This window comes from Bos mutus, chromosome X, assembly GCF_027580195.1.
Source record: "Bos mutus isolate GX-2022 chromosome X, NWIPB_WYAK_1.1, whole genome shotgun sequence".
Lineage (NCBI taxonomy): Eukaryota > Metazoa > Chordata > Mammalia > Artiodactyla > Bovidae > Bos > Bos mutus.
Genome location: NC_091646.1, coordinates 112,713,346 through 112,839,488, shown reverse-complemented (window position 1 = coordinate 112,839,488; position 126,143 = coordinate 112,713,346). Strand labels below are relative to the sequence as shown.

General features: G+C 45.7%; 1 protein-coding gene across 4 annotated transcripts; it reads right to left on the bottom strand.

Annotated features, from left to right (window-relative positions):
- Positions 1 to 13,974: 13,974 nt before the first annotated feature.
- WWC3 (WWC family member 3) lies at positions 13,975 to 124,285 on the bottom strand. 4 transcript variants are annotated; one of them, XM_070366453.1, is made up of 25 exons: positions 123,650 to 124,285; positions 83,695 to 83,804; positions 79,542 to 79,745; positions 78,542 to 78,601; positions 69,196 to 69,272; positions 68,034 to 68,113; positions 59,202 to 59,331; positions 58,814 to 58,912; positions 56,216 to 56,362; positions 53,856 to 53,929; positions 41,125 to 41,367; positions 40,049 to 40,138; positions 38,700 to 39,265; positions 32,764 to 32,884; positions 31,926 to 32,000; positions 31,042 to 31,128; positions 29,864 to 30,056; positions 28,568 to 28,729; positions 27,790 to 27,941; positions 26,252 to 26,417; positions 21,358 to 21,522; positions 20,429 to 20,521; positions 18,164 to 18,391; positions 17,893 to 18,020; positions 13,975 to 16,683 (listed from the first exon to the last, which is right to left on the bottom strand). In XM_070366453.1, exons 1-25 carry the CDS (start codon positions 123,940 to 123,942, stop codon positions 16,617 to 16,619), a joined length of 3,810 nt encoding a protein of 1,269 aa, XP_070222554.1. In that variant the 5' UTR covers positions 123,943 to 124,285; the 3' UTR covers positions 13,975 to 16,616. The 4 variants fall into 4 exon arrangements, with proteins under 4 accessions (XP_070222554.1, XP_070222556.1, XP_070222557.1 ...); XM_070366455.1 differs by lacking the exon at positions 78,542 to 78,601; XM_070366456.1 differs by lacking the exon at positions 58,814 to 58,912 and having other exon boundaries at positions 123,650 to 124,284.
- Between the last annotated feature and the right edge of the window lie 1,858 nt (positions 124,286 to 126,143).

Here is a 126,143-nt window from a genome sequence, read left to right as displayed (position 1 = left end):
AGCCTTGCAAATAAGTGCAGGCCCATACAGTGGGCCAGGAACTTGCTCCAGGGGGAAAAAGGGGAAGGAATGGAAAGAATTGTGAAAGGAAAAACTGCTGCAATATTATTTATGACCTCAAAGCACCAGAAGCAAGTTAAGTGGCCAAAACCAGAGGGTGGGTTCAGTTGTGAGACACAGGTATAGTGGAAGAATTAAATATCCGGTAGTAGGTATTTTTTGACCTGGAAAGACATCCACGGTCTATTAAATGAAAAAAAAAAACAACTTCCAAAGTGTTATGTGCTGAATGATGGAACGAACGTAAGTCTGTACGTGTTGAAGGGAAGCAAAATATGCCACCCCAAATATGTCACTTGGCATTTCGATTTTTAAACAGTCTGTGCAAAATAGACACTGACCTTCCTTGGCCCCCCTAAAAGCACGTGAAATTACCCTCCCTGTACCAATGGATAAAAGGAATTCACCTCCTGGAAGGCTGTATAAACATCCTTGCTAACTTCACTAATTTGCTAGCCTACTGGGACCCTCTTGTTTCTCTATTTTGCACATTGTTTCCCTGTCTAGAAGGTATAAAAGCTGCCTGCTTTGATGACTTCTTGGAGTCCCCTACAATAGGAAATTAAATTACTTTTCTCCTGTTAATCCATTTTGTATCAATTTAATTATTAGACTAGTCAAAAAACTGGGAAGAAGGGAAAAGTTTTACATGTTTTATATGTGAATATAGAAAACAACTGGGAAGCACATTCATTCAAGTATCACCTTAGTATTTCACTCATTAGTGAGATTAAGGGTTTTTCTCCTTTTCCTCTTTTTGGCTTAGCTGGTTTTCTAATTTTCCTATCATTAACCTGCAATGCGTTTATAACAAGAAATTGCTATTGTTTGGGTTTTTTTAAAGCACCATAGGAGACATGATCATGGAATATGTGTATTTTGCTACTTTTTGATGCATATTTCATAACTTGAAGATTATGGATTTTAACCTCAGGAGAGAACAATTCCTAGTCTTCTGAGTTTATTCTGCCCACAAAAATGTTTAGGAAAGAAGGTGGCAACTCGGAACTGGAATTACCCTTTCATCCTCTGTAGGTTCAGCCTTAATTTCTCATCCATTTAAAGTCACTCCTTATTCTGCTCTGTGTGAAGATTCAAAGTTAGCCGTTACGATCCTTCCTAAAAAGATTCTTCAAACACTTATGTAATAACCTTTGAGTGTTAATTTCTCCATATTGGTGCCTTCTATTTTCTTCACACATTTCTACTTGTTAATCCCTTTGAATCTTTCACATTTTCCCCCTCTTATCTGCTGCTGGCACATTTGGTAAGGCCTGGGGACAGTTGGGGTTGTCACAAGTGGGGGGGGGGGAGATTGGGGGGTGCCAAGAAACCTTGCATATAAAGTATAATTTGATGCCCCGAATTTTCCATTTCACAGCCTATTTATTTATTTATGGCCACAAGGCTTGTGGGATCTTAGTTCCCTGACCAGGGATCAAACCCAGGCCCCCTGCATTGAAAGTTCTGAATCTTAACCACTGGACCATCAGGGAAGGCCCTTCCAGTCATTTTTTTTAAATATATATATATAATGTTATCTCCATTTTCTTTTTTTAAAAAAATTTTTTTTTCTTTATTCACTTGTGACTATGCTGGGTCTTCTTTCTGTGCAGGCTTTTCTCTAGTTGTGGAGAGTGGTGGCTTCTCGTTATAGAGCACAGGCTCTAGGCACACAGGCTCAGCAGTTCCAACACACTGGCTTAATCACTCCGGGGCATGTGGGATCTTCCCAGACCAGGGATCAAACCGATGTCTCCTGTATTGGCAGATAGATCCTTCACCACTGAACCACCAGGGAAGTTCCCCTTCCTGTTCACTGTCATATAACATGCTGGAAGCTCTGTTTCATGATAATCCCTTAAATGTGGTACTGCTGGCACAGGGAAAGTCTAATTGCCTGTATGTGTGTGTCTGTGCTCAGTCACTCAGTCATGTCCCATTCTTTGTGACACCCCCTCACCTCCGGGCTGTAAACATCTAGGCTCCTCTGTCCATGGAATTTTCCAGGCAAGAAAATACTGGAGGAGGTTGCCAATTCCTACTCCAGGGGATCTTCCCGACCCAGGGATCATACCCTTGATCTCTTCTGTCTCCTCCATAGGCAGGTGGGTTCTTTACCACAGTGCTGCCTGGGAAGCCCTAATTGCTTGTATATTCATAAACTATTTCAGAATCAGTGCACAGGAAACTGTGAACAGTGGTCATCTCTGGAGAGCAGAGCTTAGTGGCTGGGGCACTGAGAGGAGAGGGAAGTTTTCATAGACATGGGAACACATAACACGATTTAAAATTAAAAAACAACAACAACAACAACAACAAACTATCTCTGAGATACAGTGTTACACCAGAACCAACATGTTCTCTAAATGTTCTCAGATACTACCTTAAAGTAATACATGACTGTGTTACATGTTACTGTCTGTGCTGTTTGCCAAGCTTCTGCAAGCCTGGATTTTTCCTTCTGGAGAGTGGGCAGCAGTAGGGGTAGTAAAAGTGTCCACCACCTGCTGCAGTATCGAGGCTTACATGAGAGATCTGGCAAGAGTAAACAGTGTTGGTAGAGCTTTACTAAAGTCTGAGAAACAAGGAAAAATGTGTACCCCTATATATGCTTATCAAAATATCCTCGCATACAAGTAGAAAAAGGTATACTGACTCACAATCAGGGCTTTTCCTCATGGTTTGGTGGTTAAGAATCCACCTGCCAATGCAGGAGACACAAGAGACTCAGGTTCGATCCCTGCCCAGAAAGATCCTACTTGCCACCACAGAGCAACCAAGCCCATGCACCACAACTACTGAGCCTGCACTTTAGAGCCCACGAGCCGCAGCGACTGAGCCCACGTGCCCTGGAGCCCGTGCTCCATGGCACAAGCCACCGCAATGAGAAGTCTTCACACTGCAAGTAGAGAGTAGCCCCTGCTAGCCACAACTAGAGAGAAAAGCCTGCACAGCAATGAAGAACCAGCGCAGCCAAAAATATAAATAAATTTTAAAAATGTTAAAAAGACAAACACACACACACACACACACCTACATATAAAGCCCCACATGACCCAATTCATTTGCACACCATTCTCAACTCATATAAACGCACCCACAGGTGCAAGCAGAGCATGTGCAAGAGAACATTTAGAACTCCCAGCCAGTTGGAAATGATGGGCACAGTAATACAGACTCATCAAACACACAACTTGTTTTTATTGTAAAATGTGACATTTTACTCATGGTGAATGTAGGCATTAATTTTGATTTTCATGAATAATCTATTATCTTGATGACAAAATCTTTTGATACCTACTTAAATTTTGCCTCCAAGGCTATAGTGCCTTTCTCACCTCTTGCAAATTCTAGCCCTCTGTAGCTGGTACATTGTACTACAAGCGGGGCGTCTGATAAAACCTGGAGGTGAAGACCTGTTCCATCTCTTTGTCCTGAGCTCATGTGCATCCAGTCACACTGTCCAAGTGAGCAAATGCATGCGAGCCCCCTTGCCTAGTTGGGTGCTGTGCACATGGCCAACTCACAAAAGATTTGGGAAATAAGTGAAAGAGGCAAATGATAAGAAGATGCCATCCAACCTTCCCCAGACACTCTGGGCTGTGGTCACAGACTGTGATGCACACCTGAAAGCTACAAATGTGGACCACATTACCCTGTTTGTGGTGACAAACATCAGCCTTGAAAACTGTCTGCACTTCTACAGCAGCATCATTGTCAAAGATGTTGTCATTCCAGGAAGCCTGAGAGAAGATCCTGGGTAGCACTGAAAGAAAGTGTTGGTTGTTCATTCGTGTCTGACTCTTTGCAACTCCATGGACTATATAGCCCGCCAGGCTCCTCTGTCCGTGGGATTTCCCAGGCAAGAATAGTGGAGTAGGTTGACATGCCCTCCTCCAGGGCATCTTCTTGACCCAGGGATCGAATCTATGTCTCCTGCACTGGCAGGCGGATTCTTTACCATCTGAGCCACCCTTGAGGGCTAAGCAAATCCTTGCCCTCTCAGAAAAGAACTGTTAGTAGATAGCCTTTCCTTTTTCTCTTTGGGTGCCAGTAGATTCAGATTGTTCCAAGGCAGTTCAGTAGGCTTGGCTCCTCAAATTAGCATAAACACAGTGGTATGCTGGCCAAAGTTCAATAACCCAGCTCTCCAAGGGAGGGGATGGGACGAGTTGGAAAGCTTGATTTGTAGCAGCTGCAGATGGCAAGGGTGTAAATTCTTCCACCACAGCCAGCTTCAAACTACTGAGCCTGTAGTTGGACAGTGGCATTATATATCTCCATGGTACCCAGGCAATTGAAGTACATTCTTTTATGTGGATCTTAGTTCCCTGACCAGGGACCAAAATAGTGTCCCCTGCATTGGAAATGCAGTCTTAAGCACTGGGCCAACAGGGAAGTTCTGGAAGGAATCGCTTTTCTCACACCTAGACAAGAGGCAACTTTTCTCACCCGAGAACTGGCTTTTGAGAGAAGCCATTCCTTGTCCAGGTGCTTCGGATTGGAAATATGGTTTTTGTAAAACTGCACTGCTTCAATATAGTAGCCACTAACCACATGCTGGAGAAGACTCTTGTGAGTCCCTTGGACTACAAGGAGATCCAACCAGTCAGTCCTAAAGGAAATCAATGCTGAATATTCATTGGCAGGACTGATGCTGGAGCTGAAGCTCCAGTACTGTGGCCACCTGATGTGAAGAACTGACTCATTGGAAAAGACCCTGATGCTGGAAAAGATTGAAAGCAAAAGGAGAAGAGGGTGGCAGAAGATGAGATGGTTGGATGGCATCACTGACTCAGTCAACATGAATCTGACTGGTTGGATCTCCTTGTAGTCAAGGGACTCTCAAGAGTCTTCTCCAGCATGTGGTTAGTGGCTACTATATTGAAGCAGCGCAATTTTACAAAAATCATATTTCCAATCCAAAGCACCTGGACAAGGAACGGCTTTTCTCAAAAACCCAGGACTTGGGTAAGAAAAGCTGCCCCTTGTCTAGGTATGAGAAAAGAGTTTATTTCCCGGGATAGTGGAGGATTGAGGAGCCTGGCTTGATGCAGTCTATGGGGTCGCAAAGGGTTGGACGCAACTGAGCAACTGAACAACCACCACCACAAGCTACTACTTACATTTAAGTTAATTTAAATTAATAAAATAAAAAATTCAGTTCCTCAGTCAGAGATCAGATCAGATCAGATCAGTTGCTCAGTTGTGTCCGACTCTTTGCGACTCCATGAATCACAGCACGCCAGGCCTCCCTGTCCATCACCAACTCCGGGAGTTCACTCAGATTCATGTCCATCAAGTCGGTGATGCCATCCAGCCATCTCATCCTCTGATGTCCCCTTCTCCTCCTGCCCCCAATCCCTCCCAGCATCAGAGTCTTTTCCAATGAGTCAACTCTTCACATGAGGTGGCCAAAGTACTGGAGTTTCAGCTTTAGCATCATTCCTTCCAAAGAAATCCCAGGGCTGATCTCTTTCAGAATGGACTGGTAGGATCTCCTTGCAGTCCAAGGGACTCTCAAGAGTCTTCTCCAACACCACAGTTCAAAAGCATCAATTCTTCAGCGCTCAGCCTTCTTCACAGTCCAACTCTCACATCCATACATGACCACAGGAAAAACCACAGCCTTGACTAGATGGACCTTTGTTGGCAAAGTAATGTCTCTGCTTTTGAATATGCTATCTAGGTTGGTCATAACTTTCCTTCCAAGGAGTAAGCATCTTTTAATATCATGGCTGCAATCACCATCTGCAGTAATTTTGGAGCCCCCCAAAATAAAGTCTGACACTGTTTCCACTGTTTCCCCATCTATTTCCCATGAAGTGATGGGACTGGATGCCATGATCTTCGTTTTCTGAATGTTGAGCTTTAAGCTTTTTCATTCTCCACTTTCACCTTTATCAAGAGGCTTTTGAGTTCCTCTTCACTTTCTGCCATAAGGGTGGTGTCATCTGCATATCTGAGGTTACTGATATTTCTCCCGGCAATCTTGATTCCAGCTTGTGTTTCTTCCAGTCCAGCGTTTCTCATGATGTACTCTGCATATTAGTTAAATAAGCAGGGTGACAATATACAGCCTTGACGTACTCCTTTTCCTATTTGGAACCAGTCTGTTGTTCCATGTCCAGTTCTAACTGTTGCTTCCTGACCTGCATACAAATTTCTCAAGAGGCAGGTCAGGTGGTCTGGTATTCCCATCCCTTGAAGAATTTTCCACAGTTTATTGTGATCCACACAGTCAAAGGCTTTGGCATAGTCAATAAAGCAGAAATAGATGTTTGTCTGGAACTTTCTTGCTTTTTCCATGATCCAGTGGATGTTGGCAATTTGATCTCTGGTTCCTCTGCCTTTTCTAAAACCAGCTTGAACATCTGGAAGTTCATGGTTCACATATTGCTGAAGCCTGGCTTGGAGAATTTTGAGCATTACTTTACTAGCGTGTGAGATGAGTGCAATTGTGTGGTAGTTTCAGCATTCTTTGGCATTGCCTTTCTTTGGGATTGGAATGAAAACTGACCTTTTCCAGTCCTGTGGCCACTGCTGAGTTTTCCAAATTTGCTGGCATATTGAGTGCAGCACTTTCACAGCATCATCTTTCAGGATTTGGAATAGCTCAACTGGAATTCTATCACCTCCACTAGCTTTGTTCGTACTGATGCTTTCTAAGTCCCACTTGACTTCACATTCCAGGATGTCCACACCATTGTGATTATCTGGGTCGTGAAGATCATTTTTGTACAGTTCTTCTGTGTATTCTTGCTATCTCTTCTTAATATCTTCTGCTTCTGTTAGGTCCATACCATTTCTGTCCTTTATCGAGGCCATCTTTGCATGAAATGTTCCCTTGGTATCTCTAATTTTCTTGAAGAGATCTCTAGTCTTTCCCATTCTGTTGTTTTCCTCTATTTCTTTGCATTGATCACTGAGGAAGGCTTTCCTATCTCTTCCTGCTATTCTTTGGAACTCTGCATTCAGGTGCTTATATCTTTCCTTTTCTCCTTTGCTTTTCGCTTCTCTTCTTTTCACAGCTATTTGTAAAGCCTCCCCAGACAGCCATTTTGCTTTTTTTGCGTTTCTTTTCCATGGGGATGGTCTTGATCCCTGTCTCCTGTACAATGTCACGAATCTCATTCCATAGTTCATCAGGCACTCTATCTATCAGATCTAGTTCCTCAGTCACACTAGCTATATGTCAGGTGCCTGATAGCCACATACAGCTAGTGGCAGCCATATTTTAGTGCAGATATAAAATGACTCCATTATCACAGATTGTTCTGTTGGACAGTGCAGTGAAGCATTTCTTTTAAACTAATTTCATTGCAATAAAACAATTTGTGATTATTGTTCAGGGAATTTTGCCTGTAATTACAGAGCAGGGAAAGCAATCTGGTGAGAGTGTCTATTGGTGAGAAAGCAGAAAAGCACAGATTCCAGAAGGTTGCATGCCTCTGGCTGCAGGTCCCAGGCAAGATGTTTCCAAACACCATAAAATATGTAACCTCTGCCTTTGGATCTAACCAGGGGCCTGCAAATCTTGATCCAAAATAACAGGAGTGAGGGACTTCCCTGGCGGTCCAGTGGTTAAGAATCCACCTTGCAATGCAGGGGACATGGGTTCAATCCCTAGTCAGTAATTAATATCACACATGCCTCAGGACAGCTAAGCCGTCTCTTCCCAACTAGAGAGCTGGCACTCTGCAACAAAAATCCCTTATGACACAATGAAGACCTGACATAGCCAAACTAATTAATTAAATGCTTTCTTAAAAGTGAGAGGGCATGTGTGATTACTTTTGTCAAAGCAAAAACTGAGACGCATGACAAGACAATATTGTCTATCTACTTAAAACCATAAAAACAACGACTGCAGCAATGAGTAACCCTGTTCGGGAAACACTGACTGATACCGCCCACCCTGGGGCCAGGCATGATAGTAACCACTTGCATGAGTTATCGTCACAACAGAGGGTCCTGATAAGGAACAAGGAACTAACAACCTACCACTAACCAGAAGAATTTGAGGAAAACTCCAAAGGAGAGAGAAGACGCCAGCCCGTAAGTCCTGCCACCTCCCAGAATCCTCCCTGCTGGTGTCCATCTTCGCTGAACAATGCATGCATGTGCACCAGGAAGGACCCTGCATCAGACTGATTGGCCAGAGACAACCCAGAAGCTAATCCCATTAGCATAAAACCTGAGACTTTGAGTCAGGTGGCAGAAGCAGTTCTCCTGGGCTCCCTTACCCTGTTGTTCTCCGCCCGGGCGCCCCTTCCCAATAAAGTCTCTTGCTCTGTCAGCGGGTGTGTTTCCTCAGACAATTTATTTCTCTGTGTTAGGCAAAGCCCATTCAACATCCTGGCACCAAGAAACCAAGTCTCCTTGGAGAAATGACTGTGTCTAGGTCAGAAACGTCTAGTCACGCAGGGTGGTGTTACCAAAACCAAATGGTCTGCTTGCTCATTGCAAAGCAAAGCAAATCTACTGCTACCGGGTTGCAGTGAAGGAAAGCACAGCATTTACTGTAAGGCCAAATAAGAATGGGCAGCTCAGCTCAAAAGACCCAAACTCCCCAATAGCTTTCAGGAAAGGATTTTTAAAGACGGTGTGAGGGAGAGGGTGGCAGGGTGTGTAATCAGCTCATGCACAATTCTCTGATTGGTTGATGGTGAGCTAACAGGGTGATGTTTCAGTAATCTCAATCACCAACCTTCTGGTTCCAACCCATCTGGAGTCTACATACATGCTGGTGATCAGCATGCAGTTAACTCCTTCGACCTCATGTCTGCCCAACAACTGAAGGATATGGCCCAGGGTATTATGTATAGCCCTTGAGGAGGAACCAAAGACTCCTGGCTTTGTTTTATGGTTAAACTATTACTAACGTTGCTTGAATATTTTCTTTTGTTCCTGTATTTTTTTCTTATTAAATTTTTCTTTTTGGAACTCAGGGAAGGTCTAGGATGCTAATGCTTTTCTACAAACGAGGTGGGTAGAAGACATGGGGCCTGGGCAGTGTCTGTCCCTGAGAAGGCTTTGAAGGGTCCTGCTCCATTTCAGTAACAATGAGGCCATCTCAGACTCCTGGGGACATATAAAAAGGACCCAGGAGTCAACCAATAGAGGCTACCCCAGCCACAGAGGGGAGAATTTGAGCATCAGTAAGGATAACAACTCCAGTGGATTAAAGCATATCAAACATGTTTAAATTTATGTGTTAGTAATAATTATTATTAATAATATCCAGGAGATAGTGAAGGACAGGGAAGCCTGGCGTGCTGCAGTCCATGGGGTCACAAAGTCAGACACAACTGAGCAACTGAACAACAAAAATCATACTAAAAAAAATTCCAAAAACCAAAAAAAAAAAAATTGGTCACCACTGTAACAGTGCTGGGAATCATTTTTAAAACTGGTCAATAAAGAAAAACATCAAGCACTTATCTTGCTTTTTCCAGACTGTACCACAGAATAACCAAATAGGTAAATTTCTCTTTATAAAAGTTGTGGTGGTGGTTTAGTCGGCAAGTCGTGTCCAACTCTTGTGACCCCATGGACTGTAGCCTAAGTATTTCAAAGTAAATAATAATGTCTTAAAAATTGAGAGAATATCATCATTTTGCAACCTTTAGTGAATTAATGGATCTAGCTATTGACTTCCTTGGACTACAAGGAGATCCAACCAGTCCATCCTAAAGAAAATCAGTCCGGAATATTCATTGGAAGGACTGATGTTGAAGCTAAAACTCCAATACTTTGGCTATCTGATGTGAAGAGCTGACTCATTTGAAAAGACCCTGATGCTGGGCAAGATTGAGGGCAGGCGGAGAAGAGGACGACAGAAGATGAGATGGGTAGAAGATGGGTCTGGGTCTCATCACCCAGAAGGTGAGATGGCTGGATGGCATCACCAACTCAATGGATATGAGTTTGAGTAAACTCCGGGAGTTGGTGATGAACAGGGAGGCCTGGTGTGCTGCAGTCCATGGGGTCGCAAAGAGTCGGACACAACTGAGTGACTGCATTGAACTGAACAGAGGTATGGATTGTCAATAGTTGCAAACCCTATAAAAAGAAAAATTATAATTCACTTGGTAGATGAAGGTATGTCTTGCCCCCCATCCTAGCCCCCCAAAAAGAAAGGGAAAAAAAAAGAAACTGGACTCTGATCAAGCTTTTAGATTCAACAATATCTCTTCTCTGCATTTAATTTTAGGAAATAAAATTCAGAAGAACATGTTTAACCTATACCTACAATGAGATACAATGAGCCAAGTCCAGACTGTGGGAGATTAGAGAACACAAAACTTTGTTTCTTCAACAAATAACAAAGGTGTGTGTATGTGTGTGGGGGGCATAGGTTCTGTGAATTAAAAACAGACACAGCTCCAGTGAGATATCACTGTACATCTATTAAGATGGCTAGGAGAAAAATGACAAGTGTTGGCCAGAAAGTGGAGAAATTGAAGCCCTTATATATTCCTATCCCTGGAAGGGAATATAAAATGGGCAGCTGCTTTGGAAAAGTTTGGCAGTTCTTCAAATGATTAAACAAAGAGTTATCGTACCATCTAGCTATTCCACTTTTAGGTATAGACCCAAGAGAAATAAAGGCCTATGTGCACACAAAAAATCGTAACATGGGGTGGGAAGTGGGAAGGAGGTTCAGGAGGGAGGGCAAACGTTATGCCTGTGGCTGATTCATGTTGATGTATGGCAGAAACTAACACAATATTGTAAAGCAATTATCCTCCAATTAAAAATAAATTAAAAAAAAACACTTGTACACAAACGTTCATAGCAGCATTATCCCCTGCTGAACAGATAAACACAATGTGGTCTATCTACACAAAGGAATATTACTCAGCAATAAAAAGGAGTGAAGTCCTGACACAGGCTACAGTGTAGATGAGTCAGGAAAACATGATGCTGAGAGAACAAAACCAACACAAAGGCCACATACCAAGTGATTCCATTACTAGGAAACATCCAAAATAGGCAAATCCACAGAGAAAGATCAGTGGTTGTCAGGGGGTGGGGGAGGAGAAACAGGGGTGACAGTTAATGGGCACAAGGTTTCTTTCTACAGCGAGGAAAAAGTTCTACAATTGATTGTAGCATTTGTGCTATGAATAAACTTAATATACTAAAAACTGATGAATTATGTATTACATGCTTTAAACAGGTGAACTGTATGGTATATGAATTCTATCTAAAGAAAGTCCACCCCACTACACACACCAAAAAAAGCACATGGGCTTTTTAAAAAAAATCCCCAAAACAGATATTTGGATTCTGCTCAATTAAAAAAATGAATGACCTTGAGACAAGTGAAAAGGTGAGCCACAGATGATGAATGCCATTGAGGAGTGAAATTGAAGAAAGTAGGGAAAACCACTAGACCATTCAGGTATGACCTAAATCAAATCCCTTATGATTATACAGTGGAAGTGAGAAATAGATTTAAGGGACTAGATCTGATAGATAGAGTGCCTGATGAACTACGGACTGAGGTTCATGACATTGTACAGGAGACAAGGATCAAGACCATCCCCATGGAAAAGAAACGCAAAAAAAGCAAAATGGCTGTCTGGGGAGGCCTTACAAAAAACTGTGAAAAGAAGAGAAGTGAAAAGCAAAGGAGAAAAGGAAAGATATAAGCATCTGAATGCAGAGTTCCAAAGAATAGCAAGAAGAGATAAGAAAGCCTTCCTCAGTGATCAATGCAAAGAAATAGAGGAAAACAACAGAATGGGAAAGACTAGAGATCTCTTCAAGAAAATTAGAGATACCAAGGGAACATTTCATGCAAAGACGGCCTCGATAAAGGACAGAAATGGTATGGACCTCACAGAAGCAGAAGACATTAAGAAGAAGTGGCAAGAATACACAGAAGAACTGTACAAAAAAGATCTTCATGACCCAGATAATCACGATGGTGTGATCACTCACCTAGAGCCAGATATCCTGGAATGTGAAGTCAAGTGGGCCCTAGAAAGCATCACTACAAACAAAGCTAGTGGAGGTGATGGAATTCCAGTTGAGCTATTTCAAATCCTGAAAGATGATGCTGTGAAAGTGCTGCACTCAATATGTCAGCAAATTTGGAAAACTCAGCAGTGGCCATAGGACTGGAAAAGGTCAGTTTTCTTTCCAATCCCAAAGGCAATGCCAAAGAATGCTCAAACTACCGCACAATTGCACTCATCTCACACGCTAGTAAAGTAATGCTCAAAATTTTCCAAGCCAGGCTTCAGCAATACGTGAACCGTGAACGTCCAGATGTTCAAGCTGGTTTTAGAAAAGGCAGAGGAACCAGAGACCAAATTTCCAGCATCTGCTGGATCATCGAAAAAGCAAGAGTTCCAGACAAACATCTATTTCTGCTTTATTGACTATGCCAAAGCCTTTGTGTGGATCACAATAAACTGTGGAAAATTCTGAAAGAGATGGGAATACCAGACCACCTGACCTGCCTCTTGACAAATATGTATGCAGGTCAGGAAGCAACAGTTAGAACTGGACATGGAACAACAGACTGGTTCCAAATAGGAAAAGGAGTATGTCAAGGCTGTATATTGTCACCCTGCTTATTTAACTTATATGCCAAGTACATCATGAGAAATGCTGGGCTGGAAGAAACACAAGCTGGAATCAAGACTGGTGGGAGAAATATAAATATCCTCAGATATGCAGATGACACCAGCCTTATGGCAGAAAGTGAAGAGGAACTCAAAAGCCTCTTGATGAAAGTGAAAGTGGAGAGTGAAAAAGTTGGCTTAAAGCTCAACATTCAGAAAACGAAGATCATGGCATCCCGTCCCATCACTTCATGGCAAATAGATGGGGAAACAGTGGAAACAGTGTCAGACTTTATTTTGGGGGGCTCCAAAATCACTGCAGATGGTGATTGCAGCCATGATATTAAAAGACGCTTACTCTTTGGAAGGAAAGTTATGACCAACCTAGATAGCATATTCAAAAGCAGAGACATTACTTTGCCAACAAAGGTCTGTCTAGTCAAGGCTATGGTTTTTCCTGTGGTCATGTATGGATGTGAGAGTTGGACTGTGAAGAAGGCTGAGCACCGAAGAATTAATGCTTTTGAACTGTGGTGTTGGAGAAGACTCTTGAGAGTCCCCTGGACTGCAAGGAGATCCTACTAGTCCATTCTGAAGGAGATCAGCCCTGGGATTTCTTTAGAAGGAATGATGCTAAAGCTGAAACTCCAGTACTTTGGCCACCTCATGCGAAAAGTTGACTCATTGGAAAAGACTCTGATGCTGGGAGGGATTGGGGGCAGGAGGAGAAGGGGACGACTGGATGGCATCACTGACTCGATGGACTTGAGTCTGAGTGAACTCCGGGAGTTGGTGATGGACAGGGAGGCCTGGTGTGCTGCGATTCATGGGGTCGCAAAGAGTCGGACACGACTGAGTGACTGAACTGAACTGAACTGAAACATTATGATGTGATAAGGCTACTGTGCATGTCTTTCTCTCTTAGCCATACATACTGAAATGTTTCCAGCTGAACCAAGGTGGATGGCATTTGCTTCAGAAGATGGAACCAAGGACAGGAGAAAGTTTGGTGTAGACCAAACAAGATGGGCCAAGAATGATTCATGTTGAAGGGGTGAGGGAGAGGGCTTTATGTGTGTTCATTGTATTATTCTATTTTCACACCTCTATTTTTATGTTGAAAAAGCTGTTTTCAGTCACAAAGTCACGTCTGACTCTGCAACCCCATGGACTGCAGCACACCAGGCCTCCCTGTCCATCACCATCTTCTGGAGTTCGCCTAAGTTCATGTTCATTGAATCAGTGACGCCATCCAACGATCTCATCTCTTATATACATTTTTATACATTTAAGTCTATAATTATATTTTTTAAAAATCACACCATTTCCATTCTGTTTTTAAGGCAGGTTAGTTTAATTTTATAGAAGAAATACTTTCAAAAGATACAAATGACACAATTAGAACAGAGACAAAAATAGAGATGAATACTGATTATAACTTATTCCCACAACAGAAGGTTACATATTTCGGTGGTGACAGTTAAGTTACCAGATGAATGGAAGACCAAATTCCCTTTTATTTGCTGTAGTGTTCCTAAAGGACCCTGGTGGCAGACTTTGGATTGTTTCTGGACTAAACTGCTGATAAAACAAGGCAGAGGTTTCTTACCACAAGGCACAGTTATGGACAAACTTAAACATAAGAAAATACCCCTTAAGACGATAGGACTTCACTTCTTAGACATGTGGGATATTTTCCAGGGGGTGGCAGTTTTAACCAGTCAGAAGCTGCAAAATCAAGTCACGAAAGAGAAGCCAATGAGGGGACACTGCGTCCTCCTGCCTCCTCAGCTGGCCTCTATCGCTGTCCACCTGCCCCTTCTGGCCACAGACTGCCAAGCAGCAGGAAACCCATCACCTCCCCTCCTTCATCTGCCTGGCTTTTCTTTGCTTTCTTAGGATGGTCCCATTCAGGTGCAAAAGCAGACAGACTCAGGAGGGAGGGAGGGACACACAGAAAGGTGCAAGCAGCGCTCCTGGAACTGATGTCAAAGCACAGACTGGATCTGTTTCTAGTGAGGCAAAGCAGGGATTTCTTTTTGTTTTCATTAAACTTTGGGGTGGAGAAGCACGCCAAACAAAAATCATCAGTCTCGACTGGGCAGTGACATTTATCTGCAAATCCTTGCAGGCTTTCTATACAGGCACAGTGGGTTTCCCTACGTTGCCACTTTGTAGGGCTTGAAAGTAAAAGCTGCTTCAACCCTTCAACCCAGTTAGCACTTCAAGTGGCAATGTGGCTACAGAGCGCCTAGGCAAGGTGGCTGGGACTGCCCCACTTCCGGGGAGCCATGCACCTGAAATGTACATGATTTGCTTTCCACACACCCCAGAGCCTAGCGCCAGCCAATTCGTTAGTCTCAACAGCTGGGAACAGGGAGGGCCTGCCACCATCCTGACCAATTCACTAACGCTGTCTCCTGGCATTTTTGGCAGGCACTGATGTTTTATGTGTCTCTACCTCTGTTGTGGGTATGTATATAGGGAAATAAGCAAAGGAAAAAAAGAAAAAAAAATCAAGACTAGAGGCAGAGATTCATAGCAATAAGTGGCAAGTGTGAAAAAGCATAAAGTTTTCAGCTTTACCACCACTGACAACTTTACTGTCCGTGATAGGTCAATGAAATGCTTTTACAAAATTCATTTTTAATAAATGTGAAAATGAAGGCAGATTATACAAGGGAGTGGTTACAGACTAATGGGAAAAAAGATGCTGCTGATTAAGGGGGGAGGGGAGACATTTTCAAGGGAAGGGCAGAAAGACGGTGTGGGGACGAGGGCGTTTTCTCTTACATTTTGTGTGATTCACCTCGTTTACTTCTCTGAGGCCTCATGAAGGAGAGTGCATTCCATAGATAATAAATACGTAGTAGACAAACTATACCATTTGGCATTTTATGAGGATGGTATAGTTGTATTACGTAAAGAATTTTTTTCCTCATGAGCTAGTTCTAAGATTCCTTAAGAAATATCAGGACAACTCCAGTATGGGGTGGGGGCCATCTGATTGAAAGCAAATGCTCTCCTGTGAGCCACTTGCTGGCTAGATATGGCTCCCACAGAAGTCTGCTTCCTCAAAAAAGCGCCTTGGAAGGTTCTCATGTCCGTGCTGTGACGGCTCCATCCATCAGCGGATCCACTGACTCGCTGAAAATGCACCTTCCTTCTCTTTTCACTTTCCTGCAAGCAGAGCAGAAGCTCCACCACTGCCCTCTTTGTTGGGTCTCAGTCTCAACTGGATAGGGCGGACTAGAAAGGCAGAGGCCGGGGGAGGGCGGGCTGTGTGGCTGCCGCCAGGGGCTCTAGGACCGCCTTCAGACCTGGGGCCACAGGGACACTAGGTGCCCGCAGGGCACCAGGCACTGACTTACGATTGAGCCCCTGCGTTGGCACCTGACTGAGCCCCTGCGGTGGCATCTTAAGGGAACACAAAGGGTGCCAAAGTGTACGATGTACGTGATAAATGCACGGAGGAAGAGGATTCAGCACAGTGTTTGCATTTCGGGTGTCAGACACAAAACCGGCCCCAAGTTCCATTCTACCGCGTGACAAATACTGAAGAACAAAATTCAGTCTTAAAATACATCTTAAAGTCAGTATTTTCCTTCAAGGAAAAAAAAGTACTATAAATAAATTACAATACAGTGAATTTGCCTGAACTCACTTCGTTTCTGTCTTCCAGCCTTTAAGTCAAATAAAACAGCGTTAAAAACTGTACACTCTTAACATGATAATTGTCTCTTATAAAATAACCTGTCTTCAGAGATGTCAATTTCACAACAAGGAAAAACCAAGCCCTGTTGCCGTCACTATTACAAAATATATATGTATAGATATATGTGTTTTGTTTTTTTTACAAAATGTGTATATTAATAGCTTTGCACAAATATTTTAAAGACAAATTTAGCTAGCCTAAGAACTTCATTAAAATATAACAGGCAGATAAATACTTCATGTGTACAAAGCACTACATCAAACATCATCGGCAGGCAGAGGAGGTACGTTAATCCTTGGTCTTGTAAAAAATGCTATCTTCTCCCTGGGATTGGAAAGAATAACAGGTTAGGGGTTGACGGAAATCCAACAAAATCTGGCAAGAGCATCTGCTATCAATGAGAGCTTTTCTTACTGAGAGAATGCACTGAATTTCAATTCCCAAGAGCACATCTGTTTGTATACAGATTCTCTAAATCTTTTTGTGCCGCCCTCCCAATTTTAATAGAGGTTACAAAGCCCCAAGGGTTTTTCTTCAGTAACTAGAATGGTGCCTGGTATATGGAGATGCTCAGTAAATTTTTTCTGTATGAATAAATGAAAAACTATACAAGTTCTAAATCCTAATTGACTACTCTTACATGAAAGGTCCAGAACAGGCAAACCCACAGAGGTAGAAAGGAGAGTGGTGGTGGCCAGGAGCTGATGGGAGGCTGGGATGGGGAATGACTGCTTAATGGGTCAGGCTTTTCCTTCTAGGGTGATGGAAATGCTTTCAAACTGGACACATTGTGACTGTACTAAATGGCATGGAACTGTTCACTTTAAAGCGGTTAATTTTATGTTATGTGAATTTCACCTCGGCTTTGTAAAAAGCCAAACACAAAAGAAAATGGATATAACTAGGTAATTTTCCTCACATAAAAAAATAAAAACAGGGAAAGCTAGTCTATGCTATTCAAATCCAAGACAGTGGTTATTCTGGCATGGAAAATCTGGAAATGCTAATAACATTTGATTATTGCTGTGTAGTGTTTATGACAATTCACTGATACATTTCACATGTAGGATATGCAGGCTTCCCTAAATGTCTATTATGATTCAATCAAAAACTAAAAAGGCAAAGGTGATATGCGTATGTATCTAAATGTGAATCACTGTGTAGTTTACAACAGCAAACATCTGGAAAGAAGCAGGGGATAAACTGTTTAGAAGTAAATTATATCTATTAGATGAGAGATTACTACCAAAAAAGGTAACAGATGATGCAGCAATAGGGGATATTTTACTTTAAAAAAGAGCTAAATGCAAACTCCAATGCACAGTATGATTACAAGTAGCTGAAAAAAAACAGTGCTTGGGGTAAAAAAGAAGATCAAAAGAGAACTGCACAATGCTAACAGCAGTGAAGATTTCTGCTTTGTTCTCGACCTCCTGCGGGTCTTTTTCAATACTTAACTTGACTTTTTAAAACGACAAAGGGCTGACAGTAAAAAAAAGCCTGCGGGAAAGTGAGGCCCGGGCTTCTCCTCACCTGAACGTCTGCACTTGGATGGGCTCTTTGAGGTTCTGCCCACGCAGCTGGCACACCCCCTTAGAAGCCTTCTTCAGCATCTTCTCGGCTGCCTGTTCTTGATGGAAGTCAAGTTTGGTTTGTCTCGTCTGGAACAGCAACCAGCAACGCGGAGTCAACGAGAAGAACGCCGGAAGCCCACACTAGCTCCGGTGCGGGAGGGGCACCGGGAGGGGGAGAAAGTCCCGCCCGCCGGCCCGCCCCCCTCGCCCCGCCCAGGGCGCCGGCTCACCTGCCGCTCGGCCTCCCGCAGCAGGCTCCGGAAGCGCTCGTCTCGCAGCAGCCAGGCTGGCAGGTCGGTGTGGCCGCGGAGCTGGGCATCCTCCAGGCGCTGGCGCAGCTCGCGCAGGGCGCACAGCTCCTCGTTCAGCTGCCGCTGCCGCGTCCGCGACGCCTGGAGGTCCAGCTCCAGGTCTAGGGATGTGCGTGCTGCCAGTGCCGCCAGGGAGGACCTGCAGGGCTGCAGTCCAGGGAAGTTGAGCACCCCACCTCACCCCCACTCCCCACCCCCCGCGCCCTGCCAGCAGCTTCTTACCCTGGCCTGTCCCCATCTCCCGTCCCCTACTCCAGGGAAGGGGTCGCTGGAGGGGTATTTCTCAACACAACATCCATGTGGGCGACTGGGGTTCAAACCCATGTCCAAGAGCAAGCCAGTGACAGCCAACTGTCCGGTGGAAGGACCACCTTAGGTTTTGGCCCAAGTGCACAGAAATATACCCTCTCACATGGGGCAGGCAGGAGTCATCTTTCTCAAGTGATATTTGACAATATAAGTGAAAGTTAACGTGACATGAGCTTTCTTTGTTCTGACATTTGATTTTGACTTGCATTTGAAAGGCACAGGCAATGCTGTGTAGAAAGGTTTATGAGAGGAAAAAATTCTAAATAGCTAACAAGAGAAAGGGCTTTCCTGGTGGCTCAGACGGTAAAGAATCTGCCTGTAAAAGGGGAGACTCTGATTTGATCCCTTGGTCGGGAATATCCCCTGGAGAAGGGAATGGCTACCCACTCCAGTATTCTTGCCTGGGAAATTCCATGGAGAAGAGCCTGGTGGGCTACAGTCCATGAGGTTGCAAAGAGGTGACGACCACTAAGCAACTAACACTTTCACTTAACAAGAGAAAAGTGATCAAATACGTTATGAGGCCAGCAGAGAACACAACCATTGAAAAAGATGAAACCTATACCAACATGGCAAAATCTTAATGATCTACTGTGTAAGGGAGAAAAAAAGCATGAAATAAACCATGTGAGGGCTTTCTGTTTAAACACACACACAATGTCAAAAAAAGTTCCTTCCCAGGGAATTCCCAGATGGTCCAGTGGTTAGGGCACCCCCCTCTCCCTCAGGTTCAATTCCTGCTGGAGAACCTAAGACTGCAAGCCACATGATGTGGCCAAACAACAAAAAACGTTCTTCCCTGTATAAGCCTGAAGTAATAAGCAAGTCTGCTGTTTTTAAGTTCTGAGAAAAGAATTTTGTACATGGAGTTGAGAGCAGTACTTCCCACTGCATGGCAAACAACCCTGGGGAAGGCAGTTAGTGCAACAAAATCACAAATCCATGAGCCTATCAACGTTCTTCAGAGGACTGAACCACTGTATGTGTTTTACATACTCATAATACTATTTTGCACATATGCAGAAGTTAAACGCAAATATAAGTGACTTGATAAATACAAATTCATGTAAAAGCACTGCTGAATTCATAACAGAGTTCTTAACCAGGAGTGACTTAGCCACTCAGGGGACACTTGGCAACATCTGGGGATATTCTTGTTTGTCACAACTGGCGGTGGGGGGAGGCGCATGCTACTGCCAACGAGTGGGTCAAGGCCAGAGATGGAGCTCAGCTTCCCACAGTGCACAGGACGCCCCCACGACAAAGAATGATCTAGGCCAAAATGCCAACAGCGTTGCTGTTGACAAATATGTTTGTAGCTGAATTATGTATTTTCTTATCATTCTCAGCCAACAGCTACTCTAAACGAAACCACCACAAGGAGATCTGGGAATTTATTTTTCTTTAAAAGAATCCTTCCCCAGGAAAGTAAGGGAACCACTAACTTACAAACTAAAAGTAGCAAAACTTTGTACACTGGTGTGATGTAGGGAAAAAAACTTGGTTATATAAGGATATGAAAGAAACAGTCTTATGTAGAAGAATGCTCCACATTGAAAGCCTCAAATTTTCTAAACTGTATGTACTTGCTTTTCAAAAAAGAAAAAAAAATCTGATATAGGATGGCTGATTGTTTACACTATATTTTAAAATGTAAAGATCATGTATTATCTTTGATTATGACATTATCTTGGGAAACATAAATATTGGTAACATGTTAGCTTTATATACAGTTTTAAGAAATTACATCTAAGTAAAGAAGGAAATAAATATATTGCCTTTCAAATAATATAGCTAAAATATTACCTTGTCAGGCTTGTAGAAATAGCTCCCAGGGTACATATAGACTACACATTAGTCTGCGTGGGCACATACCTGCTTATAGCGAAGGGTCCGTCTTTCCAGAGTGTTTCGCACAAAGGGGGACTTCCGAGGCAGTGTGGAACTGTCACTGTCACTACGATAAAGCTGCATCAAAAAGACGAAGGTTCAGAAACACTTCCTTAAGAATTCACATGCATCATCTGTGTACTCTGAATTGGATTACTCTGTTTCTCCTGCAGGTACTCACACACCCTTAAGGCTTTTAGAGTTTTTACCAGGACTCTGGGTATCACTTAAAAGAAAACCTACACAAGAGTTTCAAGCAAAACAAAGGCAGAGCGAATAAGCGGACCAACCCTCATCCCCATTCCTCCCTTGCGTCCATCAGCCAAACCAGGTGAGGTTTCCAGGCTGATCCAGCAACACAATTTCCATCTTATCAGTGCCAGCTGCCACTTGATATGGTGGGACGCTCATGAAAGCCTGCGCTGTCCTCAGCGTTTTTCACTTTTTTATCAATCATTCTTGTCTGCTGTGTTTCTAGCTTTGGCAAGAGCTGGAAAGAACGGCGTTCCAGGAAAGAGCCCTGTTCCTGGCAGGAGGACAAGTGCACAAGACTAACACCCACTCTGCTCACCAAGGGAAAAGGCCCACTTTTAAAAAGAAAAATAAATAATGCCAGCTTCATGGGAGCCAAGACAGCCTGTATTTTATTTGGCTGTGGGTTCTTGTTTTGGGATCAGTGTATATCTGCGTGAAAGCAAAGTCCTTGCCTTCATGGCTTTATTTTCCACAGAGTTAGATTTGCTTGGGGCAAAGTGGGGAGATGAGACCAACATCGATTTCCTACCCACCCATGCATGGTGTTCCTTTAGTGGTATCATTTGTGATAAGAGATATGTCTTTTAGCATAAATAAAAAAACAAATAAAGGGGACATAAAGAAAACTTCTAGACAGGTGGCAAGGAATCCCAACTTACTCTGCAAACATACTGGCTTCGTGCTCCAGGAGAGAAAGTCTGAGAACGGACAATGGTGCTGCTCCGAACAAAGGGTGAGCCGCGGGCCCTGCGGCTGGGCCTCTCCTTCCGAAGACTCGCTACCTCTTCGGGGAAGAGATCTTCTGTGTTGGTCTCCTTGTCAACCTAGATACAATTTATTACCATGACTTTTGCTAGGACATAAGCAATCAACTCCATGTGACCCACTCTTCTGTCCTCCACATGGACTTCTACGTGGCATTTCACACTTAACACGTCCAGAATTTCTGATATTCCCTCGGCCAAGCATCTCAACCTAACTAGTTCGTTCAAGCAAAAAAAGTTTTCGTGTCATTCTGGACTCAGCTCTCTTTCATACACCCTGTATCTGGTCCAAGATCAAGTCCTGTTGGCTCTGTGTTCAAGATTAAGCATGTTGTGACCTCTTGTCATTGACTCTCCATCTGGGTCACCATCATGTTCTGCCTGCTTAGTGCAGGCTTCTCACCTGGCTCCCTGATTCCACACCTCACTCTTCTCTTCAAATGCTTCTCAACACAGTGCCAGAGACATCCTGATAAAATTGAAGTAGGACCCTGTGATTCCACTCCTAGGTGTATACCCTAAAGACCTGAAAACAGGTGTTCAAATATTTGCACACAGATGGGTTCACAGCAGCCTTATTCAAACAGGTGAAAGGTGGAAGGAGTCCAAACCTCCATGGACGGATGAGTAGATAAAAAAAATGCCCTGTACTCACACAAGGGATGAGAAGGAGGGAAGTGCTGACAGACAACGACAGCGTGCTGGGCCTTGAAAACATCAGGCTGAGTGAAAGAAGCCAGTCACAAGACGCCGTGTACTGTACGATGACATTCATTCATTCATTCATTCATTTTTACTGAAGTATAACTGGCTTACATTGTTATATTAGCTTCAGGTGTTCAAGATAGTGATTCTGTATTTTTATACATTACAAAATGATCACCATAATAAGTCTAGTTACCATCTGCCATGTTACAGTTGATACAATATTACTGACCATATGATTTCCTTATTTTATAATCTCCCTTATTTCCCTCATCCTTGCACCTCCCCCCATCCTCCACCCTGGCAACCACCAGTTTATTCTCCGTATCTATGAATCTGTTGTTGTTTTGTTATGGTTGTTCATTTGTTCAGCTTTTTTAGATGCCACATATAAGTGGCCCATAGAAGGGGAAGAAGTAGAAGCAGTGACAGATTTTATATTCTTGGGCTCCAAAATCACTGCAGATGGTGACTGCAGACATGAAATTAAAAGACACTTGCTCCTTGGAAGAAAAGCTACAACAAACCTAGACAATGTATTGAAAAGCAGAGACATCACTTTGCCGACAAAGGTCTATATAGTCAAAGCTATGGTTTTTCCAGTAGTCATGTACACATGTGAGAGTTGGACCATAAAGAAGGCTGAGTGCTGAAGAACTGATGCTTTCAAACTGTGGTGCTGGAGAAGACTCTTGAGAGTCCCTTGGACTGCAAGGAGATCCAACCAGTCCATTCTAAAGGAAATCAGTCCTGGGTGTTCATTGGAAGGACTGATGTTGAAGCTGAAACTCCAATACTTTGGCCACCTCATGAGAAGAACTGACTCATTGGAAAAAATGCTGATGCTGGGACAGATTGAAAGCAAAAAGAGAAAAGGATGGCAAAGGATGAGATGGTTGGATGTCTCACTGACTCAATGGACATGTATTTGAGCAAATTCCAGGAGATAGTGAAGGAAAGGAGAGCCTGGTGTGCTGTAGTCCATGGGGTTGCAAAGAGTTGGACACGACTTAGTGACTGAACAAGTGAAATCATGCAGTATATGTCTTTCTCTGTCTGATTGCTCCATTTAGCATGATAATCTCTAGGTCCATCTATGCTGTTGCAAATGACAAGATTCCCTTCTTCTTTACAGCTAATATTTAATTTCACACACACACACCACATTTTCTTTACCCATTTATTGATGGGCATTTAGGTTGTTTCTGTATCTTGGTTATTATAAATCATCCTGCAATAAACATATGAGTGCATGTATCTTTTCTATTAGCATTTTTGTTTTCTTCAGAAAAATATCCAGAAATGGAATGGCTAGGTGTATGGTAGTTCTATTTTTAATTTTTTGAAGAATCTCCATACTGTTTTCCACAGTGTTCACACCAACTTACATTCCCACCAACAATGCACAAGGGTTCCCTTTTTTCTACATCCTCTCCAACGTTTATCTGTTGTCTTTGATGACAGTCCTTCTTACATGTACATGGTGATATCTCATTGTGGTTCTGATTTACATTTCCCTAATGAAAAGCAGAGACATTACTTTGCCAACAAAGGTCCGTCTAGTCAAGGCTGTGGTTTTTCCTGTGGTCATGTATGGATGTGAGAGTTGGACTGTGAAGAAAGCTGAGTGCCGAAGAATTGATGCTTTTGAACTGTGGTGTTGGAGAAGACTCTTGAGAGTCCCTTGGACTGCAAGGAGATCCAACCAGTCCATTCTGAAGGAGATCAGCCCTGGGATTTCTTTGGAAGGAATGTTGCTAAAGCTGAAACTCCAGTACTTTGGCCACCTCATGCGAAGAGTTGACTCATTGGAAAAGACTCTGATGCTGGGAGGGATTGGGGGCAGGAGGAGAAGGGGACATCAGAGGATGAGATGGCTGGATGGCATCACTGACTCGATGGATGTGAGTTTGAGTGAACTCCGGGAGTTGGTGATGGACAGGGAGGCCTGGCGTGCTGCAATCCATGGGGTCGCAAAGAGTCGGACACGACTGAGCGACTGAACTGAACTGAACTGAATGATTAGTGATGTTGAGCATCTTTTCATATGTCTGTTGGCCATCTGAACGTCTTCTCTGGAAAAATGTCAATTCAAGTCCTCTGCCCAGTTTTTAATCAGGTTGGTTGTTTTATTGATGTTGAGTTGTCATGAGTTCTTTGTGTATTTTGGATATTAACCCCTTGTCAGCTATAATGTTTGCAACTATCTTCTCCCATTCAGTAGGCTGTCTGTTTTCCTTATAGGCTTCTTCACTTGGCAAAAATTTTTAGTTTGATAAAGTCTCATTTGTTTATTGTTTTTATTTATCTTGCCTGAGGAGAGAAATCCTAAACTATAATGCATTGCTAAGATTAAAGTCCAAGAGCATACTACCTATGTTTTCCTCTAGGAATTTTATAGTTTCAGACCTTACATATAAGTCTTTAATCCATTTAAAAATGGAATGAGAAAGTAATCCATTTTCCCCAACACCACTTACTGAAGAGGCTGTCTTTTCTCCAGTGTATTTCCTTGCTTCCTTCCTCACAGATTAGTTAACCATATAAGTGTGGGTTTATTTCTGGGCTTTATAATCTGTTCCATTCATCTATGTGTATTTTTTTGTGCCAGTACCATACTGTTTTGCTTTCTATAGCTTTGTAGTATAGTTTGAAATCAGAGACCATGGTATCTCCAGCTCTATTCTTCTTTCTCATGGTTTGTAAAAAAACATAAAATTTACATTTTTAGTGCACAGTTCAGTAGTATTAAATGTATTTATATTATTGTGAAAGAGACCTCCAGAACTTTTTCATCTTCCCAAACTGAACTCTGCCACCATTAAACAACAATTTCCCCATCTCTAGCCCATGGTAACCACCATTCTACTTCCTGTCTCTATGAATTTAATTACTAAATTTAGGAATCTCATATAAGTATAATCATATAGTACTCATTCTTTTGTGACTGGCTCATTTCACTCAGCACAATGTCTTCGAGTTTCATTCATGTGGTAGCATGTGACATGACTACCTTCCTTTTTAAAGGTAATATTCCATTGTACATATATGTCACATTTTCCTTATCCATTCATCTGTGGATGGACGTGTAGGTTGCTTCCACCTCCTGGCTACTGTGAATAATACTACTATGAACATGGATATACATGTATCTCTTGGAGACTTTCTTTCAATTCTTTAGGATGTACATCCAGAAGTGGAATTGCTGGATCAGATGATAATTCTATCTTTAATTTCCTGAGGAACCTCCACACTGTTTTCTATAGTGGCTGCACCATTTTACAGTCCTGATCTTTGAAGATACCAATTTACATTTCTAAATGTACCCCTTTCTAAAATGAGAAATCTTTCTAAAAATGCAAGCCCTGCTTCCCTATCATTTCATCCTTCAGTAGCCCTTTTGACTACCTCCATTGCTGCTGAGTTGTACTGATTTACCCTGTCTGTTGCCCACAGGGCAGGACTTGCCATCTGTTTCTTTGCTGCTGCATCTGCAATGCCTAGCAGCTACCACGAGCACAGGCTGAGAGAGAATGCAAATGTGGTTGAAGAACTAGCGACTGAGGAATCCAGGTGAAGGAGTTACAAGTATCTACTGTACTATTCTAGCAGCTTCTCTATAGATTCAAAGTGCTTCAAAATGAAAAGTTGCAGGAGGAAGAGACATTAAGCAAGCCACTCCCCTGACTTGGACCAATGCTTGTAAAGGTCTGAGAAAGCTGGATGCTGGCAATGACTGGTACCTATGCCCAGAGCATCTCCTCCTGAGGCACTGTTCTTAATGTCACAAATGGAAAATAACTACAAGTGTCCAAAACCATAGGGACCCATGAAATATCCCAAGCCACACATGACCCTGAAGATGGGAATGGGTCATCATCAGATGGCTCATGAATGAGTAAAAATCCAACCTTTTTAGTTTAAAGAAGACAAATGTTTCCATAGGACTTGCTGTTTACAGATGCAAGGGCATTTGCTTGGCTTCCCTCATGTGGGATACACACTCCCTCATCCAGGGCAGTGCCTGGTACTGTCAGGCAAAACATTAAGGGATCCATCATATCCCTTGACCTTTTCTACTTACCTTAAGAGCTGGAGGCTGAAGTTTCTCAGGGCTGTAAGGATCTGCCTGGCCAGCAAACGTGTGTCCATGGATGGAGTCAACACCAACGCAGCAGGGCTCTGGGTGCGGGGGGCTGGTCTGGGCACAGCTGCTACAGCCACTGTCTACCGAGTCTGCCTGCCAACTCCTGCAGGTGGACATGGCAAAAGCCCTCAAAATGTTCATCAAGGACTGAGTTCACTGCTGCACTTAGAGCACTGTAGCAGAGATGCTCAATATTTGCTTCTGATGACTGAAGATGGGTACTTTTCTCATAAAGTGAAAGGCATTTAGGTTCTCTAGGGAAGAGAGAGTGCTATGAGGCCTTTCATCTAGAGGGTCTGTCTGTCTGTCTCGCCCAGTTGCAGTCATTGAAGATGCCAGGACCCTGGGACCACCTCTCTGAGTCCTCTCAGCTTCCTGCCCATCCCTGAGCCCACCTCTCTGCCGTGCACTTTCCCTCCCGAAAATAAACTCCTTTTGAAAATAAACCCTGAGAAAGCTATTAGGAAGAAATAGCAAGCTTTGGAAACATGCTCTTTATGGAAAAACGTGGAAGTAAAGCAATAAGAAAGTGCCTCCGGAAAGGATCTGCCAGAAAGCGATATACTCATGGTGCTGCTCCTCTGAGTGATTCCTCTACTGAAGACACATCTGCCCTAGTCAAGCATTTGCCCACAGGCAGCTCTGGGTAAGATGTAAAGGGGCATCACATGATTCTATTTAAATGAAATGCCCAGAACAAGCAAATCCTTGGAGATGGCATGGAGATGGGCAGTGGCCAGGGGCTGAGAGGACTGCTAATGGGGATGGGGTTTCCTTTTGGCAGGATGAAAATGCTCTAAAGTTGCCTGTGGCTTTGGGGGCATAATTGTGTGCCTGTATTAAAATCCACCGAACTGTGTACACTTAAAGGGGTGACTGTATGGTAGGGAGATTGAAATGTGAAAGTCAAAGTCACTTAGTCATGTCTGACTCTTTGAGATCCTATGGACTGTAGCCCACCAGGCTCCTCTGTCCATGAGGATTCTTCAAGCAAGAATACTGGAGTGGGTAGCCATTCTCTTCTCCAGGCAATCTTCCTGACCTAGGGAATGAACCTGGGTCCCTTGCATTGCTGGCAGATTCTTTACTGTCTGAGCCACCAGGGAAGCCCTGGTAGGGAGACTGTGTCCCAGTAAAGCAGTTAATAAAGAAAAAAAAACAGAATTTTAAAGATCTATCATATCCAATCTTGGCAGAGGGAGCCCTCAACAGTTCCCTCACTTTAAGAAAATTCAGGAATAGGAGGAAAGGTGAAAAGCCTGTGCCTACAGCTAGAGTCAAAATATGGCCAAACAAACAAACAAACAAAAATATGGCCTTCATGAAAACAACCACACGACCCCCTCATGAGAATCCAAACTTCTGCACAAAGGTATCCAAGAGTCGCCCAGCACATTCTACAGAAACTAACCTGTAGCTGCTTCACTCCAGGAAGATGAGCTGCGTCTTTCTCAGGGGCTGCCGGCCACACTCACCTCTCAGACACGGCCTCAGCCTGCTCCTCCTTGCGTTCCATCTCCAGGATCTCCTCCTCTGTGTACTCCAGCTTCACGCGCTCCTCGGCCAGCTCTCTCTCTACTGCCTGCAGCTGCGCTGTGGTTCTCGCCAGCAGCACCGTCACTGCGTCCTGCAGGACGAAAGGGATGACGCTGAGAAGCAACTGAGGCCAGTGGTGTGTGGTGGCGAAACGGAAAGCCTGTGGGAGCACCCTACTACCCTGCCCAGCTGGCAGCCATCCAGTGGCCATCCCCAGCTGCCCTCCAGTGAGAAGCACCTCAGCCCTGGTTGACAGAAAGTCAGTAACTTGGCCTTTTTAGGGAGCTCTGAAAATTCAAATTTTAAAGCTACTAACGCATCACTTATGATCAAGAACACGCTGCATTAAAAAAACATTATCCTGGACAGCCACATGCATCACTATGTGCTCAGCTGCTCAGTGGGTGAGTCAGCAGGGTCTTCTCTGAAACAAACGTGTGTGTGCTAAGTCACTTCAGTTGTGTTCGACTCTTTGCAACCCCATGGACTATAGCCTGCCAGGCTCCTCTGTCCATGGGATTCTCCAGGCAAGAGTACTGGAGTGGGTTGGCATGCTCTCCTCTAGGGGAGCTTCTTGACCCAGGGATTGAACTCAGGTCTCCTGCATTGCTGGCAGATTCTTTACTGTCTGAGCCACCAGGGAAGTCCATGTTTACATAGCTGTTTCTTAGAAACAATGTCCCCAGGAAGAGCCTGTCTCAAAGCTGGGCCACCTACTGTCTTCCTGCAAGCAGCCAGTGTCAGGTCCTGGGCGGCACAGTCTCCTGGCCGCTCCTCCTCCCGCCGCGGTGGCTCGGGGCCAGTGAACACCTGGACTGAGTACCATCGCAGCTGCATCTCACTCGAATCATAATCGGTCAGGTTAATCTGAGCAATGCCCTGCAAGGTGTTTAAAGGAAAAAAAAGCACAACAGGTCTTGAATGACTGCATCTTAACAACCGACAAGCATCAAATAAAGTCACCCTTTAATGTTAACCACAGAGGCCACACAATTTTCCACTGCTATTCAAAGACTGCATGCATGCATGCTACGTCACTTCAGTTGTGTCCGACCCTTTGTGACCCTATAGACTGTAGCCCCCCAGGCTCCTCTGTCCATGGGAGTTTTCAGGCAAGAATACTGGAGTGGGTTGTCATTTCCTTCTCCAGGGGATCTTTCTGACCCAGGTATAGAACCCATGTTTTTTTAAGTCTCCTGCATTAAGCAGGCAGATTCTTTACCACTAGCGCCACCAGGGAAGCCTAAAAAGGCTGCAGTGAAATGAAAGTCTTCACAAAGGATCTAATGGGGGCAGCTCCTTGCTTGCAGGTTCAGCTCAATCAGAAAGTGCTAAGAGGGGAAGTAGGGCAGAGAACAGACAAGATGAAGTGGTGGGTCAGGCTCAGGGTATGCCACTTAGAAGAGCCAGTGATTCTTACAGGGATTTTTAAAAAAAGGTTGGTGGAACTCTTCTCTAATTCTGACACTGATGGAGTGGGACTAAGGGGGAAAATTCCAACATTGGGAAGAAAGCAGCCTGGTTTCCAAGCCCCGCCCTATCTGCCTAGGTAAAGATGGATAGTTGATTCACCTGGTTCCAAGGTTGCTAGATAAAATACTGCGCATCTGGGTGAACTGTCATTTCAAATAAACAGCATATTTAAAAAAATATATATCAGTTCTGTCCCAAATATTACATGGGACATACTTATACTAAAAGGGATCCATAGTTTATTTGAAATTCAAATGTAACCGACCATCCTATAGTTCTATCTGCTGAGTTTATCAGACCTATTTATTAGTTCCTGTGACTGAAGATGGGGATACTGCAGAAGTGGTTACGCAGACGTTTTACAAGTATTCATTGAGATAATACACAAGTACAAAACACTTGACAAGATAAGGGGTTTTATCACCCCTTTTTCTCCTCCCTGCAACAGAGATCCTTTGACAGCGGCACAATTCATCAGTGTCCCACCCTGGGACTCAGGCAGGTGGGGAGGGAGGGGGCAGGGGCAGGGAGGGGCCGTACCAGCAGTTCCTCCTGCAGTTGCGGGTTCACGGAGCACACGTATAACTGAAGAGACTTCAACGTCACCATGCTTGAATGCACAGGGATTCTGAACACTTCATTAAATACCAGGGGGGCTTGCAATTCCAGAGCCTTCGAGCAGTAAGTGTTTGGCGTGCTGGAGTCAAGCGGGGGCAGATAGACACGGATGTGTCTGCAACCGAGAGAGGGAGGAAAAAAGCGGATGGAGGCAGCATTTACTGAAACAGCTGCATGGGACACGCGTGGATCACAGAAGCGTGCAGATACGCCACCTAGTTTCACTGCCCATACGCAGAGTTTTACTGTCTTTTGGAGGAGATTCTTTTTGTCAACTAAGAATAAGGCCAAAGAACTTACAAGCCCCTAGAGATCAGGGGGAGAAAACCCACTCACAAAGGAAAGACTTCCAGGTCAGTGGTTAGGACTTGAGAGGGACTCAAGTGGACATTCTGCTTTCACCATCTTTGTGGGAAAAAATCTGGCCGGATCTCTCCACGGCCCCTTGGCTCCCTCTCCAAGCTCTGCCTGCCGCACCAGGCTGTGCTCCCTGCCCTGTTCACCCCCGGCGTGGAAGCTGGCACCCAGGAGACGCTCAAGCATCAGTGGATGCTGCAAACCGTCAGCCACCCAAAACCAGGCTGCTTCCAAGGGCTTTGCGAGGCCAGTCTGCGAAGATGACTCATGGAAGGGGAGGGCGCCATCTGGCCTGAACGCCCATCACAGAGGGGCTCACCCACCTGGCTAAGTGGGCCTCCCCCTCCCACCGTTCAAGCACCCATCTTCCTGCTGGGGACAACTCGAATTCCCTTCTCCCAGTTCAGGCACCTCATCTGGTCTCAAGAGACAAGTGTGGCCGTGTCACCACCAAGCCTTGTGACCAGGAGAGACATCTTAAGCTCAAAGGCTACCAATGAAGGGCACACAGCCCTTTCTCATCATGGCCACACACATAACCAGACTGGCTCCATGAATGCCACCTGCTTCCAATAGTAAACCAGCCTCTTCTTAAAACTTAAAATCTTTTATATTTCAGGCAGACATGCCCTGGCGTCTTATTCTGAATTCAGGTTCTAAAACAGTCTTTTCCCCTGCCCAAACGGCCAAGAAGCACAGGTTAGCCAGCGGTGTGGTGTGGAGGAGGGCCTGGGAAAGCTTACATTTTGCAGTCTTCCTTTACCATCAGCCCAGCAAAGTTCTTCAGTTGGAGTACGTTCACAAGGAGACACTCATTGGCCCTGTCAAGCCTGGAAAATAAAACACGAGTTCACAGACTGCAAACTCCCTGAGGTGGACAAATCCTTCTGGTGCAACTACCACAGTGGCCCTCACCACACTCCGAGGAGACCGGTGTGAAGTCTGAGGACATTTCTTACTGTCACACCAAGTGTATGTGTGTGGGGGGGTGGCGGCTACTGGATCTTGCTGCCACTGAACACTCCAGAGTGCACAGGATGGGCCCCAACCAAGAACAACCCAGCTCCAAGGTCATGAGCGCCGACACTGAGAAACACTCGACTAGGATGACAAGAGTGAGCAAAAGAAAGCTGCTGGGATGTGAACATCCTGCCTTACTCCTCTGAGAACCGCTGGTTATCGCCTCGACAGAAACTGTAACGCGGGGACTTTCCTGGTGGTCCAGTGGCTAAGACTCCATGCTCTCAGTGCAGGAGGCCAGAGTTTGATCCCTGGCCAGGGAACTAGATTCCACATGCTGCAACCAAGAATTTGCATGCCACAACTAAAGAACCTGCATCCACAATGAAGACCTGTTACAGTCAAATAAGTAAATAATTTTTTTTTTAAAAAAAGAAAGAAACTGTAACTAGAATCTCAAACGCTTTGCATTGCAAAGCACCCAGCTCCCCGGGCTACACAGGCTGACAGTCCCCAGCTGTGACTTGGTGTCGGGGGACAGCAATGGAGCTGCTTACTCAGGTCCCTTTATCCCTCTAGGCCTGTGGGCGGAGCTCTGAGTTGGTGGGCGGGCCCCAATCTACCCATCATCTTCACGATCCACAGGGAAAGAGTCTTCTGTACTCACAGAAATCCAACATGGATCTGGGGCCCCTCGTTACTGCAAGCATCTCCACGAACAGGCTCGTCAGCATCCTCACTCCTGAACACAATCAGAAAAGGAACCATTACTCCAAGGGGACGTGGTTACTGTGGGCTCAGCAGAAACTCCTGCTAGGAGTGCTTCTTAGTGAGAGGGGCTTTATTAAGTGGGGACTGAAATAAATGCTCTACAGTGAATGAAAGGACACAGCAGGTCCCCAGGATCCATGATGCCATCGCCCAGGGTGCCTGCCGACCAGGTGGTATTTCTGAAAAAATAACTGCATACCTCTGAAGACCACATGTGATGTTTAGGACAAAGTTCAAAAACACGTCCTTTAAAATGCTACACAATAAATGAGATGCATACAGATACCCGAGGCGAAATAAATGACATCAAAGGTCTCAAACAAAATAAAGCCCAGAATTGTTCTGCCCTTGCAAAGTAATTCCTTGAGCTGAGGAAAGTGGGAGGGATGGCGAGGCATGGACATTCATTTCAAGTAAACATCCTTTCTAGAAAAAAGCAGGTGTCTCTCACACACTGATTCTCCTTTTCCAGCTCTACTGGGCTTGTGCCTTTCACTGCCCCCCGCCCAGGGCTGGAGAGAGAGCAGTCGTCCTAGAAACAGGGAGCCAGGCCAGTCCCCAGACACCACCCAGGAGCAGAGGGGTTTCCTGGGAATGCTAAGAGCCCTCTCCTGGGTGGAGAGAAAGTAGAAGAGCTGCACCCCACAGACAAACACAGTGTCAAGCCAGACACGTATGGGCAGGGCTGTCTTTTGGGAAGTCAGCCCAGGGAGGGGAGAAGGTCAGCTTCTAACCTTTTGTTGGGAGGTTCAAACACGCCGCTGTCGCTGGCCAGGGAGTAATCAGACAGGCAGGTGGACATGCGGCACGGTCTGTGCTCCAGCCTCTGGGCGCTGTCTTCTCGAAGGGTCACTACTGTAAGCAAGAGACGTGGCAGGGCTCAGGAGGTGACGGTGCAGGAGGCCAGGTCACAGCACAGACAAAGCACAAAGCAGCAGAGACAGGCCAGCGTGCGCACAGATGTGTGCTTAACCACACTCTGCTCGAGAACCTTCTGATAATGAAAACTGGAAGATACGGGCTTCCGGCTACTTCTTTAAAAGCTCTTTAAATGACCATAAATCTCCTTTCACCTCCTTAATGAGCACACAGGACAAAAGGTGGTGGGAAGGCCCTGGGCACGGTGGCACTCTGAGAGAGTGTCAGGGAGAGAGATCACCCAGGCATGAAGGATAGCGAGTTCTCTGAGAGCTGGGAGGGTCAGTGTTTCCTCTTTGATGCTGCCTGGTAGTCTCCATGCTTCATACAAGAAATGTGGACTACACTGCCTCACAATCGCAAAACAGAATTAAAAAAAAAAAATCATCAAAATCATCCCTAAAAAAACGTAGTGACTTTCAAGTCAGAGGATATACAGATGCAACCCAGACTTGGCCTTTGTCAATGTCTCCGTGGCCCCTTTTTCTGACTGCAGCATCCTCCTCAGCAGTCCTGGGGACAGACTGGCTTCCAGAAGGGTCTCCTGGGATTAGACAGTCTCATCACTGAGCAGCTTTACTTTTGTCTCAGACCTACTTTAACCAAGAGCCACTGACATTCTCCCCTTAACCATTTCATTTCATCAAGTCCTTCTGCTCCTTCCCTCACAGCACCAAGTGCCCTCTGCTGAATGTGACAATGGACACAGGAGCCTCCACGCTTTCAAGAGAGGCACACGTGGTTAGAACACAGGATTAAACCATGAAGCCCCAACTGAGCCTCACTCTGGCATCATGATGCCTCTTGTTAGTCACGCAGGTCCCTCTGGTCTCTCTACTTTGCTTCAGGCATCTAAGCTCTAGAAATTGAAAATTTAGATATCTGCGCATCCCTAAGTTTAGGGAATTTCTCAACAAAATTTCTCACAAAATTTCTCTCATTGCGATGAAAACGTACGAAGAGAGAAATGAAATGAAAGGCTTAATCCTCAGTGATCTCAAGCTTAGTGCATTCCCTCAGTCCACCAATGACCAACTCTCTTTTCACCCAAATTATTAATTCACAGAACAATTAAACCCAAACACATTCAGTGGGGTGCAAAACAGATGGGGGTGTCTGTGGCTTTGGTCTCACGATGTTAACTGCAGACAAAAGCAGACAAAAGCTGATCTTCCAAAGGCATGCAACACCCATCTTAGGGGCCACCAGCTCCGCCTCAGTCAGAGGCAAAAACTGACTCAGTCCCAGGGTGGCTGGAGGTTATTGACTCACACATCATAGATCACCAATCCCAAGTCCAGCTCTGTTCATCATCCCTGCCCCATGGAAGAAACCAAAGCCCCCAGGTCTGAACTGCAGATGGAAGCCCTCAGGTTGCTGCATGGAACCCCAGAAAACACAACTGCTCACTACTTCCATTCCCAGTTCTGTCACTCGGCCTTACACATCTTTAAGGAAGTAACACCGTGCAACAATCCAGTCAAATTCCAGGCAACGTGGTAACGTGACTCTGACAAAATTTCTCTCATTGCAATGAAGATGGATGAAGAGAGAAAGGAAATGAAAGGCTTAATCCTCAGTGATCGAAAGCTTAGTGCATTCATGGAGCAACCGGATGCAGGAGTTGACAGAAGAAGGAAGTACAGTCATCTGTCGCCCTGAGTGAGAAAAAAGCACATGGCAGACCCCACACTACATACCCCAACCGTCTGCTCTCGGGCTTCAAGGCAACAATGGGACAGTGGGGAGCAGCCAATGAAGTAAGGAATAAACAGTCTTCTTCACATTGATTTTTAAAGCCCCTGAACTTTTCATCATGAAACACAGACTGACAGACACCGAGACCTAAGGACAACAATACCATTTGACAAAAAGTAAGAAAGTATAAGGCAAATCACACTATGGGCAAAGCTGCCAGTTGACATACTAAAATCATGGAAGGATTAAAGTCTAGGGGGAAAGGAAAGGAGGAAAAAACACTTCAAGCTTTTCAGAAAGTTCTTACACCACTTTCATAGCCAGATGAATACCACTGAAATGACAATAATAAGAGTAACTGCTGAGCTACTTTAAAGGACAGCTATGAGCTATGTCCTTCCTGACCATGCCTTGACCATCCTAAATACATTGATTCACTGAACAAAGATGTGACACAGCCTGACCAGCAAGGCAAAGGCAAGTCCAAGGTCACTTACAGTGAACGTTTCTGTCGAGCCGCATGAAAAAAGAGATAAAAAAGTAGAAAGTGAAAGCACTGTAGAAGTTAAGCCAACAATTTTAAACAGGATAAAGAATGTAATAAAAACATCAATAAACAGATGAATAAAGTAAAAATATTTATGGATTTACATTAGCAAATACCAGTGGGAATGAAAATAGGAATGGATTTCAAAATCATGACACATCTGACTTTTAAAATCTGGGGAAGATAAAACTGTAGTAAACATGTAAAAACTGCTGAAGATGACCATTTATTTTCCCCCTCCCCTGTCTCACTTTTGGTCTCCTCACACTGATTTAAATCACAATGGGTGATTGTGAATTTTGTGTAACTAAAATTTTATCTTGCTAAAGGTTGCTTGAGTCAAACTTAAAACACGTAGTGTTACTAGACTGGAGACCACAGGGAACTACGTGACCTCGGGCATCATAAATGAGGGGCAGGGTTAACATAATGAGTACTGAAATCTTCACCAACTTTATGAAGCTGCGATGACTCTAGGCTTGGGCATTCCCGAAGATCAAGGGAGGCCAGGAGTTATCCATTGTCCATGCCTCAAGCTGCTTACCCAACCCAGCCCTCATGGAGCACCCAACAGGACCCATTCATGTAGACAAATACTTCTAGTTTGTAAGTGGTATTTGTAATTTGAGTGTGTGCTAAATTGCTTCAGTCGTGTCTGGCTCTGTGTGACCCTATGGACTGTAGCCTGCTGTCCATGGGATTCTCCAGGCAAGAATACTGGAGTGGGTTGCCATGCCCTCCTCCAGGAGATCTTCCTGACCCAGGGATTGAACCCATGTCTCTAATCTCCTGCATTGGCAGGTGGGGTCTTTACCACTAGTGCCACCTATAAAGTGCTTATAATTTAATTAATTTGTAATCTGAGTAATTCTACTCAGTGTCAGATACGAATATACCACCAGATGGCAGTATCTGACCATGCCAGAAGCAAAGCCCTCAATCTAAGAATTGTGAAGCATCATAACATCCATCACAAAGTGGAAAAGAAAAGGAAGTCAGGATCAGAAATTAAGTCGGCTCTTCTCTTTCCCACCCCATCTTTATCCTGGACCGAAAAGGGTGTTTGGCCTTGTGTGGACTTTCTGCATACACAGACTGACACTCTTGTATTTCAACCTTTAAAGAAACGTTGGTATGGGTGTGTGGGTGTGTACTCAGTTGTGTCCAACTCTTTGGACACATGCAAACCCCATGGACTGCATTCCATCAGCCTCATCTGTCCATGGAATTATCCAGTCAAGAATACTGGAGGGGGTTGCCATTTCCTATTCCAGGGATCTTCCCAACCCAGGGATCACTGTGCCGCCAGAAGTGGGCGGGGAACACAGAAAAGTAAGCTCAAGCAACAGATGCACAATTCAGTCCTTATTTTGTATTTTCTTTTTTGAATCACAGGAATAAACATGGAATACTGAACCTGTGATTATAATGAAGACCAAAGTGAATAAAGTTCCTCTGGACATGTGAATTATAGAAACAACATATATGGGGATATGAAAGGCGTGTTTGCAAACACAGAGGGCAAGACACTGAAATAAGAGATGCCAAAAAGCTCCAGGACTGCCAAAGAATATACTGGATCTCTGCTTAAACACATAGATGTTACAAGAAACTATATATACATATCAGTCCTGAATATTCATTGGAAGGACTGATGCTGAAGCTGAAGCTCCAGTACTTTGGCCACCTGATTTGGAGAACTGACTCATCTGAAAAGATCCCGATGCAGGGAAATATTGAAAGTGGGAGGAGAAGGGGATGACAAAGGATGAGATGGTTGGATGGCATCACCGACTCAATGGACGTGAGTTTGAGCAGGCTCTGGGAGATGGTGATGGACAGGGACAGGGAAGCCTGTCGTGCTGCAGCCTATAGGGTTGCAAAGAGTCGGACATGACTGAGCGGCTGAACTGAAGTGAACTGAATAACCAGCACTGCTGTTGTTTAGTCGCTAAGTCGGGTCCACCTCTTTTGTGACCCCATAGAGTGCAGTCTGGCAGGTTCCTCTGTCCATGGGGTTTCCCAGGCAAGAACACTGGAATGGGTGGCTATTTCCTCTTCCAGGGGATCTTCCCGACCCAGGGATTGAACCCATGTCTCCTGCTTGGAAGGCAGATTGTTTACCACTGAGCTACCAGGGAAGCCCAATAACCAACTTGGTTATACATAAAGAAGAACTGATGGGTAACAGAATGGTGGTGAGTGGAAGAGTCCACAAAGATCACCTCGTTTAAGGGCAAGGAAGGTGGAGACTGAGCCCCTTTCAAAGATGCACTCGAGGTTACACAGCTAATGAGTCAACAGGACAGGGACAGGGGCTGGGTCTAAGCTGCTAGTTTGAAGCCATTTCCACTACCTTGGGTTTGTACTCACGTTTTCTCTCTCTCCTTTGCTACTAAAACACTTAACAGTACGGAACCAGGGTTTCTCAGTCTTGGTACTACAGACACCTTGGCTGAATCATTCTTTGTAGTGGGGACCATGCTATGGGCCGAAGGATGTCAAGCAGTGCTGCTGGTCTCCACCCACCAGAGGCCAGTAGTACCACCACCACCCCCTACCCCACAACCAGCCCCTCAGCTTCGACAACTGAAAATGTCTTGAGACATAGCCAAGTACCTCTAGGGGGCAAAAACAGCCCTGGTTGAGATCCACTGTGCTCCACAAATTATCTACTGTTTGCCTGAATGGAATGTCTGAAAACGGTTTGGCCGTGCAAATGGAAGTGAATTAAATGGGTGGCAGTTTTTATCTTCTCCAAAAATGAAGTGGGTTCAAATCACTGGAGGTTGGCTCACAAAAGCTCCATCAGCCAGAATACCCTCTGAAACAGCAGACTGGTTTTCCACGTGGGCTACATGTTGACAAGCTGAATTGACAGCAACTAGACAGATGAAATTCTCAGGGCTACGTGTTTCTTGATCTGAACAGTATCAGAGAAATCGATTTGGTAGCAAGGACTGATGCTCACAGGTATGCCTTTTCACTTCCCCCATGATAGACAAGTACAAGGACAAAGGATAAAGAGTGAAGTCACAGGGCCAAAGGAAGATTTCTGGGGGGCCATAGCCCGACAGCCCCCCTCGTGCTGGTCGGAGGCAGGCACGCACAGAAATGCTCCATCTGGGCACACTCCCTGGGAACTTCACTATGGCCCAAGTACTTCTTTATCAGGCTCCCACTGTGGAGGAACAGGTGGTTCTTATCTTTATTTATAACAACTAACATTCTGAAAACTAGCAAAATACCGGGAAAGACTATGACAGTCTTTCCATGGAAACTTATCAGTTTCAAGGACCAGGGACAAGACAAAAGCAAAAGCACGCAAGCAGAGTGGGCGTGCGAGCTTCCTCATCTGTCATCGAGGACATTCCATCAAGGGTCCTACTAAGCTGAGCGCCCCTGAGGCCACAGCAAAACAGCTGGCCTCCCTGCACACGGCTTCCTCAATGAGCTTGGATCCTTGCCTCCCAGCCCGGGGCACCCATGGGACTCATTAGTAGGTACCTGCAGCTGTGGGAGCAGTGGCCACTTGGGGTCCTCTCTCATGAGATCCTTCCCCGTCCCCGGGGCACCCATGCGGCGGCAGGGCCGCAGCGCCCGCCAGGTCTTCGTCCCCTAGGGCGGCGGCCTGAGCCCGCAGCCTGTCCAGGGTGCCCAGGCCTGCCACCTCGAAGCCATCACCAAGCTGGGCCAGGGGCGAGTCTCGCGAGGCCGGGAGGAAGGGCGTGTCCAGGGGTGAGCTGGGAGGGGACAGCGAGGATAGGGAGGACCGCGAAGAGAGGGAGGCCAGCGACTGCGGGGTGTCCAGGGAGTGCCTCGGCTTGTGCAGGCCCGGGGGCCCCGCGGTGTCCGCCAGGCCCACATCCCGGCCCAGGGAGTCGAAGGGCACGAGGTCAAAGCGCAGGAGCGGGCCGCCCTCGGTGTCAGGCTTGTCGTACTGTGGGAGCCCGTAGATGTCGGTGAAACTGACGGAGCTCAGCGAGCCGCGGCTGGAGGCCAGGGAGCCGCGGCTGGAGGCCAGGGAGCCGCGGCTGCTCCCCGAGGACATGGTCAGGGTGCTGGCAGACAGGCTGAAAAGAGAAGAGCAGCCTGGAGCCCATGGCTGGAGCCCTCTAGACCTCATCTGAGGCCAGCCTCCGGGAAACTCCAGGAGTAAAACCCTGCCTTGTGCTCATCAACCCCACCTGTGAACTGTTTAAGACACCCACTCCCCACCCTTGAGTTCATGACTATTTCCTTTGTTTCTGTGTGTGTCAGTAAAGAACACAGGTTAACATCTAGGACTCTTGCCTGAGTTTAAGTTCCAGCTCAAACTCAGACTAGCTGAAGGTCTTTTTTGGTCAAGGGCTTTTTGACCTTTCTGAGTCACCCACTTTCTTGGGTGGGGAGTGCTGTGATGAGAACAGTTCCCACCTCAAGACACTCTTAGAAGGGGAACTGAGAAAATAATACACAGAAAGCCCTTGACACTATGCTTTCCAATACAGTTGAGTACCTGAACTCCAGAACTATTACTGAGCATCCACATCTTAAAGATATTGTTCCTTAAAGAAATAAAAATGTATGTGTGCATATATGTACATGAATATATACACTTTCTGATGCTGTGAGCTACAAAATCCTTGGGCAAATCTGAGTTCAGATTCGTTATTCGGAAGTCCCACTTGGTGATCTCCTCAGAGTCCTTGGATCATACATGATATGAGCAGCTCCTCAAAAAATATCACATATCCACTTTTCTGTCCTGTGTTTACAACCACTTCATGTTCTTAGTTCTGGGAGAGAAAACCAAGCTAAAGGGCATTGTGAAGCTCATGACCACATCATTACAAGATGATAATCAAGTTACTCACCTTTGTAACTGGGACTGGAGATAGGATGTGAGGCGGGTGGCTTCTTCCAGCTGCATCAGGAGACAGTTTCTTTTTTCCTGAAGCAGAATCCTGTAAGTACGAAAACAGTCCACTGGTGGATTTCAAAAATAGCAAGTATATTTTCCTAACAAGAAATGCAATGATTAATCCCCCCGAACTGACTGAGGTTTGAATGACTAAATTCTAAAAAGCACATCCAGGTCATAAACACCAAGATAACAGAGATGTGTGTTGTTTTCCTCGAAAATGTACCACCAGCCCCCTGAACAGCGCCTGATACACTGGGTGGGTAGGCAGATAGATAGATGGGTGAGTGGATGGATGGACGGACAGATGGATGGATGAGTGGATAGATGGGTGGATAGAGGGATGGATAAATCAATGGGTGGGTAGCTGCATGGACTGATGGATATGGGGGTGGGAGGATGGACAGGCTGATAGATAGACGGATGAGTGAACAGCAGTTTGGATGGACAACAACAGACAAGAAGATGGGCATAAAGATGGGAGGGTGGGTGTGGGCGGATGAACAGATAGATGGAGAATAGACTAGAAGATGGATACAAATGCCCAGCATGCGGTAATCTATTGCAATTCCCTGGAACAAATCAGAGTCCCTCATTTTTAAGCCCTCTTCCAGGCAAAACCATATGAAATTCTAACATCTACAGAATTCAAAGATCAAGCCCAAAATAAAAAAGCCACTGCCCAAGTGTGGGAGGTAGTTTTCTCTCTAATTTTTCCTATGGGGTGGGTAAGGACAATGTCCAGAAAATACAGGGGCGGGGCACCTGGCACCTGCAGTGGGAGCAGGCAGGGTCTAAGTCATGGGTTCCCCGGTCTTCTTCCCTCCTCCATCCCCTTCTCGACCATCTCCAACTTGTGAACAGGGACCAGGAGTCTTGGAGCCCTGAGCAGAGCTGGCACCCCTGGAGGACGGGCAGGTACATGCTCCATCCACCTTCCACCAGGCAGTAGCTGCTGGAGCAATCAGTGACCACATGCAGCCGTGCAATCTGGCTTTGCCAGCCGCTCCTCCGGCGCTACCTGCCCACCTTTCGGTGGCGCCCTGCATGGACGTCGCCCGGGCACGCTGGATCTCCTCTTCCAGGCGCCGCCGCTCCTCCTCCAGTCTCACCACGTCCTCTGCCGGCCGCCTCTGCTGGATGATGAGCTGTAGCTCTTGAAGCAGGGCCTCCTTCTCCTTGACGAGCTGCAGCCGGTCCCTGTCGGCCTCAGCCAGGCCCGGCCACGACTCGCTCTCCAGCTGGGCCAGCTGCTGCTGGATGTTCGAGACTCTGCAGAAGATGGACACGGGAAGATCCACGAACTTGATGAAACACACGCACATTTACACAGTCTCTGCACCATGCAGATTCTAGAAACTCACTCTAACCAATAGCGGAATGACTGCACTGAGTCAACCTAACATGGCACAAATAAGGGATCTGGAAGTGAGGTGGAATGAACCCGATGTGGAAGCCCTTTGCATCATCTGCCCTGGCCTACGAGATTTGGGATGACAGTAAGGATGTTTGTTGCAGGGCTTCCCAGGTGGCTCAGTGGTAAAGAATCACCTGCCATTGCGGGAGACCTGGGTTTGATCCCTGGATTGGGAAGATTCCCTGGAGGAGTGCATGGCAACCCGCTCCAGTATTTTTGCCTGAAGAGTCTCATGGACAGAGGAGCCTGGCGGGCTACAGTCCATGGGGTCACAGAGTTGGACACGACTGAAGCCAACTGAGCACACACGCATATTTGTTCCAAAGAAGACCCTGATTCACCCACATGCCTAGCGTTGCTTCCTATGTGTGCTGTTTTGGAACGAGACAGAGCCAGCTCATTTCTCTCAGCACCCCCTTCCTCATCAGTAGCTAAACACCATGCTAGATGCACAAGAGATGCTTCCGGCCGCCTGCCTTCTCTGTGCGCCTAGCTGCGGAGCCCGCCTTGAGAAAACCCAGAAGAGAATCACACCCCTCATGGGATCCTCAAGAGTGCCGGAGGCCTTGACCATGCAGGACATTCAAAATGCCTGGCAGAGAGCAGGTACTCAGCCAAAGCTAAACGTGTGAAATGGAGAATGAATATGCCAGCAAGTATATGAAAGAATGGCAGTCAAGTCGCAGTGAGCCTGGATGTGGTGCAGGGTAACCCTTAAACTGCAGAAATACAGCTCTCGTCACCCCCACCCGGTGCACCCAAATGGCCCACAGGCCCACTGGGCAGACAGACTAGTGTCCTGAGGTTGTGCTGAAGGCAGGGGAAGTGAAAGAGACGTGGCTCGTGTTTTTAGAGCATCCTTAAAAGCAGGAGCACGATGTTTTAAGCCCTTTACGTTTATATGTGGCTCAAGATGAGGGCGGCTTCTGGGCAGAAAGAAGGATTTGCAGACCTGACCAGAAGCCAGCCCTGTGCCAGACAGAGATTGACACATGGGCCCAAAACTAAATCCAATGACGTCTCTGAGGTCACAGAGAGCTGTGAGGGCAGCTAAGTGGCAGGTGCACTCAGTCCTCTAGCCTCAAGACAGTGGTTCTCAAAGTGGGGTCCCTGAGTCAGCCTCAGTATCACCTGGGAGCTCGTTACAAATGCAAATTTCAGGTCCCACCCCAGATCTGCTGAACACCATGCTCTGCAGATGGAGTGGGGCAACCTGGGTTTTGACAAGCCCTCCTAGGTGCTTCTTGCCAAAGTGTGACACCCGCTGCTTTTCAGGCACCCCAGCCTGGTCTGGAGAATGCAAACTGTCCTTGGAGCTCTTAGGGCTTCCATCAGGCAGGGATAGGATGATCCTCACTAAAATGAGAAAGGCAAGAGTGCTTTTGAGACTGTCCCATTTGGTACTCAGGACACATATCATAAATCGAAGCTGGTGTCTTCGCTGGGTCCAGACTTCAGAATCCATCTCAACACTGTGCTTCCTCGCAGATACTGACAGTCAACTGGCATTGGCCCATGTGTTAAGGTCTGTGGGATATCCTTGTACCAGTCTGAGCTGCTCATGAACTAGACGTGAGCATGAGACTAGTCAATCTGACAAAAGGATTGGCCAAGGAGCCTTCTTCAAGTGAAGAAGCTGAAGCTCCAACACTTTGGCTACCTGATGCGAAAAGCCAACTCATTGGAAAAGACCCTGATGCTGGGAAAGATTGAGGGCAGGAGGAAAAGGGGACCACAGACAGAGGGTGAGATGGTTGGATGGGGTCATTGATTCAATGGATGTGAGTTTGAGCAAGCTCCAGGAGATGGTGAAGGACAGGGAAGCCTGGCATGCTACAGTCCATGGGGTCACAAAGAGTCAGACATGGCTGAGCAACAACAACAACCTTCTTCAAGCACCAAACCAATTAGAAAATCCACAGTCATGAAAAGAAAAGAGTATACAAGTTATAGTTTAAATGCGCACGTTTTACTCAAGCCCAGTTCCCCAAGAAGGTAAAGAAAATAGCTGAATGTCAGTAGCTTTATTAGGCAAATTCTTTTCTAACATAAGACCAATTTCCTGCAAATGTGTTGGAAAATGGTGCCAAACCATGTCACTGAAAAAACTAATGACAGATGCAGCTCAAAAGGGTTAGGAATCCAACTGGGCTTAAGCATCTACCTCTCTCTAATTAGTGTAATTAAAATTTATGGCAGTCATATAACTGAAGTCCAAGGAAGCACTCCAAGCAGACCCATAAATTAGCACCAAATCAGACATTAGACCCAGCGAAATTTTTGGAACATTCTACTGTAGATCAAGCCAAGTCAAAGGTAAGGAATAAATATAAAAGAGATGTACAAAGAGCAAATCCATTGGGTCCTCATAATTTTTCATTTCAATGTACACAGGAAAGCCTATTTGAGCCCAAGTAAAGTTATCAGTATTACCTGGTCATATATAATAATAATTCTCATACTACAAGCACACATATTTTAAAAAGCACTCCTTTTGAGTTTTCTGAAGTTAACATGTGAGGAGATCAAGATTCCATTTGCATTGGCCAGCTCCAGGTTAGCCACCACTGCACGGGGATTCAAGTTGCTGAGGGTGAGTGGAGATCCAATCCTAGATAATCCTGCTTTTTCCAGGAAAATCTCAAGTGACTCAGTCGTGTCCAACTCTTTGCAGCCCCATGGACTGTAGTCCACCAGACTCCTCTGTCCATGGGATTCTCCAGGCAAGAATACTGGAGTGGGTTGCCATTTCCTTCTCCAGGGGATCTTCCCAACACAGGGATAGAATCCATGTCTCCTGCATTGCAGGCAGATTCTTTACCATCTGAGCCACCAGGGAAGCCCCCAGGTAATATCCACTATCAGAACAAAGGAAAAACTGAATTACGAGAAGAAAGAGAGGCAAAGGGCAGATTTCCAAAGGTCTGTCCACTGTGAGTATAAAAGAAATAGTACAGTGACCAGAATTAAACAGTGTACTGTAACTTTCCAGAGCTTGCAAGAAAAAGCTGTATGGACATATGGTGAGGGGTGACTTCAGTAGCAGAAACAATTTGGGTGAAGCTGACTTAATGTAACCCACCTGGAAAGGTTGTTTGGGCTGTACTGAGCACTAGATGAGCACACTGTGCTTAAGAACGAGGTTTATTGCCTTTTTTTTCTTTTTTAATAATTAAATTTCATAGCACTGCAAATCACTGCAGAGCTCCCTATGAATCTAGAGGAATACTGGCATATATTGTGTGTGTTAGTCGCTCAGTTGTGTTTGACTCTTTGCAACCCCATGGACTGTAGCCCACCAGGCTCCTCTGTCTATGGAATTCTCCAAGCAAGAATACTGGAGTGGGTTGCCATTCCCTTCTCCAGGGGATATTCCCGAACCAGGAATCAAACGCAGGTTTCCTGCATTGCAGGCAGATTTTTTATTGTCTGAGCCACAAGGGAAGCTGACTGGAATACACTAAAAAGTGTAATTTCTTTGTCTAGATCCATAATCTGGAGTTAAGACATTTGGGGGTCTGCTCTTAGCCAGGCTGAAAGAAGCATGTATCTGTCTGTGTGTACCGGGAAATAAGAATGCTAGAAGAATTTCTTCTTGTACATTTCTTGTACAAGTGGTGTCTTGAATATTTGCCGCAGAAGAGGCAGGATGGCTTTACCTTTAAAACAATAAGCCTTGTGTACCGTGCTGCTGGCCCAGAAAAGAGCATCTGCAAGGCGGACCCTTCCTGTGTTAGGATTAATGGATCCAAGAGACCTTCTACTTCAGGCTAAATAACAAATGTACAGTTCTGATGTCCCTTCTATATCCACACCCAGTAGCTGATATGCAGTGCGGAATTGGAACCCCACTCTTGCAAGCACCATCATTCCAAATTCCAGAAATAAAGGGAAAACCATTTCCAGAAAGGCTATTTTCTACCATATTTTCTCAGTGAAATGAAATATAAGGAAACAAAGCGAGGTCACAATTAAAATTTGCAAAAAAAGAAACTTTTCCAAGTCCTTTTTTTTTTTTTTGGCTGCACTGTGTGGCTTGTGGGATCTTAATTCCCCAATCAGGGATTGAACACGGGACCATGGCAGTGAGAGCACATAATCCTAACTACTGGACTGCCAGGGAACTGCCCAAGTTCATTTTCAAAGAGAATCAAGATCAGTTTAAAACTGGTGAGGGTTTGTTTTTTCCTTGAGAGTCAGCTGAGTTTACTGATTTTTATTTTTGATAGGTAATCCCTTTTATAGCCTATATATATCCTCTCACAAACGCCTTTTAAAGGCTTTAAGACACACGTCCCTGTGCACAGAATAGTCAAGAAATGAAAGCAAGTCCTCAGTCAAGCATTCCGGGCTCATGTTTATCGTATGATTTCTAAATTTCACCCCCTGAACAGGCCTAATGTAGACAGAAGTCAAATATGAATCATTTTTCCCTTACTATTTTTGCCCAAACACCTTTACTGTTACAACCCAGGCACCATTAAACCATGAATGGAAACCTGCATTTATGTGGCAGAAACTGCTCGGACCCTTACGATTCATGTGGAAATCTTAAATATGACTTGCATTTTTCAAAGAAGAAAATGCGCTTTTAATATTGCACAGTTTTGAGGCATATTCTACATATTCAGAGTAATCCCCAATTCTTTGAATTTATACCTCAACTCTGGGACCTATGATATAATTTTGCACGTTCCTAAAATACTGCCACTTTCTGGAACAGAAATGGAACTCCAGGCCAGCCACAGCCCTGACTCAGGGTGAGGGGACATGATGGACCCAATGCCATGTTCTAGGACATGGTGCCAGGTTAGAGTCTTGTGCCTTCAGATGTCAATTGTAGCTATAGACTTGATGCTTCTTATGTTTTCTCTCTTTAGTTTTCTTTCTGCAAATATCTATTTAAATGGAAATCAAAAGTCCACCACAGTCTCATCTGAGATCTGAGTCATATGGACAGTGAAATCACTTTACCTCAATGAACTAAATATTGGTCAACTAGTGTCCATTCAGCTCGACTCTTTATACTGGAAACTCAGGGAGTCTGAATCTAGACCGTGTGGCATAAGAAGGGCCTATGTTCCCTGGTGGGCTCGTGGTTGGGAATCTGCCTGTGAAGGCAGCGGTCACGAGTTTCATCCCTGGTCCAGGAAGGTCCCACACGCTGTGGAGCAACTAAGGCTGTGTGCTACAACTACTGAGCCCATGTACCTAGAGCCCGTGCTCTGCAACAGGAGAAGCCGCCAGGAGAAGCCATGCATCACAACAAAGAGTAGCCCCGCTTGCCACAACTAGAGAAAAAGTCCATGCAGCAACGAAGACCCAGCTCAGCCAAAAATAAATAATCTTTTAAAAATTTATTAAAAAAAAGATGGGCCTGCAAACACCCCAACACCCCTCCCTGCCCTCACATCTTATCCCCTCTGAACAAACAGAGCTTCAGAATGACTTCTTTAAATGGAAAGCAGATGGTCTCCAGGTTTCTTTCTCTTGGCCTGCTTCCTTTGTCTCTCACGGCCATGCCCTATTCCCAAACCCAGATACACGGTCACTGGAGAACTGAAGGGAAAATCCAAGGGACTGATCGAATTCAGCTGGAATCCTAACGCTCCATCAGCAACGGCACAGGACACGTCCTGGCAGCAAACACTGAGACGCGGAGACACAGGCCGGGCCGAATGTTTTGTTCCTATCAGGACGGCAAATGTTTCTATGGAAACAGCTACAGTTTGTGCACAGTTCTGGAACAAGCACTCTTAGGTTAAAAATAAGGAGCCATCTGCGTCATCAGGATTGCTTCAAGAAGACTTGTTCCTCCAAACTGGCTTTGAAAAATTCTCTCAAGTTTTTAACCAATAGTGTGAAAATATTCCTATTGTAAGGTCTGCCTTGGGAACCAAAGTGATGTTCCTGAAGGAAAAGGAAGAAACAGTTGTTGGGATATATTTCACATGACCTAGAGGGCTTCCCAAGTGGTAAAGAATCCACCTGCCAATGCAGGAAACGCAAGAGACACAGAATCGATCCCTGGGCCGGAAAGATTCCCTTGAAGGAGGAAATGGCAACCCACTCCAATATCCTTGCCTGGAGAATCCCATGGACAGAAGAGCCTGGTGGGCTACAGTCCATGGGGTCGCAAAGAGTCGGACACGACTGAGTGACTGAGCACACATGACCCAGAGTTGAAAACAAAACTAGTCACCATGACAGTGGTGGTCTGGTCTAGAGAATTCTCTAGAAATCATACCATCGTTTGGAATTATGAGTTCTGCTTCTATAAACTTCCTTTAAATCTGAAGAGACACGAAACCCCTCATTGTCCAGAACATTTATTGTCTTTTGATGATTTCCCAGCTCTGAGAAAGAATCTCGAACCTAAATATACAAGGAAATACATCAAGGCATCAGCTTTTCCCCATTTAGAAGTGGCAAAGCCCAGGAGGTTTTACAGAGGGGAAGGAAGCTAATCTTCGTGGGGTACAGCCTGGCAACCAGAAGAATGCCTCAAGGATGTTTTTAAGCAGGTGAAGCTCCAATGAAAGCACCGAACTAACTATCAAATATCAAGATCTACAGCCTAAGTGATCCTTGACCATAAAGTGAGCCTCAGAGAACTCTCTCTGGGGTTGTTCTCCCCTGCTCCCTAAGAAACTTGCAATTATACAACTCTCCGCCCTGATCCCTGTGCCCCGTTGATTGAGAAAGCTCTTCCTCAACATATGGGCAGCTGGAATTCCAACATCCCTCAGGGCCCAGCTCCAAAGCTGTTTTTTCCAACACCCAAGAGGAGGATTCATGATGGGGTGGTCCATGACCACAAGCCCTTCTGAATGACCACGAAAGCCCAGGAACCACAAGCTGAGCTGGGAGCGATAACGTGTCATGTGAACAGTTTCAGAAATGAACAGACCATGACCCGCCTCCATGAGATCCCCAAGGGCATGCATGTCTAAAGGCCTTTTCTTCTTGTAAATCCAGGGGAATTAGCCCAAGGCTCATACCAGGACGAGGGTTTTGGGGGCAGGAGCCAGGAGCAGAGCAGCTGACCTGGCGCTGACCTGGGTCCAAGAATTCCTTCCACCCGCTTGTTCATAGGGGTGAAGGTCAAAGAGCACATGTGATCTAAGGGGACCCCTGTTTACTCTTTCAGTAAATATTCACCAGACACTTAGTTGCTGGAATTATAGTCATGAGCTAACTGGACAAAAATTTCTGCCCTCATGAGGTTTCCATTCTTGCAGGGAAAAACAAACAATAAAAAAAGCAAACACATAAAGTATGGGCTCTGTAGGTGGTGCTAGTGGTAAAGAACCCACCTGCCAATGCAGAAGACACAAGAGATGCAGATTTGATCCCTGGGTTGGGAAGATCCTGGGGAGGAAGGCATGGCAACCCACTCTAGTATTCTTGCCTGGAAAATCCCATGGACAGAGGAGCCTGGCGGGCTACAGCCCGTGGGATCCCAAAGAGTTGGACATGACTGAAGAGACTTAACAGGCACATGCGTAAAGTATAGAGCAGGTTAGCTGGTTACATTTGCTGGGAGAACCAGGGTAATGGGGTGGTGGATGGGAGTGATCCTTTATTCAGAATGATGAGAAAAGTGTCTCTGACAGTGAGTGGAAGGAGAGCAGAGGCCACATGACCCTTTGAGGCCAAGTATCCCATTGCAGGCAGAGGAAACAGCAGGGGCCAAGGGTACTGTGTTACTTGCCTTTCATTTCTGTAACAAATGATCACAAACTTGGGAGGCTTACAACAACACATATCACTACCTTACAGTCCCATCCAAGTACTAACCAGGCCCGACTCTGCTTAACTTCCAAGATTAGATGAGATCGGGCACATTTGGGGTGGTATGGCCGTAGACCTTACAGTTCCAGATGACAGAAGTCAACAATGAGTGACAGGGCTGTGATTCTTCTGGGGGCTCAAGGGAGGAATATATTTTGCAGTGGTTTCTAGGGGCTGCTCACTTTCCTTGGCTCACAGGCCTGCATCACTCTGATCTCTGCATCCATCCTCACATCTCCTTCTCTGCTTCTCCTTCTTCTAAGAACCCTTGGGATTACACTGAGCCTATCGAGGTAATCCCTGGTGACTCAGATGGTAAAGAATCTGCCTGCAATGTGCAGACCTGGGTCCGAACCCTGAGTCGGGAAGATCCCCTGAAGAAGGGCATGGCAACCCACTCCAGTATTCTTGCCTGGAGAATCCCACAGACAGAGAAGCCTGGTGAGCTACAGTCCACAGGGTCGCAAAGAATTGGACACGACTGAGTGACTAAACGGCTACCATCGAGGTGATCCAGCATCATCTCAAGATCTCTAACTTGAGGCCATCTGCAAAGCTCCTTCTGCCAAGGAAGGCAACAGAGTCACGGGTTCTAGGGATTAGGATATGGACATCTCAGCAGCCATTACTGTGCCAAGCTCCAGCACTAAATCAGGAGTGTGCCTGACAGGTGTTAGGCCCAGTATGTGTAAGGAACACCGCGGGGGCCAGCGTGGCTGGAACAGGCCTCGAGTCAGTGGAAGACTTGCCCTTGGGTCTTGCCACACACAGTAGGGATTTCGGAGCAAGATAAGAAGCCCAAGAGTCAGATTTCTTGAAGGCAGCAAGAAACTCTGGGCCATCCGAGTCTTTGCTGGGGGGACTGTCCTGGGTATTGTGCGTTGTTGAGCAATACCCTTGGGGTCCCCACATGGGATGCCAGAAGTGCCCTCTCTCCAGTCACAAGAACCGAAAACATCCCCTGGGGGGCCACCCCCATCCCTTAGGGACTGATGGAATCTAACATGTTGTGAAAGGAGTGCTTGTCTGCAAAAACAATTCAGACCTGGCAATTTAAATAACTGAAAGTATGCTGATCTGCACCATCAGTACACCATTCCCTGCATCCTTCACCAGGGAAGGACGTGACAACTCACAGAATGTCTTTGTCCACGACTCCAAAAAAATGTACGAAGAATGCTGGTATTTAACCAGGATGAGGAGACACAGAAATCAGGGCTCTCCATGGCTACTGATGGCAGGGTAAAGTGTATACGTCATTTTGGAAGACAATTCAGTGGGACCGATCAGAACTTCCAACATAAAGGTCTTTAGACCCATATGTTTCCTTGCTAAGTATCTGTCCAAGGAAACAGGTATTCCTGCAAGGCTGGGGCCTATACATAGATGTGCGCTATTTGTGAAAAGAAAAAAACTGGAATCATCGAGATGTCCATCCAGAGAAGATGGTTGTAATCATTAGAAAAGCTATGCATCATATACTAGATTTAACTACACTGAGCTTCATTTACTTAAATGTCTACATAAAACCTGGAAGGTTTCACACCAAATCATTAATGGTGGGTGGCAGGATTAGAGAGGAGGTTAAGATGGGAGGTCTCTACCGATTGAATCTTTGACAAAAGCAATGTATTCATGTATTATTTATGTAATACAAACAAGCAGGAAAACACACAGGTATATATATGCTAAATCGTGTCCAACTCTGTGACCCCATGGACTGTAGCCCGCCAGGCTCCTCTGTCCATGAGGTTCTATAGGCAAGAATCCTGGAGTGGATTGCCATGCCCTCCTACAGGGGAACTTCCCAACCCAGGCATCAAACCCAGGTCTCCTGCATTGCAGGCAGATTCTTTACTGTCTGAGTCACCAGGGAAGCCCTATATATACACACAAATAAATGCAAGCATACATGTTACATGTGTACATAGACATACAAGCAGATTTGTACATGCTTCTGAACCCTGTGTGTCTATACATATATGCAGCGTGCATGCATGCAGGCGCACACCCCGCAGGTACTATCTGAGGTTATCTCTACCCCCAGGCAGACTCACTGAGGTCCTCACAATGTCTGCTAGCTGTGGGGGAGTTTATATGTCCTTATGGCCTCACATAAACCATGCCATGTCTGTGAACAGGGCAGGTGCCGGTCAGAAGTACAGTCTCCCAGCCCCCACCCACCCCTGGCAGCTTCTCTGCCCATGGCTGCCGGGTGTGCAGGAAGCTGCTGGGGTTGCCCATATGGAAATGAGGCAGATGTGGACCTGCTGAGACAGCACAATCCTCCAGCACTACTGACATGGGGGCCGGAGGGTTCTTTGGTCTCTCCCCACTTGATGCCATTGGTGCCTCTCCTAGAGCTGTGACAACTGTTGACATCTGTAAATGTGGCCAGAAACCCACCGGGGGTAGGGGGGGGTTCCCACCATTGCACCCCTCCCTCACTCCCTGCCCTAGTCGGAACCACTATTCTAGTGGGGAAAGAACAATTGTGAGCCAACCTGGCATGTCCTTGCAACTGATCTTGCATCTCTAAATGTGGCCAAGGCAGCCCAGAAAGGCACTTTGGAGAAGCCCCTGCTGCTGCTGCTGCTGCTGCTGCTAAGTCGCTTCAGTCCTACTCTGTGCGACCCCATAGACAGCAGCCCACCAGGCTCCCCCGTCCCTGGGATTCTCCAGGCAAGAACACTAGAGTGGGTTGCCATTTCCTTCTCCAATGCATGAAAGTGAAAAGTGAAAGTGAAGTCGCTCAGTCATGTCTGACTCTTCGCGACCCCATGGACTGCAGCCTACCAGGCTCCTCCATCCATGGGATTCTCCAGGCAAGAGTACTGGAGTAGGGTGCCATTGCCTTCTCCAGAGAAGCCCCTACTTTCCCACAAAGGTCGATGTGCTGGGGACAGGACCCTCCTCTGCAACTGCGGTGCCTTTCCTAACAAGGTTCTGGTGACCCTGAGATACTCCTCCCCTTTAAAAGACACTGATGAAGTACAGTGTCCTCCCCTGAAGAATGCTCTTAAACCCTGGACTTTCTGCCCAAATGTTATTATCTCGATATTTCAAAGATTACTCACTCTGTACCAACATCATCTCTAGAAAACCAGAATATCCCTTGCTATGGCTGGTAAATGTCACAGCCAAACAGTAACAATTACGTTAAGTACAGCACCCATCAAGTTTCTGTGGTTTAATACAACGCAGCGAATTCCAACACCCACATGGTGCAGCAGAAACATGCAAGGAGCAGAGGACAATTGAGACAATATTCTCAATATTGAGACAACAGCGTCGGACAAACGCCACCAGCGAGCTCCAGAGAGTGGATGCCTGAGGCCAGGGAAGTGGTCCACAGGGAAGTGCAGTGCCCCCTTTGAGCATATCACTGCATCTTGCAGAGCAAGAGCCAGGAGGATCAGGCAGAGGGGCTCCGAGCAGAGGCTGGGTCATCTCCAGCCGGCCCTCCAGCGGGGAGTCAGATGATCTGCTTTGGATGCTATTTTTACATTTGCTAAAAAGGCCATGAAGCGGATTTCCAGACATCCCTGAATGATACAGTATATTGAGCAAGCCCAACTATTTAGCTTCCAGAATGGACGCCCTCGACCTGCTTGGCATTCGCTCCTCTTCCTCCACCCCCAGCACAGCAGTTCATATGTGACTAAAGAAACTTCTTGAAAAAGACAGGCACCATGGCTTCCCGAAGCCCAGATTTTGGAACAGCTTGGATTTAAGACTCTTTTCAGAAGGCACAAGAGAGAGTCACTAAGCCCATGCACCATAACCACTGAGTCCATGTGCCACAACTAGAGAGAAGCCTGTGCGCCGCCACTAAGACCCGACACAGCCCAGTAAAATAAATTTAAACAAAACACTGCCTGCGAGGATAACAGCCCACCTGGTGGTGCTGCCCGTGAATCCTGGCTGAGACCGGGAGGGAGGGACAGAGAGAAGGAGGAGGGAGAGATACATTTTGAAACACACAAACAAGGTCAAGTCTCAATTTGCAGAAGGCAGGTCACCTACAACACAGGTTAACAGACACGATTATGTTTCAGTTCTCTCCGTCAGAATGACATAGATTAAGTACTGCTGTCACTCATTGACCTAATCCTTATTAAACTGTCTTTGAAACCAAGATACATGGCTTTTGTTGTTAATCTATGGAATGAGATGCCACATATATAAAAAAAAAAAAACAGTTATGCTTAAGCTGGTCTGAGGGACTGATGCTCAGTTAGAAGGCAGGGAAGGAGGGAGTTCTGAATTCCCTGAGAGGATAAAGAGAGCCCGAAAAGTCTCTATTTTTATTATATCCTGTCTTTATAACTGTTTGCAATATTGAGAAGTTCCCATTTTAAATGCATGTGAAATTCTGTCACATGTGTTCAGAAGCTACACATAAACTGAAGAGTCTTAATTCTATACTCTATCAAACATTGCTTTCTGGTAAGATGTGGATAAATCACACATTGAAACTCCATAAAACCTCTTTCCACAGGAGAAAGGAAATAAGGAGAAGGCAAGGTTTGAAAAAGGAGCTTCTTACCTCTTTCTGGCTTCCTCATACTGCCAGTTAAGCCTGACTCGATCCACAAGCCTTGTTTTATCATCAAAGATGAACTTTTTGGAACAGAAGGAAGATAAACAAGGGGGGAGACATGTTAAAAACCCATTTTCAAAAGAGAAAATTCACTTAAACTTTTAGCAGCAATGAAGAATATTTTAATTCACCTTCCAATTTCCATTTTTCAAAGGTCTGGAAGGAAACACACCAATAACAGCTGCCACCTCTGGTAATCGGGAGTTGGGAATGTGACTGGTAAGACTTTGGTTGTTTCAACAGTGGCGGATTTTTTTTTAAATAGTGGAAGTACACTTGTCTATTTTGTAATTCCCACAGCAAATTAAGTTTGAAAAGAAACAGAGAATTCCTCAAAGTTCATACAAACGCAAACAAAATTCATCCCAACTTGTGTAGTACATGCATGCTGTGATGAAGCAAGCCGCCGTTCTGGAGAGGTTCATACAGTAAGGAACAGAAGCTCTCAGTCCAACCATCAGTGAGGAACTGAATCTTGAGAACAATCATGTAAGCCTGGAAGTAAACCCTCCCAGTCAAGCTTTCTGATGAGACTGCAACCCTAGCTAATACCTTGATTACAGTTTCCTGAGAGCCCGTGAAGCACAAGATGCAGCACAGTTTCCTGATCCACAATACAAGTGTGAGATAATAAATGTGTGCTGTTTTCAAAAGCTAGGTTTTGGGGCTGTTTTGTTATGCAGCAATAGCTAACTAATACAGTTAAAGCCTTTTGATATATTTTTCAATAACAAGATGTAGTAGAAAGCACAGGGAAGTTTAGGGATCAGTTGCTGATTCAAACCCAGATCTGCCTCTCCCTGGCTATATAACCTTAGGTAACCTGGTACCTGGACCCTCTCAGCTGACGAAAGAGGATGGAAACAACTACTTAAATCGAAGTAACAGTCATGAAGCTGCCAACTCAGGGCCAGCCCCAGTAAACTCATAAATAATGACAATTTACTGCTAAAGTTATTATAGTAGTATAACCAGCCACTCCCCACCCGATGTTTTTTAGAAAATCTTACCTAAATCATTACAGAACCTTCAATCTTACCTGCTTCTCTCAAACGAGGTAAGAGCCTCTAAAAATTCTAATTGTAACCTTATGTTAAGCAGCAATGAGTTATTCATGGAATTCAATATATATTGTACTTCTTTCCTTCTCATGCCAAAATCTTTAGGCAAAAATGCCAGACAGTTTTAACTTACAGATTCTTCTCTGTCTTAAACCTGGTCAAAATGTCCAAGTGTAGTTTTGAGAACAATAAGGGGGAACACTGCAAATAGGCAGTTCGGGACATCCGGGACACAGAGGCATTATTTCCTATATGATATTCCCCTCAAAGAGGCACTATTTGTTGACATTTTAAAATATCAGTTAATTATTTAAAACTCACGGTTTTTTAGTCAATGGTTTTCCCTTCTTTTTGTTTCTTTTTATTTATTTACTTTTAGGAGGGGATTCTGCATTTCACTGATATTTCAACTTTACTTAGTGAGCCCTAAGAAAAAGAATCCATACAAATTGGTTTTCTATTTGTAACAAATGAATGTAAAACTTCACTCAATGACAGTACAACAGTAGTGTCTTTAAGTATTCACTGCCCTGCTTCACATGATGGCTGCCAATTCTGCTTTGGTGGCTAACTCAAGGCTTCACTAATTATCAAAAGGGGCATTATGAAATTCTTCCAAGTCCCAAACAAAATTAATTTCAATTTCCTGACATTCTCTTAGAAGAATAGGAAATAGCATCAAAGTATAACCCAAGGGTGACACAGCCACAAAGCTGATGAAAATCACTGGTCTAAGCCAGAGCTCAGAGAACTACGGCCCAAAGGATGTATGTGGCCCACCACCTCTTTATGTAAATAAGAGTTTTAGTGGAACAAGCCCCACCCACCCATTCACAGATGACTATGGCAGAGACTGCATAGCCGGCAAAGCCTAAAACACTTATTATCTGGACCTTGGCAGAAAAAGTTAGCTGATCCATGCACTAAAGAGTCCTACATCTGTCAAAAAAACAGCTAAACTCAACTCTCAAAAGCATTCTGCCTTTTAAAAAAATCTAATTTATGAAGAAAGAGGTAATAAGCCATTCAATTGCCTCCTAGGCCCCTCTGAACCTTCAAGATGCCTGGATGTAAAAAATCCATATTCTTTCTCCAAACTTAATGTCACAAAAGCCAAAACCCTTTTGAAGGGAAAGTGGAAAATTTAAACAAATGGGTGATGGCCACATCAAAGCAGCCCTTTTGTTGTCTCTCTGGACATAGTTGGTTCTCCGCCCCCATCCCCCGACTGCCTGGTGAGCATACCTCGCCTATGATGTCAGTCTGAGAGCCAGCATCGCAAAACTGGTGAGATAAAGACTCGCCCAGTGCTCCTGCGCCGGGAGGGAACTCCTGCAGAGGGTCGGTAAGAGAACAGCTATTCCTGAAGCCATCAGTCAGCTTGGCCAGGCTCTAGAACAGAAGGGAACAAGCAACTTGAACAGCCATGGCGAGGCATCTCTTCCCTTTCCAAGCAGTCATTTCCTTTCCATTCCAGGTCGGCAGCCTCATTCCTGGAGAGCAGGCCCACCCCAACCCCATTCTCATGAGATTCCAAAGAAATGTTGATCAGCACATGCACCTTTCATGAAACTCATAGTGATTTAAGTCAGATGGCAACTGAGTCCTCCTGGCAGCATGGGAATAATACAGAGAACAAATGAGGGACCGTTTTTACTGTTTTTTTTTTTTTTTTAAACCTTTGTGTTTCCTAAAGAAAAAATAAGCCTTCCCTCCAAAAAAGCCAAAAACACAGGGAGTAGAAAGGCATCTGACAGGGACTGGAGGGCTTGGGGCAATGAAGAGATGCTGGTCAAAGGGTCCAAAGTCCCATGCCTTAAGAGGAATGTGCGTACGTATGTGCTCAGTTGCATCTCTTTGTAATCCCACGGACTGTAGCCCACCAGGCTCCTCTGTTCATGGATTTCCCAGGCGAGAACACTGGAGTGGGTTGCCATGCCCTCCTCCAGGGAATCTTCCTGACCCAGGGATCGAACTCACGTCTCCTGCACTGGCAGGTGGATTCTTTACCGTCTGAGCCACCAGGAAAGCAGGAGGAATAAGTCCCGGATCTTAGGTCCACAGCACAGTGAGTATAGCTAGCAATACTGGAGTGAAGGTCTGAAAGTTGCTAAGAGTAGATCTTAGAAGTCCTCAGCACAAAAAATCAAGGTACCCATGTGAGGTGACAGAGGTGTGAACTCATTTTATGGTGGTAATCATTTCACAATAGATGTGTCTATCAAATCAGCACGTACACCTTAAATTTATAAAATTTTATTTGTCAACTATACCTCAGTAGAGCAAAGGGGAGGGGAGATAGCATTCCCATCTGAAATGTTCCTTCAATAAATAATTCCATCAGAAAGGAATGCTACCTGGAGATCTTTAAAACCACACAGAAGGTGAAAACAACTCCTAGACCATGCTCACATATTCTTATAAGCAAATTTTTTCAGTCATAATTCTACAGGGTCAAAGTCATTTTATATGGATGTCAGTAGGCCAAAGATTAGAGTAAGTATAAATTCTGGTACCTGGAACCCCTTCGGGTGAAAGTTCAAGAGAAACCAGATTTTTTAAGAGTTTTAAAAGACTGCAGACACGAGACGCCCAGGTGCAGCAGACCCCAGGCAGGTGCCTCTGGATCTAGACAAAGGTGTCTTGGGATGGGCCAAGACTGTTCTCTTTGTATAAGAAAGACGAAACAACTTATTTGATTTTACTAGATGAAGACACTGCTTGTGTGTCTCCCTGGAGTGTCTCAGAGAAGATGCTGGGGTCTGAGGTGTCTTCCAGAAATTCCATCTCTGGCCTCCATGGTGGGGAACCCACTCGAGGCAACCGAGTGTCATTTACTTCTCATGACCCGGAAATACAGGGCATCTGAAAATACAGATTTCTGTATCCCACCCCCAGAGAGTCTAATCTAGGAGATCTGGGGTGTGGCCTGGTAATCTGCAATTGAACAAGCACCCTGGGGACACTCCAGCCTCACATCCTCGACATTAGGAAGCACCGCCATGCAAGGTGGTCATGTGCACACCTGTCGCACTTGGCCAAAGAAGGTGAGCTTTGCTCCCATGTCCTTGCATGTTTTACATGCTGCAGAACTGAGACAAATGCCTACTAGTGCCAGGTGCCAACTCAGTGAACTGAGCTGGAAAGAAAAGCCATGACGGAGAGCATCAAATGCATTCCGGCATGGAGCAAGAGCCCAGCATGCGTCCCTTGGCAAAAACTCAGTTTTTTCTAAAAATAAGAGAAGCTACAGGAGTTCAAGTGGCAAAACAAAAAAACAAAAAAAACCAGTATAAAGTCTATCCTCATGGTGGAATACTATGCAGCCGTACAGAGCTACAGGCCCAGCTTTCTTCGAGGGCAACTGATCACGTGTCCACACCATCACATGTCTGTATAAACACTAGCAGGACACACAAGAAGGTCATAACAGTAGTTACAGGAGGTGAGAAAATGGGGTGACAGCAAGACTCTTATGATACACTTTTAAAATTACTTTGGTTATTAAATGATATAAATGTGTCACCCCTTACTGTAGCCTGAATTGTGTCCTGTAAAAAGATGCTTCAGTCCTAACCCCCAGAACCTAGGAATACGTGCTTATTTGGAAGGAAAAGTCTGCAGATGAAATCGAACTAAGATGAGAACAGGTTCTAATCCAATGATTGGCGTCCTTATAAGAAGAAAAAATTTATATGCAGAGATGTGATCACAAAGGCAGAGACTAGAGCGATGCATCTATAAGCTGAGGAACACCAAGGACTGCCAGCAGCCCCCAGAGGCTGGAGGAGGCAAGGAAGGACCTCCCCCAGAGCCTTCAGACAGACCGTGGCCCTGCCGCACCTTGACAGCAGACTTTCGTCCTCCAGACTCGGAGAGAGTAAACTCCTGTTGTTCTAAGCCACCTGGTATGTGGTTCTTTGTCATGGCAACCCTAGGAAACTAACATGCACATTTAAAAAAATATATATATATACGTACACACACATATATAGAAGATATCAAATATACATATATTGTACAAACATGTATGTGTTTAAAATTTGCATGATTATATAATAACGATATAATATAAATACGTATATATTTTTTTAGTGTTTAAATAAAGGAAAGTTAGATAACCCTGGCATTATGAACATGTTTAAAAAAAGGGAAATAAATAAATAAAGGAACGACACACAGGAGGGCAGAGAGACAGATGTGGGCTCTGAAGAGCTCCCCGGCCTCTTACTTGCATCAGGTCCCGCCTTTCCTTCTCGCCCGTGTAAATGGCTTTCTTGATGGTCCTGAGCTCGCTCATTATAGCCTGTGCCTCATCCAGTTTGTAGTTGGTGTGAGCATTAGACATCTTGCGATCAATCCTGGTTCAAAAAGAAATAAAAGAGTCATTCTATGCGAGAGTGTAACATCCCATTAAACAGTAGTAATCCAGAACTTAAAAGCTTCATAGAAGGGCGGGGAACAGCTAAAAAGCAATGTTTTGGCAAAGGAAAAAAAAAGATCCCATAAGCCCTTCCTTGTTCGTGGTGAATACAAGGAGATAAGACTGGTGATGGATGTCTCCCTCTGCTCCAAGAGCATCTTCCGTAGGCAGGGACATCCCAGGCAAGATTCCTAATCATTTCCAGAGATTTTAGACTTCCCTCTCTGAGAGCAGGATCATGTCTTATCCGTTTAGCCCCAGCATCTCAGTTAGTAGTCCAAAATGTCTATTCAGTAAACATACCTATGGAATCTGTGTACAAGAATATATGGGAAACAGCAAAAAGTAGTGAAGTTTCAATAGTGATGCCCTGCACAAAACTTGGGAAGTCATATGGCTCCTCTATCTTTCGTTCTTTTATCCTGGTTCTAATTTATCACTCCCTCTCTAGTACTCCCATTCCATCCAAACATCCATTCATCCTTCCTTCATTCTATCCCTGGATCCCAATGTGGCCTGGCCACGTGTTTTTCCATTTTAGCTGTTCTATGGAGAATCAAGAGTCTCTGATGCAAGGCAGACACAAAGGCCATCCATCTCCCATCACTACCTCTGCCAAAGAAGTGGCTCAACTTTTCTTGCAGAGAGAAGTTAGACTCATTTATGTAATAATGTCTCCTGATATCCATCTTCTGATAAAAGGCTCTCCAATATATCTCATTTAATGTCACAAATCACAACAGACATAAGCTGATGAAGTCTGTAGAAAAGGGTGACATCATTTCAACACAGAAAACCCAAGGCCAGAAAAGCGTGATTTCTCCTTAACAGTTAATGACCAATGCCTTTGCTACTACAGGTCTACTGACTCCTCTAGAAAGAAAACTACATACAGCTAAGGGATCGTTACCTGACACCGACACCCCTATAGAGAAATGAAACTCGAATGCAACACAAAAAATATTCTCAACTGCTTAGAAGTCAGTGTTCATCGAATGGTCACAGAGTACAGACACACAGCCGCTGTCAAGGCAACAACGTGAGACGCTAGCCCCCTCGGCTCTGGCTCATACTTGGGTGTTGTGATTTCTTTACGGCTTTCGGCAGCAACAGAGCCTAAGTGCAGCCATCAGTAAAGCCCGGGTCAGAGCCAGCAGCCTGTCAAGGCACCATCAGCTGGTGGCTTGGAGGAAAACAGGCCCCAGTTCCCACCAGGGAGAGAGAACAGCAAACCCTGTAATACATCTCACCAGCAGATGCCACAGAGCCCCCCAACACCCCCCCCACCCAAGAACAAAAGTTCAACTTCAAGGCGGCAGGCCTCAGCCCTGACCTTAGCTCCACCCAAGGAGCTCTGAGACCTCAAAAAGGAATGAAGACTGACCGAGAGCAGCTGTTTTCACTCTGTCCCAAGGCTGTCCCAGCCTGGTGAGCTGGGGTCGCTGAAGGGAGAGCCCACCCACGAGTTGGGGCCCCTCACTGCTGCTTCGGCAAGCCCTTCCCTTCGTTCCATCTCAGACAGTCTGCTTCCATAGAAGATGTCGTTGGAGGGGAAGGATAGGGGAAAAGATTACACATGTTTTAACAAAAAAGTGTGAAAGCTCTTAGAAAAGATGATCTCAAAGTTCTAGGAATCTCTGAAATGTAACTGTTTAAAAAGTTATGAATTATTATAGAATATGCAATTACATGAAATGATACTGTTATGTAAGTATAACCTTATAGACACATTTTATATTTGATCTGATTAAATTATATGCATTTGATTAAATTATGCATGCATGCATGCTGAGTCGCTTCAGCTGTGTCTGACTCTGTGCTACCCTATGGACTGTCACCTGCCAGGCTCCCCTGTTCATGGGATTCTCCAGGCAAGAATACTGGAATGGGTTGCCCTGTCCTCCTTCAGGTGATCTTCCCAACCCAGGGAATGAACCCATATCTCTTACATCTCCTTCACTGGCAGGAGAATTCTTTACCACTTCTCTACTACCTTGGAAGTCCCTGATTAAATTATACAAGTATCTATTTGATCGAATTATATACGTATGTGTTTGATTAAATTAGATAGGTATATAAATAGCATATTACAATAGTTCAAGTATCAAACACCTACTAGGTGACTGTCCTGCTGCATGCTTTATGTCTCACCTCATTTAATCCCCTGAACAGGTTTATGAGATAAGCATAATCTTCCCAGACTTCGTGATGCAAAAATTGAGGCTCAGAGAGACTAAGTGGCCCAAAAGGACAAGCTAAGATCTGGCAGACCCACAACTCAAACCCACATCTCCCAGCTCTCAAGTCCAAATTGGAGTTTTTCCATTTTAGCTGTTCTATGGAAAAACTTGGAGAAGGCAATGGCACCCCACTCCAGTACTCTTGCCTGGAAAATCCCATGGATGGAGGAGCTTGGTGGGCTGCAGTCCATGGGGTCGATAAGAGTCGGACACGACTGAGCGACTTCACTTTCACTTTTCACTTTCATACATTAGAGAAGGAAATGGCAACCCACTCCAGTATTCTTGCCTGGAGAATTCCAGGGATGGAGCCTGGTGGGCTGCCGTCTATGGGGTTGCACAGAGTCAGACACGACTGAAGCGACTTAGCAGCAGCAGAAGCAGCATGGAAAACCTTGGTGCAGCTAATGGCCCTTGCTACCCGCTGGTGCGCTCCTGGCTCAGGGTGGCCAGGGTAGGGTCCGTATGCTTTGGTAAGGGGAAGAAGCAGGCTCCACAGAACTCTAACCGCTTCCATCTGTCAACTGTGATCAATTTTCACGTAACAAAAACCTCAAAGAACAGGAACTCTCTTTTATATCACATCTGCAAAATTCGTTTATTTGGGAGTTTTCAAATTCCCTCTAAAACATAGCCTTTACTTTTCACTCAACATTCAACCAGGGAGGTTGAATGACTTGCTCAAGGTCACACAGCGAGGTCCACACTGAGGCCCTTCACGCCACACTCAGCCTCTTCTGTCACCAGGCTAGCAATACATTCAAGCTCAAGCTTCCAAAGTGACACCATGTCAAATCTGAGGACCGTCCACACAGTCAGATGGCAGGCCAAAGCAGACTGGCACTCTTTACATCCTGCCTTTGAAAGAAACTGTTAGAAAAGAAGCGTGTTAAAAGCGTTAGTCACTCAGTCGCATCTGACTCTCTGCGACCCCATGGACCGTAGCCCGCCAATCTCCTCTGTCCATGGGAATTCTCCAGGCAAGAATACTGGAGTGGATTGCCATGCCCTCCTCCAGGGGATCTTCCCAACCCAGGGATTGAACCCAGGTCTCCCGCTTTGCAGGCAGATTCTTTACTGTCTGAGCCACCAGGGAAGCCAGAGAAAAGAAGGTGCAGCATCAAACGCTGATGGCACACTGCCAAGAAGGCATTTTTGAGGCATTTCTCAACAACCTCCCCCTGCCCTCAAGTGTCAGTATTTCTTGTTCAACTTAAGACGTCAAGAGAACCGCGTTGGCAAAAATCAAACCAAACGAATTCTTCGACCCACATCTTAGAGGAAAGGGCAGCCAGGTCTCGAAAGGTCGTCCACGTTAATAGCACATATTACAACCCCCAAGAAGGAGGAGTCTTCTTACGACTCTACCTGTTACATCACTGGTTCTGGCAGGCGGCCTTGAACAAACCAGAATCCCAAAGAGCTTCTGGCAGCTTCTATCAGCCGTCGGTCCCATGTGGAACACCAGATCCATCCCACGACTGGGAACAACACTCTTTTTGTTTCCGCCTCCACTTCTGTAGGTTTTACTGTTATCTGAGGAGCCTCTGAGCTATGGTAACAGGATATCCTGCTCTAAGCCTGTGTGGACTGCGGACCAGCCCATGCTCTCCTGAAACCTGTAAATCCCCTCAGAGAGAAAATGCTAATTCCAAGATCTAACACTGCCTTGCCGTGATACTGAACGCTCCTCAGAGGGCAGTCGCTCTGAGTCACTGAAGGAGACATATGGGCTTAACTCCATCATGGCATCCCAAGAAGGAAGACAGTCATCAAGCAATTAAAAGGCTCGAAGCACAGACCCAGGGGCTGATAAGCACACACCTCCAGGAAAGGGGTTACTGGCACGTCTAGCTAGCACCTACTTTTATGATTTGAACAGCAGTGGTAGAAATAAGATTTATTCAAACACAATATAGTACAGTAAGGAGCAGAGAAGAAATGCTGGAGGGCAGTTAATAAGAAGGCTCTGGGGGCTTCTCTGGTGGCTCAGTGGTCTACCTGCTAATGCAAGGGACACAGGTTTGATCCTTGGTCTGGGAAGATCCCACGTGCCACAACTACTTAGCCTGTGCCCTAGAATTAGGGCTGCAGTTCATGGGGTCACAAAGAGTTGGACGTGACTGAGCGACTGAGTGCACACACACACACACACACATAAATGGACGTTATCAGGCTGTCAATGTCAAACCCCAATTATAATCTTTACACCACACACACACACACATACACGAGGCAACCAGAGAGTGTGTACCTCCCGATCAAAGTAACACCACCAGCTACAAACCATATTTAACCCCTAAAAGAAGAGAAAATGCAATGGAACTTGAGTCAGATCAAGCCTGTGGGATTAATGACACCAGTTTACATAAATAAAGAGCAGGGGACACAGGAGCATGTGAAATGATGCAATGCACATTCCTGTAGCAAAATCCAGGATCGGGGCAATTCTTTGGGACAAGGAGAGTAGCTTCTTCAACAAGTACGTTGTCAAAAGGAAGAAATAAAGGAAAAAAGAAAAAAGGAGAGGGGGGTAGAGATGAAGAAACATGGACCTAGTCTGAACCTGGACCCAAACAAACCAGGGAGGTGGGGAAAAACCCACTGGAAAATGGACAACATGAAGAGATTACTACTAAGTGGCACAGGTATTAGTTACGTTTTCAAAAGGAGTCCGTAACTTTAGGAGACATTTATGGACTAAATACGATTCTGGGATTTGCTTCAATATCGTGGTAAAAGCTTGGGCAATGAGGCTCTGTAGCTGTGTGACAAAACAAGACTGGCCATTGTGTAGTTAGCTGTAGAAGTGGGGAGACAGGTACTGGAAGGTTCCCTTATACTATTCTCTTGACTTTTGTGTATGTTTGACATTTTCCATCATTAAAAGTTTATATATAGTACACACACACACACACAAACACACACATTCTATCATTAACCCAGAGATTGTGTTCACGGCCAGTTCCCATCTACAAAAATTAACAACGCACATAGGCTTAAAAAAAAAAATACAAAAGGCTCTTTTTTCCTCACTTGGACCCAAGCGTAATGATGGATTTCCTTGCTAGCCAGGAAAGTTCACCAAGATAAACAAGTCGAGTTTAAAATGTTGTGAGTCGCCAAACTCTCAGTGAGGTGCCCTGGAAAAAAATACACGGGATATTCTGGGAAGCAAGAACAGCAGAAACTTTTCTGGAGGGAAATCTAGGGTTTCTGCCTTAAGTCGAGGTTGGTAATAATATCTGAGAAGCCCATTGACATACAACAGTGCATGTATTATCTGTGTTCAGAGTCAGGATTTTGCAGTAGGGGTAGGGTAATCACATTATCGATGCTTACCCGAGGTTTTCCCAATTTCTCAATAAAGCATACCAATCCACATGATGTGATCCAAACACAAGAGCCAGTCTTCATTACCAGAAAAATAAAGAGGCCGTTTTCATCTTATACATGGCCTGTGTAACTCAGAGGAAGGTGTGAGGCCACTTTTTCACCAGCACAACACTGTATTAACAAATAAGCATGGCACAAGCACTCCTGTTTTCTCTGCTTCCTGAGACGTCATGTCATAGCATAGAGTGATCGTGCACAATGACAACACAGCAGCCAACCAGAAGCTGCTTCGAGAGGCAGTTTCGTTTGGAAAGCTCGGCTAGGACACCCCAAGACCAAGTCCAGGTCCAGAGCTTTCCTTCAGGCCACCCTCAGCCTGCATGGGGGAAGCCGGGCATTCCCATAGGCTCTGCCACAGAGTGGGGGCCATCCCCTTGGCAGGGGGCATGTTTACCATTGCTGACCCCACACAAGGGGGCTTGCAAAGGAAAGCAGAAAGAGGATCAACAGCATTGGCATTCTCTCTGCAGGCTCATACTCCGCTCTGGTTGCAGGTGTAAACTGACAAATTCCTGTACCGGCTTCTGCTTCCCGTCCCATAAACCTGGAGAAACTGAGGCCACCTTTTTCCAGTCTTAAAATGATGCTGAGGTTTCTCCTGGTGGCTCACAGGTAAGTAAAGAATCTGCCTGCCAACGCAGGAGACACAGTTTCGATCCCTGGTCTGGGAAGATCCCGCATGCCGTGTGAACAGCTGAGCCACAGCTATTGAGCCTGTGCTCCAGCATCTGGGGGCTACAACTACTGAAGCTTATGTGCTGAGAGCCCATGCTCCACAAGAGAAGCCACCACAATGAGAAGCCCACACACCTCAACTAGAGAGTTAGCCCTCGCAGCAACAAAGAGACAGTACAGCCAAAGATTAGTAAATATTTTTTTAAAGAATGACTGCCTATGAGAGATGAAGTTAGTTCCTGGCAATGCCAAGGAGAAGGGGTTTTCTTGCACACATGCACACACGCACACGCACACATACACACACTGCTGCAGGTTGTGGCAAAGAAAGCAAAAAGCTGACTGTAAGGTAAAAAGCCTGCAGCTCATGCTAAGCACATGGTCAAATCCCACCTCAGGGGGGACCTGCAGGGGGCATGGCAGTGTCTCAGAGCCAGAAGAGCCAAGCCCTCCAAGCAGGACCCAGCTCACCTTTGTATGGTGTCTCCCCTGGTGTCTATAATACGTTCTCAATAAAGAAGCGGACAAAAAAGTCGTCAGCCAAAGCAATCCTGGGTGAGTAAGAAAGTGAATCTCTACCTCATGCTGAACAACAGGGTTTGATTACCCTTTATGTGAGGCTGAGGTCATTACCTTTGGCAAACACTCACATTCCATGTTCCCTCCTTATAAAGAATGATACATCTGACACGCGGTCACTGCATCTACACACAGGATGCCAAGAGAGTAGCACACTGCCCCTGTTTACCAAGAATTGTAGCCACATGGATTCCCGTCATTTGCTGAAGGCTGACTGTGCAGCAGGCATTGTTGCTGTCCTCGGACAATTTAGCCCAATGGTCACTGCTATGGACTGAATGTTCACGTCCCCCCAAATTCTTGGGGTGAATCCCAATCCCCAATGGGATGTTGTTTGGAAATGGGTCCTTTAGGGGGTTATTAGATTTAGATGAAGTCATGAGGGTGGGGCCCCATGAAGGGACCACTGTCTTTAAAGAAAGAGACACCAGAGACCAGAGCCCCCCACCAAACAACAACACCATGTCAAGACACAGTCAGAAGGCTCATAATGGACTTCCAGTGCCTTGACCTTGGAGTTCTGGCCTCTGGAACCATCAGAAGTCAATATCTGCTCTTTAAGTCACTCAGTCTAAAGTATCTTGTCAGAGCAGTCGAACTCAGACAACCACATGAGAAGAGTCGGCATAGAAGGTGTGAAGCACATGCCCAAGTTCAGCAAGTGAAACCAGGATCTGAATCAAAAGGAAACAGACTTAGAACCAACAGGCATGCAAAACCCCTTCTAGAGAAAATGAATTCTTTCAGACCACCAACACCACCATTGACACAGTAACTACTGTTCACTTAATTTGCTCACGTAATAGAATTCACAAATATTAAGAACTTTAAAATCTCCGAACTCTCAGTAGGGACAGAGTTCTAATTGCAAAGATGTCAACAGGAGGATGACCTATAGATCAGGCCGTCCGACAGAATGTTCTGTGTAGATATATGATAAGTCGCTCTGTCGTGTCTGACTCTTTGTAACCCCATGGACTGAAGCCCACCAGGCTCCTCCGTCCATGGGATTCTCCAGGCAAGAATACTGGAGTGGGTTGCCATTTCCTTCTCCAGGGGATCACCCATCTGTGAGGATGTAAATAGCCTATTATCTGTGCTGCCCAATGCAGGGGCCACTAGCTTAGTGGTCCTCCATGTGGGACACACGTGCCCTCTAGGAAACACTTGGCAATATGTGGAGACGTTTTTGGCTGTCACAACTGGGTGAGAGGCTGCGACCGGCACATAGGAGGCCAAGGCCACGGATGCTGTTAACCATCTTACAGTGCACTGGAGAGCTCCCACCACAGACAGCTATTTGGCCCCAAAAGTCATGAGCACTGAGGTGGAGAAGATTTGCACTAGACACACGTGACTACTGAGCATTTCAGATGTGGCTACTGAGACTGGGGACTAACAGTTTAACTTTATTTAGTTTTAATTAATTTAAATTTTAGAACTAAAACACTGAAGAGACTAAAACTAGTCAAACAGGAATTTAAATGGAAATAGCCTTGTGTGTTTTAGACAGTTAGCTATCAAGAATGTGCACAAATATTCCAATAAAGATCTTGCTTCCCAAGGAAACAAGAACAAGATATCTTCAAGGAAAAGAGATCTGATGCTTATGACTGGTACATAACGAGCATAAATAAAAGCAGAAAAGTGAACACCCAAGAAGCTTTAAGACACATGTCCCAGCATATAAGAGGTCAGCACAACAGGAAACTGCAGGGAAATGCTCCCCCCATCACCACAGGCCACTCACTCTTGCAGGGTCTCCACTCCCTTCTCTTTGTACTGCAGTTCTTGCTTCATCTGGGTCAGCTCTCGTTTTAATCTGGAAAGCTAAAGACAAACAACATATTTTTTTCCCCAAAAGCATGCTGTGAAAAATGGTTTTTCTACAGTTGTTAGCACTGTCCTCTCAATTTCTGATTGGCTCGCAATTCCCTGGGTCACCCTCTTGCCAGGACCTTCCATCGACAGGCCTAACACACAGCCCTGGCAAAGAAGCCAGCTGGCTGAGACACACAAGGCCCGGATCCCCAAGAGCTTTCTACCCACAGGGAACCCTGGAATCGTCAGTGATTTTCTTTTCAAGGTATTAACTGACATAATGCAATGAGCAAACTCTGTCATGCTTTTTTTTTTTCCCATCCTCCGTTTAAAGTCCCACCTAGGAGATGCCATTGCTCAAGGCATGGCTTTGGGTACCTGGAACTCAGTCGCAGAGAGTGCTTATTTAAAACAGGTGCTGGGACTCACTCCGGGCCTATGTTAAAACTAGGGGTGGCCTAGAGTTTTCATTTTGAACTGATGCCCCCAGTGTTTTCAAGCGTGTGCTAGAATATGAGAACCATGGCCCTCAAAGAGATGCTCTGATTTAGGGACTGAGACACCAGGACCGGAGGCTTGGGCTCCAAGATGTCTCCCATCCCTCCTTCCAGACACACATGACAAAGGCTGAGGGATGGGACATGGTGGCATCCAAAGAACTGGGCACCACTGGGAAGGTGCCTCGGAACCTTCTGGTCAAACACTATGGCAGGCCAATTTCTCTGGGAATAGAGCCACCAGGAAAGAACAGCAGACAGATGCTAAACCTGCTGAGAGTCATCCAGTCCTCTGAGGTTGGGCCCTGACACTGTCAAATCTTTCCAAATGGGGGGTGAATCTAGCCCCTTGAAACACAGGGGTACAGGCGATTTTTTTTGTTAGATGGGCTGTGGTTTTAAAATGCAGCTTTTCTCCTCCTATTGAAAAAATAGTAGAAAGTATAACCAAATGTAATAATAATAATTCATGAAATTGAAAATCTTACTAAATTATGAGTGTGAAACACACCATCATATAATGAACCATGATAAGTGATATTATGTACAAATATACACAGGGTTTCTAGTTATGAAAATATTCATTTTACTCACCCTATCCCGACGACTTGCTATCTCTGCCTTAATTTGGTATGGGTCATACTTTGTATTTGTTGAATATCCAGAGAAGGCTAAACAGAAGGAAAACATAATTTTATAATGGATCCTTTAAAGTAAACAAATACACATAAACAGGAGCTTCTAAATCACTATATTAAGTAATGAATTCCCAGTCTCAGATTTCCAAGTTGGTCCTCGCTCCTAAGAATGTACATCTCACCACTTTGAACCTTGATGTTTGATTTTTCACATGACTACCTTCTACTTGATTCTACATAATAAAATATATAGCTATAGGTAAATCAAAACTCTGTTTACTTCAACTGCAAAACTATCAGGTTTACAAACCACATATACACAGGAGGTGGGGATGGGGGAGGCATGGTTATGGTATAGAAAACTATTCTTTACGATGAAAACAGTACATATAGTATGAAACCACTTTTCCTTCCTTTTAAAATGTGCACACCATGGAAGTCACTGGAAGGACAGAACTCAGAAGCTGACTGTTCTTCTCCATGGTCTCATTCCAAAAGATTTTATATTTACTCTCTTCATATCTATAGCTTCCACATGAATGATTTTTGACATAGAAAAGGAAAAAAACCTAAAGATTTGTAAAAAATGAAAAAGACTACTTCCTAGTCACATGCCAGTATGTGGTAGGCTTGAGTGTTTGTAGTGTTGGCTCCCCAAGAGCTGAAGTGAAGTACCCACACTTTTATTCTAGCAGTTTGTTTTTGATGGATGTTCTGCTAAATCAGATTGCATAGCTAAATGCTTTCTTCAGCAGTGCAGCACATATGATTTAAAGTCTTGTAATAGACACAGCATCGTGATTACAGATGGCCAATACCTGGGGGTGAATGAGATACGTTCAGCCACCCAGTTGCATGCTGAGCATGGTCAGTCGAGCCTTCTCTGCTGTCTCAGCAACTGGAGCAGCATGCAGCCACTTCTAATTTCTATCATCCCATCCACTTCTCTGCATCCCTTTCTCTTCATGCTTCTGTCTCCTTTCTCTTAGGCCTTGTAGCTGCAGTGACTTGCTTCCTGTCCCTCCCTGAGCTGTGTAGGTTCCTCTTTGATCTGAGAGTCACTGCACATTGATGGAATCTGCCTCTGGGTCATTTTCATTAGTTTCACCTGCTCATAAGAGCCATCTGCAAGGCCACCATCCATTCTTTTTTTAAAAAAGAAACTTTAAGCTTTTTATTTTGTATTGGGATATAGCTGATTAACAGTGTTGTGATAGTTTCAGGGGCACAGCAGAGCGACTCAGCCATACATACGCATGTATCCATTCTCCCCTAAATCCCCCTCCCATCCAGGCTGCCACAGGACAATGAGTACAGTTCCACGTCAGCATCCATTCTTTAACTCCTTTGATCTGGGTAGAAAAGACTGTCATTCAGGTAACTTAGATGACAACATCTAGAAACTTAATCATGTCTTGATTTAATACTGGAGAAGATGGCTCAAGGCCATCAAGTGATTTAAATGGCAAGATTATTCAATATCCTCAAATAGAACCACATCCCAAGTTAATTTGAGCTCTCCAGATGTCTCCTTAAAAAAACAAAACAAAACAAAAAAAAACAGTTCTATGGAATGTCTACTATTGAAGTCCCCATCAGTCAGAATGTCAAATTACTAGAATCTACTGGAAATAAACACCTGGAGGAGCTAAGTATTTGTCAACTTTACCTCAAATGTTCTTATATTTAGAATTCTAATCTCCTCAAAACAGTAAACTGGTTTTAGAACAGAATTCTTTCTTAGATGAAGAACGTCTATTTCCAAATCCGAGAACCTCCATTTTGCCTGACTTTTTGGTCTTATTTAAGACCAGTAAGGAAAGGAACACTTCAAACAATGATCTTAAACAGACAAAAATCATTTCTACAAAATCTCCACGTTTAACTCCTGGGATGTAAGTTTCCCAGGCCTGAATGGAAGGGACTTCCACTGGGGCCCAGATAACAAGCGAATGAGCCAAGGGCTTCCTGACTCCTTCCACGTGTGTCCACTTGTCACCTTGTAGGCGAGGAAGACAATGCCAACAGTTACTGCCTGAGATCTTTTCCATTCCAAACTGAGAGTAACCCCACCACCAAAGTCCAGGGAAGTTAACTGCAATGTTAAACATCAGTAACAATGATCTGAAATCACTGGCAAAACTCTGTCTGCAATTTCATAGGGTAAATTTGTAAAGAGACTTGAAGTACATACACACGGCAGGAGTGATGGGTATGGATGGATAGACACATGGCAACCTGCCGCCCAGTTCTCCCACATAGCTGAGTCCTAAGGCTCTCAGGCATCTGTCTCTCCCCCAGGACACTGAGCCTGGGCCAGTCCTAGAGGGGATCCTGACGTACTATGACATCATTGAGCTCCCGAGTCCACCAATGGGGAGGCCACCCCCACCTTGGACACTGCTAGGTCACAATGGATGGCCTTACTGTTCAGGCCCGGGGGTGTTAGTCTTTTCTGTTACTTATAGATGAAACAATCCTAAATGATGAAAGGTTTCACTTATGGATATCATTCATGTTACTTTTGCTATGGTCTCTAAAACTATACAAATCCAGGGCTGGGATGAGGGAAAAGGCAACTCAAGTACCTAAGACAGTTAGTACATTGTATCTTAACATGCTAAGGACAGTGACAAACACTGGTGTAACTTTTAATAATATAACTCAGAAGTTTAAAGACAAATTCTCAGTTCCTAAAGTTTGCCAGTAAGTCTAATGGAAGCCATTGCAGAATCCAGGGAAAAGCTCAAAACTCTGGACCCCATTTTTAATGGCGTGTTGCTCAGTCACTAGTCATGTCTAACTCTTTGTGACTCCATGGACTGTAGCCTGGCAGGCTCCTCTGCCCATGGGATTTCCCAGCAAAAATACTGGAGTGGGTTGCCATTTCCTTCTCCAGGGGATCCTTCCGACCCAGGGATAGAACCTGTGTCTCCTGCATTGGCAGGCAAGTTCTTTACTCCTGAATCACCCAGGAAGCCCTTTAATGGCACGTACACCACAACACTGAGCAAAAGAAACATCTCTCTGCTGAGACACGTCTCCAATCTCAAGATTTAGGATAAATACCAGACTTTCACCTTTGAAGCTCCCTTCTCATTTGAAGAGTCTGAGTGGGCAGAACTATTAAACAGTTTCAGGAGGCTGTGCAGGCGTAAAGCACTGCTTTGGATGATATAAGAAGGTTAAGGCTTAGCAGTGTAAATTTACCTCAGCAGTGTAAATTACTATACCTGGCTACAACAATGTAACTTTCATATTAATTTCATCTATTCTCAGAAATTCTTTTTTTTTTCCCCCTTTGGAATGAGAATTTTATTATTATTATTTTTTCCTATTGCACCTTTCTTTTCTTTATATATATTTTTAAATTGAAAAATATTTACAATATTGTCATAGTTTTTACCATACATCAACATGAACTGGCCACAGGTATACATATGTCCCCTCCCTCCTGAACCTCCCTCCCCACCCCATCAGTCCAGGTTGTCACAGAGCACTGCCTCTTGTGAGAGATGACGAGTATGTTTCCCTACTTTTATAGATGAAGGCTGAGTGGGCAATGATTTGATCTACATCATGCCATCAGTCAAAGAGGGACTTCTGTCTAGAACGTGGGCTCCTGGGGGTCAGATTAGCTTTTCCAACGGAAGAAGAAATGGGCCTCCGGTCCCCAGTGCCCAAGAAGTGAACTCAGTCGGTGTTTAGCACTCTGAATGCTGCAGACCCCAGTCATTACTTCAGATTTCAATTTCATGGGCTATTAAAAGGGGGAAATGTGTCCGTCCATGCATCCATCTGTGTCTGTCTCCATCTCCTCTTACATCTCTGGACCATGAGAACCCAAGATCGCCCCAGGTGGAGGCCACGCTTTTTAAAGAGGGTAGTCCTTGTCCAAAGACATCCTGTGAGCAGACTACGCCTTCAGACCAGGTGCGCGCCTCCAGGAGTCAGCACTGCAGGCACCTGCTCGAGGGAGCCCAGGAGTACTCGGGCACAAAGGACAGCAAGCCTGGACAGTTGCCGTGCTGACAGGCAGTAATTACCAGAGCCGACCAAGACGTGACTATAATCAGGCGAGGCCAAATGAAGAGGGCACGACCTCTTTCTTAAAGGCACCATAAGCAAAGGGACAAAAAAAAAAAAAAATCAAATGAGCCCACTCAGAGGCAACTTATACAAGTAACACAAGAGGCCACTGAATCCAAACCAAGAATTCCCTCTCTCAGGCAGACTGGGAGATCTGATGGACATGTGACCTCGGCGACAGCCTTTGAGGTTGAGTCCTGCCAACTAATACCTGGGAAGATGCTGCGTGAGCCATTTTTCCCCTGCCTGCTCCAACATGCCCGTGAACAGGAAGATGAAGGGCTGAACGGGTGGACGGTGGCCCTTATCCCAGGCTAGGCAGGAGATGAGAAACCCTCACCAGGGAAAGAAGGCCAGATAGTCTTTGTGGGATGGGCCGGGAGCCTCAGAAAGAATGCAGGCCAGACTGAGGACTGATAAGGTCAAGCCTCTCCAGGCTTGAGCCAGGAATTCAGGGTGGGTCAGAGCTTTCTCACCGGAGATAAGGCTGACTTTTTTTCCCAGGCACCAAAGAGATTTTTGCTGGAGGATTCTGGGAGATCCCAGGAGCCTGGGGAACAAACAAGTCATACTCCTGCCGCTGGAAGAAAGGGTCATGATCAGTGGATCTCAACTCTGGGAATCCCCTGGGAAGCTTTTTTTTAAAAAAAAGTGTCTGGCCCCAGTCAAGGCCAATTAAATCCAAATGTCTAGAGGGTGGGAGTAGGGACCAGGCTGTAAGACGTTTTAAAAGCCCTTCAAGAGATTCTTCCAGTACAGCCACAGTTGAGAACCACTGTGTGACAATTCTTCTGCAAAGAACCAGATAGTAAGTATTTCTGGCTTTGTGGGCCATACTCTGTCTGTCTCAGTCCCTCAACTCTGCTCCTGTACCTGCTACAGACAATGGTTAAGGGAATGGACCTGGCTAGGTCCCAATAAAAGCTTATTTACACAACACCCTGAGTGCCTAGGATTCAGCCTGTGGGCCAAACTTTGCTGACCCGTGGTACAGACTATAATTTACCCCAAGCAAGAATTCCTTCCAAAAGGTCCTGCAATGGTCACATACTTCATCGGAATGCAGCTGGAGGCCAGTTTCTCAGGAAGAATGAAAAAAAAAAAAGTTTCTGAAATAATGAATGTATTTAGTGTTAAAAGAAGATAAACAGAAAAACATACTGCAATGAAGAAAGTAGGAGAAAACTACAAGATGGAGCTGCAGAGAAAGTACTTGGTGTGTCTCAGAAACTGAGTCTATGGTAGAGAAGTTCAATGGCAGAGCTCTATAGAACATCACACAGGACCAGGGCCCCTGTCAGCTAGTTCCTGAGCACAAAGAACTATAGCTGAGCTGAGCTCCTAGTCTCATGGGGACGTGTCTGCTCAAAGCCAGCAAAGCAGACTCTGCTTTGGTCAGAGACAAGAAAGGTTAAGTCTTGGATATTCTCAGACACCAGATGGCCCAATATTGATGTGAAATTTTTCCTCTCCAACAAACAAGAGTTTTATTGTGGACTTCCATAACTCAGGGGGAAATCTGTGAAGGCTGTGGAAGAGAGTGTTTGCTCTCCCCCATGCCCTTCTGCGCCAATATTAGAAATGGCTGTTTACCTTTATTGCCTCATTTCCCCCCTATAATCAGCCATGAGAGATAAATTGTGTCCCCCCAACACCAGGTGCTAAGGAACTCTCTGTTGAAAACTAAACAAGTAGTCTGGCTATCCCACTGTGGGCCATGAAGAAATCGAGAAGTAAAAAGCGCTCTGCCTATCACGTGTCCCTTCAGGTGCTGTGAAACTGCCAGATGACCTGTCAGTTTACAGTCGGTCCTTATTTCCGGGTCACTTGAACAATGGGAGGGCAGGCTGTTTCAAAATCACATGATCCATTCTTCCAAGCTGACTCTTCCATGTCTCCAAAATAGTATACACAGCACTGATAACTAGCTCCACCAAAAGATCTGGGCTCAAATCCAAGGTCTACCATTCATTGGAGGTGTAACCTTCAAGAAGACCAGTCTACCGAATATTTTTTCTTGTGTATACAAGGAAAGTAATATCACCATGTCACAATGCTTCACGATGTTGCAGTCACAATTCAGGAAAACACTAGGCCATTCAATGATGGTTCCTTTAGTTTGAGTCACTTCCAATGAAGGAAGTTACGGGCGCTAAGTCCCAAGGTCCTTCTGCTGCCAGTACCTAAGCAAAGAGACACCTCCCTGCTTTGGATGTGAGTGATCTGGGCTATGTGAGACCTGTTGGATGGCCAACAGGGGCCCAGGTATGCCACGGATCCTGCCACCAACAGCTCCTGACATGAGCCCAGACCTTACAGAGGTCTGGGCTGTTATAGCACAAGCCACCAGAATGACTGTCTTGAACTTTAGCCTGTGGCCAGAAATAGTTTGCCTGAGTCATATGTAACAGAAGTATCCTCAATGGAGTTCAGGTTAAATGGCAAATTGAAGGAGCTTGGTGAAAACCCAGGAACAGCAGCTACTTGATAAAATGCTTGGATTAATTCCTAGATTCCATTCACAGTTTTTCTCCCTGAGGAGACAGGCTCTAGGAAGAGCCACTGGCATTTCCAGCCCTTCATGAAAATAGGGAGGCCCCACCTGGCCTCCTCTACTGCATGAGTAGAGGCAGAGATGGAGTCTATGCAGGCATCTCTTGTGGGTTGGGAGGTGGAGTCTCAGGATCTCAAATCAACACCACAGAGTCATCACCTTCCTTGACTCAATGTTTCTTCATACACGACTTTAAAGACAGCATCTGGACTGTTACTTTTTTACTGGGCATTGATAAAATTTTACAGGGCACAGGAAGAATGAAATTACCTGCATCTCCCTATTTTCCCAAATGTCTGGGGAGGGAAAAGCCCATGGAAATACAAAAACTGATGCTGAGGGATGTCTCAACTCCAGAGGACTACAAGTCCCGGATGTTTTTATGCTCTAGGCTCCACGATGCTCCGGGAGTCTTCCCCTCCAGCTGGGTGTGGAATCCCATAGGCTGCAACTAGGTCTTCCTATATTTGCATCAAGGGTTCCAGTCCTGAGTCCCCACATGGTCTGCAACTGAAGTCCTGGCTACACCATTACAGTAACCAGTACATAGACATACCTCCTCTCTCCCTTTAAATTATTTATTTATTTTAGGTTGTGCTTGGCCTTCGGTGCTGCATATTGGCTTTCTGTCATTGCAGAGAGCAGGGGCTGCTCTTCCTTGAGGTGCGCAGGCTTCTCACTGCGGTGACTTCTCTTGTGATGAAACACGGGCTGTAGGGCGCATGGGTTTAGTTGCCCTGCGGCATGTGGAATGTTCCTGGACCAGGAATGGAACTTGTATCCCCTGCATTGGCAGGCGGATTCTTATCCATTGTACCACCAGGGAAGTCCGACATACCTTCTCATCATCTAATTTTTCCTTTCAATTGCTGGCAAGAAACTTCTTACCAGGTTCTTCTGTTATGTTCTTTTTCCATCAATTCTTAGCAAGACTGATGGGAAAGTCTCTTTGGAGACCTAACCAAACCTGACCAGTTGCCTGGGAAGAGATACTCTATTAGGTTGAATCATATGAAACTGACAATAACTGGCCCTTTTTAAGCTACAAAAGTGACAATTTTATATGGCCCAACCTACTCCTACCAAGCAACTTTTGGAAAGGTTTAGAATCACTAACCATACTCTCAGAAACAGTTCTAAGCCACTGCTTCAGCCAAATGCAACCTGGAGGCACAAGTCCATGAGATCATTTAAAAGAGACCATATGCTGAGCCATACAGTTATCTCAATAGACGTCAAAAACGGAAATCTTACATAGTCTAGTCTCTGACCACAATCAAATTAGAAATCAACAACATCACACCTTTAAAAAGTTCCAATAGCTTACTTTTAAAACAATCCATGGGTCAAAAGAGAAATCACAAAGAAAATGAGAAAATATTATGAATATTTGGTTCATAAAACATGAACCAAAATTTGTAGGATGCAGTTAAAGTAGTACTTAGAGGAGAATTTATACCTTTAGAGGCTATATGAGAAAACGAGAGGTCTGAAATCAATGCTCTAAGCTCCCACTTTAGGAAGGCAGAAAAAGAAATTAAAGCCAAACTAAGCAGAATGAAGGAAAAACTAAAGAGAAAAAAAATCAATAAAAAAAAATTAAAAAACGATAAAAATAGGGGAAGAAAACAGAAAACCAAAATCCAGTTTGCTGTAATGCTACATATAATCGATAAAGGTTGAGCTACACTGATTAAGAAAATAAAGCACAAATTATTATTATCACAAATAAGAGAGGACACTAGCTCAGAGTCTAGACATTGAAAGAATCACATGGGAATTCTATGAAAACTTCAAAAACTTGACAGCTTGATCAGCAGTCAGCAGATTCCCTGTAGGCCAAATTCAGCTTGTTTCTTATTTTTATACTTTTTATCAGAACAAACCACACACGTCATTTACATGTCATGTCTGGCTGCTTTTGCAGTGTAACAACAGGGTTTGGTGGTTGCACCTGAGACCATATGACCTCTGGTGCCTAAAATACTCACTATCTGATCCTTTACAGAAAAGCTTACTGATTTTTGGATTAGATGAAAGAGACAAATTCCTTGAAGCACACAAACATCAAAACTGACTCAAGAAGAAACAGGAAAACCTGAACAGGCCCATGTCTATTAAAGGTAATGAATTTATAGTTACAAACATTCCTACAAAGAAACAGATGGCTTTTCGGGTGAATTCTATCAAACGGTTAAGAAAGTATCAACACTGGGCTTCCCAGGTGGCTCAGTGGTAAAGAATTTGCCTGCCAATGAATTAAGTATCAATACGAATCCCACACAAACTTTCCAAAAACTGGGGAGGAGGAAACATATCCCAGTTCATTCTGGGAGGTCAATATTATCCTGATACCAAAATCAGAGAAAAAGATGACAAATAAAGAAAATTACGAAGAAACCAGCTTTTCCTAAAAACTAGCATGAAGCTGACCCATCACATTCTGATGGACAGTAAAACAAACAAACAAACAAGAAAAAACCTAGTACATACCAAGAGGTGAAGGGCAAGAGATGAAGCAGCCTGGAAACTACACACCATCATACCTGAGCCTGCAATCTTTCATAGTACATAGAAACACAGCTACCTAAATTCCTGCTACAGGGGGCAAACTCCACCCTCACCGCTCTCTTCTCCACAGCTTGTATGGCTTATTCACCTTCGACAGCAGTTGCAGTAAAAAAGATGTCTGGCCCCCTCGCCTCAACTCCATTCTGACCTGCAACACAGGATAAACAAAGCTTTGAGCATGTCTTTAACGTTCAAAGCTGTGTCACCAGAGCTACAAGCCTGGCAACATGGCACTCACGTCACAGGTAAGTCCCTCCAAGTCTCAATCAGATTTAGGTTTTTATAAGATAAAATCTAGCGGTACCAACTTCATACACTCTCCCCAAGCTCACTGCCACTGGACGAGTCACAGCCACGCACACCTTCAGTGCGCGGTTAAGTGTGACAACTCTGTTGAGAATGGACTGGCTCAGGCAGTGACTGAATGGGTCAGAAACCAGAGGCTTTGGCTTCTGAGTGATTCCTTCTGTTCCTGTGCATCTCCTGAGTCCTAATAACAGGAGCCCAAGCTCGGCAGGCTCTGAAACTCAGAGAGGTTCCCTTTGGAGAGCATCAGTGTGCATCCATCTTACTTGGGCAGAGTTCCCCGCTTTCCCTGCGTTATACTGAGTTTCTCCACCTTCAGTGTCTTGCGCAAGAAAGGATGCTATAAAGAGACAGGGGCCTGACATGCGTGAAGGCTCCTGAGCAATAAAAGCATCGTAAGGAATTCCCCAGGATCACCCCAGACGAGCAGGGGTCCCCGGGGAAGCCCTTTTCCACGCTGACAAATGTGAGTCAGGAGGTGGTTTCGTGTCACTACCTAAAACTGTGCTTGCTTGCTTTCTCCCTGCCCCCCTCCCTACATGGAAACTCCAGGAGGGCAGGGGCCTCTCCTATCCTAGCTCCACCGTGTTGAGTGGGCACCTGACAAACACTTGCCAATGGAGTGGTAGGGCGTGACATTGGATGCGGGCATGGGAGGCTGACTACCTAACAGTAGGCGATCAGACACTTTACGCAGCTGTCTTGCTCAACTTGCGCCCGGGGTCTGCAGAGACCTGACTCTGGAAGCCCCACGTGCTCCTGGAGGGGGATGCTCAACTCACAGCTGGTGTATGAGCGGCTGTCGTCCTCACACATCTTGTGCAGCTGCTGGTACTCCTCTTGGGCCAGCTCGAAGCGCTGCTGCTTAATCTGGTAGATTTCTTTCTTGGCATTGAGAGCCTCCTGGGCTACAATTAAATACTCCTTTAGCATCCGTTCCTGCTCCCGCCTCCACTGCTCTCTGGGATCCTCAATCTGGGTCAGCTCTGAAATGGAAAGGGGAAGAACATGAGGGTCTTCCGAGTCCAATCTTTAGGCTGAATAATCATGCAGTTATGTGACTAATCAATACAAAAGTTAATGACTGACCATGATGTACATCATGGAAGCATCTGTATGCTGAACCCTCCCAGAGTTGGGGTCACCTCCTATCAACACAGCCATGCCTGGGTCGAGAAGAAAGCTCTGTAGATGCGTAGGGGAAGACGATACCAGATAATTTTTTTTAATTAATTTTTTTAAAGTTTATTAAAGTAAAAAAGACAGAAAGCTTCTCACATAGACTTCAGAAGGGAGAGGAAAGAGTGCCCCTTTAATTTATTTTTAATTAGAGGATAATTGCTTTACAATGCTGTGTTGGTTTCTGCCATACAATGTAAATCAGCCATTAGTGCACATATGTCTCCTCCCTCTTGAGCCTCCCTCCCACCTCCACCCCATCTCAGTCCTCTTAGGTTGTCACAGAGCCCTGGTTTGAGCTCCCTGCATCATACAGCAATGGCAACCCACTCCAGTACTCTTGCCTGGCAAATCCCATGGACAGAGGAGCCTGGTAGGCTGCAGTCCATGGGGTCGCTAGGAGTCAGACACGACTGAGTGACTTCACTTCCACTTCTCACTTTCATGTATTGGAGAAGGAAATGGCAACCCACTCCAATGTTCTTGCCTGGGGAATCCCAGGGACGGGGGAGCCTGGTGGGCTGCCGTCTCTGGGGTTGCACAGAGTCGGACACGACTGAAGCATCTTAGCAGTAGCATCTTAGCATCATACAGCAGCTTCCCACTAGCTATCTATGAGTAAATGTTGGTGGACAGGAACCCAAAGGAGCCCATCACTCTCAAACTAAGAGACACATACAACCTTTCTCTCCCTGCCTTTTCAACCTGGGCTGCTGTTGCCTCTGCTGTACCTGGGACCGGCTTGCTCCCCTTCTCCTACCTCCCATGCCAGACCAGAACTTTCTGCATCCTTCGTGGATTTCCTATAAATCCCCCACCTGCCACTCTGGCTCTGTCATTCAACCAGCTCTCCAAAGGGCTCACGCCTACCTCTGGCTCCAACCTTTCTCCCGACTGCACGTCTTTTCTTTCCCCCTGCCTCCAAGAGGCATCACATGGACGGACACAAAGTACTTCTGAGTCACTCGTCCAAAACAACTCAGTCTCACACAGCGCCCTTTTGCTACCCAAACCACAGCAACCCAAAGAAAGCCAAACTGACGAGCGCCTGCTTCTCTGCCTGCCCCCTTGGAATAAGTGGCTTCATCTTCATCAACCCACTAAGCCAACCAGGAACTTACCCTCAGAGTACACCTGCCCCTCATCCCTCACGCAGTCTATTTCATGGGCCCTCCAGAACTGGCCATTCCTGCCCCTGTGTATAATAGTGACTGATGCTGGGATGTCCCTCCTTCTCCCCTTAGTTCAATCAGACTCTCAGAACCTCTCTCCCAAAACACCTGCCTGCCTTATCCCACCAAAAGCCATCCTCTGAGTGCTCGCCACAGTCACCTTCCCAACTCTGCTTCAGATTCTATACCACATGAGCCTCTTTTAAAGCACAAGGTCTTACCAGGGCATGATGAATGTTCTGGAATTAGACAGAGGTGATAGCTGGACAACACTCCATGCACCCAATTCCACTGAACTGTACACTTTTCAATGGTGAACCTTACGATCTGTGCATCTCACCTCAAAATGGTTACAAATGTAAATTCTATGTAATCTCTACCCCACCCCCACCACACACACACATACACAGGAGCACTCACTAGGATGTTTAAAGTAAGTTTCTTTTGAAATCTTCCAGAAACATCCCCTATCCTCATTCACAATGCTAGCCCAGGGCCCCTCCTGGAAAGCCTCTCTGGGTCTTAAAAGAAATAAAAAATAACAAAACTCAGGGTCCTGATCTAGCCCTGGAGTTCAGATTCAGCGGACCTGGGTGGGAGGCAGGGGGAGGCCACAGCTGTTTTAAGTGCCCAGATGTCTCTGATGATGATTTAGGCATCAGACTCACTAAGGTCGACAGGCATCGTTCACACTCTGACCAGGGCCAAGGGTCTTGGGAACCCCGAAGGTGACCAGCCCAGGGCCCCTCTGGTCCCTCACTGCACTGTCAATCTGCGCAGTTCCAACTAACATGTGACTCCTCAGGTTCTCTGTCTTTAAAGAGCTTTCCCCTTACATCTGTGCTAGCAAGAGTTAAGATTCCAGGGGAGCGTCCTTGGTAGTCCAGTGGCTAAGAATTCTCCCTGCGATGCAACGGACATGGTTCAATCCCTGGTCATTCCCCGTGCCGCACAGTAATTAAGCCTGTGTGTCACAGCTACTGAGCCCACGCACCACAACTACTAAAGCCCGTGTGCCTAGAGCCTGTGTTTCACAACAAGAGAAGCCGCTGCAATGAGAAGCCTGAGAACTATGACCAGAGAGCAGCCCCTGCTTACTGCAACTAGAGAAAGCCCACATCCGCAAGGTATGGGCTTACTTACTTTTACTGTGAAGACCCATCACAGTTAAAAAAAAATTAATAAATAAATCTACAGGAAAAAAGAGCTTGATTCTCAGAAACAAGTTTTCTGGAATGGGGTCTTTGGCCCATTATCACAGTAAAAATCTTTCTTGTCTTCAGGGAAGAAAAAAAAGTTGGGTTCTCTGAAGGTGTCAGAGAGAGGAGGTGGCATGACCCTGGAGATGACATCTTCAGCCACATCCTCCATGGTGCTGGGTCACCCCAATTATACTCAAGGTGGTTGGAAGAAAGTCCTTGGTGATTACTTGGTTTCCAGGTTTGTGGCCATGTCTAGTGTGTCATATCGAATCCTTAAGGGTGGATCCTGGGTCTCACTTTCCTGAGTGGCCAGCATGGAGGGGTGCTTTGTAAAACTTGCTGTGACTCAGTGAGCAGGCGAGAAAGGCACACCCACAGCAAAGAAGGGGACACAGCAGGAGGAGAGCAGGGTTTACGAGAGATGAGCCAGCACAAGGTAGTCCTAGGCCTTGGCAAGCTTTCCAGAAAAGTCATGTAAGGCCGATGCCTGTGCCGTTCAGTAACACCACCAGGGCCCGGAGACAGTGGAGCCCTGACCTGAGGGGAAGGTGGCCCAGATGGCCAGAAACTCCAGCCGCATGCAGCCCTGAGGTGCTCGGCAGCCAGGCCAGGGGAGCGTGGCCCCTGGGTGCAGCCTTGCTAAGCACCACATCCATCCCGTCAGCAGTGGATTCGCCTAAGAAGGCCTCCTGCCCATGGGGTAACTACCGCGGAGGGTGGCAAGGCTGGGGCCACACTTACCCCTCTGCTCAGGCATTGGTTAAGAGCCAAATCACTGCAGGCTGAGTGCCTGAAAATGCCCCCAGACACCACCAAGTGTCCCTTGGAGGTAACGCCAGCCCGAGATGAGAACCACTGCTCCCAACAATTCTACAGAGAAGGCTGGCATGGTCTAGGACCTGTGATTTTAGCTGTGGTCTTTATATCATTTTCTCCCTTCCCAAAGCTCCAAAAGGTTTGGCACATTACAGTTAAAAATCAAAGGGATAAGACAAAATGAAGTTGAGATAATTATGTGGGCATTTATTGTTCCAAGAACTTGTAAATTCCACTCTGCAAGAAATATTCTCCTCATTTGGTTAGCGACTTCTATTACCAGACTGCCTGGGAAATTTATAAAATTTATTCTTTCTATTAGGTATTCAAACTCTGCATTCAACATATTCCATGCAGTCCTGGGCAACATACAAGCCAAAGTACAATCGCTTCAATTTTTGAACAACTCAGCTAATGAAGACTTCAGACGACATTTATAAAATCCATTTTAATGCTGTGTTGGAGAGTAACAATTGTTTCACTCTACAGAAAGAGTTCCTAGCATCTGTGAGATCAACATGAAAACTCAATCATATATAACAACTCAAGCGTGGCATTCTACTTACTATTTATGTGGTCCATGTAATAAATTCCAATTTGTTTATCATATACAGTTTCCCATCCTAAAGGAAGTTCATCCCCAACACAGTCAGCAAAGGTCAATGGCTTTGTTATCCTGCAAAATAAAATTATGAAAGCAAATGTAAAAGTGAGGTCAATTTCACCTAAGTTTGCTGACTGGACTCTAGAATTTGGTTTCAATACAAAATTCTGTATCATCTTAATAAATTGACTGCTTTTGTTCCAACTATTTGGTTGGAAAAATAACTCAATGACTTTGCCTAAATAATCATCAGTAACAGTATCAGTATACTCATGGTTAAAAGCATGACTATCCCACAACGCAACCTTAATACCAGTGAAAACAGATATTGACAGTTACAAAACAGGTAAAACAAGCATCTTCGAAGCTGTATGCTTAATGAGTTGATGACAATGGAATGTGGCTCTGCCACAACACGAGAGCACCTATGTTTTGTTCTTATTCTCTGACAAGTGTTCCCCGGTCTCAACTTTCGGTTTCTGTACACTACAGTGTCAATGTATTTAAAATGTATTTGTAAGTTTCATCTACACCCCAACCCCCACCGGGCATAAGCGAAGGAGTTAAATGTTTACCACTGACCAAAGGCAAAAAGCCAAACAAGCATGGTAACAATACAAGGAGATGCCTACTAAATACTGCCTGGATTCTTTACTCAGTAGGAGTCAGAAACTGCAAAGGATCCTCTTTGTTTTCTGGCGAAAAACAACAAAAGCATATTGTCTACAGACGTTTCTTCTTGAAGTAAATCTGATCCAGGAAAGCTTGGCTTGACACAGAGAGATAAAGGAAAGGTTTTCCAGATAAATAGAACCTCCCCCTCCCCTACACCCCATGATCACAGAGATTGACAGGACAGCTGTGGTATAAAACAGGCCACCCCTAAAATTGTCTGAGTCAGGGCAGCTATCTATTCAGTTGTCTCTAAAAACGCACAGTGACTGGTATGCATGAGAATCTGATAACCTAAATTTCACTAACTCAATCTTCCCACATCTCTGTTTTAGTCTCTCGCCCCAGAAAACTGAGACACCACAACCACTGCCAAACCCCACAAGACCAGTATGAATTTTGAACATGTTATTTCCCCAAACTGGTTTGACAACAAAGTTCTGTCTCTCTCAGCAGCTTTTACAAACTGATCAACACCATCAGAACAACGCTGCTTGGTCTCATCTTCATTTTAAACATATGGTTTTAAGAAGTTAGGAGTCAATATCAAAACAGAAATATACATATAGAAAGTAAAACACACCCTTGGAAGTCCTCTTAAATACAATGCGCTCAAAACCCCACAACATCACAAGATGAGCCTACTGCATACCCTCTGTCCCGGCCCCAAACACCAACGTTCACAGCACAGTTCCTTTGCAGGTAGGGAATGGGATAGTGGTGGCATGGTTCCAAGTCAAACGAGTAACAGCAGGGTGCTGTGCATGACTCAAGTCCCAATGGGACCAAATTGCAACACAGTGTCACTTGAAGATAAACTGAGTTCCGAGCACATCTCTGCTATTCTAGATTCATGCATAAGCCTAGAGAAAATGGCCAAGCACAGGAGCATTCAAAGCATCTCTTATATATATGACCTCATTTAGTCAACAAACAGGTGGGAAGCTTGCTCTTCCAGCACTGCTGAACCCCACTCACTTAATTTGTGTCATTGTTGTTGTTGAGTCGTTAGGTTGTATCTGACTCTTTGTGACCCCCATGTACTGCAGCCCACCAGGCTCCTCTGCCCATGGAATTCTCCAGGCCAGAATACTGCAGTGGGTTGCCATTTCCTCCTCCCAGGATCTTCCTGACCCCGGGATCAAATCCGTGTCTCCTGTGTCTCCAGCACTGCAGGCGGATTCTTTGCCTGCTGAGCCATCAGGGAAGCCCCTGGAGGATGTGTCATCCTGATAAATAGATGGATAAATCTGAACAGCAGATTCAGAGAATGATACCCTGTCTCAACTGCCTTTGACCCCCAGCACCTGGCCTAAGAATAAGTACGCTGCATTTTTACAAACATTTTGTTTATTAAGGGAAGGAGGATTAATATATTTTACAGTAAAGAATCCACCTGTCAATGCAGGAGACACAAGGGACACGGGTTAGATCCCTGGGTTGGGAAGATCCCCTGGAGGAGGGCATGGCAACCCACTCCAGTATTCTTGCTTAGAAAATCCCGTGGACAGAGGAGCCTAGCGGGCTACAGTCCATGGGGTTGCAAAGAGTTGGACATGACTGAGCGACTAAGCACACAACACAAGCACTCTCCTACAATCAATAGATACATTATTTCCTAATTTCCATTAGTGTAAGTATTCATGATTCAACATTTCAACAATTTCTCAAATAGTTGAACAGTTTCCATGTAAGCCAGAAATCCTACACCTATGTGTATACCTAAAAGAAACAAAAATATATATCCACCCAAAAGAATGTCCACAGCAGCATTATTTGCCATAGCCAAAAGGTGAAAACAACTAAGGGCCATCAACTGATGAATGGACAAATAAAATGTGGTCTATGGATGGAATGTGATTCAGTCATAAAAAAAGAATGAAGTACTGGCAAACGCTACAATATGGATGAACTTTGAAGTTACTGTGCTGGGTGACAGAAGCCAGACACAGAGGCTATATGCTGTATGCATTCATCTACGAGAAATGTCCAGAACATGCAAATTCACAGAGACAGAGGGCAGATCAGTGATTTCAGGGGTTGGAGATAAAGTGGGAATGGGGTGTGATTGCTAAGAGGTTAGGCTTCCTTTAGGGGGTAATTACACTAAGAACTAGTGAATGGCATGCTTTAAAGGGAGACTTCTATGGTATACGTGAATTATATCTTCATTTAAAAAACTATATGAAGGGAACATCTCTGTGTATACAGCTTGTAAACTGTATTTACAATTATTTTCTTTGAAAGATTCCAGAAAGAAACTTACAGGGTTAAAGGATATGAAGCTCTTTTCTCTTTATCATAAATCCAATGTAAAATATTCAGATAGTAAAATATAAAGCATAGGAAATAGAAGCACCTATGATCCAGAAGTCCCGGATTGATGGTTTAGCTTATTTTCCTACATTTCTCCACAGCTGACATCACACTAGATACAATTCCACATGCTCATTCTTTTTCCCCTCATGTCCTTTAAGTCTCTGTCACCATCACTTTATATCATGTGAGAATCTTCTGCCACACGCAGTGAACTGTAACTGTTTTACCAGGAACCTCAAGTCATCAATTTAGGCACGTTCCAATGTTCTGTTCTTTCTTGTAAATAATGGATGTGAGCTTATAGCAAACCCTTGATGCACACTGCCAAACTGCTTTAACATCAGCACACGCTCCTAGCAGTGGAATAAGAAATGGGCTTTCTCATCACCCTGCGGGGATCTCTTGAATACATTTGCTCAAGGGCTCAGGACAAACCTGGACTGCACGAGCATGCTTCACTCGTGGAACAAACAGGTATAGCGCACAACATAAGTGCCCCGGGATTTTCAGAATGTGGAGGAGTTGGGGATGCACTGAGGGGCTGGGCACTCAGTGTTCCCCAAGGTGAAGCCCCCATGTGGTCATTTCTCCCCAGTCTCCTCCTATCTGAGCAACATTGACCCAGAGTCGCTGACTTCCCCAGTTCTCAAACAGCTCTTGTTGGCCTCAGCAGAGGAAATGAATACGTTTTGCTGGTCGTTCTTACTAGAGTTGGTCCACAAGAAGGGGGAGAATCTGGAGGATGCAGACATGGGCTTCTTTTTGTTCCCTTTTGCCTGCTGCATCCTGTAGGGCTCTTAAAGAAGTGGCACTGGAGGGTTTCCCTAGTGGCTTAGTGGTACAGAATCTGCCTGCCAACGCAGGAGACACAGGTTTGATCCCTGCTCTGGGAAGATCCTACGCGCCACAGAACAACTAAGCCCCTGCGTCACAACTACTGAGCCTGTGCTCTGCAAAAAGAGAATCCACCATAGTGAGAAGCCTGTGCGCCACAACTAGAGAAAAAGCCCATGGAGCAACAAAGACCCAGCACAGCCAAAAATAAAATAACAACAAAAAAGAAGTGGCACTGGGCCATCTCAGTCACTACCAGTTCCCAGAGAAACTGCCGAGAAACCTTGGATAAGTCATTCCTGCTCTCCCTGGGCCTGCCTCGGTTTCCTAATCTTTAAAATGGAGGTGATCTGATGAATCTCATGGGGTGCTGATGGCTGGGTGTGGCCTCCTGAGTTACAGCAAGGAGACCAGCTCCATCCACTCCACCTCCTGCCTCCCCCTCCGCCTCCAATAGACTTGCTTTAGACTGTACTAGTCTTTTTTTTTTTTTAGATTTTTAAACTTTATTTTTTTTTCTTTTTCTAATTTTATTTTATTTTTAAACTTTACATAAATGTATTACTTTTGCCAAATATAGACTGTACTAGTCTTATGCTGTTGTGACCAACTGCCACAAAGTAGGTGACGTTAAACAACACGTGTCATCCTTTGGCTCTGGAGACTGGAAGCCCAGATTGATTATACTGAACTAAAACCAAGGTGTCCATAGACTGCATTCTCTGGAGGCCCTAGGGAGAAGCCGTTCTCTCTTGTTTTCCAGCTTTGAGACTGCTGGCATCTGTGGTGGCTTCCAGCATCTTGAAAGCCAGCCACGGCCAGTAGGGTCTTTTCCAGGATGCCTTCCCTCTGCTTCTCTCTATTCTGCTCATAAAGCCCCTTGAGATTACATTGGCCCAGCCAGATCATCAAGGATCACTCCCTGCCGATTCCAAGATCCTTTATTTAGTCACATATGCAAAGTCCATCTTGCCATGGAAGGCAACATAATCATAGGTCCCTGGGAGTAGGACGTGGACACCTGAAGAGGTCATTATTCTGCCAAGCAGATAGCCACCATGAGACTGCAGCATGACAGGGAGCAGGGCTGGAGCCCGTGGCCCAGCGACTCAAAAACCATGCATTCTTCCCTCCCAGTAGGGCTCAGGGGGCTGGAATATCTGACATCAACTACCTTGAACTGCAGGAAAATAAAGGTGAACAGCAGAAAGTGAGAGCAGGGAGAAGCGAGCAAAGTATAATCATTGATTCTTTCTTCTTCAGTCCATGAAGGCAAATGAATTCATCTGGATGATATACAACCTTCTTAATGGTGACTTTTTTAAAAACTGAGGTAACCAGGTGGCTCAGCAGCAAAGAATCTGCCTATCAATGCAGCAGACCTGGGTTAGATCCCTGGGTCCAGAAGATCCCCTGGAGAAGGAAATGGCAACCCACTCTGGTATTCTTGCCTGGAGAATTCTATGGACAGAGGAACTTGGTGGGCTACAGGTTCACAAGAGTTGGACATGACTAAACAACTAAACAACAACAACACTGGCTTAAAACATTAAATACCTTTCCTATGTACATTATATCGTGACTTCTGTATACACTCCAGCACACTCACCACAAAAAATTTAGTTTCCATCAGTCACCATCCAGTTGACATCTTTTAATTTAGTCCTTCCCCCACTCCCTCCCACTCTGTTCTCTGTGTCTATGTGTAAACACCAATTCTGAACACATTTTCTTTATCAAAAGGAGACCAGAGTAATCCTACAGGACCTTTGCGACACTATCCAGTCTCCTGGAACAAAATAATGTTTTGTTGATGTTGTTGCGCTAGGTCTCTCTCTAGCTGTGGTGAGCATGGGCTATTCTCTAGTTGCAGTGCACGAGCTTCTCATTGTAGTGGTTCCTCTTATTGCAGCTGAGTAGTTGAGGTTCATGGGATCTTCCCGGACCAGGGATTGAACCTGTGTCCCCTGCATCGGCAGGTGGACTCTCATCCACTGTACACCCAGGGAAGTCCAAGATAATTTGTATAGTATCCATTCAGGCTTGTATTTTTTTTTTTTAATATGCAATTCAGAGAGGATACGATTCACGTCCACTTCATTCCAAACCAATCCTCAAGAAATTTACCTTTTCTGATATACCTAGCTTACAACAAGTTTCAGAGCTCACCCAGACCACGGACCCAGGCTGTTTGTGATTATTTACTTGGTAGTAATTGGATTTACTTGCATTTTTTACTTGGATTTTACAGGTATTTACTTGGATTATTTACCTTTTTTGCAGTGGTAGCGCTTTTCCAACTTTAGTGGTGTAACACTGACATCCGAGAGCAGGGTTCTCACTGAGCACTGAACAGGTCCCTGAACTCACGGAAATTACACAAAAACGCTGATGAGCACAGTCCAGAACTGTTGGCTAATTCCCTGAGATGGTGGTCACCCCCCCAAAAGTTGAGAAGATCATTTCTTTATCAAGTCAATTGTTGTGGAACAGCAATGAATGTACCACAAGCCCGCCACACTAGTCCTAAGAAGCCACTCAAAAAATAACATTTATTAGTTATTTAGACTACACATATACTTGATTTGGCAACTGTATCTAGTCTTAATTCTAGACTTTAGGGTAAAGAGTAATCATACTTGGAACTCAGACTAAACACTACAATTGACATTTCAATGAGTGACCCAATTTTAGTGATGAGTCTTAGAACTGTTCTTGAATTACATTTGTGATTTCCTTGTTAAATGATTGTTTGCTTAAGAATTTTTAAAAATTACATACTATCTGTCTTTTCATTGACTCAAACAAAAAAACTAACACTTATAGTTCACAGGCAGATTCCCAGGCTAATCTGAAGAACAAACAGCTCCTCAAACAAATCTTAGGGGAAGAGGAGACACAGGTTTCATGAATAGCAGTGAATCCACAAGACAAATGATCACAGAGAATCACATGCAGGTAAAACCTTTTTCCCCAGTAGCACAAGACTGCAACTGCAGGAGAACTCCAGTCTCCACCATCTTTGATTTAAAAAACAAAAGCCCACCAGCAGACTCACTGCTTCAGTGGCAACAAGTGTTCCCACTATCTTTGATGCCTCAGCCAGATACAACTCACTGAGATTTGTCTAAGTGTCATTCGGAAGGACCAAACATCATTTAGGGATGCATTTGTCTTCCTGAACCTCTGCATGCAAAGCCAGGTGGCATGGTGAACGGAAGGGAACAGCTTTTTGCAGTGGAGAAATGGGCTGGCTAGCCTGAAAGGAGGTGGAACCTGACCACAGTCAACTCACTCAAGTTCAAAAGTCACTGTTACTGAAATCCCAGCAGGGGTATCAATTGGGTCATAGAACCCCCTGAGAATCATGGCAAATGCAACTTTCATTAGTCACAATAAAACAGTTCTGCTTGGTCAGGTGAGCAACATTTAAAGGCTGCTGCTGCTGCTGCTAAGTTGCGTCAGTCGTGTTCGACTCTGTACGATCCCATAGACGGCAGCCCACCAGGTTCTGCCATCCCTGGGATTCTCCAGGCAAGAACACCGGAGTGGGTTGCCACCTCCTTCTCCAATGCATGAAAGTGAAAAGTGAAAGTGAAGTCACGGCAGAGGATAATGAGCCCCAGCTCCACTCCGACGGCGGAGGCGGGGCGGGTACGCGCGGTGCGCATGCTCAGCAGCCCGGCTCCGCCGAGGCCCAGCTGCCGCCACCGCCGCGGCCAGCGCTGTAACCGCGGCTGCCGCTGCTGCTTGGAGCGGGCGTTGGTGCCCTGAAATTCATCTATTTAAAAAAAAAAAAAGAAAGTGAAGTCACTCAGTCGTGTCCAACTCTCCGTGACCCCATGGACTGTAGCCCACCAGGCTCCTCCGTCCATGGGACTCCTCAGGCAAGAGTACTGGAGTGGGGTGCCACTACCCTCTCCATATTTAAAGGCTACCCTCCTATACCCTCCTATAAGTCCACTTTTGTTACCCAAAGCAATTGAGTAGGAACAAGACAAACATTTCCACCAAACCTCCGCTTCATCTTCCTCTTGGGCTCACAGAAAAATCACATTCTCCAGCCTTCGTGTAGCTGAGTGGAGCCCTATGACCAGGCTCTAGCCAATGAGTTTCAGGCAAAGGTAATGTACACCCCTTCCAGGCTTGTCCCATAAGCTCCTGGCAGGGCACTCCATGCTCTCTCACATCTTTTCTCTGTCAGCCAGAAACAAACAACTCAGCAGAGAATGACTGCTACAGTCTGAATATGTGTCCCCCAAAATTCATATGTTGAAATACCCAACATGATGGAATTAGAAGGTGGGACCTGAGGGAAGTGTTTGGGTCATGAGGGTGCAGCCCTTGGGATTAGGATTAGTGCCCTTATAGAAAACCCTAGAGAGCTCCATTACACTCCCACCTTGTGAGGACACAATGAGGAGTTGCTGGCTCTGAACTATGGAGAGAGCTCTTACCAGAACCTGACCATGTTGGAGCCTTGATCTTTGATCTCCAACCTCTCAAACTGTGAGAAAAACATGTCCATTGGTTACAAGCAAACCAGACTGTGATATTCTGTAACAGCAGCACGGGTCGAGTAAGACAACAGCAAAACCTGAGAAGTTGAGAGAAACAAGCCATGGAAGAAGTCTGGGTGGATCAAAGAGTCTGAAAAGCCCCTTCTCCACCCTGATAGGCCACATTAAATCATTAAATTGACATGAGCAACAAACTTCTATTCTGTTAAGCAACTGAGACTTTGAGTTGTTTGTTAGAACAGTCAGCTAACTAACACATCTGGAGATCTAGAAAAAGGAGAGAAATACTCAGAACCTGCAAGAAGTCTGAACATTTAACCTTATTTGGTTATGTGAGCATCGTTAGTGATTCAGAGCATGTTAGCCAAGTATAGGCAGAGGGTTGGATACCTTATCCTTCTCCCGCCATGGAGCCTGGAGAGGGAAGGGGTAAGCAGGACCACTGTCCATATTTCTGTTATTGACAGCATTTACCACTTTGTAATCACACAGGTTCACACACTGGTGAACAGAAGTCACAACAACTGAAAAAGACCACGAACCAGTGACTAAGTAAGTGTAAGGTCCTTCACAGTGTATGTTCTGTTAAATCACACTAACAATGTGTGATTGTCACAATGTGTCCATTGTCCACAATGGATGGACACTGCCACAACTTGTAAAGATGTCATAGGAGAAAAAAGTCCAACTGAGGCAACTATATTTTTAAGCACTTACTAGTGAGGACGAGCCTGGGCAAATGACTGTGGCTGTGCCTCAGTTTTCTCATCTTTACTATGGGGTGGTGGAGCTGAAAGGCTGTAACCAATACAAAGATTTGGGGCACTTATTACACACTGCATAAACATACATTTTCCTTCCATGCTATTTTTTCCTCTAAAAACTGGGGGAATGTGATCATTATTCTCATGTGGAATATATACAGTATAATACTGTACGAGTGGAACAACATAGTTTAAAATCCTGGGACTGAGGTGCTAGAATGGAGGGGTGAGCAAGAGACTGTCTTTCACAAGCCTCTGGTGGGGATCTGGAAAGAGCCAGGTTCCTAAGAGCATAAAACCTCTGGCAGGGAACTGCTTCCCTTCCCTCAACACCCACTGCCCCCACGCCCCCCGCCCAGTCTGTCCACCCGCCTGCCTAGCAAGCTCTGCTTGAACAGCAATTCTCAAACTTGGAGCACTCTCTCTCTTGCCCATGCATCCCTCCTGCCCTCTTCTTGCTCAATCCTGTTCCATCTTCCAAGATTTGGTACAGATCCCTCCTGTCCAGGGTCTTCCCTGGTAGATCAGATGGTAAAGAATCCACCTGCAATGCAGGAGATGCAGGTTCGATTCCTGGGTGGGGAAGATCCCCTGGAGGAGGGCATGGCAACCCACTCCAGTATTCTTGCCTGGAGAATCCAATGGACAGAGGAGCCTGTTGTCAAAGAGTCGGACATGACTGAGTGAGTTTCACTTTCACTTTCCTCCTGTCCAGCCCTAGTCCACTACAGCAGGAAGTAAGCCGTCCTTTCTTGCGCCAGCCTCAGCACTTCCTCTCTCCTCCTGGGACATTTCCTAAAACTCTAAGTAGAACGTGGTTATCTGCTCACACGGTATCTCCCAGAGCATTTGTTTCCTCTGGGCAAGACTGGCACCTCTTCTGGCTCTGATCTGCCCCCACAGAGTTCCAGGGCACACCCACTAGGTACTCGGCTGCACACACAGGGTGAGTCAGACATAACCCAATCCATGGTGAAGGCAGCCTACTGCCCAATATGCATCCACACCGCTCAACAGCTGTTCTCCCACATCTTTGCATCCACAGAATATGCTCATGAGCAGGTGTGCAGATCTGAGACTGGAGAGACTGGATGCAAGGGAGAGGGTTGCTACGCGGTGGATGCAGGCTTCCTCTTCAGGGCTGGGAGGGACAGGTGCTTGGGGTGTGTTTACCAGAACGCCAGGAAAGGCAGGCAACTGCATCCTGGACACACAGTGCTAACAACAGAGAGCTAGTGTGGGCTGGAGGGCCCTCACTGGAAGACCCAGAGTCAGCTCGGGGCCTTCCAATCTGCCACAGCTGCTTTCCTCCAAGCCCCCGGCACCCACCCGAACCAGCCCTCAGAACCTAGCCCACTCCTGATGGACCCCAATGGCTCCTCCTCCCTGGGCTCCCAACCAGGCTGGCTGGCCACTGGGGAAAAGCCCAGCCCCCGGGGTTCTAAGCCGGGGGGCATGGAGAAATGATGACTCCCAAGAGTCTGATTTCTGGAACCCGCCATTTACAAAGAGGAACCAGGAGAGCAGGCATTCCAAAATAAACAGGCAGAAAGCAGATCTGAGGCTGTCGGGGACTAGAGTGGGAAAGTGGGGGGTGGAAGATGGAAATGTTCTAACACCAAATTGAGGTGATGGTCATCCAGCTGCATTCAGTCACTACAACTCATTGAACTACACTAAAATGGTGACTTTTGTGGTATGTAAATTGCTGTTGTTCTGTCGTTTGCCGTGTTGGACTCTTTGCGACCCCATGAATTGTAGCTCGCCAAACTTCTCTGTCCATGGGATTCTCCAGTCAAGAATACTGGAGTGGGGGACTTCCCTGGTGGTCCAGAGGCTGAGACTCCAAGCTCCCAATGCAGGGGGCTGAGGTTCGATTCCTGGTCAGGGAACTAGATCTACATGCCGCAACTAAAAGTTTGTGTGCCACAACTAAGACCTGGCATGGCTAAATAAATAAATTAAATAAATATAAACCTTAAAAAAAAAGAATACTGGAGTGGGTTGCCATTCCCTTCTGCAGGGGGTCTTCTGGGATCAGGGGCCAAATCCACATCTCCTGTGTTGCAGGTGAATTCTTTACCACTGAGCCACCCGAGAAGCCCCGGTATGTAAATTACACCTTACTAAAAGATATGTTAAAAAATAAATACACACAGGCACTGAGACTCCTAACAAGTACTTGATTTACAGTGGGAAGAGACAATTTCAGGATTCGAAGTCATATGAAATTCTGGAGAGAAGGAAAAAAAAATCCAAGGACACAGGTGACTGTCATCTCACTCATGTTAAGCTGTTATCTGGTGATTTTGATTCACACATTCTAAGTCGTGGCTGATCAATGTCCCAGAAGTCTTCCAAATAGCTAAACATATTAAAACATTCTCTAAACCCATCACTCCCAATCCTCTGTATTTGAGTCACATTACTCAACATCATGCTCGTGCTATAGCCACAGCCCATTAGTGAGCTCTGAAATTGACAGAGTAAGTCCCAATCAGTGTTTTGGTTTAAAAAGAAAATACTGGAGCATGTCACACTACACAAGAGTAGGACAGTACATACTATGTCATGAAACTTTTCTTTCCATTGCACATGTGACACAAATGCTCTCCTACTTTCTGGAGCAGTCAGCAGTACTTTGAAAGGCAATGCTCCATGATATACCTACAGGTGAGTGTATCCAGTCACACAAGGACCACCATGCTCAATGTGTGGGGCTGCCACCCACCAGCCTGCAGGTTTTGCAGACACCACTGAAAGTGTACAGCAACAGCCATGAGCCCACATTGTGCTCAGGGGGATGGGAAAAACCTTCCTCAATCAGCACAATAATTTTTAAGAAGGTGGGCCCATTATCACCACCTCCATTTTACCTAGGAGGACACTGAACTCAGGGATGTGAACCTAAGAACTGGCGAGACCAGGAGGAGATTCCTGCACGGGTCACCGGGGGCTCTCTGCACATCCATCAAGTGCAAAGAAGGGATTCCAGGCAAGAATAAAGCTGGGGCTGGTGCACTGGGACGACCCAGAGGGATGGTACAGGGAGGGAGGAGGGAGGGGGGTTCAGGATGGGGAACACGTGTATACCCGTGGTGGATTCATGTTGATATATGGCAAAACCAATACAATATTGTAAAGTAATTAACCTCCAATTAAAATAAATTTATATTAAAAAAAAAAGAATAAAGGGTTCCTGTCAGCCAGGAACCACCATCTCTGAGGAAAATACTAAAAATTAAGATGCTGAATAAGCTTAATAAGAATAAGCATGCATGCATGTGTACTTAAGTCACTTCATTCGTGTCCAACTCTGTGTGACTCTCTAGACTACAGCCTGCCGGGCTCCTCCGTCCGTGGGAATCTCCAGGCAATAATATTGGAGTGGGTTGCCGTGCCCTTCTCCAATAGGTCTTCTCAATCCAGGGATTGAACCCAAGTCTCTTATGTCTCCTGCATGAGCAGGTAGGTTCTTTACCACTAGCACCACCTGGGAAGCCCAAGGATAAGGATATACGCACCATATGCGGATTTTCAGTAATGTTTATCCTTCTTACTCTCCTCACAAATTGCTAATGATGATTGCTCCAAAGAGACTACAGTTTGGGAAGCTAATGACCATCTTCTTATTTTTAATATGACCAAAATGATAGAAGAGGAATTTAAAATACTCCTCGAAAAAATAAAATACAGTATTATAAACTTTTGGTTCTTACTACTGAGTACAACAGACAGGAAGGGATATTTAAAAATCAAAAGGGGAGGTTTTAAGGAAGGATTTGGGAAAAAAAAAATAGCAACAATTGACGGAAGAAGAAAATTCAACTGAAATAGGAGAGGAAAACCCCACTGGCCAAGGAGAGCAAAGAGGCCCAACAATAACATTCTTTAGAAATGGCATCACATGGGGAGGCGACTCGGGAAGGTCTGGCCATCCTTTCGGCCCAGGCACACAGCGACGGAGAAGGCACACGACTCCGGGCTCTCTGATCTGTGTCAGCTTTGCAAATACTGCCAGCATCAAGCTCTACCCTGAGCATTGTTCCCAGTTGCAGAAGTCCTGCACCAGGCTCCTAAGAGTAATAGCTCAAGGATTTTATCACCCACCCTTTTTTGCATTAATTACCACCAAAAAATAAAAATAAAAAATAGACGCACACACAACCTTTTGCATGTGTGCTCAGTCACTAAGTTGTGTCTGTCTGACTCTTTTGCAACCCCATGGACTGCAGCCTGTCAGGCTCCTCTGACCATGGGATTCTCCAGGCAACAACACTGGAGTGGGTTGCCATTTCCTCCTCCAGGGGATCTTTCCAATCCAGGGATCGAACTCATGTCTCCTGCACTGGCAGGTGGATTCTTCAGCAGTAACTTAACGTGTTTTCTTTTGGGAATGAGAATTCCATGTTTCATAGATGCCCCTTCGCACATATCAGCATCTGAATCCATGAATAAAAGCAGAAGGGAAAATGCCTGAACATCTAAAGTGTTCAGTCACCCATCAAGCTCGGATGAAGGAATACGTGGCAGCTAAGGATGTGGAGACTGGCAAGTTCTCGGTTCTTTCAGTTCTTCAATCTCTTTGGGAATCTGAGACAAGCCATCCCTAGAAAAATGTGTTTACACATATACCCAAAGAGCTGCCCTCATATATACACAAAATGCTGCCTGTCTGGGAAGTCCAGTTTTGGGAACCCTGTACCCAAAGCACCCCACCCAGGGGCAAGAGGCGAGAGCGCTCCTAGTACCAACTCTTGGGGTAAAGACCAGTTCCAGCTCTAGAGAAAGGAGCATCCAGGCCACTTCTGATCTTCCAAGGAAGACAGGGGACCTGCCCAGGCCTCATGCAGGTTGGGTGAGAACAGGTGAGTCACAAGGAAGCCTCTGCTGGAAGGCATGGGCCCAGCCTGCGTGCAAGGCTACAGTTCACAAGCTACAGGGAGGCCTGAGGAATGGACGCGGGGCGTGGACATCCTATCTGCTTCTTGGGAGGAAAGTCCCTCAGGCTACAGGGAAAGTGGACAGCAGGAAGAGGGAGAAGAGGTGGGAAGGCTAACAGGAGTCAGCACTGCCACTGTTTCCGGGTTCCTGTTGGGTTCCCCCCACAGGGACATCAGGAAACACGGAGCTGAAGGTCTCGGGGGTGGGGGGGTAGGGTGCGGGGAGGTGCGCCTCTGCACTAATGTGGGCCCGCCCCGTGGGAAACTCATTCTCCCTGCAAAGGTTCTACCTCGCAGGGGCTCGAGACTCCCCAAGGAGGCAGGATGGGGCATCACTGCCTCTACGGCAGCATCACTGGTGGGCAGACACCAGCAGGGAGCGCAGGCACGAGCAAGGCAGGCCGGGATCACTGGGCTGGAGGAGAGTGTCCAGGAACTAGGAAGAAATACCCACCAGACTGCAGGCACTAGGGCAGAGGCTCTGCACATGCTCTGCTGGACACTGGCTGGGGAGCTGGGGTCAGGCTGGGCAGGACTGCTGGCTGCTGAGAGCAAAAACACAAGGCCCACTTGCATCCAAAACAGAAAGCTACATCTAGGACAAGTAATTCATGCTTTTTTGGAAATATAAGTTGTTGTTTTTTTAACTACTTGTTGGTGCACATCTCCTAGACCTAAAGCCACCAGCACTCGGCACCTGAGCCCACCTGGTTAGAGCTCGGAGATGTCACCCCAAACCACCCTGAAGGTCAATGGGGCTGGTCCCTGGATTGCTACTTCCCATCATGCGCCTGGGGTCTGCTTCATGATGGCAGAGGGGACACAAGTGAAGGAAGGAGTTCTTCCCAGGACCAGAAACCAAGGAAGAGCAATGGGCTCCGCCTGCCTGGCTCTGGGACATCCCAAGTCTTAGTCGCTCAGTTGTGTCCGACTCTTTGTGACCCCACGGACTGTAGCCTGCCAGGCTCCTCTGTCCATGGGATTCTCCAGGCAAGGATACTGGACTGGGTTGTCATTTACTTCTCCAGGGGATCTTCCTGACCCAGGAATCGAACACCGGCCTCCTGCATTGTAGGCAGATTCTTTACCAGCTGATACCTGGGGCATCAAGGCCCAGCAATCCAATCGCAGAGAATGAGACCACAAAGAGCAGGCCTTATCCTCCCCAAAACCAGCCCAATGCTTTCGACCCTGAGATGACCTTAACCCATCTTCTGACTCCAAGGGTCCCCAGCCCCTTTCCCTGCAGAGGCCATCTGACTGCAAGTAGGGGCAATCCTGCTCCTGAGACTCTGTTCTGAATTTTCATCAAAGGGTAAGTGTCTTCAGATGCCCCAACCAGAAATGTGCACATCACAAAGTCAAGGATCCTAGAAGTCCTGCCTCCTCAGTACCTGGCACAGACACTGACCCTATAGTAGAAGTGCACTATGCTTAGAGGGATGGAGGGAGAAATGGAGTGATAGGGAGAGATGGAAGGATGGAGGAAAGGATGGACAGAGAGAAGGATGGATGGAGGAAAGGATGGATGGAATGAAGGATGGACAAAGGGACTGATGAAGGGATGGATAGATGGATAAACAGTTGGATCAGTACATGGGTCAATGGAAGGAAGGAAGCAAAGAAAGATATACAGAGGGATGGATGGATGATGAACAGAAGGATGGAGGGAGAAAGGGGGGATGAGGAGATGAATTCATCTATACAGATTAGTGAGGAAGAAACTTCTAGCAAAGGAAGAGAATGGAATGAGTTAAGGGAAAAGTCCATCTTCCTATCGGGTCTCTCCTACAAGTCAGAATTCCCAAATCAGGCCCCCTAGGACTTATAGGCAAACACATTCCAGGCAGGCTTAAGGGGCCAGGGGGCAGCCCCCTTCCTTCATGTCTCAATTAGGCTTTATTTCCTTAGACTGCTTTCCGAACTGGGATGCTGGAAGGTAACAAAAGAAGGAGCTGAACTCAAACCACACACCAATCAAGGAGAAGTCACCTCAAAATTTGCTATTGATTTGACTCTCAGCGAGGCCACTCTGAGAAAGGGTGGGTGATTTGAGGGTGCCCTAGAGAGGAACTTTCCTGCATTGTCCATGCAGGCAGCCACTAGCCACAAGTGGCTAGCTACTGAAATTAGTTAAAATGAAAAGTTCATTCTTTGGTTGCACTGGTCGTGTTTTAAGCATTCAGGAAATATGTGCAGCTAGTGGCTGCCATACTAGACAGGGAGACATGGACTATTCCCATCCCATCATTACAGAATGTTGTACTGGACAGCACTGCTCTAGACAGTCACAGGGGAGCACGCTGATGTCTCATGGGAAGGACACTGGGTGAAAAGGGATAGAGAGAAGCAGCAGACAACAGCTCAGGAAGTATTTTCCCCAAGCAGCATATATTTTAAGGTTCAAAATCTTAAAATACACTGACACTCTTTGGTTCACTAATCCTACCAGTACAGTGATTCTCAACTAAGGGTCACGGTGCCTGCTGTGGACACTTGGTAGTGTCTGAAGACACTTTTGGTTGTTACAGGGGTGGAGGGGACGTGCTACTGAGTCTGGAGAGTGGAAGTCAGGAATGTTGCTACACCCTCTACAATGCACAGAGCACCTCCCCCACAAAGACTCACCCAGGCCAAGATCTAAAATAGGTGAAGAGCTTAATGTATACAGAGGGGCATCACAGTACTACGTACAATAACAGGAAAAAGGAAACAAGCCAAATGGCCAACAATAGGATGGGATCCAATAAACTACTGCCCAACAACAATCATAAAACAGTCAGTCACTGGGGACCTGCCACATGCCAGGCTCTGCTCAGGCAATTGCAGATACTGGTGATGGTGGTGGTGGTTTAGTCGCTTCAGTCATGTCTGACTCTGTGCGACTTCATGGACTACAGCCTGCCAAGCTCTTCTGTCTATGGAATTCTCTAGGCAGGAGTACTGGAGTGGGTTGCCATTTCCTTCGACAGGGCACCTTCCCGACCTAGGGACTGAACCCACGTCTCCTGCATTGAAGGTGGATTCTTTACTCCTGAGACACCAGGGAAGCCCAACGGAGCAAACAGCAAAACAGAATTCCCCTCCTTGTGAGACCTACCCAGAATAATGTTTAACGTGTGTTTAATAAGACACTGTAATAACTTGAAAGTGCTTTGCCTACTCATCAGGGAGAAAGAGTGGGTATAAAATTACTTGATATATGACCACATTTTAGTTTCTTTATTTACAAAAAGAAAAAAGATGAGCTAGAAAAGACACCCAAACATAGCGGCAACTGTAGGTAGAGGGCTGGATGGGACTGTGGTATGTCCATACCACTAAAATAAGCCCTTTCTGTCTATTCATTCTATTATTTTTCGACAGCTTGATATTGAAACTCCAACTAAACGTCTTAACTTACCTGCTTAAAAAATAATTGTAATACATAGTAGAACTATACACAATTTTGTATTTTTCAAGTCTCCTGTAGATGTATTATCATACTTTCATAACTAAAACAATAAAAAATAAATTAAATAAAATATGCCTCTTTTTTCAGTATAAATCTGTGCCCCAGCATCCCATACCAGGGGGTGCAGTATAGGGGTATAGATGCTTTATAATGTTGTATTCCATTCTTTTATGAATTCTTCCCAGGTTCCTCTTCTCTCTGTCTAGGGGAAGGGCAACCAGGCAGCAAGAGCTGGAAGGACATGACTCCAAGGCTGCCCTGGGGCCAACTCAGCCTGCAGGTGACGTTCTGTCTGGTGTGCAGTAACAGTCCTGGGGTCATCTACCGAAACTCCAATGGATTTCCAGCATTTAACCTCAGGAGATTTGGTTCCAAACACCTGAATTTCTAAGTTTCTTGAAAATCGGAAGAGCTGGCACATGCAGATTATAATCCCCAAAGACAAAAATGGCTAAAGCTGACGAGGGCCATCCCCTGAGGAGGGGCACCCACTAGCATGCCACAGTGCCCACCATTCCCTGTTGTCTCTGACATCTGGCGGTTTGGTTGACGACCCAGCAAGTGGTGGGTATTTGAGGCTGCAGTCACCCTGCCAAGGTGAGATGTATGAGTGGGAAGACCCTTGGCAGAACATGGTCCCAGCTGCACAGGGAGCTCCTGCCATGCAGAGCCAGGCACACTGCTTGGATAAATGATGCTCATGGTCTCAGGCATGTGATCTTGGCTAAGGATGAGCGGGCCTGGGGACCCCACCCTAGGAGAAGCTCTATGAAAACCGTACAGTGCTATTCATCTGTTTAAATACTCACTGCAGGAAAGCCATCTAAGATGCTAGGCGCCAGGAGTTCTCCGCCAGGAATTTAGCTCAGTCAGGGAGCAAATAAATAACAAATCGTTACTACCTGACAAACTCCCTCAATGGTAGGGGCACAAAGAGGGCGATGGACGCTCAGGGAAGAAATCAATGCAACAAAAACATAAGTGGTTTTCACGTTCAGCAGAACAGCAAAGCCTGACCACCAGTCACTGCTCCCAAACAACAATACAACAGCATTTGCATTTGTACACAACAATATAAAAGCTCGCTATTTCACCTTTCTTTCCCCTTTAGAAAACTTAATGTTTCTGGTTTATCTGCCAAAACTTCATGACGGGGTTGCAATCATCAGCAAACATTCATTCATTATTGTGAACAAGATCGAGTCCAGACGACAGTGGATGTTCACAGTGGCTGCAACGAGATCACCAGGGACTTCCAGATTCACCCCAGAAGTCAGACCTCACTGATTTTTCAGGGAGCATGAGCAGCAGTACTTTTAAATACTCTTTAGATAATTAGCACTTGAAATCCTTATACGAGCTTGAGCCATCTCGTATAAGTATGGCTCTCAAAGGTAAATAGTCATCCATCTGGTATGGGGGGAGAGGTAGCGGGCATCTCCATGAAGAAGGAAGTCGGGAGGTGAACAGAGTAAGGAACATGATCAGTTACTTTAATCAGCATCTGCTTCTCAAACTGAGAGTCCTACACCTAGAACATTTAAAATATCTTTGTAACTCAAATAATTATTTATTCAGCCCAGGCATGGGAAACAAGAGGGATGAGGGCAGGCTGGGAAAGACGAGAGAAAGAGAAAGCGCCAGCCAAATACATGGACTTAAAACATTTCACGTGTTCCCCATCCTGGAACACGTGTATACCTGTGGCAGATTCATGTTGATATATGGCAAAACCAATACAATATTGTAAAGTTAAAAAATAAAATAAAATATAAAAAAATTCAAAAAAAAAAAAAAAACCATTTCACAATATTGCACGTGGTAACCAGTAAAATGCCACGCTCACCCCAGGGTCAGTTTCTCCTTTTTCAGAAGGAGACAATGATTCTAAAACAGGCATCAATTTTTTTACTTTATTTATTTTTCATTGGAGGATACTTGCTTTCCAATACTATGTTGGTTCCTGCCATATATCAACATGAATAAGCCACAGGTTTACGTATGTCCCCTCCCTCTGAACCTCCCTCCCACCTCCCACCCCATCCCATCCCTCCAGACTGTCATAGAGCACTAGCTTTGGGTTTCCTGCTTCATAACAGCAAATTCCCACTGGCTCTCTCTCTTATATATGGTAATTTACATGTTTCTATGCTACTGTCTCCATCGGTACCAGCCTCTCCTTTCCCCACTGTGTCCACAAGTCTGTTCTCTGCATCTGCATCTCCACTGCTGCCCTGTAGACAGGTTCATCAAGACCATCTTTCTAGATTCCATATATATACATTCATACACATTTGTTTTCCTCTTTCTGAGGTACTTCACTCTGTAGAATAGAGTCTACGTTCATGTACTTCATAAGAACTGACTCAAATGTGTTTCTTTTTATGGCTCAGTAATAACTGTCTATATGTACCATGACTCCTTTATCAATTCATCTGCTGATGGACGTCTAGGTTGCTTTAAAATTGGTACACAGAGTAAGTGATAAGCATGAGATGGAAGGATGGCCAGGAGATTATTCCAAACGCTTTCCTTTGCCTTCTTTCTAAGCATGACCATGATGAAGCACTTGAGCGGAATGATCCTATAAAAACTGCCAAGCTAAATATACTTTGTGCCCTAACTTGGAATTTAATAAAACATGTGCGCTTCTATGGAATTGAATCCTTTCAAGATGACCTTTCTTCTGCCCATCAAAATCTGTTCTTACAAGTCACTACGTTGTTCCCAAAGTGTGCATGGAAATAAGTCACTTTCGACCAGCAGAAGACATGGGGGGCCGGGGGGCCGGGGGGCCGGGGATAGCCTGGAACAGAAGGTACAGGAAGGAAGAACATGGCAGAGCCTCAACCCCTAGGAACCCAGGGACAAGACGGGACCCACCAGGGTGATAAAGGATGCTGCGGGAGACACTTCCATGAAAGCAGAAGAAGAGATTCTGTGATACAGAGAACCCCAGGGAGTGTGCCCTCTCTTGCCCCCACATCCAGCCTCCTATCAGATGAGAACTTCCACTAGAAAGCTTCACCAGCCGGACTTCCCTGGTGGTCCAGTGGTTAAGAATCTGTGGTTTGATTCTTATCAAATGCAGGGGACATGGGTTTGATTCCTAGCATGTGAAGATTACACATGCCCCAGAACAACTAAGCCTGCCCACTCTAGAGCCTGTGCTCTGCAACAAAAGAAGCCAGTACAATGATAAGCCCGTGCACCACAACTAGAGAGGAGCCCCAGCAGCAACAAAGACCCAGGGCAGCCAAAAATATATAAAAATAAATCACAAGTTAAAAAAAATGCTCCACCAACCACCCCACAATCATCCCACCTTCTCAGTTTTGAGCCAAGCTCTCGGGCTCCTTCAGAATTAGGGGTCATGTTGTTCAGTCCCTCAGTCGTATCTGACTCTTTGCGACCCCATGGACTGTACCATGCCAGGCTTCCCTGTCCTTCACCATCTCCCAAGTTTGCTCAAACTCATGTCCATTGACCAGGTGATGCCATCCAACCATCTCATCCTCTGCCGCCCCCTTCTCCTCCTGCCCTCAATCTTTCCCAACTCAGGATCTTTTCCAGTGACTCGGCTCTTTGCATCAGGTGGCCAACATATTGGAGCTTCAGCTTCAGCATCAGTCCTTCCAATGAAAATGCATGGGTCATGAGGTAGGGGGAAAACAGACTGACAACAGAATCTTTCTTCAGAGTAGACAACCACAATGTTCCACATTACCCTGATTAAAGCAGAAATGCTGCAAGCAAGCACCAATAGTGTGCTCTGGATGAGAAGAAATCGGAAGGAAATAATAAGTGTACAGCTCAGCATCTCACATGCGAGCTGAGGTGCCCTTCCCATGGGCAGAGAAGAAACAGGCAGATGAAATGTCACCTCCCAAGAGGCCTGACAATACAAGTCTTGGTGGTACTTCAGGGAGGCCAGGCCATCCTATGATGTGAGTGAGCATATGGCTCTGCACAGAATATTATTTTTTATTGAATTTTTTTCTCTTTCTTTTTTATTTCTTGAATTATGAAACTGTGATAACACATTTACAGGTACAGGAGACTTGGAAAATACAGAACAAAGTTATATATAGTCCCCCTATATATTACAATGATTTTTTAAGTAGATAAATTTAGATTTTTAGGTGGAGTTTCAATATCAAACTCTCAAAAGTTAATAGAATGAACATACAGAGAAGTAGAACGATATAGTGGACCTGAAAAGCACTATGAACCAGTTTGATGTAATTGAGATTTATACAATTTTCACACAACAGTAAGATACAAAAATTCTATTCAAGTTCCCACAGAATATAAACTATCTGCACAGAATATTCTGGAGAACAGGAAATAGGTAGCTGATGCCAGCTGACCTTCTACAGACCTGCCGGATTCTCTGCTTTGATGACACCAGTCCATTCATACACAGAGGAGTCTGGAGGGCTACAATCCATGGGGTCGCAAAAGAGTTGGATACAACTGAGCATGCATGCATGCACTATCCATGCAGCCAGGTTGTCAGTAACCTTAGTTAAACTACTATTTCACCAGGTAGCTATCTGTTTGAGGGGGAAAGAGGGGTTATCAGAACCCCCTGGATAGGGGGCAAAGGGCTGCACTTTTTTTATTTTCAGAAAGTTTCCCAGGTGTTTGGAGGTAGCACCAAGAATCCCTGGTCCAGATCAGTGGTTCCTGAGCCTGGGTGCTAACTGAGCTCACCAGGAGAACTTTTCAAAAATGGATACCAGTTGCAAATCATATACCTGACAAGGGTTCAGTATTCATAATATATGTGCTGTGTGCTAAGTCACTTCAGTCGTTTCTGACTCTTTGCAACCCCATGGACTGTAGCCTGCCAGGATTCTCTGTCCATGGGATTTTCCAGGCAAGAGTACTGGAATGGATTTACAACGCCCTCCTCCAGGGGATCTTCCTGACCCAAGGATTGAACCTGCATCTCCTGTGTCTCCTGCATCGCAGGCAGATTCTTTACCACTGAGCCACTGGGGAAGCCCATTCACAATAATATAAATAACTCCTAAAGTTCAACAACAAAAAGGCAAACAACCCAAATGGGCAAAAAATGGATGAAGGAATTGAACAGGTATCTCTCCAAGATATACAGCTGGTCAATAAGCACATGGAAAGAGCCTTATCATTCTGAGCCATTAGGGAAACGCACACTAAAACCACAACAAGATACCACTTCACACCCAATAGGATGGTCACTTTTTCAAAAAGCAAACAAAAAATAACAACAGAAAACAGTAAGTGTTGGTAAGGATGCGCAAAAACTAACCCTCATGCGTTGCTTCTGTAATGTAACATGGTATACAGCTACTGTGGAAAACAGTTCTATGGTTCTTCATAAAGGTAAATATCAGATGACCACATGACCCAACAATCTTACTCCTAGGTATACACTCAAGAATACTGAAAGTGGATACTTGAGTGTCACAGCAGCACCACTCACAACAGCCGAAAGGTGGAAGCAACCCAAATGCCCATCAACAAAGAAAGGGGTAAACACAATGTGCTCTACTCAGACAATGAAATGGGATTCAGCTCTGAAAAGGAATGAAGCTTTGATATGTCTGTGGGTTTCCCTGGTGGCTCAGTGGTAAAGAATCTGCCTCCCAATGCAGGAGATACAGATTCGATTTCTGGGTCGAATAGATCCCCTGGAGGAGGACGTTTCACATGATATACTCTGCACGTAAGTTAAATAAGCAGGGTGACAATATACAGCCTTGACATACTCTTTTTCCAATTTGGAACCAGTCCATTGTTCCATGTCTGGTTCTAACTGCTGCTTCTTGTCCTGCATACAGGTTTCTTAGGGAGCAGGTCAGGTTGTCTGGTATTCCCATCTCTTGAAGAATTTTCCAGTTTGATTCACACAGTCAGAGGCTTTAGCTCCTTATGGACAGCCAAATAAAGGCAAATGTTAATGGACCCTAGTGAGAGCTGACAAGGACCAGAGGGAAAGGTTAAGCAGAAGCTGCCGCCCAGGCCAGCTCAACAAAAGAAAGAATGATCTAACTCTTGAGCTGGCTGATACTCATGGTCAGAGACATCATCAGGCCACCCGACTGCCAATGGCCCCGCATACAGGCTGTAATGGCTATGGAAGCCTGAGGCTCAATACCTCTCTTGAAACAGGCATGATGCCTTGTGGCTTCAAGCGTCTGATGTTCCAACAGTGTTCCCTGTGACAATTCCTGAAGGTGTTTCAGAAATGTGGCTTGAGAAATCCTGACTGGAGATGTGAGGTTTTGTTTCATTGCACAATTCCACCGAAGTGGAGGTAGTTTCCATGATGGACCATTGTACACAGTATTCATTGGCTCCTTTATAAACAAAATGCACTACAATTAAAACTTTTTCTCCAGCACCTTCCTATCCCTATTTCTGGAAAGTTCTGCCTTTGATCCATCTTTCCAGGAAGTATAATAAGACCTGATGATCAAAAGAACAACAGTCTCAAGGTTATACTTCTGTTTTACCTTTACTTTCAAGGGAGGAAAAAAGAACTTAATATGGGAACAATCAACTTTAATCTAGGGCTACCTTTTTGGTAAGGAAAAAAACCCAGCTTTGCCAACAGTATCAGCCAACTGCTTCACAAAACCAATTCCAGTAACTTGTATGCCTGTGGTACCATTATGTCGTCGGTTTGCTTCTCAGAAAATTTCCCATTCTTTGTCTATTTCAGTAGTTTGGATTGGGTCAAGGCACCTTCTTTAACTCCAGGTGGAGAGGTAAAGCAATCTAACACCAGTGAAACATAAAAAAAGGCCAAGGGAAAGAGGAAAGACGCACAGGCGTGTTTTCTGGTCTGCAATCCATGACGGGCTCCTGTGGAATCCAACTTGGCTTGGACTATCCACGAGTCTGGAGAGTACGCTCCAAACTCATCTCGCAGCTCAGGGAGGTGGAACTGCCTGAAAAACCTTAGTTCTTCCTCCTACTTCACAACCTGGTTGGGATTAATGTACATGATTTTCCTGAAAATGACAAAAGTAGCACTCATCCCTGAAGGGACATGCGACGGTGTCATTTTCACGGGTGTAAAAAGGGATGACGCCCATACCAGCCAATGACCGAGTGGCTACTAAGCACCTCAAAACAGACGGAAAGAAAGTCTGTGTTTCTCCACTTTATATAACCAGATAAAAGTTAACCCATCTGAAGGAAATGCAGACTTTAGATTCCAAATATTTACTGCACTGGCACTAGATTTAGAGTAGAACTGAAATGCTGACAAGGACTCAGGAAAAACAAGGATTTGATCAGTTACACGTTTATATAGAACTTTATTAGTGATCTGTATTTTTAAAGGAGCCAGGTGATAAAAACACAGCATAAGAAAAAGACTTCTATTAATCATTTTCAAGGTAAAATAAGTACATGAGGTCTTATTTCAAAATGGAAAGTACATCTAAAGCCCCAAGACAGAGTTGGGGGAAGTATTGGTTCTGGCCACCACAGTGGCACTTAAAATGCAAATGGTACTCTGTCCTTCTCCCCCTCAATACATGGGAATGCAAGGAGCTGTTCTTGGTAATCCTTGACATTTCTGTCCATATGCCATCTGCATGGTGACATTTTGGAGGTTTGTAATATCGGAGGTGGGGGAGGCTTGCTCTCTGGCGTCTTGGCTCCTTGTGCTGAGATTACTGAGATGGCAATCGTGGTTGACCTCGGTCGGATCAATCAGAATGATCTATGTGAGATGCGTTCCAAAGCAGTCAGTCCATCCATAACCTGGCGCCGCCAGGTCGACTACGTGCCTTTCCTGAGGGAAAGTCACAGTGTGAAAGAATTCCACAGAGCTGGCCGCCGTGGGCTTCAGCCTCATCATTTTAGATCTCAAACCACCCAGTCATTAGAAAGTAACTATCCACCTTTTTTTTTTTTAAGTAACAATAATTCATTTCTAAACCCAAGAATTGACAATATTATATGAGCCTTCCAAAAGTATATGTAAATATTTTTTAAAGACATACTCTTTAAAAATGCACCACTTGACTGCTAAAATAATAGGAATGAAACACATTTGCTGCACAGTGGTTCCTGGTCCATGGCATTCCTCACAGCCCTGTTGGCAAACCTGGTACAAGCCAGGCAAAAGGCCTGGCTCCCCTGTGCTGATGCTGGCAGCTACTCTTCGTCGACGGGGGCTACTCTTCACTGCGGTCCATGGGCTTCTCATTGCAGTGGCTTCTCCTGTTGTGGAATACAGGCTCTAAGTGTATGAACTCAGTGATTGCAGCTTATGAGCTCTAGAGCACAGGCTCAGTAGTTGTGGCACATGGGCTTAGCTCCTCCACCACATGTGGGACCTTCCCGGAGCAGGGATTGAACCCATGTCCCCCGAGTTGGCAGGTGGATTCTTAACCACTGGACCATCAGGGAAGCCCAACTTCTTAATTCTCAATTCTTAATACCTGTCCAATGTTACGTGTCTATTGATTATGAAACAAGATCTCACCATGTGATGTGAATCTGTAAAACCTCTAACGTCACTGAATATTACAAAGACCAAATTCCACAACATGACATCTCTACCTGGAAATCAATTTCTGTACATATTTGGGGTGTTTTCAGATCTGTATCCAAGCTAACACAACTACAACGAAAGCTGAAGATGTAAGAGCTTCGGTGGTATTAACACAGTATACAAACAAGCATGATGTCGATCACCAGTCAGCAAACTAGGTTCCAAGGGCCAAACCCAGCCTGCCTCCTTTCTCTGTAAGTAAGTTTTATTGAACACAGTCAGGCACGTTCACATTTAGGAATTGCCTATGACTGTTTTTGGGCTTCCCAGGTGTCTCAAACAGTAAAGCACCTGCCTGCCAATGCATAAGATATAAGAGACACAGGTTTGATCCCTGGGTAGGGAAGATCCCCAGGAGGAGGAAATCGTAACCCACTCCAGTATTCTGGCCTGGAGAATCCCATGGACAGAGGAACCTGGCGGGCTACAGTCCATAGGGTCACAAAGAGTCAGACACAACTGAAGCGACCTAGCATGCACACATGACTGCTTTTTAGCCACAAAAGCAGAGCTGAGCACTTGCAACAGTGACTCTAAGGCCAGCCAAGCCTAAAACACTTACTACCTAGCCCCTTTTTTTCCTTTTTATTTTGTATTGGGGTACAGCCGATTAACAATGCTGTGACAGTTTCAGGTGGACAGTGAAGGAACTCGGCCATACATATACATGTATCTATTCTCCCCCAGTACTACCTAGCCCTGTACCCACAAAGCTTGATGGCTCTGTACTAACCTCTTCGTAACATTTCATTTCTAGCAACTTCAGGTTCCCAGCCACAAAACCAAGGGAATGCAAAGAACAGCTCCAAGCAGAGAGAAAAAAGTTATCATGCACTCTTTGAGCACTTGTCCTTACTCTGGTGGGTCACCAGGGGTACACAAGGAGAAGAAAATGAAGCAAGCAACTCAAAAGTATAAGTGACATAATAGAAGGAGAAAATTTTGATGGGCAGGAAAGAAAAGATGAAGAATCACTAAACTGAATGACTATTTATTCAGTATGACCACAAGAACAATTAAAATGTGAGTGTCTACTACACACTAGACATTGACCTTAGTGTCCCCATCTCTGAAAGAAGAAACCACAAGGTTCAGAGACTCCAAATACTGCCTTAGGGCACACATGAAACAATAGAGCCTTAAGTCAAACTCAAGACCATCCATGCCTAAAATCAAGGCTAACCACGTCTGAGTGGTCTCTGTGGTTACTGGTACATTCCAAGAACACACAATTATCCATGTTCATGCATACAAACCTTAACTATCAAGAAAATGTTACACTGTAGTAAATCCAAGAAGAAATAAGAAGCATACAATACAGTTTTAAGATGTTCTTTCAAAAACATGTGAAAGATAAAAATGCTCATCTCCAAAGCGCCAAGTATCAATTGGTCCTTCATCCACAAATTTCATTTCACCCCAAACACTGACACATAATCACATACCACATCAACTTTTCTAAAATGGACAGCAGTGCTAGGAAGTCTTTCTGTAAGATAAATCCCTCTGAATGAAAGAGTCAGTTGCCTCGTGAAATCAACTGTATTTTTAACCTAGTAAAATCAGGCTGTTGCTGGTGGTACTCTTCCCTTACAGTCAGTCAAATTCCTGGGCAATGTTAACATGTGGCTTCTTGGTAAGTGTCTGGAATCATTGTATGAACATTTTGAGAAAACCAGAAGCCTTCTGCATGGTTAGAGGCTGCCAGCCTAATTTACGTAGCCTGGTCTGTTCAACTATTAAGACAAGGTAACCACCTGAATTTAAAAATAAGACTACTTTAAAAGAATTTTACAAACAACTTGACTGTGGTATCATCTATGAACCCTAAAATCATCCCATTTTATGTATAATTTCAATGATTTTTAGTAAATTTACTTAGATGTACAACATTTAGGACATTTTAGAACATTTCCATCACCCCAATCATACCCTTGGTTCCCACTCCCCTTTCCTAACTCCACCCCCAGGCAACCACTAATCCACTTGGATGGATTTGCCTTTCTGGACATCATGGATCAGTAGCTGTGGGGTCCCAAGGGGTCTTTCTGTGGTTCCAGGTCTGTGAAGGGGATAAGGGAAGGTGGAAAGCAGCTGTGAGCAAGCACAGATATGCATGCACACAATTCACAATTCCTGTAACTGGCCTTTAAAGACCATACAAGTTCATAGAGCACAGATGGGAGAACGGGGCTCTTGCTTACCTAGGAACACAAAAGAATGAGAGTCCCATATCTGAATTCTCCCAAGAACTAAAACTTTTTGTACCTTGAAACCTTAGTTTCTTTTATTTCCCCACAATTTTAAACTTTGTATTTTGTATTGGGGTATATGACAGGCCACCAGGGTTTAATCCCTGGGTCAGGAAGACCTCCTGGAAAAGGGAATGGCTACCCACTCCAGTATTCTTGCCTGCAGAATTCCATGGACAGAGGAGCCAGGCAGGCTACAATCCATACAGGGTCACAAAGAGTCGGACACAACTGAATGACTAGCACTTTCACTCACTTTCTTTAGCCACCACAAAGTTGAATATCTGCATATAACTTATAGTCAGCCCTGTGTATCCACAGTTCTGTGCTGTAGTGTTCACTACTGAAAAAAATATCTGATGGACTGATACAGTCCACACTCAAGTTGTTTAAGGGTCAACTGTAGTCTTAATAGGCATGTTGTTTAAATAATCTAATCTAACTTGCCTTGGTTGTCTTATGACAGTTAGATGCAGCATCCTTGGGGCAGGTGGGGGAGGACAAAAATCTCTACTGAGAGGGTTCATGTAACAAAAGGGTCCCTCATTGGATTTTATGATTCTGAGCACCTTTTCTCTGGTTGGTTAGACTTCCTGCTGGGGTCTTCCTATTTCCTGCAGGGGTCTTCCTATCCTGTGTCTCCCGCCCCACCCCTGCCCACCCAACCCCCAGTAACTAATAGTCACCTTGATTAGACCCAGTATTCTCCTGAGAGGTCCACAAATGGTTTTCTATCAAGGGCCAGACAGTAGATATTTCCAGTTCTGCAAGCCACATGGTCTCTGTCCAGAGACTCAACTTTGCCCTTAAAGGGTAAAAGCCGCCACAGACAATAACTAATCACGTGAGTGTGGCTGTGCTCCAATAAAACTTTATCTATAGACACAGACTTGAAATCCACATCACTCTTCTTTCTTTCTCAACCAATTAAAAGTGGAAATCCCATTCTTATCTGGCAGGCTGTATAAAAAGCAGGTGGCCAGCCGGATTCAGCTTGTAGGCTGCTGTTTGCCAGCCCCTGTCCTAAGACCTCCCAGGGGCAGCCATCAGTTCAGCGACTGACAAGCCTTGTTGTTCTCGTACATGTAAGAGAATCCACCCACAAGGAACTTCAGGGACTTGTGTGGGGGCATGGTGAAGGCACAGGAGTGTACTTGGACCCTCGAGATTCTCTGACTTCAAGGCTGACCGTCTTCCCCCCATTCACTGCCCCCGCCACCGACCCTGGCAGCAGGCTGGTAACCGCTGCGTTGCTGGCCTATTATTTTCTATAGGTCCTTCTTGTTTCCCCAGCTGTATTTGCATTACCTTGAGGAAAAGGGCTAGGATATATTAATTATGTGTTATCTTCCATCATCAGGGGTTTCCCTGGTGGCTCAGATGGTAAAGAATCTGCCTGCAATGCAAGAGACCCCAAGTCAATGCCTGGGTAGGGAAGATCCCCTTGATAAGGGAATGGCAACCCACTCCAGTATTCTTGCCTGGAGAACTCTATGGACAGGGCGGGATACCTTCCATGGAGTCGCAAAGAGTCGAACACGACTGAGCAGCTAACACTTTTCATCCTCCATCTCACAGGGCACATCTAGATTATTAAAAATCCTACCACATGCTCGTTTCTGGCTACTTGTGCCTAATTTTAAAAAGAAATGTGAAATATTTTAGACTCTCTCTTTCTCAAAGTAACAAACTAAAACCTAAATTAAGATGTTCTTTTCTTTGACCCTCTGTTGATTTTTCTTAAAGGGTGACAGCAGCTCCTGTGGGCAAAGTTCACCTGGCAGCCCTCAGGATCACAGGACGGTGTGTCCTCTGCATTAAGAGCAAAAGCACAAAACCAGGTCCCTACAATGTGGAGGAACCTCACTAATATTAGGTGAGGTGAGAAAAGCCTGACATAAGAAGCCATGTGTACAGAATTAAATAGAGAGGATTTCACCTGTATGAAAAGCCCAGACAGGTAAATCCGGAGACAGGAAGTAGACTGGTGGCTTGGTGGTTGCCAGGGCTGGGCAAGGAGGGATGGGGAGCCACTGCTTCATGGCCACAAGGTTTCCTTCTGGGCTGATGGAAATGTTCTGGAACTGCATAGAGTGGGTGGCTATACAACACTGATGATGTACCAAGTGCTACTGAGTAGTTTATTTTTAAATGAGTTATTTTGTTTTGTGAATGCTACCTCAATAAAAACAAGTTTTTTTAGAGCATGGTCGTAGACCTCTACAATCTGACGGTGGAAAGAGCATCTAGACATAGTGTTAAATGAAAACAGCAAGTCACAGAAAAATAATTTTTTTTGACAGCAATATTGCATTTATGTAAAGTTGTGAAACAAAGATCTGGGCCTCTGCACATACACTTAGGCACAGGTGGAGAAAAGGCCACACACAGCAAGCTATTATCATGCTGCTCTACCAGGGAGGGGGGCAGCTGGGGAGTTTCTCATGTTCTGCATATTTCCACATTGTGTCATTCCAATAAGGCAGGAAGGAATGCTTCAGTGGGTCCCCCATGTCATAGAAAAACACCCCAAGGTCCCTGAGGGCCTGCACATTTTATTAAAGGGCAGGCATGCACACCTGTGTATCGGAGCACAGCGCCCGAAGAGCCTTGGGGTGTGGCGGGTGGGGGGGCTGGTCTGCAGGAGAGAAGTGCGCACAGCTGCTTGCAAAGAAAAACTCCATCAGGCAGCTCTTTGGTCACTAGGATGTCAAGCAATTAATTTTTACCAAGCTTTTCCCTCCTTTGGCATTAAAGTTGGTCCATCCCATGAAGTGCGTTAAGTTTCATAAATGAGTACCACAGGCCTCAGAAGGGCCTACGTCAGGCCAGCACCACCCCCTCCCACCACCACCCTTTACAATCTTTCCTTTCCTCTTTGAAGAGGGGCATTTCTGGACAGGGCAGTGGAGGGGAGGGGGCGAGGATGGCTGGCTGCAGCCAGACCATCTCTGGGCTGCTCTCTGAATGCCAGGCTTCCCCCACCCCTTGGAGACTGGAGCCCTGGTGAATTGGCTGGAGTGACACAGCCTGGTCCCTGACACAACAGGCAAGGTCCTGCAGTCTTGCAAGCAATGAGGCACAGGATGAGGGCACCTTCTCTTCCTTCTGAATGAGACAGATGACCATCTTTGCCCAACTGGCAAAGAAAAATTCATAAATGCACCCAGTCCCCTAATTCTGTTAACCATCAGCACCTCCTATGCCTCACTTCTCTACTAGCCCTGGGGCTACACTGTGACTCCTGGCTGTACATTGTAATCTCCAGGAGAGCTTAAAACTCAGGGCTACCTGGCCCTGGTGCAGAGGTGCCAGCATTCCTGAAGCTCCCAGCCAGCTTGAGACTGTGCACATCTCCAGCGGCGAAGCCTGCTCCCCATTCCCAAGGAGCCAAAACAAGCAGAAGACCAATGAGAACAGACAACAGCTGATCACAGCCAGTCTGAGAGCTCTTTTTTTTTTTTTTTTCCCCCACCGAGTACACAAGGTCATGTTTATATTTTGACACTGTAAACAGAGGAATGGTCATTTTTCTGTGAGTAAAACAGCTAGGAGCTGACATTCGTCGAATTAAAGACACAGTTACTTCCTAGATCCTGCAAGGACACCTGGACAGGTGGGTTGCTCCAAGGCAGCAGCCCCACCAGGGAACAGTATTTGGCAAGGAAAGAGAATGGAGCACTGATCCAGGCTGCGATGTGGACAGATCTCGAAAACATGATGCCGAGTGAGATAAGCCAGACGCAGGAGTCCGCAGACTGCATGACTCCACGTACACGAAATGTCTAGAACAGACAAATCTGGAGACACAGAGAACAGACTCGTGTTGCCAAGAGATGGGGAGATAGGGAATGACTATTAATGGGTACAGGCTTTCTCTCTGAGGCGATGAAACTACTCTGGAATCACACAGCAGTGGTGGTCACACAACCTTGTAAATGTATGAACAACCACTAAATGGTGCACTTTAAAATGGTACGTTCTATGGTAGGTGAGGGCTTCTCTGGTGCCTCAAATGGTAAAGAATCCACCTGCAATGCAGGAGACATGGGTTCCATCCCTGGGTCGGTAAGATCCCCTGGAGAAGGGCATGGCAACCCACTCCAGTATTCTGGCCTGGAGAATCCCATGGACAGAGGAGCCTGACGGGTTACAGTCCATGGGGTCACAAAGAGATGGACACAACTGAGCATCTTCATTAGGCCACCTGGCTCCCTGGCAGACACTTGGTCATGTCTGAAGTCACTTTTGGTTTTGCCGTGACTTGGAGAGGTGCGCTACTGGCAGGCATTCAGCAGAGAGACCAGAAATGCTGCAACCTGTCCAGGTGTCCTGTTAACTATACTCCACTATGCAGGACAGTCCAACAATAAAGGACTACCCACCCCTAAACATTCACAGACACAGCTTGGAGGAGACTCTTGAGTCCCTTGGACAGCAAGGAGATCAAACCAGTCAATCTTAAAGGAAATCAGTCCCAACTATTCTTTGGAAGGACTGATGCTGAAGCTGAAGCTCCAATCCTTTGGCCATATGATGTGAAGAACTGACTTGTTGGAAAAGACCCTGAGGCTGGGAAAGACTGAAGACGAGAGGAGAAGGGGACGACAGAGGGTGAGATGGTTGGACGGCATCACTGACTCAATGGACGTGAGTTTGAGCAAGCTCTGGGAGTTAGTGATGGACAGGGAAGCCTGAATTGGACACAACTCGGTGACTGAACTGAAACATTTACAGTGCCAGGGCTCCAAAACCCCAGTCTAAAGTAATACCTGCTCAGTTTGGACACCCTTTAGGCCCCTGTCTATCAGCAGTACAGCACGCTGAATGACCCCACTTGTTTCTCTACATAACCAAATCACTGAACATAACACCATCATCAACAATGGTGGCAAAAATAGTGATGGTTAATAGTGGGGTTAATAGGAGGCCTCCACCCCGGCCCCTGCTGAGTCCCAACTACTCCTAAGGTGTCAGCAAAAAAGGTTCCTTTGACATCCCCCACCTCCTGGTTTCCCCTGCCTTAATTCAAGTGTTGGCTAAGTCCTGTACACTGCTTGTCTCGTCACAATTTCTCTGACATAATCCTCAATTTTTCTAATCCAAGAGCCCTGACTATCTCTAGCTCAGGTCCATCAGCCTCTGTGAAAACCTCTGACAATTTCTGACTGCCCTCTTCTCTCAGAAGTGCACCCTGTCCATCGCTTATACGTGGCTAGCTCATCAAGCAGGACTTGGTGCCTCACATGACTGAAACTCCAGGCCCCATTCACAAGGAACAGGACTCCTAGGGGTGTTGTGAGGAGCCTGGGAGAAAAACGGATGTAAAATGCCTGGCCCAGCAGCCCCTGAGCACCCAGGACACCTCAGCCCATGCGGCTCTTATCAAACAACACCAGGCTGACCAGACCCTTCCATTCTCTCTGGGAAAACAACACACAGGGTGCAGGAGTTTCCTACTGCTGCTGTGAGGAACTGCCACAAAGCAGGTGGTTTAACACAACACATGTTTACCGTCTCACAGTTTTGGAGGTCAGAAGTCAAAAATCAGTTTCATTCGGCCAATAGCAAGGTGTTGGCAGGGCCGCATTCCATCTGGAAGCACGAAGGAAATATACACCTCCTGGCTCTTCCGGATTTGAGAGGCCGCCTACATTCCTTGGCTCCTGGCCACACAGCTCCAACATCTGCTTCTGCTGTCGCATCTCCTTCTCTGACTTTGAGTGTTCTGCTTCCCTCTGGTCAGGACTCTTCTGCTTACCCTAAGCCCAGCCAGATAATCCAGGATGATCACCTCATTTCAGGATTCTTAACTTAATCCCACCTACCAAGGCCATTTCTGTGGGAAGGTAACATTAATCAATTTAGGAGACTAGGCCATGGACATCTCTGGAGCGCCATTCTTCTATCTGGGTGGGAGGGGTAGGGAGGAGGTCTGTTAAATATCAAACAACAATGAATATAAGATAAAAGTAACCAGGGGAATCGAACATAGCACAGGGGGCACACGGTTACCGAGCCAAGGGAGGGGAAGGTATAGACAGTAGATTTCGGTTCAAGTCTGGAGTCAGACAGACGCGTTCTTTGTTGGCTCTGGGAAGCAAGGTTACTAAGGCAAGCCCCTGGGCTTCAGTTCCATCATCGTCCCACTGACAGCTCACGCAGCCTTTGTCAGCTTTCAGTGACAGTGCCCTGGAGTGTGTGGCCCACAAGCAGCACCCCTCGTATGTCCTAAGACCCAAGGGACCCCAGCGGGAAGAAAGCAGGAGGCAGGAAGAACACAGTGAGGCCTCAGGGTAAATAGAACATGAGCACATGTGAGCCCCACGGGAGGCAGGCACCTGTCTGCTGGTGCTCGCCACTGGTGCTTCCTGGACCCGGAAGGGTGCCTGAGATGGGGAGGCTGTGAAACAGTTACAGAATGAATGGACAGATGAGCCAACAAACGAATGAAGAGAGGCAGGATGCCTCAAATTGAATAGGGACAGGGCAGTGGGGTGGCGTCTGTGACAGAGCATTGGATCATGGTCAGAAGATTCAGCTCAAGTCCCAGTTCCTCCCACAGTGGGTGGGACGTACCCCTTGGCTGTGGCCCTCACATGCAAGATGAGGAGAGGAAAGAGGCCATCCTGGCTCTTTGAAGCCCAAAGCTGGAGGATTCAAGCTCCACGTAGTCTTGCCTGGGCCTGACCTGCCTAACACAAAGACTCTGGGTCAGTCAAGCTAACCGGTTCCCATCCTTATTTCAAATACCTAGCAGTTCCTTGTCCACAGCATTCTTCTCATCCCCAGTGCTAAGGAAGCATGAGATACACTCAACCTAGGAGACAATGGACAAGGATAAAGAACTCCCAGGCTCTAGTGAGCCACCTCCTTTTCTCAGAAGCCACCACCTTCTGCTGAGGGTGTCTGGCAACCACCACTGTCTACATTTTCTGGGTCTCCCATCTCCCACACAAACCTGGTCTCCATCCACTATCCTAGCACACAGGAGGCCAAGAACCTATAAATATTACTTCATTTGACTGGATTTAAATGAGAATAACTGAACTCAGGAAATTTTAGCTCTGCTTTTATTCCATCAGATTACTTTTACTGAATTTACTGGAAAGGCAGCCAAATAGCAAAAGGACCTGGGCAAGAAGAGCTCACTGGGCTCAAGTGTTAAAGTGACCTTTAACACGTCATTTGACCCACGGGTTTCTACAGTAGAACCTACGGGAGAAGGGGAAACACAATTTCCACTTCCAAAATCAGAGCGACAGGGAAGAAAAGGAAACTTAGAGATTTCCAAACATCCGGGAGCTATTTTTAGAAATGAATGACTTTTCCACTCACTTTTCTTAAAGAAAAAAAAGAAAGATATTAGACCAAGAACAAATCAAGAAATGGTTGTTGATAATCTAAATGGAAGAAGATTCTTACAGAAGTCCCCTCTTTATGGATTTAAAAGCAAGACACTCCTCTATGTATATACAAATACACACACACACACAAACACACCTATAATCTTAAAGAATGAAAAGTGGAAAAATCATTATTTATCACAAAGTTGATAATAATCCCAAAATAGACCCTGTGGGATAAATATACTAAGTTGAGTTGAGTGCATGCTCAGTCGTGTCCGACTCTTTGCAACCTCATGAACTGTAGCCTGCGAGGCTCCTCTGTCCATGGGATTTCCCAGACAAGAATACTGGAATGGGTTGTCATTTCGTTCTCCAAGGGATCTTCCCGACACAGGGATCGAACACATACCTCCTGTGTCTCCTGGATTGCAGGCAGATTCTTTACTGCTGAGCCATCAGGGAAGCCCAAAATACAGTAAACCTCCTATTAATTAACACTGAATACAGGTTCTAAGAAGACAGCAATGGTGTCATCTGGCCCTGTTATGTGGGGCTCCAACCTGGCAAAATTCGAGAACCATGGATTGTTTTCTCTTTAAAGCAATAGCCTGTTCAAAGGACTTTTGATATATCACAGGATTTCTCCATGTGGCGCAGGTCAAACCCCAGCTAGTGAACAAATGGATACCTAAAAGCTTTTGTCATAATGTAATCTGGGCCTGCCACCATCATCCTGATCGTTTATACTCTGCTTTGATCTCAAATGTGCTATGTCCACCACTCTTAAAGTGCCTGAGGTTGGCATTTCCAGTAATGTACAGTCCCAACTGAGCTATGGAAAACAGAACAGTAAGTTTCAACTGCTCAGTCCATCTAAAGGTTAATAACAATACAACGTCAAAAGAAGCAGACGTATATACAACCATCAAAGGCACTGAATTTTTCTAAGAGAGGCAAAAAAGTTCTTCCCGTATTTTCCATCTAAATGGTAAATACCTTTTTATAAAGTGGCCACTGACCTCCAAGTTAATATATGTGGAATACATATGTGCCACTAATGTAAACCACACACAACTCACCCACAGAAAATACCAGTCACAGAAACAGTGAATTAACTTTATTGACTGGTTGATTTGATTTTTTTGGCTTCACCGTGCAGCATGTGGAATTTTAGTTCCCTGACCAGGAATCGAACCCGTGTCCCTGCATTGGGAACAAGGAGTCTTAATCACTGGACTGCCAGGGAAGTTCCAACTGTTTATTTTTAAACAAAGTTTTGGGGTATGACTCCCAGACAACTATGAAAATTATATGCACAGTACTGATCTGCAGAGATAGTGAATTTAAACCTGCAGTGTGTTCATAATCCAACTAAAAAATTTCTGTTTTGATGTATATTACCATATGTGAAATAGATCACCAGTCCAGGCTCGATGCATGAGACAGGGTGCTCAGGGCCGGTACACTGGGATGACCCTGAGGGATAGGATGGGGAGGGAGGTGGGAGGGGGTTCAGGATGGGGGACACATGTATACCCATGGCTGATTCATGTGAATGTATGGCGAAAACCACTACAATATTGTAAAGTAATTAACCTCCAATTAAAATAAATTAATTAATTTTTTAAAAATTAAAGAATTCTGTTTTGAAAATACTGAGATTTTTTTACACATCTGTAACCACATCTGTAAAGATATTTCCCTAGGTTTGCAACCTCTTTGTTGTAACGTGAAAAAGAAAGTACAGCTACAATAATTCACCAACATGCCCTGAGCTGGCAATACAAATGCTGTTAGACACAACACTGAATGGAATTACTGTACAACTCTAGAAGAGTTTGTTCACAACCCTTGGCCCTCGGTTACCTTGCTTACAGCAGCATATTTTATGCTATTACAGTTTTCATAAATTATATATGAAATGCTTTCAGTCAGCAAGAATCTTCACCTACCAACTACATTCATCTATTTCTCCATAATTTCATTGTCTTTAAGAACCTATTTATTTGCCTCTTCTGACAGTTTTCCATTTGGAAGCTGTTTGGGTAAAGTCTTCATTTCTTGAATACCGTTTTCAGGTCGTGTGAATCAAACTCGACTCAAAAAGGGTTTTAAGTGTCAGATACACAAGGAGAAAATGCTGTGCTCCAACACACAATTTTTTCCATATCATAAAAACCAATCACAACCTTAAAGGATAACCAGTCACTAATAAAAATCGGCAGGACTCTGTTTTGAAAGAAGAAGGAGAATGACTATTACAGCATTTACACCCTTTCGTAGACTCCACTTAAATGTTTGTGGCTTGCTGAACATTCCATACATATTTCGGGCAAGGTATTATGGGAGCTGAAGTGCAAGCTGTCCCCTACTGAATTTTCACTCACTATAAAAACAATGTCTCATAAAACTGTACACATGTTTTTACTTTACAAAAAAATGCAAAACATCCACTTTTGTTCACTCCATCGACGCTCTGAGCATTAGAAACTGGACTTTTTAAAAATTTGTAGCATGAGTGATGTCTGAAAAGGATGAAAATGTCATTCGGTAACACAGCTTTCTGGAAAGAGGAACGCAGGCAATGAGTATGAAATACACAGAAAGGAAGTTTCTACCAGCTGTCTTCTGTAGGTCAGCTCACCTATGTCTTGAATTGTGCCAATAAAATTAAAATTTTTGCATTTATACTTTTCCTCATGAATCTACACTCCAATGTGACCACAACTGTTTTATATTATCTTCATAAAATGGGTCTTCACCTTTTCTAAGCAAAACAGTACTTTTAATTGGTTCATTTTCCAGTTGTTTGGATTTTTAACAGACATAGAACATAGAAGGGCACCACATTCAAAGCAGTTCTACCAACTCCAGAACCTTCCAAGGCTTGATCAGACAGCTGTGGCTCTAGGCTTTAGTTAAAATTATAATATGATCTCACCTGATTTTCAAAATAACGAAGCACCTTTTTAAGCCAATAAACTGTGCTATAATTTCTCTGAGTTTGAGTCCAGAAGTTGGCCAGGTTCAAAGAGAATGTTAGGGAACCACGAGCCTTTTGCCTTTCTTTGTCTTCCCCTATTTGAACCTAGAGAAATCTTCAAACAATAATTCAGCAGCTTCCCTCCTGAAAAGTTTATTTTCAAAGGCCAGTGCCATGTAGCACTGCCTTTCCTGTGCAGGTAGGAGGATGTAAGAGCCCATCACCACGCTGGGCCTTTTCAAGTCTTAAAATCATTTGGGAAGCTTGCAGTATTTCCTTTCTGGTACTCAGGCCCAACCTGGAGAGAAGTTGCTCCAGAGAGGACAAGATATCAGATAATCACTGGAATCCCTGGGTTTCAAGAGAATCCCGAAATGCCTCTCCCCAAAAGCAGCTGAACCACTGAAACCAACAGGCAATGGAACAAAATGTTACCGAAAAAGTCATTACGTGAAACTCAATGGCAATCTAGCACTGCTTTCGGAAGCATCCGTTTTTCACTCCGGGGGATTCATTCACATGAATAATGAGACAACTGAAGGCTCTCCTCAGATCTTGCACAGAAAGGAAACCTAAAATTCAACTCTTGTTTTCCCTTTATCCCAGAAGCATATGGGTCTAATCATAGTCCATTCTGGCCGCAGTACACAAGGCTTTTTCAACTAGAATTTGAAGTCACTTTCTAAGGCGCTGAAGAGTAACCACCCCAGTTTGATGGTTACTCCAAAGACTCTGAAGTGTCCCATCTGGCACAGTCCTCGCTGAAAACTAGGCTGAAGCCGCCAGACAAGGAACCCACACCACGAGGCTGGGACGCACGGTTGTGCTACAAGATGACAGCTCATCTGGCCACCGCGGGGCTGAGGGGCGCCTGTGGGCCCACAGTCGGGGGCGGTGGGCCGCAGAGGCCCGGCAGGGATGGGCGAGACTGCGGCGGAAAAAGGAAGATGGCCATCCATCAGCCCCTGGAGAGGAAATTACAGGCGCCCAGCTCCCAGGCATCGGTCAGCGGGTGACGTGAGGGAACCAAGTCAGAGTGTTCGTCCCGCGGTGGAAGCCGGGGCTCCGCACACCAGGGGCTCGAGGCCGGGAGAGGGGGAGCCTCGATCTTCGGCCAGGGTCCCGAGGGTGGGGGCGCCCGGATCCTCTCTGGGCCCGGAGGACGGACGATCTTCGCCCAGACCCCGGAGGCCCCCCGGGTCCTCAATCCTCTCCCTGGGCCCAAGGTATGGGGCGCCCTAACCCTAGCCCACGCTCCCCCCCTTACCGGTCGCGGGGGTCGATCCACGACGTCTGGCGCGTGTTGTGGTCGATGTAGAAGACTCGGCCATCGTAGTCGCGCGCCTCCTCCCAGCCGGCAGGCAGCGGCAGCTCGGCGCTCTCCCGGGCCCGAAGCGGTGGCGGCGCGGAGGGCGCCGAGGGCGCGGGGGGCACGGGGACCGCGGCGGGGGGCGCGGCCGGCGGCGGCTCCCGCGGGGGCTGCGCCGGTTGCGGTGGCTCCCGCGGGGCCTCGCGGGGCTGTCCCCGCCGCCGCCGCCGGCCGCCGCTCAGCCACGGCATGACGGCGCGGGCCCCGCCGCCGCCCGGCCGCCCCACGCGCGCCGCCTCGTCCGCCAGCACTAAGGCCCGGCGCTCGGGGCGCGGGGGCGGCCGCGGGGACCCGCCCGCCGCGCCCGGTGCATCCTCCGCCCGGCGCCCGCGCACCGGTGCCCGCCTGCCTCCTGCCGCCTGCCGCCCACCCGGCCCTGCGCGCCGCCGCCTGCAGTGCCTGGATCACTCGGGTGGCCGCCGCGCGTGGAGTCACAGCCCTAGAGCTGCCGCAGCCGCTGCCGGCAGCCCCTCAGTTCCCGCGGCTCGCCCGGCCATCTTCGTTTCACAGCACCGTCTTAGGGGCGGGGCTACACAGGCCCCGCCCTGTCGGTGGGCCCGGCCCTCCCTCCACCCCTTCGTCCTCCGCGGCTCCTCCCCTGCTTGCTGCAAGCCCTTCGATCTCCCTTGGCTGCTCCGCCTCCAATCTCCCTTGGGGGCTCCTTGGCTCTCGGCCCTTCTGGCCCCGACCCCCTCACCCCCGCCCGCTGCTTCTACTCCTCCTCCCCCGCCGGCTGTTCCAACCCTCCCAACGCTCGCCCCCTGCTCCTCGGTCTTCCCCTCCTGCTCCGCGCGCTCCTCCCTCTTCTCTCCTCCACCACCTCCTTGGGCCTCGCCGGGAAACCGCACGGGGGCCAGAATGGGCGCCGCCGCGTCCGTCCGCCCCCGGGCCACCGCGGAGAGGAAGGAGGGCCGGGAGATTGGCGGCCCCACCCGGGCTGCAGACGCGGCCTGCCGGGGGCTGACTCCTGGGACCCAAACAATTCCCGGGGGAGAGGGCGGTCACCTCGCTGCACCCATTCCCAGGCCTTGGATGTCTGGGGTCCTCCTATCTGCCCACTTGATGGGGGAGGGGAGCTGTGCCTTAGGTCTCCCAAATACCGAGGGTGGCCCCCGCGAAGGCGGGTAGGTCCCCTGAAGGGAGGTTGAAGGAGCTCCCTAGCTGGAGGAGGAACCTGAGGCCGGTCCTCTGGGCTGGGGCCTGGGGGACACCTGAAAGTGGGGAGCTGGTTAGGTTGCCACTTCTCGTCCCTGCTAGGAGAGCCCCAGCAGGGTTGATGTGAAGTCCCCACTCCGGGTCAGACCCGCTGACCTGCCCTGAGCTCTTCCGTCTTCCAGTTTGGGAGATCCGATGGTTTGAGTGGAGACCCAAGTAGGCCTCTGCTTGAGAGGAAGCCAGGTCAGCTCCTAAAACATGAAACCTCTATGGCTATTGGTATTTTATGTTACATGCACAACTCGTAGCTGGAGAAATTGAAGTCCAAAGACAGGGCTGGCTCTCTTCTTGCTCCAAATTCCCCAGTTATTTAGTGCCCCAGATCTCTGGCCACAAGACAATGCCAGGAAACAGGAAAGTATCAGAGAGATTTTAAAACACTGTTACAGTGATACAAAAAGTTCTAATAAAAACCCTAACAGCGATCCAAATCTAGCTACATAGGGGAAGCAAGGGAGGAAAATCTCCCCAAATGCTCACAGCAGTTTGCATTCCTTCAGTGGGATGGTTGCTTTTTTAGTTATTTGCCTTCGAAATGGTTTGTAAAAGGGTTCTATTCCTTTTATAAGGGGAAAATTGTTTTAAAAAGGAATGTGCAGACATGGAGACTGTAATTAGGACACGTCCAAAGAAGCCTTTCCGCCTCTTCTCCCACCAGAGCACAGAAGCTTCCTTGCTCCCCTAGAGTCTACCCCCACCCGAATGTCATATGCCGGAAATTCCACCGCTGGAGTCCTTTTAATGAAACATGCACAGCTATTAGATGTCCAGGGAAAAGGGGCACAGAGTATCAAATGAGCGAATACGTTGTGATCTTGCGTGTTCCAGAGAATGGCCCAGTGCTGAGGATCCCCGCCTTGACATCTTCCCTTCTGATTGCCGTGGTTTATTACCAAGGGGTCTGCCACCACCTTATGCCCCTCCCCCTGCCCACGCCGCAGTCACCCCACCACCCACCATGGCCAAGCTGAAGCCGAATTCCCGCCCCGCCCTCCCAGGCATCGTGTCATCTCAGAATTTCACAAATCTGGGCGCTATCGAAATTATCCTGAATGGGGCTGGAGTGCATTGGAGTGATGCCAACCTCTGCAGAGAGAGAACACCCACACACATCAAAGGACTCACAGAAGGGAAGGCAAGATGAAAAGGTATCAGATAAAGAGTCAGGGGTGGGGGA

Coding starts and splice junctions, on each gene's coding strand:
- WWC3 (XM_070366453.1), bottom strand. CDS start 123,942: ATGCCGTGGCTGAGCGGCGGCCGGCGGCGGCGGCGGGGACAGCCCCGC. Junction 59,332..68,033: donor GGAGTGGAGACCCTGCAAGA/GTGAGTGGCCTG, acceptor TTTTTGAACCAG/GATTGATCGCAAGATGTCTA. Junction 21,523..26,251: donor TTCAGCCTCCAGCTCTTAAG/GTAAGTAGAAAA, acceptor AATTGTATCTAG/GTTGACAAGGAGACCAACAC.